This window comes from Cheilinus undulatus, linkage group 18 (genome assembly GCF_018320785.1).
Source record: "Cheilinus undulatus linkage group 18, ASM1832078v1, whole genome shotgun sequence".
Lineage (NCBI taxonomy): Eukaryota > Metazoa > Chordata > Actinopteri > Labriformes > Labridae > Cheilinus > Cheilinus undulatus.
The window spans coordinates 15032631-15176809 of record NC_054882.1 but is presented as its reverse complement, the minus strand read 5'-3'; the positions used below and the strand labels follow the sequence as shown (position 1 = coordinate 15176809).

The window sequence follows — 144179 nt, the reverse complement described above, 5'->3', positions numbered from 1 at the left end:
CGTGCGGGGAGGAGGTGTGTCTGTGGTGGAGCAAGCACACGCCTCTTATATAAAAAGTCAACTCAAGTGTAGTGCTGATCAGACGAACCGATTTTAAAAGCAGTGCTTTTGTGCTCGAGTTGTTGTCATAGAGTTTTGGCGGTGTTACTTTCTGTCTCAGCGCGAGAGACTTGTTCTTCCTTCGAGGGGGAAACAAAGAAGAGAGAAGCGCGAGGCTGTAATTAAGTTCTCTAATCAGCAGAATTAACAGCAGGTGTGAATTCATGTCTGTATTCTCCCCGCAGATTTACTGGTGAGTACGCGACTCTTTTTACCTGCTGCACCTTTCTTTGTCTGTGCTCCCTTCTATCGAACACTTTACTCGTTAACTTTACAGGTAGGATAAATGAGCTCGCCTATATATAGTTGAGGTTTCCTTTTCCTCGGTGATGCCCCCTTTGTTGCTACACCCACTCCTGTTTCCTTTGAGATTTTCTCCTGTGGGGTGTTGCCCCTGAAACTCGAAATGTCATATCACAAAGAGAGGGAGGAAAGCGACAGAAAATTGTAGTTCCAGGCAAAGTGGTTGTCAGCCCAACTTGCTGCATGTGCCAGTCCAGAAAGGTCATTGTGGTTCCACAGAGTGTGTTCTATTTAGGGATAAATGTACTATAATTCCTTTTTTTGTTGTTGTTGTTGTACCAGAGGGCACACAAGCTCACTTTCCTGTATCCTCAGGCATTTTGATGGAATACGACACTGCTCTCATCCTCCAGTGCTGCAGGTGCAGTGCAACTGGAGAAGGACAGATGCTCTCTGCTCCTATCTGTTACTAATATCTATTATCAGGTTGACTTTTTTCCACCAGTCAGCATCATAAATCCTTCATTTCTTCTTCTCGATGCACAACTCTGCATGCACCTTGTAGCAATTCTGTTTTATCTGCCTTTCCTGTCTGTAGAGAGGATATGTGACATTGTTTTGCGAGCTCAAACGAAGGGCTCCTGGCTGTCTCTACCAGGAAGTTTAGAATCGACTGCTTTACTGTAACCGCACAATGCTTTTTTTTCCCCCCTAATCTTCCCCAAACATTGCTGTTCATCACTTTATAACTCATTTCTATCCAGAGTTGGAAGACTCTAAAGTTACAGGATCCTTTTTTAAGATTTGCATGCTGCAGGATCCACGTAAGCCTTGTTATCGTCTGCACTCTGACTTACTTTTTGCACAACAGCACTTAAAGAAAACTTTACTCAAACTGAAATTGACTGGTTTCAGGATTCATGGTTGTCAGAATTTCCAGTACTTTGATGCACAGTAGATACCTCAAATTTGCCGTCTCCTTCTTTCTTCAGCAGTAGTACTGGGGGGAGACAAGCTTAACTAAATCTGTCATAGGAAACCCTGCCAACATTACTTTTAAAAAATTTTGTGAATGTTTTTGTGCAATGTGGACAGTGTGCTGGAGTTTGCATGCATTTTGTAATTACCAAAATCAAGAAACTATCTGATTTTGGATCTTATGCAGGAGCTAAAAGTCAATGTCCATGCTTTATTTTGTGTTTATTCAGCAAATTTTTCATACTAACAATTGGCATGCTCCTGACTAATGCTGTCCTGGTTAAAAACCATTCACCTTGCCTGTCCATCCTATCTTACCTGCCGATAGTCATTACCTGGTGCCAAAACTACAGAGTCCTTCAGAATAAAAGCATGAATCAATACTCAAACACTCTTATCAGATGTCTCATGCACAACTCATTCACTCCACTGGGCTGTTACTCATTCCTGCACCACCCACCTACACGCATACCTGCAGAGCTGTGTGGAAATCTTCGCCCTGTTGCCACATAGGCAGATATTTACGATGACAGTAGTAAGAACTGTGGGATGGCGAGCAGAAGGGGGGGGAAACAATGTTGACAATGCAGGATGCAAATACCCCTCTTGTGCAGTGAGATTGTTGCTGAGGCCACTTAAAGGCTACTTACAGTACAGACATGTATGAAGGTAGCACAGCCTTGCCCTCCTTTTTAAAACCTGTGACAGGTGGATGAACTGAGGGTCATACTTGGGTAATATCCTCAGGAAGTATGCTCACCTTTATAATCAGGTTAGGTAGATGTTTTACGTAAACAAAATTGAGAAGGGGGGCTTTTTAGACCCAGCATGGTTGGTCCTATTTGACCTCACATCCAGTGGTTGTAATCCAGAGTTAGAAATAAAAATCCAACATTGTGTTCATACTCATATATGGTAGTGGTGAGTGGTCCAGTAGTTTCAATCATGCACTGGAAAGGACTAGTGATTAACTCTTGGACATGTCTTATGCAATTTTAGCCCTTAAAATATTGCATAACCTTGCAGGACTGCAACAAGAGTGATTGTTTTTATTGTTGCATGTAGTGAAAATTACTCGTTTAAAGTCAGATATCATGCCTGCATCACTTAAAACATAAAAGTCAGCATAGTTTTTTAAGGAAGAGCAAAAATGACCAAATGTTCATATTTAAGGAGCTAGGACCTGTGACTTTTGGGTAATTTTTTCTCACTTTTAAAAGTTACTCATCAGCTAAAGCGTTAATCAACAATGAGTTAAATCCTTCTGACCTGCATGCTACAGGTCTGAGCAGCCTTTACCTGGCTGGACATGGCATTAGGAAGCTGGCAGGACCAGGTGCGTATTATCTGGACTGGGTCAGGAGGTAAACAGGTTAGCTGCCATCTGCCACTCCTGCATCTCACATTAACCTATGGTTATTGTTCATAGGCATCAATCATGGGCATAGACCCGAGTCAAAGAGCCGTGGTCCATTATGTAACACATGCACAGCACAGGTTTGTTACTTATAGAACACTTAACACCTCCCCCCTAATAAAGGACTATTCCCCTCTATGAGAGGGACACTCTGTCCTGCTGCCTGACACTTGGAGCTGTAATAGATGTAACTGTGGTCAGTTTGTGTTTGTTTCCTCCCAGGTCGACTTGTTTCTCCTGCACCCCCACTTCCTCCTCATTGTGCCCCTTTATGTTTTATTAGGCCGATGTTCTGTTATTCTTAGCCGAGCAGGATGTTTATACGATCCCCGAACAGAAATATGACTGGCAAGGCCTGAGTGTTTATCTTTCTTTCCCCTCCCTCTGTGCGCTCTTCTTCCTCCTCTGCTCAGGTCTTCACTGTCACCGTTCATCCTTTCTTCCCCTCCTCCTCCTCCTCCTCCTCCTCCTCCTTCTGCTGCTTTTTGCATACCGGCCTCGCCCTCTCTGTTCCCCCATGCTCAAGGATGGAATAAGTTCAAGAGCAGCCCCAGCTGACATTATTTTTTCCATGTCAGACCCTCATATCCTTCAAGGGTTTTATTTTTGGATATCCGGGTATTGTTTCGACCAAGTATGCTGTGTTGTCTGAATGGTTCGGTGTTGCTTTAACTAGAAACCTCAATATTCTCATCTTTGGTGCTGCTTTACTGAGATGTCACAGTTTTCATTAAAGAAGCAGCGAGTTTCTGTAAATTTAGGGATGGAAAAACTGATCCAGCTGGCAGGGTATTAATAATTCCTCTTCTCATAAATATCAAATGTTATTAGTATAATATTAGAATTTTAGAATTTAACCCTTAATATGCCAGCTTGAGTGCAGAACCCTGATATTTGTAAGGAAAAAAACCCCCACAAAAATATGAAATATTTTTTGTCACATGCAAATTGGATTTCCTTGAAGGGGATTTTTACAGCCTTGAATATGTAAAAAATGAGCAACATCTTTGATTTTCACATTTTTTTTATTTTAAGATTTTAATAAACTGTTCCACTCAGGGTATAGCTTAATGGCCATAATGGGAGCCATACATAAATGGCACTAAAAATGCATTAAATCTTTTCCCACTTTTTTCCACCAATTTGTTAATCAAGCCCAGACCTGATCATAAGTATCAAATATTTATTAATGTTTGGCAATTTAACCAATTAAAGGGCAATTTAAGTGAAAAACATCCCGATGTTTGGGGGGTAAAAACACAAAAACTGAAATAATGACCAAGATTTTTTCACGTTTATACTTTATTATTTTTGTAAACTTTAAGATTTTGATAAATTGCTACACTCATCTTGTAGGTGGCCAGAAATGGATGCCATACATGTATAACAATTAAGATACTACATGGTTTAAAAAAAAAAAATGAAATCCACCTTTTTTGTACATTAATTTTTAATCAAGATCAGACCTGATAATAAATATAAAATATTGATTAATATATAGAAATTCAACACTTGCAATGCCAGTATAAGTGCAATAAACCCATTGTTTGTGATGTAAATACAAAAAAAAGAATTGTTTTTTCATATGCTACATGCAAATTTGATTTCCTTGGAGGGGATTATCACAACTTTGAATATGTTAATAATGAGCTACAACTTTAAATTGTCTGCATTATCATTTTTGGAAATGAGGCAAAAAAGCATCCAACTTCACCTCATGTCAAATATGGAAAATGGCTTACACTTGCTGTTAAAACTTAAAAACTGCAGATTTGAAGCAATGATTGAAGGGCCTTATTTATTTATTTATTTATTTATTTTTAGCTGAAATTGCCTTGGAATCAAAAATTGTGGTTTTAATTATTTTCAATGCTAGTAGTGCAGCCATTGGAATCCTTCGCATGGCTGAACTAGTAGTCTGGAATAAAGGGCAATTTACTGCTGGGATGATGCACTTTAGGGCCTATATGATTTAATTTTTGTCATTAAATCATGTATTAATTATACGTCTATAGTGTTTATCCTCAGCTTTGTAATAGTTTGAGAGAATACTTTGGTTGAACTGTTAATGGGCCAAATCAGTGTTTTTATATATATATATATACATACACACACACACACACACCTATATTACTCAAAAAATGCCAGGGCTGAAATTTTCCTCCCAGTCCGTTTGTCCATAGCTTTGCATCATATCAACATTTCTTAAAGACTTTAGAGCGATTTTGAGTTAGCGCTAACTTTGGTAACATAACAACGGCATCATTAGAACCTGAACCATAAAGAGACAGATTTCTTCTTTAAAGCTTAGATAATTCAACCTTGTATAAACCCAGCCCTATTTTTTCCTGAATATTAAACCTAACATGCCGTGAGACTCTGTTAGAGACACCAACAGGCCTTTATTTTCTCAGTTTATGATAATGTGTCAGTAAACATGGAGATAGAGAACACTCCATGGAAGGTATTTTCAGTACGATGAGTTCTGAATGAGTCATAAAGTGAGACACAAATATTCAGCTGTGCTTTACTTAGAAATTCCAGCGGGCGTCATGTTGTAAATGCAGATGGAGTATTGTAGGTTTCGACACGCTTTAATGTCTGAAGGGACTTCTGCATCAAATGCTGAGATTCACTCTCCTGTTTATCTAATAGACTTTAAAGCCTGAGTGTTTTGATTGATGAATAAGACTGCTCTGGATGGTTGAATTAATTCTTTGGAATACGTTCACATAATCGCTGCTTATTTTAGGACCATATTTCAATCACTACCAGCATATAATTTTCCACAATTCTGCCGTATCCAAAAATAAACATTTTTATTTAAGATGCAAAGTAGGTCAAGTGAAGCCCACACATCTCCCTGAAAAAACCCATCCATGAATGGGATAATGTGAGGATATGAGCGAGTGTTTTCTTTGTTCCGTATAGCAGCGACCACACAGACCACAAGCCTGCGGCCACTGACCACAAGGCAGCTGGCTTTAAATAGAGAGCGTGAGAAGGCCTCTCAGCTTCTCATCTCAGGACTGGGTCTATGTAGGTCCTGGGACCTGCTTCAAGGGGTTTTTTAATCTTTACTACGACAATGCTGGACAGTGAGCACACAGATATGGATAAACAACCTCTTGTTACTTTCATCTAAAATGGAAAGTTTGGCCGAGCTTTGAAACTGAGAGCATCAAGTTCCACCAGAGTCAAATACCACAGCACGCCCCCAGTACACTCTCACAATGACTGTGTTCTCTGGTCTCTGCTGCAGGAGCACATCATCCTGTATTTAGACACGGCCACCTTATGCAAGCAGCAGCATGAGCTGTGCAGCTCTGCAGTGCAGAAGCACGGCAAAGCACAGATCTGATGGATGCTAGGGTTTTGCTGTGGTCAGGCTGTGCACACTTTAAACTTACCAGACATTTCATACAAATAAATGCCCTGATGGCTATGAAGTATGTTGAGTTTGTCATTATGTCATTACATAAAGGAGGTTTAATCGCAAATACTTTAGTATCAGTTGGCTGAAAATGTTCTAACTTGAAAGTTATTTATCTGTAAGCAGAGACCACAAAGTAAAAACATTTCCAGTCATCATGAGTCGGTGCTTATGAACCTTTTTGATGGTATAAAGGTCATGCGCAGTTGTTGAGATATTTACTTTAAACCAATGCACACAGAACTTCTTATTTAGGGGTTTCTTCCTCCTTTTATGGAACTCATTCAGTAGCTAATGAAGCATTTTTTTTCCCAATCCTGCAGCCCAGTGTTTGTGCCCGGCCGAGACATGACTGAGGTGATGATCAATAGCACCCCAATGGAGGACATGAGGCTGAGCCCCAGCAAGGATAGACTCTCCTTCCAGGTAGGACAGTCGTACATAAAACACCTACGCACACGGTGGTGTCTGCAGAAATGGGTATACCCTTAAAACCCATTATTTAGGCCCCAGTTTTTATAGTGACACATCCAGCAAATGGCCTGCTCCTTCATATTTAGTTCACCTTAAAATAAGCTTTATGTATTTGTTGGCCACCACCTTCTGCAGCTTGACTTTAGGTAGTAAGGAAGGGTCATTATGAAATTATGATGAGGTAGGGCTACCATATGTATTTGCATTGCTAGATGTCCCAGATAACCACAAAGTATGGCCATACTCTACATCTGATTGGCTTACCCCTCTAACTAATGAGGGTAACCGTTAAAGACAAAGAAAGGTGGGTCATGCCTTTGATATCCTGAGTTAAAAATGCCACATAGAACTGAATGATATGCATCAGAGGAGTGTAAACAGGGGGTTTACTCCAGATACCTGTGTATATACGCCACAATACACAACTACACATGTTCAGGTATTACAGTATAACACCACTTCTGTCCCATTTTCCTGCAAGTAAAGACAGAAGAGCTTCTGTATGAATTGATATACACTACAAGGAAAAAAGTATTCAGCTGCTTGACCATTACACCAACAGGGGTTGTATTTGCATGTACTTTAATATGGAGTTGCCCCCCCCCCCCCCTTGCAGCAGTAACAGCCCCCACTCTTCTTGGAAGGCTTTCCCCAAGATTTTGGAGTGTTTTATCTGGGAATTTGTGCCTATTCATTTTGTTCGTCCCAAAGGTGCTCATTGGGGTTGAGGTCAGGGCTCTGTGCAGGCCAGTCAAATCAAACCATGTCTTAGTACTTTTTGCTTTGTGCACTTGGGCACAGTCATGTTGGAATAGAAAAGAGCCTTCCCCAAACTGTTGCAACAAAGTTGGAAGCCTAAAATTGTCCAAAATGTCTTGGTATGCTAAAGCATTAAGATTGGCCTTCACTGGAGATGGGGGGGGGTTATTGCCCAAACCCTTAAAATCACCCCCATATCATTATCCCTTCTTCAGCAAACTTCACAGTTGGTACAGTGCAGCCAGGCATGCAAGTGGGGTTTCTACTGCTCCACAGTCCAGTATCGGTGTGCTTTACACCACTCCATGTGATGCTTGGTATTGGACTTGGTGATGTGAAGCTCTGGCTGCACAGTTTTTTGTGCTTACATTAATCCCAGTGAAAGTTCAAAACTTTCCAGCTCTAGAATCAGCGTTGGAGACTTTTACGCATAGCCTCTACAATTTCACATGCTCTTCCTCTTCATTGTTGCTTTTCTTAAATGCTTCCACTTTCTAGTAATATGGTAATAGAATTTACAGTTTTATGTGGTATATCCAGCAGGGGTGAAAATTCACAAACTGCAGAGGTGGCATCCATCACAGTTCCACGCTTGAAGTGACCGAGCTCTTCAGAACGACCCATTTAGGATCACTAATGTTTGCAGGTGGAGACTGCATGGCTAGGTGATGATTTTATACACCTGTGGAAACAGGTCTGATTGACACACCTGAATTCAGTAATTACCAGGTGTGGCTAAAATCTTACAAAAGCCTCCTACATTGATTATTTTACCCTTTGATGTCAGAAAGAGGGCATTTGAGGTAAAAGCTGGTCATTCTTTGAACTCCTAAAGAAAATGTAAATCAGGCCTGTAATCTTCTGCAGCCTGGTACACAAATAAACCTCCAAGATTCAGAGAGACGAGAGGAGCGGCCATCAGGTGTTTCTGACAGGGTGCAGCCAGCAGCATTGTCTCACTGTCGGCTAAACAAGACCTTCATGGAAGCGCATCTACTTAAACAGACAGCTGCTGCTTTTTGAATGTCAAATATGTAAGAAGTGTGGGCAAAAAGAACAAGGAGGCTATTTTAGTGATATCTATTTCAATGTCTTTTACGGTCAAGTGTTTGTCCATCCACTCAGACGAGGACAGGAAGTTGATGAGTCAAAGTGCAACTTAAGCAGTGGGCCAGAGTTTCACTTGGGTCATGGCTACTTAAATATTCTGGAGCAAGTTTCCTCCTCCTACATTTCACAGGTCTGCTTTCTTTTTAAAGATGTTCTTTAGAAAGTACAAATGTGATTTGTTTTCATGCTTTCCGACATATTACACAATAGTGTGTCAGTGCCATACAGTATGTAGACTGAGGATGTAGGCTGACCCAGGGGAAGAGGCCGGCTTCCTCCCCTCTCTGTTCGCACCCCAGCTGTGAGTCTGTCGGAGAGGATGAGAGGGGAGTGGAAGGAAAGGAGGGTGTTACTTCTCCACTATTCCTGTCCTGACTCTGCATTTCCTCATCCTCAAGGTCCCCAACAGCGTGATTCTTCCTCTGCTCACTTCCACTGTTATGCATGCTGGGAGCTTTGACACATATTGCGTGACTGTTTAATTCCAGCTGCACCTATAAAAGGTATTAGAGATGAATGTGTTCTAGGAGTGGAGATGGATGAGCAAATAGTTACTAATGTACTGATTTATCATCCTAGCGTCATGATTCAGGCGTATAGTATGCACCCTCCACAACCCCCAGAAGATCCCAAAATAGCCGCCATTGTGCCTGGCTGATGATGTGTCGTCGCTCTCTGCCCCTGGAGGTGAAACAAGTTATGACATGTGTTAGCGAGGGGTCCAAAGGCAAGGTCACTCCCTGCCTACCTCCCCTCGGTGCTGACGCACTGTGAGGATTGGCGATGCGTGCCCGGAAATGCAGATCCATGCAGGCTTTAGTCTTGTTCACAGACGAGCTCTCTCACAGTTACACACTTCTAATCACACCTCTTGGCGCGGCTCTATAAGCAGCTGTTTTCAGAGGATGTTAAAGCTGCTGATAGAAGCATACATGCTTTCATAACCTGACAGACTCTCAAATTCATAAGGCGTATTTATAGCTCTTTGTGTTTTTCCTCCTTTCTCATCCATCTCCTCTGGAATTCGGAGGCTCGGACACAGCTGGATCCCGTCTATCTCTCCTGCCTCATCTAATTCTTTCTTTCCACTCGGCTCTTTGCCCAGACAGCGACATCACCCCCCCCCCCCCCCTTCCAGTGTCTTGGAGTGAAATATGCAGGTCTAAAAATATTCATCCACTTTATCCAAACAACAGCAAAAAATGCTGTTCTTGGACCAGGAGTGGCAGCCTTTTTTTCCCCCATGGGCCGTCTCTCCGGTTCCTGAGAACAGAGAGAGTTTGAGGTTGTTGTCCAATCTTGCCGGGACAGGGAATGCTTGTAATCTCTCCTGTCAGAGCGTCTCTCATGCCCTTTACTTTAGATCCAAACTGTTGTGAGTGCTACATTGCGTTTATAAGGGAACATATCAGCCTGGATTTGTAGCTATCCGCTGATTTCATTATCTCTCCAAAACCCTTTTTTTCCATTTCTGAGGGAACAGAAAGTAGTCAGCTCTAAATGTTGACTTTTATAGGGTTGGAGGCTCTATTTGTACACAAATCATGTTCCGGTAAACCTTTCACCTTTTGTGTTTTAGCTTACTGTTGATTTGAAATGCCATGATTATGCTCTTGTATAATCTTCCGGGTATTGGGTGATGCGCTACTGGAATGAGTTAGTAAGCAGCTACTAGCTGCTTGGCACAATGCCTTCCAAAGCATTTAGATTAAACATGATGCAGCGTTTACCGTAAGTCTCAGTGGACATGCCTCATTTACCCAAACAGAGCCACTGATGTAACTCCTGCTTGTGCAACAGTTTTTGGGTGAGTCCAGTGTGGAAAGCTTGCACAGCTACAGGAAGAATGTGGACTAGGTCAGAACAGGTATGCCACCGGGATTTTGGCATTTCCATTCACAGATGTGTAGACCTCACATCACTTCCTTATCAGTGGTTAACCTTATAGTTGTTCCTGCAACACTTCAGAAATGCTCTAGAGCAACTCTGGTATCGCTTAGCCTGTCTAGCATTAAATATACCATATTATTGTTATGTGGCATAATACTGTGCAGCTCAAAGAATTAAATTGGTCTGCACTTGCAGGGTGATAGATTTATCTGGAAAAAAATGTCTTGGAAATTATTATAAACATTCCAGGAACAAGAACTATAAATGTCAAGAAATTTTTTTCAACAACTTGTTGACGTAAATGCATTTTACCAGAAATCAAAGAGGTAAATATTGTGTTAAAGTCTAATGGGTAAATAATGGGGATGTCAAGATGAATCACGATTAATCAAAGTCCACAAATGGTGCAATTTTTTTCTTTAATTGCAATTAATTTCAGGCGTATTAGGCCTTTTATTACACTCTTGGTTAAGCCATGTCCCCCTGCAGCCACAGTGATGTACTATAAGTCAGCCACTGCCCCATAATGTCTCATTTCACTTTTAAAACCTCCCAGAGAGCTCAGTGGACAAGTAAGAAGTCATCTTCACCTTGCATTTCCTTTGCAATCCATAATGAGTCCCTTTTTCTATGCTAAAGTTCATGTTAAAATCTTCAGTCTCTGTTTAAAAGGGAGTCTGTATGCAAACAGGAAGTCAGTTACCCTTTGGTAGAGACAGTAGAAAAATCCAAAATGAGAATAGAGCAGTTTCAGTTGCAAAAAGTGTAATTTTAAGATGGCATAAAGTGGATGTGATTAATCGCTATTAATAACAGAAACTGTGAGACTAATCGTGATTTAAAAATTGTAATCTTTTGAAAGCCCTAGTAAATATTTAATGAATTCAGATTTCAGACATCCATGTTAGTTTGTGACCACCCATGCTTAAATCGATCCAAAAAGTGATTTGTTCATCAACTATTGGGGCTTTTCCATTACTTTGAGCAGGTTGACTCTACTTGTTTTGACTCGGCACTGCGGCCCAGCATGGCAGGGGATTTGCTTTTCTACCACAGCAGAGTTGCTTGTTTGAGGTGCATTCAGAGCTGATGGCACAGCGTTTTGAGTCGATGATGTTAAATAGCTGTTGAAAAGTAAGCATTGTTTCTTCCACCAGCAGAATAAGAAGCACTGTTTGGTTTTGCTGTCCACTCTCATCATGCCTATCCATGCTGTTGTCCTAGGTATTTCAAAGTATCTTCTTCTTCTTTTATAATTTCTGGCAGTTTTAGACTCATCTTAGCATATTACTGCCCTCTATTTCAAAGTTTGGTGCAGCGGCCCAAACGATGATGAACCGTTGTGACGTCACAGCAGCATGCTTGGATAGGGGAAGGGTGTGCTTGCACCCACCTACAAGGCATTCAGTCAATTTCAAAATACAACATAATGCACAGACTCCAACGTGCATATCTCATCATTGTATCAAGATTACGTCTCATCCTGTGACTAAAAACCCAGGTTACCAGTCAGTGTCATAAGGGTAACAAGACATCATGGATGAAGAAAAGCTAACTTTACGGATGAAAACAAATTTGTATGAAATCGCACATCCTTTCTGGAAAACGTAAACTTTTTATGTTTCCAATGTACTGATTTGAGCGCGACACCAGTTGACACGTGTTGCTCAGCAGCCAAGGTCAAGCTTGCTGGCATCTCTTTTGTCTGAGTCTTTTCATCCCTGGTAAAACACCCTGAGACTGCTGGTGTTTTTCAGGTTCTTGTATCATCTACAGCACGATCTGGAGGTCGTTGCAATCCTACTAGTTGCCTAGATGTACCCGAGGCCGTGCTTGGTTTCCATGTCCACCACTCACTCCCCCCTAAAGATATGGGCTTCATTATTTTTTCAAAATGTTATTTTCCCATGCCCCTGGTAATAAACAAAGACATCCAGAGCATGACCAGGGTTGTCTTAATCCTCCTTTCTCCGACAGTGCCCTCAGCCAGATCACTCGCCACATCTACGCCTCACTGTGGCCTTAAGTTTTGGCCCAAACATGCCTGAAAGTTCTGCACAGTGCTGCAGTTGTCCTGGATCCACAAACACATCCAGTGGATGAGTTGCATACCATCAATCAGAGTAAACTGCTGCGCGCCAGGAACGTGGCACAGGCAGATTATGTGGAATTTGTGGGTTAGAATGTAGAAAACACTTTGTAGGGTTTATATGGTTCACGTTATGACTCAAATCTCATGAATCAGACTTCCATTGTCTGGGAATGGGGCTTCAGAGAATTGCAAAAAAAAATGCAGCATAACCGAGGTTAGCTCCAAATAAATAACCAGTTTTCTATCTTTGTCTTTTCTTTCAGATATTCCCTGACCCCTCAGACTTCGACCGCTGCTGTAAGCTCAAAGATCGCCTGCCGTCCATCGTGGTTGAGCCCACAGAGGGAGAGGTAGAGAGTGGGGAGCTTCGCTGGCCTCCAGAGGAATTTCTCGTCAGTGAAGAAGAGGAGGAGGAAGATGAGGAAGATGAGCAGCACAACGGCAGTATCCCAAACGGACAGCCGATACAGAATTCACAGCATTAAAGGCTGTGCTGTAGCATCCTTACTCCCCTCTCTCTCTCTCTCTCTCTCTCTCTCTCTCTCTCTCTCTCTCTCTCTCTCTCTCTCTCTCTCTCTCTCTCTCTCTCTCTCTCTCTCTCTCCACACTGGTTCCACCGCTCCTCCGACAGACTCAGACACGCTCAGTGTCTCATGATACCATCTCGCCCTCGACACCAAAGCATCACACCCACAAGAGAAGCAATACACACAAGAATCACACCGCCCTCACATGATGAATTATCCTCCCAATCTCCAAACTCACCTAATCAGACTTGGAAAGAACAGACACACACACTCATAACCGACACTTTCTTCTTACCATGCCTGTCACCGTGTGTGTCTCCGCCTGGAAGAGGTGTCCTATTGGACGCTGGCAGCTCTGAGCTCCATGGACAGCTCTCGCACTGCAGTGGGGCTGCAACTGCTCTGTGTTTATCTCCAAAATGGCTGGCGTCATGACCCCAGAGACTGGCATGCAGAACATCTGTGGCACCTGTGGGATTATCGTCTTCAAGTACACCGTCTGTACCTGTGTTCAATTTCTGGATTGATCTGTTGATTATCGTGATTGCCACTGCTGTCCGTGTATCTGTTTCTGAGACGTGAATGTTTTGTGATTTGAGAAGTGGGTGTTTGTGCAAAATAATCCTGGTGCCCCTGAACAAGATTCATCTAAACAGAAATCATTTTAGAGAGGTGAGAATGAAAACAAGAGAAAATTAACCAGCATGACCTACTTTTAATGTAATCAGTCATTGTACAAATACTTGTTTTGCTGTCAGGGCTCAGTCAACATTATTATCCTCTCATCGGGATGGCCTCCTTTAAGCCTTATGACAAAATGAACTTGGGTGACAGAGAAAAGAAAGCTGCATTGTTTAAAAAAGAGTTATTAATGACTGAAAGTGTAATATTTGATAAAGCGCTTTATAATAGATGTACAGACCCAATGAAGGATGTGTAAATACTTGTTCCCAGTGAGCCAAACTGTGAGGCCTTGCGTTGTGCTGCTCTTGTTTGTACCCGGGGATTGATTTCCATTTAAGACAGACTGAGACTGGCTCTGAGCTGTACACACCTGAACTTTAAAGTTGGCTGGCTGCATAAGGCCAGATCAGACTACACGAGTTAAGCCAGATTTGACCCGATTGCTTTACTGCAAAAAAAATAATAATAATTTCATTGCCCACTACAAGTCTTGAAATTAAAAGAAACCAAAGTCAATGTTTGGGTAACCCCAGTTAATAGAAATGTCTCCTCTTAATTCAGAGCTAAAATCACAAGTATTTTCTCACTGATTAGTCCCATAAGAAGTGCCACTTGAGCACACTGAAACTGGAGGACTTGTGCAAGAAAATTGGCTTTCTTTGGTCTGATTTTCACCCACATAATCAGCTAATTTTGATTTTACAATCTCCAAAATTTCAAGTTTTGTTTCAGATGCAACTTTTAAGAAATGAAAATCCCCCCCCTAAAATTTAACAGATCCTCCATCTTTTATTTTTTAAGTGCCCCCAATATGCCATCATAATGGACAGCTTATATGTAGATCTGGCTAGAACAAGCGTATTTAAGCTTATGTTGGGACTTGGTCAGTGAAAACTATTCAAATTGACACTTAATTTTTCAAAGTGGGTCCTGGGGGGTCTGAGCTTTTCTTGGATACCTGTAGGGGGGGTCTAAAGGAAAAAGGTTAGAAACTAATGACCTCACAGCAGAAGATGTGTAGTCTAACATGGTGCAATTGTAAAAGACTAAATAATTGTGTAGTCTGATCTGGCTGTAAGTCTTCCTGTCCTTTTATTTTGAAACAGCCATACTTTGTAAAGTTCAGGCCACAAAAAAAACATAGTAGGACAGAATTCACAGCTTCATAAGGCAATATATAAAAGTGTATTGAGCTCATTTTCACAACACTGATAGTCCTGTATTTGCCAAAAGTTGTTCTTGAGAAATCTTGGTAGTATTGTCTGTCATTTAATTGTATTGCAGTCTCAAAACTTGGTGTTCTTTTCTTCACTCTTTAAATATCAACACGTTTGTGGAACAATTCTTGTAAGTCAGTTGGTGGAAACGGCACAATATGAAATACTGTTGTAAAAGCATGACTGCGGTATGTCTATGTTTTTGTAGTTTCTCATTTGAGTGGCATTAGGGCTGTGTACAGAATATCTCTCTCTCTCTCGTTTCTCCTGTCAGTCACCTACAGGTCCCACGCTGTTTTTGTAAAGCTCAGGGAGATTAGCCACCATCTTTCTCTTGATTTTGTTTTCTTTTTTTTGTATTTAGACCACTTTTCTCTGTGACACACAGAGGCTGTAAATAAACATTTGAATTTGCTATCCAACTGCGTGACTCTTTTGTGAGAATTGTCTTTGTCGTGTTTACAGTACAGCTTTTACTGGGGCACTCCAAGTATGGTTACCAAGAGACTAAACTTCAGTGTTTACTTTTATTTTCCTTTATGTGAACCCCCCCCCCAACCACTTGCTTCACCTGCAGTGGTTAGAAAAAAAAAACTCAGTACTTCCTGCTCTGCATCTCTCACACAGAATCTCTTTGAATACAGATGCATGTATCAGAGACATGTAGAAGCGAGAAGAAGCCACATGCTACATCCTGTTGTCAACTTGCACACACTTCCATGCAGCAAAATCTGCAGCCTCAATTCCAGAAAAGTTGGAGGGGCACCGTACAAGTATTTGCAAATCTCAAAAACCCCTATCTTATCCACAATAGAACATAACACGTCAGAGGTTCGAACTGAAATATGTGACCAAAGCTGGTAAAAACCCCCTGCAAGTCGTCCGAGGTCATTTTTGAGTTTTTTACACATTATGAAAGCGTAGATTCCAATCTTTCTAATGGTGTATCATACACCTTAATCTGAGAATATTTTACAAAGATATGCTCATTTGAATGTTAACTTCTAGTTCCTGTTTGCTCTGAGAAAAACAGGCTCAAAGTTTCAGGACTTCTCCTACCTTCAGGCAGGCCAGGTGATGGCCGTGAACAATAGAGCCACATTTACATAAAGTGCACCCAAACCAAGCTTCTGAATCGGACTGGTGACGCTCATCAAGATATTCCCAAAGCAAATCCGCCATCATCAAACTTGCCCTTGAAGTAGTCCGAAGTCTGTTGATAACTCTTGCTGCTTCTTCATCATCTCTTCTACTTTTCTTTGTTGCAGGGTGCATCTTAAGGCTTGTTGTTAAAGGTGATAACTACAAACAGCTGTAGTTACGTGCTGAGGGGGGTGGCGTTTGAGCCATGCGGTGTTTGTTATTGTCCATCTCAATGGGCGAAACTGGGGACAATGGCAGACTGAGTGGCCAATTATCACCCCGCAGTTTCGCTTTCCCCTCCCCTCAATATCTTTGCAGCAACTGCGAGAATAGGGCATTTTTAAACACAAAATTAACGCTTTTAAATATCACATTTGTGTTACTTTTTTCATCAAATGAGTAGTTTAAATGTCAGACTTGCATAAAATGAGAAAAAATGGTAAATGATCATTTTGAAGAAAACGACTTTGTATCCATTTTCTCAACCACCAGAATGCCGACTTGCAGGAACTTCATCTGTCTTTGGTCACATATATAAGCATTTTATGTTTTTTTTTCATTTGATGGCTCTCAAAAATCTACAGATGGGGCAACAAAAGGCTGGAAAAGTAAGAGGTACTAATAGAAAACAGCTGGAGGAGCATTTTGCAGCTATAAAGGTAACATCAGTAACATGAATGGGTATGAAAGAAACATTTAAGAGAGGCAGAGTCTCTCAGTAGTATAGATGAGCAGAGGTTCAACACTGAAAATGACATCTTTGTGCCTTCAAGGGGTGCTGCATCAAAAAAAGGCATGATTCTGCACTGGAAATCACGGCATGGGTGCAGTAACACTTTCAAATGTGTCTGTCAACAGATGTCCACAAATGGCAGTTAAAGCTGGATCATGCAAAGAAGAAGCCATACAGAATCCAGAAGCACTGAGGAAAAATGGAAAACTGTTCTGTGGTCAGATGAATCAAAATTTTAAATTGGTGTGGGGTTGCATTAGTGCCTATGGCGAGGGCAGATAACACATCTGGAAAGGCACTATCAGTGCTGAAAAGTAGATTGAGATGTAACAATACTGTTGATACCATGGTGACAGAAGCATCTCGATGTTGTCGTTGACGTGATTGTTTCAAAAGGTAGGTCTTCAGGGCAAGAAGTGTAGTTTATATACTATGAGTGGCAAGGGAGAATCAGTCTGTGAGGAGACCTGAGCCACTGAAGTTCTTGAGATTATGGAGGCTTTTAAATATGAAGCATTTTGGTTTTCCAGCATCAAGAAATAAAGAGAAAAGATGATGGTCAAATAAAAACAATAAGCAGACATTGACAGACTGGTGACATTGAGATGGGGAATACGAGTAATGCAAAGGGCCACTTGGCAAATCATTACCTCAAAGATCTGCAAAGATGCAAGGAGCATAATCCAGCCAGACCAAAAGACTTATATATATATAGCAATATATAGAGCAATATATATATATATATATATATATATATATATATATATTGCCAAAAGACCTACAGCTGTTTTCAGTGGTGGACATTGAATGTTTTGAGGATTAGCAAACACTGCCAGGGGCAGATCCACCGGGGTGGATCTGGTGTTGCAATGGACAAGGGTTTTTGCCACCCCCGCTTGGCAGCCTTGAATGCAATGAAAAGTTATAGCCCATCAAACTTCACGATTTTAATGTCTGATTGTAAGTGAATGCAGCACCAGATGAGTTGACTCTTCCCCTCCCTCACTCTTCAGGCCTGGAGTTGCTTTCGGTTTCATTTTAATTGGCCTGAGAAATTGTGAACACTGAGGGGGGAGCTGGCACAACTGACCACAGGAAGTAAACAAGGTAAATGATTAACTATACATGAATAAATGTCAATAAGGTAAAAAAAAAAGTGCATGGCTAATGAAGTTTTGATGCAAAAACACAATCGACAACCCTTTCCTGAATTAGCATGTAACATTAGCTAGTTTTAGAGCAACATATGCTCCCATCCAGACAATGTCTCTTTCAGGGAATGGGACGACATTCCTCTCCCCAACAGAAAACATTGTGAGCACTTTAGAACAAAAACTATCCAGCGAAGAAGACCCAGGACAGTTGATCAGGTGGAATCTTACATCAGACAGTAATGGGACAACATTCCTCTCCAGCAACTGGTCTCCTAATTTCAGACGTTTACAGACTGTTGTTAAAATAAGACGGGATGCCACATGATGGTAAACACGGCCCTGTCCCTAATTTTCTATTGTGAATATAATATGGGTTTATCAGATTGACAATCAGTGCTTTCTGTTTTTATTTACATTCTACACAACGACCCAACTTTTTTGGATTTGGGTTTATAATTCCTTAGTGCTTAACAGCTTTAAATTCCTAATCTAGACGTGTTTTAATGATGCTTTCTGACTTTAAGAACATTGTTTTGACCTAAGAACCTTTTAACAGTCACCAAAATGAGGATAACACACGATATAAAAGCATGTGGAAGCAGCTCCTCACGCTCTGCCCATAAACACTCACCACAATGATACAGGACTAATAAAATGTGGTTGAGTGGAAAAGTTCTAATGGGGAACGAGGGGATTTACAGGAATAAACAGAAAGCTTTGTGATCACTGTTACAACGGAAACTTCTCAGGTGATTTGCTGCTGTATTAGTGACCCGCAGGGTCAGGTTTGATCGCTCAGTACTGGGAACGGTCCATCAGGGCTGCTGCTGTGGGTCCTTCAGGCCTGACAGATTTGCCAAGGTGGTACTTTCAGGGTCTTACGGTCACTTCCTGGAAGGGGAACAATAAGCTGACATTCTGTTCCACTTCCTTCTTCCTGGGAAAAAAAGAGTTATTAATAACCACTTTGTTGATAACGGTCAGCAGCAGAGTGTGTCTGGGGGCTACTTCAAGAAAAGAAATGTCCTTTATCTTTTTTTTTTTTTTAACGTCTGCTCCTTGATCTCAGTGGAAAATGTCATGAGATCACGGAAAGGAAAAAACACAAGTTAGAAGAGGACAGACGCAGTTCTCCTCAGAGACACTCGCTGAACTCGCATCCAGCTACGCAGTCTTGTGACGTCAGCTGGAGAACTCTGAACTCTGCGTTGACTTTCAAATATGTTTAAAGAAAGTAATAGTGAGAAAGCAATATGCTTCAGTTTTAATAAAAGCAGGTCCTGAAATTCAGTGGCTTTTAGAGATATGAAAGGAAGGCCCTGAAGCAACTTTTCATTGCATTCTGACATTTTAGCCGCTGTTATCTTTGACTCTTCTTAGGCCTATGACTCACAAAGAAATTTGTTAAACTGCAGTTAATAACTTGCAAAGCAGCTGCAATTAAATAGTGAGTCACCCTTGACACCCAAGCATCACTGCAACTCCAGACATCTTCAAAGAGCTCTGAGCCTTACAAGAAGTAGCCTTATTAATGCCTTAAGAGACAGAACTACTGTGTCCACACATATGTTAAGCTTCTGAAGTATTTATTTTCCAACTGTCCCTGGGACTGGAGATGTTAACAGATCTGTTTTTTATGCTAAATATTTCTGGGGTTTCTGACGTGCAGAAAAAGACATCCTGGAATCATTTTAGGGAAGTGGGTAGAAAGCGAAAGAAAAAAATTAACCTGCCTGCAGGGCTTTGCTGCTGTGATACATTTGCTGCAGAAATGCTTGTCATTCATTGAGGCCACAGTCATGCTACGATCCTCTCATCACTCTGACCTCATGTAAGCCTCGTTACGGTCAGGCTTACAGGAGCCAGTAATTGGATGACAAAGCAAAAGAGGACAACACAGAGTAAATGTCACAGAAACAGAGTGACAGGTTATTGTGCACAAGGGCACAGCTGAGTAAAGACTGAAAATGACACATAAAGCAAAGTAATAGGGTGTGTAATTACACGTTACAATGAGCCAACTGCGCAGGCATGAAGTGGCTTGCTCTGGGTTTGGTTTATATTTCAGTAAGACAAAGATTGAGCTGCGCACACCTGGACTAACAATAGTCTGTCTTCTCTGTAGTCTTCATCATCTATTTTTAAATCCTGACGGGGCCCTTTGACCTCACAAACATGAATGAAGACGTTAAATCTCAAACTGCGAGCTGAAAGAAGTGTGAACAGGAGTTCATGAAAACAATTTTTCCATAATCTGGACAGTTCAAAGTTTAACTGCAGGAATTTTCAGTTACATCACAGAATAATGGCTTCCTTAAAAGGCCTGGAAAACCTTTCCTCACCCAGATGGGGCCCGGCATGTGCACCTGTCCAAGTCAGAAAGATTTTTGTTAGTCCACTTTGAGATATCTGAATTTTTTAATCATTGCTTAAACACAGGTTAAAAAGGTCACAAACTCTCCTAGACCAAACAGGATCTACACACAATTTAGATGATATAGGCTTTTATGCTGCTAAAAGACGTACTCAGTATTAAACAGTATTTGATGATTCTGAAAAGATATATTATTCTACTCTTGTAAATGATGTGATTAAATCATATCTTTATGTCTCTTACGTAAAAACAAGGCCAGAGTGAGATTCATTTTCAGTCCTGAAGTTTCACCGCTCAGACCAGCCCACTTTAGTACACAAGCTTTTGATGGAGATGTATTAATGTAGATTAAGAATATTTATTGTAACACTATTGATAGAATAATAAATATTTATAAAAAAGTTTAAATATTCATGAACAAAGTTGATCATGTGCAATAGTTCACACACTAGGACAACAGCTCAACTGCACCTTGTATATTAAATGTTACAATGTTATAGTGTTACAATGTAAAGGTGTTATAATGCTACGGTCCTACAATGTTACTATGGGACAGTGTTAAATGTTAGAGTGTTAGAATGTTAGAGAGTTATATGTTACCATGTTACAGTGTGACAATGTTACAGTGTTATATATTACCATGTTAGTGTTACAGTGTTGCAATGTTACAGTTACAATGTAATACATTTTCAATGTCACATTGTTAGAATGTTACAATGTTACAATGTAAGGGTGGTAAATGTTACAACGTTAGTGTTACAGTGTTAGTGTTACCATGTTACAGTGTTACAGTGTTACAATATTACAATTTCACAGTCTTACAATGTAACAATGTTATGTAACAGTGTAATGATCTTACAGCATTACGACATTACAGTGTTACAATGTTACAATATTACGTTACAAAGTTACAGTGATACTATGTTCCTGTCACAGTGTTACAATGTTACAGTTGTACAGTGTCACAGTGTTACAATGTTACAGTGTTGCAATATTACAGAGTTACAATGTAATAACATTTCAATGTCACATAGTTACAATATTACAACGTAAGGAGTTAAATGTTGCAAAATGTTGCAAATGTTACAAACTTAGTGTTACAGTGTTCGTCTTATGTTAGTGTTACAATATTACAATGTCACAGTCTTATAATGTAACAATGTATGTGTAACAGTGTTAGTGATACAATCTTACAGTGTTATGACATTACAGGGTTATAATGTTATATTGTTACAGTGGTACAGTGTTACAATGTTATAATATTACAATGCTACAATTTTACAATGTTACATGATTACAGTGTTACAATGTTACGTCATATAGCAGACGCTTTTGTCCAAAGCGACGTACATCTGAGAGGAAGTTGTGCCTGACCTCATTATTGCTCTCCAAAATTTATGGGCAGTAATATCCACAGAAACACTCCAAAATCTTGTTAAAAGCTTCCAAGAAGAGAGGACGTTTGGTCTATGTCTTGTAGGTTGTCAGGCCTAAACCTTGAACTGAACTATGCCTAGCATTACCTTATTACATCTGCATCAAAGTTACTATTTAAATGCTGCTATTCCTACCTGACATCCACTGTGGCAAATGTCGAGGGTGTGTACTAGTTTGTTTACATTTTAACCCCTCTGTTACATGCAAAACAGAATTCCTCCACCTTGTTAATCAGTTTCTTTAACACTGCCACAGTTCAGAGGTGACAGCATTCATTTTCCAGTCAGTGAGATGACTTCTGATTGGCTCTCACTGAGAACATACTAAGGGGGTGTCTCAAACACCATTGTTGGCGTGAGACGCAGTATCTCTAAATGTGAGTGAGAGCGTGTGTGCCGGGCCGTGTATTAAAACTGTTGTCAGAGCCCTCGAAGTGAAGTCACTGATAGCTCTTCTAACTCATTCTTGGAATTCTTTCCAGTGGAAACAATCCCATCGCTGATCCCAGTGTGTCAGCAGAGTCTGACCTGCCAACCCCTGAATTCTCCCCGACTCCCAACTATAGTCCACATTAATGCTGTTTCACTGTCACTCCTGAACACATAAACTCACACCAACCCCTTCATGTACTCATAAACCTTCTCTCTTCAATAACCCTGTCAGGAGGAGAAAAATAAAGCCTCTGTGATGAACTCTTTTTCCACTCCCACTCTTTATTTTACAGCACTTATTTTCTTTTCTGTCTATTTTTTGCTCTCCCAGACTTTCATCCCGTTGTGTTGTTTCAGCAAGTTTCCCATACTTACATGACAGTAGAAATGTACTCTGCATTCCCACAGCTCTGGTTATGTAATGTAAGTTAACATTTCATTATAAACACTGGCCCATGTTCTTATAACCTTGCTATTTTAGTGCTGCACCCTTACTGTATAAGCCACCCAGGTTTATTCTGCGTGTGCATGTAGAACTGTGTTTGTGCAAAGTTTGCAGATGGCTGCATGTGCTCCGAGGTTTTATGTTTAACCGTGTCTTGTTATTACGAGTACCGTGTGCGTAAGGGAAAGATTCTTTTCCCATGGTTCCTCAAGTGTGAGAAGAAAGTAGAGCTCTCAGGACATGAGGCAAAAAAAACCCTCTTCTGGTTATTTATAACCTGTCTGGAGACGACCCACCAGGCGTAGACGCATATCTGGCTCTGTCAACAAGAGAGGAGCTGGAGGAAGATACATGGAGGCACACAACAAGGAGAGAGGATTAAAAGGTGAGGGGGGTCAGGTGAAGAAAAAGGAAGGATGCTGAGGAGGTAGAGTATTAAGAACACTTGCACTAGTCCGTGACACAGCTGAGACACATTTATGAGTGGAAAAATTAGAGACTTGATCAAATGAGACCATGAACAAAAATAATACAAGTAATTAAGAATAATATTAATCTTTTTTATTAATACAAAGACAGATAAGATGGCACACCCTGAATCAAACTATGAATAGCAATAATTTGGGATTTAAAAACATCCTAAAAAACACTATTAAAAACAGATTAATGATGCCACTAAGGAGCTGTCACGACAGAGGAAGTCATAACAGCCAGAGACTTCTCATTCCTCAGTATTACAGTTGAAAACAAGCAACAATTGCTGTGTCCATGCACTCCACCAAAATCTTCCTGACACTTGAAAGACATAAGTGTCAAAGAAAAATAAGACATAAAGGGCTACATCCAAAAATAGCTGTTTCAGTGTTTCCCTTAAAGGGGACATGTTTTACCCTTTTAAGACAAGTTTATATTGTTCTCAGAGGTCCCCGAAACATGACTATGAAGTTTTGTGCTGAAAAAACACTCCAGTATTGGATTTTTGCATGTAAAAAAAACCCTCTGTTTCAGCCCTGCTCAGACGTTTCTGTGTCTGTGGCTTTAAATGCTGAGCTGTCTAACTCCGTCCCTCTCAGGAAATGGATGTGGCTTAATAGATGTGGCTCTCCCAAGCGTCAACCTCTGGTCCTGAAACATGAAGCCAATGCGGAAGTGCAAAAAGTTGCAATACCCCCGAGTGTCCACTTGAGGCTGGCTGCAGGAACACCAGAAGTCCCGTCTGGACACCTGTTAAACAGCTGGTTTTTACACCAGAAATAAACTGGTTTACAGCCTGGTTCAAAAAAACCAAACGTGTCTCATTAGCCAGTGTCTTATTGTGCTCTCACTTTACAAGGGGTGAATATTTTTGTACCACGATGGTTTGGATTATATTTAGGATAAACCTCACTTTGCGCTGATTGGCGTGTCTCATTTGATTGACAGATAGCTCGGCAGGCAGAGGCTCTGTTTCTGTCAACCGGAATGCTAGCTAGCAGGCTGACAGGAAGTCGCGCTTGGTGGGCGGGCCATTAGGTTGATCCAAAGTTCGGTTGAGACCACAATTTCAACATGGAAGCCTCCGTGGACGAAAACAAGCAGCAGCAAGAGGCCGGTGCAATTATGAGGGAAGAACTTAGCGTGAATGCTGCAGCTCTTAGCTGGTTGTGTCACGAGACCCACCATCAATACCTCAAGGAGAATTGCGACCCAAATTATGGAGATTTTTTTGGTCAATTAAATATATTTAATAAAAAATAGTGGAGATTGGACTTAAGACAGTACAAAAGGTGTGACAAGGCAATAAAACAGGAAAAAACATGCATGTTTTATAGAGTCTAGAGATTCTGGAGTCTGGAGATTTTGTTGGGCTGAGAAAATATGATATGAGGCTGAGAAAGAGAGATGGGTAGGCAAACAAACACAGCGAGACAGGGAGACAAAGCCAGCAACAAATAAACAAAAATAATAGACTTAGATATGCCAACGATAACAGCAGAAATATGACTGCAGTAACAGCTACACTTTATGGACAAAAGTATTCAGCCGTCTGACCATTACACCAACTGGGGCTGTATGCCTGCAAGCTGCTTTAGCAGCTATAACAGCCTCCACTCTTCTTGGAAGGCTTTCCACAAGATTTTGGAGTGTTTCTGTGGGAATTTGTGCCCATTCATTCTGTGGAGCACTTATGAGGTCAGGCACTGATGATGATGAGTAGGCCTGGCTTGATCCAGTTCATCCCAAAGGTGCTGGATGGGGTTGAGGTCAGGGCTCAGTGTGGGCCAGTCGAGTTCTTCCATACTAAACTCATCAAACCATGTCTTTACAGTCCTTCTTTGTGCACTGGGGCACAGTCACGTTGGATTAGAAAAGGGCCTTCCTCAAACTGTTGCCACACAGTTGGAGGCATAGCATTATCCTAGATGTCTTGGTATGCGTATGAGTATTAAGATTGGCCTTCACTTGAGGTAAGACGCCTTACCATACCTTTATCCCCCCTCCAGTAAACTTCACAGCTGGCACAATGCAGTCCATCTTATTACAGACTTTTTGCAAGGGTGATATCTGTCATAGAACCATGCTTGAAGTCACTGAGCTCTTCAGAATGACCTGTTTAGGATCACATATGTGTGCAAATGGAGACTGCATGGCTAGGTGTAGATTTATTTACCTGTGGCAACAAATCTGATTGAAACACCTCAATGTAATGATTTACAGGTGCGGCCAAACACTTTTGTCCATATAGAGTCCCCTTAATATATCTGAAATTGAAATGGCCCGCATTCATTCAAAAACAATCCTCTGCAGCTTTGCTGTAAATCAAACAAGCTCAATACTGCCTAAGTGCTCTGTATCTGCACAGGAGCAGACCAGGTTAAAGACAAAAATGCATCTATCAGACATAACATGATCTTCATCCCCGTGGCACATATGCACCATGGGAACTTGCTGTTTATGTAACACGATGATGTTAGGCACATCTCCAGCTCAGCCTCAAGCTTTCCAAGCTTTGATCAATACAATCTCTAGTCTACAGTAAATCTGCATTACACTATATTTTTGTGTGTTAATGTGCTAAGCCACAGCGTATTGCTCTTTCAGAGGCTGTTGTTGATATAAATAGACTGCTGACAGCCCTGCCACTCTTAATCCTCATTGCCTGGAGACTAGGATGGAAAAAAGAGCAGAGACACAGGGATAGAAGCGGGACGTAAAAGGAGACAAAAACACAAAAATAATGATGCTAAACTTGTAATGTGCAAAGCGTTATAGGTATGCGGTTGAGACTCATCATCGATGTGAGAGAGAGGAAGGTAAAAGAAGGAACAGACAAGTTAAATCATCCATGATGTCCCCTCTTTGAACTGCTAAGAGAGCACAAGAGGTCTCTAAGAGGCAAGAATGTTTTAAAACCAACAAACTTGAGTTGCTTTTTCAATAAAGCCCTGCTAAAGTGCTGTCAATAAACCCCACTGAAAACAAATCGAAACAATCTGCAATGCCCAAAAAAGTCACTCCATCTCCCCAGCATCACGTTATGTAAGGGAAAAGGCATGTCCACATGAATTAAAGTTGTTATTCTTTACATTTATCTGTTAATTCGATCCTCTGCAAAGTTGCATATCTCTTGGCTTACCTCCCATGTGGATTTTAAAAGCAAACATAACCAGAGAGCACATGTTTTATGTTTTTCACGGATTAAAATGTCTGTGATTCTTACCAGAGGCCCTTTGAATTCTCAAAGGGGATATGATTAGGAGTACATGATCAGATTGCTTTTGCTAAACTGTCTCTGACAAGCAGCATTAATCATGTGGATGTGCGTCTCGTTTGAAGGTGAGCTGGCACTCAACTGAAAAAAAAGAGAGCTTGTTTCAAAGCAAAGATTTTCCGTTCCTCTCTGAAGTGATGCGCTGACCCTTGAGGAGTTTATACTGACAGAGCTATAGTGTTCACTCAGTCTCTCAGATAGAGTGCATGCCATAGGAAGCAGGTCATGGAAAAGTCTTGAGTTTGACTAAGTGCACTCTCTCTTTTACCCCGTCTGTCTGTCCGTCTCTACCTCGCTCACCAACACACACAGGAGAGAACATGTGCACGCTCCGATACACACTCAACAATCTCACACACATCACTGAATGCTGAGGTAATTCTGTAACAGTGGAACGGCTCATATCTGTGGGTAAAAGAAACAAATGACATGCTAGGATTTACTTTAAAAGGCCGTGTTGGGGGGGATTCAGTCAGGAACTATATCATAAGACCATGCAGGAGATTTGAATGGATTCTGATAGGGTACTTACGTGGGGGTCTGGAAGGCAGAGGAAGACTGCAACACGAGCAAAACCTCCAGAGCTTCTGAAAGTGGACCACTGAAATACAACCCTAAGTCCAATAAAGTTGGGGCACTGTGTGAAATCTAAATAAAAACAGAATGCAGCAACTGTCAAATCTCATAAACCCATATTTTATTCACAATAGAACATAAAAAGCATATCAGATGTTGAAACTGAGACATTAACCATTGCATGATAAATATTAGCTCATTTTGAATTTGATGGCTCTCAAAAAAGTCGGGACAGGGCAACAAAAGGCTGGAAAAGTAAGTGTTACTAATGAAAAAAGCATTTTGCAACTAATTAAGTAGACTAGCAACAGATCAGTGACATGACTGGGTTTAAAAGGAGCATTTTAGAGAGGCAGGTTTCTCAGATGTAAATATAGCCAGAGGTTCACTAGTCTGCCAAAACTGCATCAAAAACTTTTGGAAGAATTTCAGGAAAAATGATACTCCACATAAAATTGCAAAGACTTTGAATATCCCATCATCTACAGTCCATAATATCATCAAAAAATTCAGAGAATCTGGAGAAATCTGTGATCAACAAGGCCCCTGGATGCTCATGATCCTTGGGCAGGAACCATTCTGTACAGTAAATCACTGCATGGGCTCAGGAACACTTCCAGAAATCATTGTCTGTCAACACAGTTGGGGTGGCTGAATCATGCAAAGAAGAAGCTATATGTGAACAGGATCTAGAAATAACAAAGTCTTCTCTGGACCAAAGTTTATGTAAAATAGACTGAGGCTAAATGGAAAACTGTTCTGTGGTCAAAAAAAAAAATCTAAATTTGAAATTGCTTTTAGAACCCACAGATGCCATGTCCTGTGGACTAAAGAGGAGAGAGACCATCCAGCTTGTTATCCTGGCACAGTTCTAACAGTACAAGAGTGCAGTCCAGACCTTTCACCGACAGAAAACATTTGGAGCATCACAAACAAAAAATGCAGCAAGGAGGACCCAGGACTGTTGAGCAGCATCAGACCATAATGGGACAACATTCCTCTCCCATTCCTCTCCCAAAAATCCAGCAACTGGTCTCCTCAATACCCAGTTGTTGTTGAAAGTTGAATGGATGCTACACAATGCTAAGCATGGCCCTGTCCCTTTATTTTGAGACCATGGTTACCAAAAAGAAATTCATATTTTGATTCATCTGACCACAGAACAGTTTTCCATTTAGCCTTAGTCCATTTTAAATGAGCTCTGTCCCAGAGAGAATGGCTTTTCTGGATCATGTTCACATATGGCGTCTTCTTTCCATGATCCAGCTTTAACTGTCATTTGTGGATGGCACGGCCAACTGTGTTGACAGACAACGATCACTGGAAGTGTTCCTGAGCCCATGCAGGGATTTCCAGTATACAGAATGGTTCCTGCTTTTAATGCAGTGACCCCTGAGGGCCAAAAGATCCCGAGCATCATTGCATTCTGTTTTAATGTACATTTTACACAGCGCCCCACTTTTTTGAATTGGGGTTGTAAATAGAGTTAAAGAAATGAACCCTCACTGTCCACTAAAGGTAACATTATTTTTGGATATTCATATCATAGATTAGTAAGCTTTCTTTGTTAAATAAAGGTTAAAAATTATTAAGCAGTAAAGGTTAATGTTCCAGGAAGTAAGTAGGTCATTAGGTGGAGTCTCTTAAGAGGATTTGAAGCCTGACGGATATTTACTCTTTAAACACTTTAACCAAAGGTCAAAGATGATGAACTTCTCAATGTATACTGTAGACCAGAGCTGTTATTTTTTAACCTGTTCTAACTGATTCAAAGAAAGATGTTTAGTTATGTAACTGGACAGAAGACTTTAAAACAGGCACTTGGATGCTTACTGTCATTTGAGCAATATGGTATGTTCACTGGTGGAGGTCCATCAGTGAAGACCTAAGGTCATTGAAAGGTCATAGCATTTGCATCCGACTGGCTCACCAGCACCAGTCCAAGTATTTACATAAAAAGCCAAAATGCCCAACAAAGACCATAAAATCACATGAAATCTAATATCTATGGCAGGTGTAAGCTGACAAGGATTTAAGACAGATAGAACACTCAAATTAATGTGATGAAAAAAATTGCAGTATTGAGCAAAACATGACAGAACAAAGAGAAAGGATACAACACATGTCAGAAATGCACATCATTACAAAGGAATATGTATGCATACATTCTAATTACAATCTATTTTCCCATGATAGTATGGAAATTCGGTACTTTCTTGAGGAGGTTTTTCATTAGCTTAAGTAAAACAGATTTTTTCCAGGATATGAATAAGTTGAAACTCTAAGAAAAGGACCAAAATTTATTTGTCATCACAGGAAAACCTTAATAAATGTATGGATGTACTGCATATTCACTTAGGATTTATACAACATAGACTTTTGGCACATTATTTTTTCTGGCACACATTCATGACTATTTGGAAACAGTTTTGCGACCCACTTTTAGGTCCTGACCTTCCAGCTATGCTGTGAAGGCAAAATATATGTAGAAGCAAATTATTCTTAAAAAGTTGTATGAAATAATGTAGAACAATAATATATTATGATATGAAACATTGGATTTGATATTTAGAAATGTAAAAACAATTTTAGTCTATTTATATAGTATGATATCATCCAATCAAATCAAATAGTCAAATAAACTCATAGGATGTCTCTTTCAGTGAAGGCCTTGACTATTTCAGCAAGAAAATGCTAAACCACAAACCACATCCATCACAACAGCATGGCTTCACAGTACAAGAGTCCCGGAGATGAACCAACCTGCATGCAGTCCAGACATTTTACCAGTAGAAACATTTGGAGAATCATAAAACCAAATATCTGGCAAAAGACCAAGGACTGTTGAGCTGCAACAATCAATTAATCAATTAATCAAACTTTAATTATTTCAACTTTTCAAACAGAACTATGTAGCAGCAAGTACTTTACACATAAAAATATAAATAAAAGAAAAACATGACCTGAACATGCACGCAAACATGTTTGCATCATGAAGGCACATAAGGTAAAAGCAAGTGAGACTAATAAGATAGCAGACACCTCGAAACCAGTGATAAATGTGCTCACTTTCTGGTCTTAACAGTATTCATGTGGCTGAGTGTGAATCCAACATTAGACAAGAATGAGACAACACTCCTCTCCCAAACTCCAGCAACTGGTCTCCTCACTTCCCAGACTGTTGTTAAAAGAGGAGGGAGATGCTAAACAATGGTAAACATGGCCCTGTCTCTACTTTTTTGAGAAGTGTTGCTGCCATCAATGTCAAAGATAATATTTTTCATGAACTGGTAAAATATCTCAGTTTCAACATCTAATATGTTGTTTATGTCCTCTTTTGAATACAATCTGGATTTATGAGATTTAAAAATCATCTACTTCTGTTTTTATTGACATTTAACACCGTGACCCAACTTTTTGGGGATTGGGGGTGTATTTATTTCTAGATGAGCACCTCAGTAGCATTTTATTCCACTCTGTCAACGTACCTGGCACATGGATAATATTCAAAGGAGTGCTGCTAAGCTGAGGCTTAAAACGAAATACATTAACCCTAACCCTCAGCAGAGCATGCCCCACATGCTGTTTTTTTGGTTTGACGTCACCGGTTACATTGATGTAGTTTGCCTAAACAGCGCTCCCTGTTGACGTGAGGGTGCAATGACAGGTGAGAGGTGACAAGTTGAGAGGTTGTGTTAGCCAAACGGTGAGGCGGCGGCTAAACTAATGCTGCAGGTTTAGTAAGAAAAGAAAAAGCACTCGCCGAGAGCGGAGTTGCATGTGTCCGGAGGTCTGCTCGGTTAATATCAGGGGGGAAACGGTGAATTAGTTTCGGAACACTTTTAACCGGTATTATCTTGGAGGACTAGCGGTGCATCACCGGATAATCTTTGCCAGCTAGTTGGCTAACATTAGCAAACTGCTAGCTTCCTTGTGCAGTTGCTATGTCGCAACCAAGTGTTTGGACACATTGGAGCTAACGCAACTAGCTCTCCAAAGACAAACTTTTATTCTGGAGGAAAAACACCAAAGGTCGGTATATTTTAAAGTAAAAGTTTATTGAACCGATACAACAGTAGATATGCATTAGAATGGCTTGGTAACTGAGCAGGAGAACGTGTGCAGAGATGGTGTAATGTCAAGATTAGACATGCTAACGTCACCTTAGCATGCTTGTTGTTGTTGTCTATGATTGGCACATTCGCCTGAAAAATAACGTGTAGGGAGTTCTTCGTTTCGAGGGGATGTTATATCCTGAGTTGTATTGGCAACACGAAGTGAGATTTGGGGAATCATATTAAGTTATTTTAGTTTGAATAAATTAACTTGAAGAATAATTGCGGAGATTTTATCTGGTCATTTATTGCAAGACTACTAAAGTGCACAATCATTGCTATGAAGTCATCGCCTTTCCACTAGCTAAGCTAAGCTTCCCTATATCGTCGCACCATCATCTCACTTCAGTTAACTTTATCTGCAGGGTCACTGTTTATTTGCATGCAGGACGTAGAGTCCTTAATGAGACGTGGAAATAGTATACATTATTCACAGAGAGAGTTTAATTTAAAGCCTGTCTGTCTCTTAAACTTAAATGTTGCCTAACTAGTGTTTTCTTCGAGGTTAAAGCTCCTGCTATTTCTTTGCTCCACGCTGGGATGATGGAAAATATGCGCATGCTTGTCAGTGGAAAATCAGCTGATTACTGGCGTTGACTATATTGCTTGAACAAGGTGTGGTAGCTTTCATTATTTGAATAATTGACATTGTAGACAAAGGAGTGTCCTTGAAGCAGCCACAGACATGCATAATTCAAGTTATTACTCAAACATTGGTCAAATGAACGGCTGTGGTGCAATAAGACTGTCGAGTAATTGCAAAGTCTTCCTGATACAATGCAAAATAGGTTTCTGGTGGTTGAAACTACACTGCTGTTACGTGTTCACCTCTGTGTTGTTGATTTGCAGTGTTCCCCCTAGGTTTACAGCTTTGGGGGGGGATTCTCTCCTGCCACATCAGGAGTAACTTTAGGACTGTATTACACCAGTATTAAGTGTAAAGTTGACCTATGCTGTCAAAAAGGCCTCCCCGTATGCAAATGAGTCTGACATCTGAAAGATTTAGCAAATGAATAACCCAAAATAAAACTGTTTAGGAAACCATTTATTGTAACATATAATATATTTATACTAGGTAAGATTATGTATTTTGGTAAATGTTCTTTTTAATGATTGATTGTCCTCCACTGACCATATCTACTATTTCTCTCTCTCTTCACTATTGTTATCCACACACATTGCATGTCTCCATCTCCTCCTGTTGTCTCTATACCTGTGTGATCCTTGGTCAGCACTCCTACATTTATAAAGGTTGAAGAGGTTCTGTCCTTATCTGCATGTGGACGAGGTTTATTTAAGAGTGGAAATAACGATTATAAATCTAGCCAATAGTGTCAGGCGCTATGAGAAACATGCATGTGAGGAATAAAAAGACCAAAAGGATCGTCCATCAGTCTATTGATCCTGGATAAATGAATTTTAAAATGATAAAATGATCGTCAGGGGACCCACGGATGGGCCGCGCAGTCATAGTGTGTATAGGAACTGATCCTCTCCGATATTCACGGCTCACCTGCTCCCACACACCTGTGAGGGGCCGTGCATATTTCTGCCTGCTGTGGTGAGAAGACCAGAAGGGAGCTTGTGCAGACATGAGCCCAACAGTTGCTGATTTTAACCAACTTTCCCACCAGTCTGTCAGTTTGCAGCGTGATACACGGGAGATTGCAGGATTTTCCTGTATTACAAGTGTCAGACTTGTTGCGAGAATTTAATAAAGTTGCGCAATTGCTGCAAACTTGCACCAAAATCCAGCGCTCGTTTAACTTTCTCAGATGTAAAACAAGCAGAGCATCAGTTCATACACAACTTTAGAGGACAAGTCAGTTGCATTGGAGAACTCTCTCTCATGATACTGAGTCAAAGCATCCCAGCAAACATTAGACCCCAGCTCTGACACGGGGAGGAGGGGACGGGTCTCTCTGTGCATGTGGGTTTGCTCAGCTCTGGTCATAGAGTCAGAGGGAACGAGCAGAAAACCAGGACTCAGAAATTGAATACATTCATGTAAACTAGATAAGTAACATAAGGTTATTTAGTTTGTTTAATAAAGGGACCAGGTAGAGACCTGCTCTATAAGAAAGGTATCCTTAAATGACTTATGTTGTGATCTGGCGCTAAATAGAAAATATGATTGACTCGACGTTCAAGGGAGGCAGGGGGTAGCATTTGGCTCCCCTCTAATAGAATGGTACGGCAAACACTGATATGAATGCACAACACATATCACCACCATTACCTGCCTGATTGGCTAAAGTCTACGATAAATAGGAAAACCAGCACTTCTGATTTAAAATAAACTTCATTTTTTCAGTTTAAAAAGGCTGCAGTAAATGCCGTGTCACAAGCAGTACCGCAGCACTGGGCTAAAGTCAAACTGTCTTGAGCCTAGCTGTTAATTTTTGCTCTGTTGATCTGTTTATTTATTTTATTTGTTTGGGTGGTGCATGAGTGGCTAGCTCAGTTCAGCCACAAGTTCGTTGTGGCCTATGGTAAGCCTATGTGGATTTATTCCATCTGCAGATCCCATAAAATGGGATAACATATACCGAAATGTTTATAAAAATGTTTGATGCTTATAATTGTTTATGATGTTTCTGATGTGGACTAGTACATATGCTGAATTACCCTCAGGAAGAGGAATTAATGTGTTTTTAGATATATAATGCAGTGGATCACATTACAGCCAGTGGTGCATGTTTAACCGTTTGCCTTTAAAGAAGACCATAGTGGTGTGCCTTGCTGTGACGCACGAGTATATATGAGCGAGTCCTTTTCATTCCTTGCTCATTGTCTGACAAATTAGCCTGAATTTATTCACAGGATTTGTCATCTATTGTAACATCTTAACATACAGTGGTGCTGCTGCTGCTACAAACATTATTGAAATTCACGTCAATGAAATGTTAAAATTCAATGATTTAGTCACACAGTGTGAGCTGACGTTCATCCATGACTGGTATAGAGTTGAGATGGCAGAGTGTACGCCTGGCTAAAGTTCAGCAGGACTGGTGGTCCCAAGGTGGTCTTCAGGTTGTAGAGCAGTCCAGTGTTAAACGGTCTATTTACAGTTAATTTTGCAGAATTATCTATTTTCTCCTCCTTGTTTCCTCTCAGTCTGTCTCTTACACACAAACACACAGTCCACTGTAGCTCAGAGTTTAGCGTAGACATGCTTGACCTCTTAACTCTGCTTTGCTCTGTTGGGATGTCTGGTCTTAGCTTAAAGTAAGGAATGCAAGACGTCTGCCAGAGACTTTAGAAGTGGAAGAAGAGGAGTGTGAAGTGTAGTGCATGCTGAGTTGTGTTTGGGGAAGTGCTCTCAGGTTCATTTCTATGGTGAGTAAATAAATGTTCAATAAAACCAAATAGAAGGGACTATAACAAAGTTAGGAGGAGCTTACTTGGGAGAATGGAAACAAGTGTTTGACTGGAAGCTTCATATACAAAGTGTTGTATCCCAGGGGTCTGCCAAGCAGGAGAAAAACATGTTTATTTAACACTTTAATATTCATTGTTCCATTCCCTCCTCACATCTCTGCCTCCAGATGTGTCGTACCTTTCTGCTGTTTGTACAAGCAGACTCCTTGGATTGTTCCAGCAGCCACCCAAGGGTGTGTGTTTTGTGTTTGTGGGGACGCGGCATAATTGTGGCAGTTGTGCTGAGCAAGACTGTTGTCTCACCTCTCTCATGCCTCACATTTTCCGTTGTTAAAACCACCAACCCTTAAACTCGTATTGCCGGGATAATCATGCACGCAAACATGTTTGCATCTTTTAAATGCACCTTCAGCCTCTTTGGTGACTGCTGTGAGACTTGCTGCATCATGGTGGTGCAGTGGGTGTCGCTGAGGGAAAGATGATGGGAGTGTTGGGAGGGGGGGTGAAGTGAGGGCTCATGGAGTCATAACAGTAATTGAGGTGGAAAAGTGCAAACCGCAGTTCAAATAAGAGACGAAAAAACACCTGCTGGATAGGGAGGCTCCCTGTAGCACCAGCTCAGACTCCTTGCATCAGCAAGGCCAGGACCTCATTAAATTAAGACTCACTGTATTTCCCCTTCAACCTTTGTCACATGGGACCTGGTAGTAATTGACTTTCTGAAGTGCTAAGCCTAAGATTCTTGAGTTTAATAGTTTGTGTAGGATGTTTTGAAGACATTGCTTAATTTCTCTGAGCATGCCCAGTTCAAGGTAGACGATACAGCTTGCATAACTAAACACTTGTGATGTTCATAAGAGTGTCATCCATGTTTACATACATAGTTCTTTGTCACAAGTGTTTCAGCATGTACATATGCAGTATATCAGAATGTGTTGTTTTGAAGTGACTCACTGAAGGACAGTTTGACCTGGTTGGTGCAGAGAGAGGGTTGCATGGAAATTAAAACGTTGTGTTTGACATTAAAGATGAGTGTTACATTCTCAAAACAAAAGTACTAAAATGATGCAGTGACAACAAATAACAAAACAATTGCAACAAAACAGGCGGCGGGGGGGGGGTCAAACACAGTTACCCAGTTTCATAAGAGAGAATGAGTGAAGCACCTGGGAGGGTGTACCACATGTAGGGACATTCAAGTGGGACGTGTCCCACAAGTTTAACATTACCATTGGGAGCCAAAGTGGTCACTACTGATGTCACTAAATGACAAGGGATCCCCTTTGGCATCTCCAGATGAGCCCCTTTAAACTGTCAGATGTGTCATTGACAATTGAAGGTCCCGCTACTTGGTTTTGAGTTTCACAAGGATTACAGGCTCAGTTCACTTCCTGCGGGGATCTAATGAACATGTGGCATTTCTGCTATGTCTCAGCTACTGTAACAAATGTACCACATCAGTATCAGTCCACCTAAATGGTCTCCAGTTATATTCATCCACGGCATTGATGTCGGTCTGTGAACTTACTGTGTATGTATTCAATTTTAAATCTGGAGCTACTTCAGCTAGTTTAACAAAATTTAAAATTGTTGGACTACATACCAATTAACCATTCAAAGCTAATAGATGGGCCTGATTCCACATCTGTCATTAGGCAGATCTATCTTGCAGAGGTCCTATTTGAAATGATGGGGCTCAGTCTGAGAACAGGCCTGACCATTCAGCATCATTTCAGGAGAACAAGGTGATAGCTATGGGTGGGGTTTAATTTCACCGGAATTCGATGTAGCCATAGTGTAGCGTCAGTTTTATCAGAACTGGAACACATTTCTTTATCAAAGAGTAAAAAACTGCACTGGAAGATTTTATCCAACCTGCATTGGCATGAGTTTGGGATAGCAACGGGAAGGGTTTAGTTGTATTGTTTTTGTTGTCTTGATACATCAGTGCAAGTGGAAGTTCAGAACCCTTCACCTATGGAATCAGCAGGGGGTCTGCAACTTTAACGCACCCTACACCAGCCATAGCACATTGATTTTATGTGGTCTTCCACTTCTCAGCTGAGTTGCTGTTGTTCCTAAACGTTTCAACTCTCTAATAATATCACTTACAGTAGACTGTGGAATATTCAGCAGAGATGAAATTCCACAAACTCTCTCACTCCAAAGGTGGCATCCATCACAGTACCAAGCTCAAAGTCACTGAGCTCTTCAGATTGGCCCATTTTAGATCACTAATGTTTCCAAATGGAGACTGCATGGCAAGGTGCTTGATTTCATACACCTAAGTCTGATTGAAACACCTGATTTCAATAATTAACAGGTGTGGCCAACTAGATTTATCCATGTAGTGTATGTCCATCCAGGCCGTTCTTGTGAAGACATTATTTCAGAAATGCTTGGATGGATTTTCATCAAACTTAGTTTGCACAAATGTTCTCTATGACTCCAGATGAGTTGATTCGATTTTTTCCCACCCACCTATTCTTGTAATACAGTATCTTAAAATACTTTAAAGGATTTCAATCAAACCTTGCACAAATGTTCCTCCTGAATGAAGGATGAACATTTTGAGGTCGTATTTCAGGGTCGTGGGTTGGTGCTCATCTCTTGCTTGTGAACGTGAAATCTCTAGAAGGCTTTGGGAGATTTTCTTCAAACTTTGCACAAATGTCCACTAAGACTCAAGGATTAACTGATTGGATTTTGGAGCTAAAAGGTAAAGGTCAGATCTCATGGATAGCCCTTGCTTACAACATTTGTACCACAGAAAACAACCCAGACCTTCCTGACCCAGCGCTGCCATTTGGAAACTTAGCTGAGGCATCTTAACTGTGGTAGTTCTAGTTTTAACAGATGTTATAGTAACATAAAAGGTTGTGGTTGCATTATCAGTGCTGATTTAAATGTTAAAATTATAACTGTTTACAGCATTGTTGAAAATCCCTCTAAGGGCGAATTTGTGATATAGAGGAGAACTATATCCAGTATGGTGCTGCCTAAAGTCTGGAGTGCCTCTGATATTCTTTCACATGGTAAAGGTGAAGTTGTCTAAGGACAGGACAAACAGTACAGTATCAAAGTCTGAAAACGTTTCTGTTTGACATGAATATTGTCTGATGGTATCTTTGTAACACTGGCGACAGTGACCTGAAGTTGTTCACAAGAGTTCTGTTTTTTTGTGGTTATATCTGGGATTTATTTGGAATATTTCCTTCTTATTTAAAGAAGAGAATTTTTCTGTCACCACACAGACTTTGTGCAGTCAGTGAATAATTTTAAAGCCACAGCTACACTTGATTTAGAGACCACGCACCCACAATTTGTCACCCACAGTCTGAAAGGTTCCCCTATTTACATTCCACAGTAGGAATGTCTGCCCTGGATTTTCCACTGTTTGTGGGAAAATATGTCAAAGGAACAAGAGAACAGTGGTGTTTGCTATTGATGAGACTGCAGATAATCCCATTTGTTTTATATTACAGAGGTACTCCTCTAAAGCTCTTTTCCAGAGTGGAATTCCAAAACAGAAATAAATTCTAGGAACGTCATAATGTTTTATCCTCTTTCTTAATGCTTCAGCTCAACCCTTGGACTGCTCAATCCTATTTTATTAATGTAGCTTTAATCATCTGTCCACAGATGGCTGTGTCGGTGCGGGGCCTGTACTTTGTGGTGACCCTGTTCCTGGGCAGTTTCTTTGGAAGTATCTTCATGTTGGGTCCGGTTCTGCCCCTCATGCTGCTGTCTCCTGCCTGGTACCGCTGGATCACGGACCGCATCGTTGCTACCTGGCTCACCCTGCCTGTGGTGTGTACATCAGCTTAGCCTTTACTTAGCCTACTTGAGTGTAAGCCAGATGGTCTTAAGGTACCTGTGTTTGACACCGTCACAGCAACCTGCGTCATCTCGGCCTCATTTATGCCCTTCTGATTAATAAGATCTTATTTTTGTCAAGTATCATTTGAACACATTGCCCTTGAGAGCAATTATGCAAATCTTGTTTACAGTGACCAGCTGAACTGATGGCATTATTAATTTATTATCCTCTCACTCTTCTACATTTATTCTCCCACCTTTCCCCTTCCCAGTCCCTCCTCTCTCCTTCTAAATTCTTTATAAATGATCAATCTTTTCTCCACTTCTCATCATCCACCACACTCTCTCCTCCTCTTCCTCTTTCCTTCCTTTCCTTCCCCCTTACCTCCTTACTTCATACCTCTGCAGTCCTTGCTGGAGCTGGTGTTTGGGGTGAAGGTGGTGATAACGGGTGATGGCTTCATTCCCGGGGAGCGAAGCGTGATCATCATGAACCACCGCACGCGTCTGGACTGGATGTTCCTCTGGTGCTGTCTGCTCAGGTACAGCTACCTGCGCCTGGAGAAGATCTGCCTCAAGGCCGCGCTCAAGGCTGTGCCTGGCTTTGGTAGGTCCACAGTGGGTGCTATTACTTCAGCACAGGCATGCACCTTGCAAAATGTACTAAAATAGATGCATTGCAACAACCATGGCACATACAGTGATTTGAATCACCTTGCTTATGAATAAGTTAGTGGAGTTTTAGGCAGGAACAACTTACCTACATCAGCTGAAGTCTTTTTCCAAGTTCATCCTCATTACTTAAACTTTAAAGTTTGTTTTGAGGACTCAAGTTTGTTTCTTATGTTCAACTTCAAATGTGTTCTAAGGATGGAAGATTTAGGTTTGACCTACATTTATAGAATGGTATTGATATCTTTATCAGCTAAAATAGACATGTAAGTATGGCACATATAGATATGCCATCAGATATCAGCAAAAATCCAATATTGTGCAACACATCACTACTTTTCCACCCCAATCTGCAGCACAGTTTGAACTAGAGCTGTGCATCCTGACTGGTCTCATGATTTGATTCAGTTCTAATTATCAGGCCTGCAATTTGCTTTGATGTCATGATGCATCATGATTCATCCAATGTACCCACTTTCTTTATAAGTCTGATGAATACAAACTCCCTCTGACATTGTAAATTTCTATACAAAGTAAATCTAGTCTTTTTACTTGGACTGTCAAAGTTAACACGTTAATATCGCGTTAACTCAAATTACTTTTAACGCCACTATTTTTTTTGTCGCACGATTGACGCATGCGCGTTCTGTGTGACCCTCAACCCATCCCGTAGTTTGTGAGATCAGGAAGCTGCACCGTCATGATGCACTGCAAGCGAGCAGAAATTGATAAAGGACGGAGACCTTTGAATGGCAGGTTGAGCTTTGAGGTCACGCCAGATAAGACTGAAGTTCTTTGCTCCTACCATTACCTGAACAGAGTTACCAGGAGTTCGTAGAGTCTTAGATAGCCCGTACCACTCGCTGGCATTAGTGCACCGCTAATGCAGAGGACTGTTTTCAGTGGAGACGCTCAGACAACACTGCAAACAGGGATGGACTCGTTATCGGGCATACCGGGAATTTCCCGGTGGACCGACACACTTTTGGGCCAGCATAATTTATTCATTTATTTATTTCTGTTATGTACCGGCTCCACAGTGGCGCTGACCCTTTGTATTGACTGTTGACTGGTCTGATCACATTTCCTAAAGGTCCGTTTACCCCTCTCCCATCCCCACTCAGCTCCTGCTTGAAAGTGAAAGTATACGGAGAAAACTAAACTTACTAAAACAATTGACTGGGACTGTAAATAAACACCAAAAAAAAACAAAAACAGTCAGTCAAGATGCTGCAAAAGTGTCAAAGACTCTGCAGTCCCTATAGGAGACGGTCTGACGCTGGTGAATATGCAGCTACATCATGTGGGGGAGGAGGAGATAGAGCAGGGGAGCAGAGGTGTTACAGGTGAGCCTGAGAGTGAAGAAGCTCTGTAGAGTATCAGAATATAAGCTAAAAAGCATTATTAGACTGTGGGTCCCCTTTATTTATGAAGAAAAAAATGGTTTGAGATGTAATATGTAGCTCTTCTATGATCTGAAGAATGAAAAGATGGGTAAGTCCTCGTACTACACCTTAAAAGTTCTCCACTGAGACTTCTTTTACTTTGTGTTCATGAGTTTTGAAAAGCAGCTTCAAATGTGTTATTGACATTATTCCAGTAAATCTACTGGACTGATGACAATGTCTTACTGTCAGTGTCTATTTTACATTTGGCAGTTAGTAAATTTGAAAATAAAAAGATGATGAATAATAGCAGACATTTTTAAAGTAATTACTTGCTTTTTCTCTTGAGTAGGGCAGGTGTGTCCACCTTACTCACCTCTGACCACATCAGAACAGTAAAAACACCAGTAGATGTGTCTGTGCCTTACTGCTGAGCTTTCACTGGAGACTTGACTTCTCTCAGTAATCTGTAGTGTGATTCTCTAACTGTGTTTAGTCTCTTTTTTGTATTATCCTGTAGTAAGTCCTCTTGGTGTAAAGGGATAATTTAGAGCCTTTATTTCCCCCCTGTGAGGCTGAAATTCTCTGCTTTAAGTGTGAAGGATCTGGGATGATCTTTAAGTGATTTAAACTTCACTGGCCATGTTCTTTATGCCCATGTTTGATGATGAGATCTGTTGTTCTGTGTTAAGGTGCTGAGAACAATAGAGGAGTTAACTTCTAGAAGTCTGAAGTTAGACACTACATGGTGGTATCATTAAGTAATGTTATATTAAGGTCAGTTTCTCCATCTTTTGTGGCTTGTTGGTCTTGAGTTTACCATGTTATGCTCTCAGCAGATATTTGGAGCATTAAGTATCTTTGAGCTTAGTCTAGAGAATTTTCTGGACTTAATCTGTCATTGTTTTGGGTTGTTGACAAGAACAAACATTTGCATAAAGAAAGCATTTTTGTCCATTTGTGTTGATAAGGGTGTTTAAATCTTGAGAAATAGTCCTGTATGATACATGAAGAACAGAAAAAAGTGTGATTAATTTGCGATTAATCTCGAGTTAACTATGATATTGTGATTAATCGCGATTAGAAATTTTAATCTATTGACAGCCCTACTTTTTATACAATTTAACTTAATGATATTGAATAATATTAATGAAAAATATCAAAATAGTATATTTTATTTTAAGCAAAGGTTGGCAAAAAAAATGTTAACAGCTTTTGTAAAGAGCATATTGAAATAGGCCTTAAAGTATAAGGGTTTAGTTGTTTCCCCCCGTTTTCATTAATAGATAGGCGAATTTGTTTTCCGAAACATTTTTAAACGATGTTATTTATTAAAATTAAACCACTTCATTAGCTTCTTCTCTCTTTCCTTCTCTCACACTCACACATCCCTTATTTAGCAAAAGAAACTAACTTCTGATCACCCGTTTTGGATTTTAAATGTGAGCTGACATAAGACAGGTAGCCTGCTGTCACATGCTTTATTCACTCAGAAAGATTTTTATATAAAGTCATAGCTCTCGTAACTTAAGGGGAGCATTGTTGGCTCATTATTAGCTTGTGTTTAGATGTGTTGGAATACTGTTGAATTGGTCATACTAGGCTCGTTATTCGTTTATTTTTAGTGTCATCATATCGTATGTTCCCTCCACATGTGCGGGCTTTCTCTCGTATTTATGTTTGGCATTACTGCATTTAGGGATTGCAACTATACTGAAACATCTGACACACGCTGGTTTTAAACTGTTTGTGGGGACGACAAACAAAGTGCATCCTCCAAAAAAACAAACCTTTTGTTTTTTTGGTTTTTTTTTTTTTGTGTTTTTTGAATTCTCCTCCACTGACTCCATGTCTCTGTGTTTCTGTCAGAAGGGCTGCCCTGTGGAGTGCAGAGTATTTCCGGGTTGATGCGCCACCATAGACTGAACACAGGAGTTGATTGGTTGATTAGCAGCCTGTATGACTGGTGCTGCTAGAAAGACGGGAAAAGATGCACCAGACTACTGTTGAAATGCATTAAAAGCAGCCCTGTTTAGAAGAGAAACCAGTTATTATTTGAGTATTTACAGTATATACTTCTGCAGGGGGGGAACTACACAAGCAGCATCCATCTGCGTCATTAAAAAAAATTGTTTCAACTCCACCAGTTTTAACACCAGCCAATTGTCTTGATAATGTCTACATGTCTAACATCTTTGGTTGCTGCAATGTGATTGGCTGGTTGGATGTTTGAATAAATGAGCAGTTGAACAGGTATACCAAATAAAGTGATTAGTGTGTGTAAATGAGGAGGTCAAAATAAAAGAACCCGTTTTTATATGAAAGTTAAAAGTAAACAGATCCAAAAAGGACAGCCTCTGAGGCTGAGCAAATATCTGTACAGATAAATCATCATGAACTGACCCCTGTGACCTCTCTGACGTTCTGATTTATTACAGAACTGTTGTATAACTGTTCTTACGTGTTTTTCATGAATCAACAACTGAATGCAGTTTACATGAAAAAATTATAAACAGTTTTCCTACAAGGAGACACTGGTTTGAAGAGCCTGAGGCAGTGCATTCCAGAGCAGCGGTAAACACAAGGCCAAATGTCAGATGCTCCATCCAGAAAACAAAGACACTGCCTGCTTTGAAAAGTCGGAGAGAATCTTTTAAGGTAATGAATTTCATAAGGAAAACATTTTTTATTTTCCAGGCTGGGCGATGCAGGTGGCCTGCTTCGTCTTCATTCAGCGTCGCTGGGAGCAGGACAAGAAGCACATGGAGAACATGCTGGACTACTTCTGCAACATCAGAGAGCCCCTGCAGCTGCTCCTGTTCCCAGAGGGCACGGACCTCACAGGTGAGATGTAAACAGTGCAACAGTCAGCCCATCCACGAGACGGTTTGGCCACACTGCGATTGTTTTTCTCAGAGTATGCTACCCACCAGCTCAGAGCGGCCCTCCACCTGTCTTACACCTTTGCACTGAGGCTGTTATGTAAACACAATTTCCAAGTGATAAGACGTGGTCATATCCCCTGACGCACACCCCTCACAGTCATTTCTGCAGGAATGCTCTGATGTCCCAGTCAAAGCACCAGCGACACCAGTGTCTAAAGCCATTTCAGATCTCAAATAAGCCAATCAAAGTCCCGAGTAACTTTACAAGGGGAAGCTTAACTTCTCTATACAAACCATGATGTCAGGAGGGGGCTAGTTGAGTTACATCATAATTGGCCTGCAGATTTAGGGCTTTAAACATGGTTTCATCTTTGCTGTTTTATTTGTGCCAGTCTATGTGTGTCTGCATGTGCACACTCATCTGTGTCTAAGCCACTTAGACTTTAAGGATTAATTTGACGCAAGAAACCAGGAGAGTAAACAGTGTGTTCTGTCTTTACTCTCTTAATACTTAATCTAGAGACATGCATATGGTCCTCAATCTGCCGGATCAGGTCCAGGTTGCACCTTACTTCATCTGAGAGTTTCCATGACCCTGAATGGAACTTGTAAAGAGCTGAATGAAAAAACTGAAAGACACAGCTTTGTCACAGTGGAATAGCAGAGGCCTGATCGACACTGGTCTGCACATATTGTCCTTCCAGTGGGCCTCACAGAGCTTCTCATTACATAAATATGAGTCATGATATAGTTTACATGGTCCAGCACCAAGTTCCAGAGGAATGCTGGGTTCATAAACATCCATAAATTATGGGCTCACACAGAAACAAAAAAATGTTAACTTCTGTTTTCATATTTTAATTTTTTGTTATTTTATTCATAGGTTGTGTGCAAATGAGTTCATTTCACAGCAAAGAACTTCAGATCAGGAAAGGATTTCTGTATGGAAAAGCGCTATCAAATTGCCAAAGTTTTGTGCTGTTTATGTCTGTGCCATCCCTTTAAACTGGGGAAAAACAATTTGAGCTACTTTGGAGTCTCAACAGCGTTGGCACAATCAGGCAAAAAGTTTAAAAAGCCTATAGAGAAACGGCAGCAGACATGGGCTGAACACTCACATGTGGTTCATTTCCACAAACCAGTCCAGTCTGGTTCAGTACAGTTAGACATGGTCTGTCACAGTAAACCCTGATCTTATTTGTAGGGATGCAAGATATCAGTATGATATTGGTAACTTTTCTGTTGATATTTGCAACCACTATTTTGGCCTAAAAAATCTTCCTATATAAGCTGTAAATACTGGTAATACAAACAAATAAGTTAGTGGAGTTTAGCCTGGACCAACAGACCTACAATGAATCCTCATAATATTTAGACCCCCTTCACTTTTTAAAATTTTGTTGTGTTGCAGCCTGATGCTACAGTTGAGGGAAAAATTGTTTTTTCTCATCTATTCAAAGCCAGTGCCCCATCATGACAAAGTGGAAACAGAATTTTAGATTTTTTCAGTTGTATTAACGATTAAAAAACAGAAAATATCACATTGAAATAAGTATTAAGACCCTTCTCAAAAACACTAATGCTATAGCTCGGGTTCCTCACATTTTTCCAATCTTTGCTGAGAATTTTTTGCATCATTGAAGTCCACCTGTGCTAAATTAAACTGATTGGAACTGAAGGTTCCCAAGAGCACAGTGGCCTCCAGAATTCTCACATGAAAGAAGTTTGGTGCAAGATTTAAAATTCTGTTTATACTTTGTTGTTGTGGGGTAGTGGGTGTGGATTAATGTGGAATTTTTTTTTTCTACTGTAGCATCAGGCTGCAGCACAACAATATTGAAGAAAGTGAAGGGAGTCACTGTACATTAGCTGAAGTCTTTTCCTTTAATCATCATCATTCCTCCCATTTTAAAGTTTACTTTCAGGACTGAAATGTGTTAACTTTAAATTGTAGGGTTTAAGTTCTGAAGTTTTAGGTCTGACCTTCATTTCATCTGACCTTCAGATACGGGTGGAAATCCACTGTTGTGCATCTCTACTTATCTGTGTTTCCACAGCCAATTAACATCTTGCCTCACATGTTATGATGAGAAATCCATTACTTCTAGAGATCCAGATCATTTGGCTAAGCTTAGTAACATGACGTGGTCTTTTGACTCCCCAACAGCTCCTCATTCACCCATTTGGCTTTTTAAATGTGGATTAAATAAATACAGTAATGGAAGAAAAGAGACTGGCTCTCAAGCAGGCACCAGCTCCTGAGGGGAAAAATGAGGGGAGAAAAGCTGTTAAAGAGGCACGGCTAGTCTCTTAGCTTAGTACAAGACTCTTCAAGACACTTGTCTCCCTCCATCTGGCTAGACATGTAGGAGGAGGTTTAGGAGTAAGTGTGGGAGGAGAACACTTTTTAAGAGTCATGATCATACCAAATGTGTGCACTAATGTTTTAAATAACTGCAACATTTAGGTCTATTTAGAGCTGTAGTGCACTAACCTTCCCCCCAATATTTATTCCTAACTGGTGCTCTTTACATCCTGTCCCATATCTGACAATTGCATCGTTGGGATCACATGACTGCAAACAACTTGTAGTGATCAAGGTTCTGCTCTTCATTTTTTGAAAGAGGTGCCATATTTGCTGTATTTAGCATATCGCAGTTAAGAGGGGAATTTGATTTTGTGGTTTGCAGCTGTTAAAAACAAAGTCAGAAAAGCCTTTAAAATGTCCTTGAATCACACAGCAGTAGATTTATTAATATATATATATTATACTCTAATTTGAAAATTGAGAAACATTATCAGTTTATTTTTACCATTACAAGTCAGTTAAACATTTGTGACTCATGGCTTTTGTCTTATTTACACTCACTCATGCAAGTATTTTAATGAAACTGAATTTTCTCTTTCAGAAAACACAAGATCTAAGAGTGATGCGTTCGCAGTTCAGCACAACCTGCCAGTGTTTGAGTATGTACTGCATCCCCGAACCACTGGATTCACCTTCATCGTGGACAGACTACGAAAAGGTCAGCTGTGATCCTCATCAGCTGTTTTGAACATGACCATGAGCCCTGTGAAACAAAAAATGTTAACTTCACTGTGTAGTCTAACAGCTGACTGCTGAGAGAGACCACAGTGATGGAAATATTCTATCACCTAAACCAAAGGGAAAATAACACCCTGTTGTGATGATTGTACTTAATCCAGTGACGCTGTTTGTGGAACAGTGATCATACCTGTTGTTCTTCAAAGTGTTAGACCTTTGCCTCATCCCACCACCAGCCATGACAACACCTCTGAGACTCTCATGTTTCCCTATGAGCTAATTCTGGCAGTCCTCCAGAGTTCTTAAATACCACCTCTGGCCCTGCCGTCTCATCCCCCACCCGCCCTGGATGCTGAGCGTGGCACTAACTCTGCAAGCAGGTGTTGTGAATCAGTGTGATGTCATCACACTTGGCTAATTCTCCTCTCCCTCCCGCTGCACCGCTGACTGACATGCTGTGCATGTTGTTCTTTGTCCAAGTCCACCGTGCCCCTCTCAGCTCTATTTTTACCGTGGTGGAGCTGAGCCGTACAGAAGCAGGCGCTGGCAGGTGTCATCCTGTCCACTTGATATTTAATTCAGTGTTATCTACGTGTTATAAGGACACTGGAGATGGGTCATAATGGTATACAGCTATGGGTGGTTTTAAAGGTATAGAGAGGCTGAAGCTCTAAGCTCCTAGATAATTAGAGGGACGCACATGTCAGAGAAAGAGGGGGCAAGGCTCAAATGACATGTGGATGTTTAAGAGAGATAACATAAACCTTTGAAATACTTTGAAATTCAAATTTAAGCTCTGGAATATTATTGGTGGACATCTAATGACTTTTTAACTTTTGTCATTTTTATGTATTCTACATTATTATGGTGAAAATCAAGTTAATTGAAGTGGCCATTCATGGTTCCTTGCCCATTTATGGTAAAGAAAAAATCCATCTTATTATATCCAATATTATTTATGAATAAATAAACTTGTATAAAATCAAATTAGTTGATCCTTACACATGAAAATTTAATTGAAAAAAAAAAAAAAACAGAATTTTTGGGGGTGGGCGGTAAACTGGTATCAATACTGTCACCAGTAAAATTTCTGCCACAGGATGGATTTTTGCAACACCATCATCGCTGGTTTTAATGTGTGCTTTGTGTTGTACAGCACATGCAAGGCTTAACCGATGCCACAGTGAGTGTAGCAAAGTGATAAGTGCCAATCAACACTGAGTAACTAACCAAACGTCGCCCACTTGTGTTGTTGCACTTAATGTCAGGGATGGGAGTTGATGAGATTTTATTGATATGGATGTGGATGGATATGGATATTTATTGATATCGATTCAGTTCTTTATTGATTCCTCCTGTGAGTTTTCTTTTTGGAAAAAGTAGACTATAAAGGTTTTCTCTGTGAACAACTCAGATTTTATTGAGACTCTTCTTCTCTGAACACCGAACAAGATGTCTGCCACCCTCAGTAAAAGTCAATGTCAAGCACACTACAATTACTGTCTATAATAAAACAGTTTAGCTAACTAGAATGTTAAACATGAAGTGTTGGGAGAACAACATGCTGAAATATACAAAAAAAATTATTTTTGGAAATGTCTCCATTACAACAAACTGCTCTCTGGATCTTCCACCTCTGAACTTTAATTAGAAAACAATCCTACTCCTCAAAATTGAAATCTTGTACCAAATTAACAGTTTTTGTGCAAAAAGATGGATGCCTTGCATGAAATCACTGTTTGGCAGACATTGCACATCCCGCTGTTCCCATAATTTTTAAGAAATGAAGCCCCCCTTTAACCGCTTTAGCCTGTTTTTGTGACTGTCTGCCATGTTTGCTTCCTCAACTTCTCTGTTCTCGCTCACTTCGCTGCAAGTTCGTGTTTTTCAAGGCAAGCGTAAGGCACTGATAAGGGAATTGTTAAGATTAAATGCAAATGATGTCGATGGATTGAACCAATCTCGATTCCCATCCCCACTTAACGTGCAATTAAGCACAGGTTTCACAATAATAATAGCAATAATAATAAAGATTTCGTAATGCTGTTCAGAGTTCTGCCTTTCTGCACATGTGCAGAAACATCAGAGTAGCAGATTTCGGCAGGTAGCAGAAATCAATGAAACACCGCTACCGCTGTTGAAGCTAAGTTAACGAAGTGAACGTTACCAATAGGAAATATGGTATAGTGGATAGTAGAGCCCGAATGATACGGGATTTTTGGGGCCGATGTCAATACCGATATTGGGGGCTATAAAAAGCGGATATCTGATATATCGGCCGATATCCGATATATTGGCCGATAACCAATATGTTGGCTGATAAATGAAATTAGAACATTGGTATACACAGGATATATACTGTACATGTACACAAATTTATATTTTATCTTTTTTTATTTCGCAAAGATGCAATTTAGACAATTTAAAACGCTGTATAATAGTCTTTTATCAGATAATGGTGGACATGTGAATTAACAGTTTCATTTATCATTGTTTATTCTCTACTCCTGCGTCTCTACTCCTCTAAGCAGTTGAGACGCAACTGGTCGACTACAACTCCCACAATGCCTTGCATGTCCACAAATATGGCTTCCCACTGAAGAAAGTCAAAGTACATGATCGAAAATGGATAAAAAGACGCTTATTGTCGGATGTAATGCTGTGGATTTAATCTCCAAAGACCTCGAAAAGTCACCAAAGTTCTGGGCTCACTATAATGGCGTCCTTTAGAGCTACGGAGACATCAGTGGTAGCAAACGAACGGCAAAATGGTCAGCTTTCAGAGGAAAAAAAGAGTAAGTTTCTATGACTTACGGTACAAAAATTATCAATGTTTTTATAAACTGTGTCACGTACTGTTGTATGGGACACCACTGTCCTCAGAGACTCTGGAAAGTCAGCCAAGTTCCGGGCTCACTAGAAAATGTTCTGTCAGAGCTACGAATGCTTGGAAAAGATAATTAGAAAGGCACAATGTAGAGCTTTTACAGATCCGTGCAGCGTGAGCTCTAAGGGTTAATATATTGGCCGATGTTGATTAATCTGTGATACACCATAATCGGCCCGCCAATAAATCGGTCGGGCTCTAGTGGATAGCAGCTTGACACACCTCAGCAATACAGAAGAGAACCTTAAAACTACAGGAGCAGTTACAACGAAGTGAACACAGAGTCTTACTAGGTCATTATGCCATCACAGGTTTGTTTACGGGGTAGGAGGGGTTTTGTTGCACCTTAGTATGCATTTAAATGTGTCAGTCTTGTAATACCAGTATAAAATATTTTTACTGTGAAGGGCAGGAAAAATTCTGTGATGATATTTAGGTCATATTACCAAGGCCTGCCACCAGTTTTATCTTATAATTCCAACAGGAAACCTGTTATAATGACAAATACTGAATTACTATGTGGATTTTTAGCAGTGCTGAGACTCACAATAAAGATAAAAACTGGTTTATGCCATGTGAAGTTGTTTCTGTAATTATTATTCCAGCTTATCAATGAATTAAAATTGTCTCTCTTTTCTTAGGAGACAATCTGGATGCTGTCCATGATATCACAGTGGCATACCCCAAGAACATCCCTCAGACAGAACGCCACCTCATCCTGGGACTTTTCCCCCGTGAGATCCACTTCCACGTCCGCCGCTACCCCGTGGCCTCGCTGCCCGCTTCTTCATCCGACCTTGAGTCTTGGTGTCGGGAGCGCTGGTCCGAGAAGGAGAGCCGTCTCCGGGACTTCTACTCAGGCCATCCTCGGGGTTTTGACAGGGAGGGGGTCGCCCGTGTGCCACCTTGTAAGACAGAGCTTCGTGTGGCTCTGATCAAAACCGCCTCGCTGCTGTACTGGACCAGCTTCATCGCTTTCTGCTTCACTGGCCTGTGGCTGTGGGCTCCGTTCAGGCTCTACTTTCTGGTCATGGTGGGGGTGTACGTGGCCCAGCAGAAGCTTTTTGGGGGAATGGAGCTGCTTGAGCTGTCCTGCCATCGATACTGGAGCTCCATGGCTGCTGACGATGGTGAGAAGAGTAAGGTGCTGGATGGGAAGATGCAGTGATGGAGGACGGGGTGGACAGGACAGTGACATTATAAATCCAAGCAAAGACACTGGGGATCCAGTCATCTTGAGGGCTTGAGGATCCCTTAGAGGGACGCGATGCTCCACGCCTTAGAAAGGGAGTAATGAGTTTGCCTCCTGATGGTATGCATGGCTTCAGCAGAAAAGCTTACCTTTCAGTTAAAGAGGAAATAAGAGGAATGTTATTTACCTACAGCAGTGCTGGATTCAACAAATTCAAACCATAAGATGTGTCTCTTTCTGTGTTCGTCTCCCCCTGTGCATTGCTGTTATGAGCCAGCTGTTTTTGCATTTTATCAGTTTGTGTTGCCGTTTATCATGGTTGTTTAGAACCTCAGTGTCAGTGTGTTACGAAATGATGCTGTTAGTCTGTGTTCTACTGATGCCATGTCTTATAATTTGGTTTTGTAGTTAATGTTTTCCTTTGTTTTATATCAGTGTCATATGAAATGGAGCAGAGCCATAGTACAGAGCATCTGTACAGAGACGACTCTAAACAATATTCAAAGCAGCACTGTCGTTGGACTAGACTGATGAGACTGGTTATAAGAACTGGCCTCTAATCTAGCAAGGAAAGCAAAGGACTGATATAATTCCAAGAGAAGGAATATACAGGTATATACAGTGTGTATCATTGTTTACCTTTATGGGTATTTTTACCCTTTTATACCAGTTTGGGAATGGATGTTTCCCAGTCAGTCTGTCAGACATAACGTGTCATGTTTTATTGTTTTTTTTACTGTACAGGTCATAAAACATTGTTTTTGTTCTGATTTTTAAGTAGCTTTTGCACATAAAAGCCAAAGTTATAAGAGTAAAGAGTTTTACCAAACAGAATGTAGTTCAACCAGCAGGGACATCTGCAGAACACACTGGCATAACACTCAGAGTGGAGATGTTCCAATACCACTATAAAAGATTAATCCGATACTGATGAGAATGCAGGTGTTGGTATTGGCGAGTACACATGTTCATGCACCAATCCGACAATACAATTTTGTTAAGTTTGCTTCATTTAGCCATGCTATATATTAGCATTAGAAACTGGAAGTCAAGTCTTCTTTACTGTTCGAAAAATGCTGCCCACTCTGCCGTTTTTTAGAGCAGCAAAGGAGGCAGCATGACATTCATTATTCTTAGTATGTGTTTATTAACCCCCTGAGCCCTATGCTATTTTTTAAACCGTTGTGTCTCGCCTGGACTTTTTGTCTAAAAAACGCTAGTAAAACATCAACCCTGTGGTGCACAGTCAAGGTCTAAACATCCTTTTATCAGGACATTTAAAATCATTCTGTGACATAAAGTCTTCAAAAGATTTGCATTTTTACTAAGAAGTCCTTGCACTTTTAGGAATTTGAGTCATTGTTCACAGCAGTTCCTATCTGCAGTGACTGTGGTGACACATCACGGCCCCTCTCACCTTCAGTCTGTGCACACGTGCTGTTAGGCAAAGCATGACGTGGCAACAGAACCGCCTACCATTGGTTGTCACAGCCCAGTCACAGTGCATTCTGGGATACACACAGACAATATGGCAACTAGCTGGTAGCTGCAAACGGATTGTGAATGGATAAAAAGACTTTCAGTATCTGAGTTACTGGTGTGGATTTAATCTTTAAAGACCACAGAAAGTCACCAAGTTCCAGATTTACTAGAAAACATTCTGTAAGAGCTACAAAGGCATGGGTAGCATCATAAGAATAGCACAATAAAGGGCTTTCAGAGGAAAAAACAAGGAAGCGGCTACAATTTCTGTTTAAAAAGATATTTAACTTTGAATTACACGTATCTCTTTTTGTTCTATGCAACGTCAGTCTCAGAGGGTTCTCTACGAGCCGTTGCACCATTCCAGGGTCACTATCCATGTCTTCATAGACCTGACCCCACAACCTTACACTAAGCTTTTCTAGCGAGCTTGAACTTGGGTGACTTGTCAAGGACTTAAAAGGTTAAATGCAATCCGTGAATCCAATATTGAATGCCTTATATCCATTTTTAATCCATTATCAACTATTTTTTGCTGCAAGCTTGAATGCCAATGGCCATATTTTCTTTGTGAGCTGCTGTCAACCAATGGCAGGCTGTTCGTCATCACATCATGCTGTTTCAATGTGCATGCTTAAACACATTATTCATTATAGAGGCTGCCTGAATAGAGCATAATGAAGAGGAAGATGGATAGAGAGCCTGTGTCATTGTTATTCAGTTGATCACAATAATCAGCAGGAAAATAAGTTTAGGAGCCACAGAGAAGTTGTATATTACTATTCTGTTTATTCTAAGCTAACCGTAGGGTTAAAATAATGTGGGCAGCACAGTCCAGAAGCTTTACCGTTATCAGATTGGTCCTCGGTATCTGCCAAAACCCAACACTCTGGTACACTCTGGTATTGGAATATGGAAAGAGAAACTGGTATTGGAACATCTCTAACTCGTTGTCGTCATCTCATCAAGATCAAAGATGTGACTGAGGTGTTACATGTGGATAAGTGTAGAAGCAGATGAGCTTTGTGCCCTTTCAGGGAATGAAGGGATGCCGTGTAGAGGCAGGATATGGGTGGTGCTCGGGTGGAAGAATGTCCTGTTGGGACAACATTACCCCTCAATGTGCAGGGTGGCACAGAGGACCAGACTTGGAGTGGAAAACTGGCCCTGAACACAACCTAATCCGAAAAAGCCCTGTAATGCCCACCTCTGCTCGTGTCCCTCTCTAGAGGACTGGCATTGATGCGCCTGCTAAACTCAATTAGCAAATGACAGCTGAGAAAGCTGCTCCAATTGTGCCAAAAAAGGACAGAAATTGAAACAAGATTGGAGCGGCTCTTCAGCCACACTTTTAGCCACTGACTCTCCTTCCATCCAATGATGTTAATTAAGAGAGTTATGAAACATTTGTGTCTGGGACAGTCTGTAGCAGTTCCTGTATCACTGTGCAAATCGTATTCTAGCTGAACAGTTCAAACTTACTTAGTGAGACAAATGTCCTTCATGTTTGACCTCACAGAAGAAGCATCTCCTGTTTTTTCTGTATGAATCTGAAGCTCCTGTAGTGAAACAGGGCCAGTCACTGTGATTTAGCTGTTAATAAGTTCATCATCAGCATGTTGTAGTTTACCAAACATGGTACTAGAACTGTTTCCTTCAGCCTAAACCAGCTTAAATCTCCACGTTACTCTCACCTGTGCTATTTTCTTTTGCTCATTCTACAATCACTCTCTGATGCTGGACCTCTTTAAAGTTTCTGTCCTCAGGTAAATGCAGCGGACACTGTTAGGAGTCAGATTAAATATATAAATATATATATAAATAAATATGCTATATCAACTCATTCATGCCTCCAGACATTTTCCTTTTCAGCTCTCTGCTACCTTATAAAACTTTGACTAGTGACTCCTTGTAAACACACCTGATCTGTTGATGAATGATGTAGCAGCTCATGATTTAATTACGTAGGAATTCTTGACATCAGGATCTCTCTGGTTTATTAATGTCCAACACTTCCACAACTGTCATCACATTTTAACTCCAAACATCTGTGAGGTGTTTTCCTCCAGAATGAACTGAAATTCACTGCAGCGTCTGAGTCAACAAGACCTTGGATGCTCGTGTTACACAACACTAGAGCCCCGTTTGTCTACCGCACACATTCTCGTCTACTGAGCTCAACCAAAAAGGTCAGGAGCTTTGAAGGTGAAGTGCAGTCTCCATAGTAACCACTGTTGACTCCCCTGTCTCCTAGCAACGGGATGTAGAGTGATGTCAATGGAAAGCATGCTATTTTCTCCCGCTGACAGAATGATGTCACTCCTTTGTGAGTGTGTTGGAAAGACAGAGAGAGGAGTTTATTTCTATATTCTGTATCTCTGTTCTCCTCACAGAGACAGAGAGGTGGGCGTGATGTTGACATCCCATGGAATCAAAAAAGAGAGGATAAGCTAAAATAGCCGCCTGGGGACGATGAATCATGGGCCAATTAAGGGTGCAATTATGCTCCCGGTTCTTTTTATGGTCCCCTCCCTCCCATAGCTCACTTCCAAATCATCATCTGCATCTGAATATAACTCCAAATTTGCTTGGCAGTGGGTGGAAAGAAGATAGATGATGCACTGGAACACATGAGAGCATCACGTCACTACACCTTAGTTTTTTTCCTGTTAGATCTGCTCTAAAAGTTTCATCTCTTTAGGGAAAAATACTACAATAAAAGGCCTAAAACTCTAATGAGGTCTTGATTTAAAGTCTTAGATGAATCTGAATGCCCTGAACTTGCCTGAGAGCATTGTTTTTTTATATATATATACAGCTGAGGGCAAAATGATGAGCCCACCAATGAACATTTAATTATTAAAATATTTCCCAAGTGCTGTTATACAGAGCAAGGAATTTTTATTTTAGACAGCAACAAAATCATTTTACGAAAACTACCAGGGTCTAAATGGTGATCCCCTGGTGCTAATAGTCAGATGTGTCTCCCTTTTGCTGGACAACAGTCTGCAGTCGTTTGTTGTAGTTTTAGTCTCAGACTAATCTCCTAAGGTATCTCAGCCTATTCTTCTTTGGCTAGTCTCTCAAGCTCCTCCAGATCTGATGGTCTGCTGGCATGGACCTTGGTCTTCAGTTCACCCCACAGGACTTTGTGTAAGCCAGTCAGTAATGTTCATCTGGAGGAAGTTCTTCACCAGGGGCCACGGATGTGGTTTCTTTCTGAATCTCCACATATCCTTCTGTCTTCATGATTCCTTCCATCTTTACCAGATTCACAGTTTCAGACACACTGAAGCATAATCCTCCCAGCACCGTGTTTCACTGTGGGGACTGTGTTCTGCCTCCCTTCTTTCTCCAAACATCACCAGCGTCTCTGTGGCCAAAGAGCTTTAGTTTGCTCACATCTGACCAAAGGACACGCTTCTAGTATCAGAATCTTTCCCCAGGTTGTCTTTAGCAGACTTCAGTCTGGCTTGAAGGTGTCTCTTCTGCACTTTTTCCTGGTCCATTCCTGTGCAGGGTTCTAGCAATGGTCTTCTTTGAGACTACAATACCTGACTGTAGCAGAGAGACACATCTCTCACTAGTTTTCTTTCCAGAGTCTTTGAAATCTTTCTCTTGTTTCCTCTGCCAGGCTTGTTCTGAACTATGTGGCTCTCTCTGAAACTTTTGTCAGTGGGCTAATTATTTAGTCCTCATACAGTATTTTTATTGACAATTATGCCCCACATCTTAATCATACAGTCCACAAATTTTAAATTAACACACATTTTCCTCTAAACCACTGGTTCTCAGCTGATCCAGTGTCAGGACCCACTACTGTCTCCTTAAGGAAAAAACACGACACAAATTTCTTCAGTTTTTCAACCATAAGAAATTGTTTTAAATGAAAAATTGTACAGTTTGGACTTGAAATTGAAGAAAAGATATCATAGAACAAAGGGATGGAGACTTATCTTTCAAAAATAAAAGCACATCATAGACTTTTTTTGCCACCAGTCTTTTCCAAGCATACATCCGTGGCCCACTGAAAATGGCTTTGTGACCCATTTTTGGGTCCCAACCCACCAGTTGAGAACCAGCCATCCCCTAACACAATCTCTCAAATTTATACACAAAGCACTGGTTTCTTCTTATCTACTAGCCATTCTATCTTGTTCTAGGAAGATCCTCATTCTGAGTCCCATGCAATCAGGAAATTAGGTCCATATATGATCAAACAGTTTTATTTTTTCATCTGTTCCATTACATCAAATATTCCATAGGTAACAGATAGAAAATAAGCTTTTGAAAACCGTTTTTAAAATATACACACATGACCATGTAGTATGTAGAAAACTATCACACTCTGTACTACATTTGATGCATAATGCTGTCTTCTCAGGGTCCATCCTAATTCTAAGTGGAATGGCCTTTTTCTCTGTACATATTTTATTGGCATGCTCCCATGTACATGTCCCTGTAGTCTTATCTATATCAACCCTATGATCCTCGGCCCACCCCTGCAAGATTGCCTCATACTGGATTTCTATTCCCATTATGAGCCTTTTCTTCAATGGCAACATTTCTAAGCTATATTTACACTCACTAAGAGCATTGTTGAAGTGTCCAAAGAGCTGTGGAAAAACAGCTCTTTGTGAACACACACGTCAAGACTATGTCACATCTAGATTTGTGCCCCGTCTATCCAGTTGCATGTCGACTAATAGGATCAAGACGGCAGTGTAATTATCCTTATCTGGCCCATTGGCTTTTTCAATAAAGACAGCAGATAATCCTGAGGTTAAGCAGGGACAAAGTCAAAGAGTACAATGAATTATAAAGCAGGACAGTGATCTCTGGGGAGACAGAGCCTCCTTTTTTCCCCTCTAGTCATGTCCAGCACTCATATGGCTCTAGATTTGGTCTTAAAAACATCAATCTTCTTTATCCGTTTATGCTCCAAATCCTTCAAAACAGAAGTAAGTAACCACACTGGGGCACATAATAGCCATGAGCTGGCCTGAGTGTTCAACAGCATAATTAATATTTGTCTGCTCGGTGCAGGCTCAGTGTCTCCAGGAGAGACTGCAGAGGAGCAAACCTGTTGTTGATTCCACAGCTGTGACACAGACACGCTGAAAAAGAAGGCTTCCAACAGGATCAGGGCTATAAATAACTTTACGGCAGCACTGCAATATTAGTGGGAGGATTAGGAGAGTCGTCACTGCCTATTTATGAATGCATTGCAGTCAAACTGCAGTGGGTGTTGTGCAAACACATCCTATTCTTTAAGGGTTTTTGGTTTCATAAATCGTTTCTGCTTCTTAAACAATGACTCAGAATAAGCCTGCGTTGTGCACATATCCAGGTACACACATTGCAGTAGACTTCATTCATTTTCATGCTCCACAGAGTAAAATCACTGACATGTATTTGCAGACTGCAGTGAAGCTCTACAAAGCAGAGCCTGCCAGGCGGGCAGACGTCAGAGGAAGGCGAGGGACTCAGCATCATGCATCCAAGGAGAAACATCCACGGATATCAGCCATCCATCAGTGTCCTGCTGCCACCTAGAGGTCTGAGCTCTTGTGTCACACACATAAGTGGCCTCCAGGCACCTATTCCATAGATCTGTCTATAGAGATAGAACTGACGGTGCTTAACTTTAAAGTGAATCCATGTGACAGTTTTCCTACATTTGCAACATGCAGCTAATAATAAAAATTCCCCTAATTCTAATATGCCTGCTGACAGAAGACTTACAAAAGTTGTCATTTCTTGGTCTGCATCAGATATCAAAGAACAATTTTTGACCTTCTATTAACCAGCTTTAAACAGCCTTTCTTAAAATGTTATGCTTTGGTGTGTTATGTCTCATATGAAGGTCATTCAGAAAGTATGCACTCCTTCTTTAATGTTTTCTACTCTATAATGTTGCAGCCTGATGCTATAGTAAAAATATACATGTATAATATATGATAATATATATGATTGCACATGATTTGCATAATGCATATCAGAGCAAAAAACCAAGCCACGAAGTCAAAGGGACTGCCTGCAGAGCTCAGAGACCGGATTGTTGACAGGCACAGATCTGGGGAAGCCTGCAAAAACATTTCTGCTGCAAGAGCACAGTGGCCTCCAGAATTCTCACATGGAAGAAGTTTGGACCAACCAGGACTCTTCCAAGAGCTGGTCACCTGTCCAAACTTAGCAATTGGTGGGTCGTGAATGTGAGCCTGTAATAAAAGGGGGGGACAAAAGTCTATGCCACACGTGAAGATTGGTACTTTAATGACACCATCTTTAAAGGCAGATGATATAATGATCATGAAGCTGGGGCTTTTTCTTTTATTTTTGTCAAATAGTAGGCCATAGTTGGCATCTTTTGGAAAAGTGGGTGGAACAGGCAATTCAGTTTCAGTCATTCAGAAGATTTTATCTTATTTATCTTCTTTTCTTGGGGGGAAAGGAAGGAAATTAGGTAATTCTTCAAGAAATGTCCAAAGTTTCCATTCAATCTTGTGAAAATAAAGTAAAAACAAACTGTGTGCATGCTCTTCTAATTATGCCTTATAGAAATAAATGTTTTGTCCTGTTTCTTTATTCCGTTGTGTTTTGTTCCATCTAAGGTACAAACTGCAACATCCTCAATTGAAGACATTTGAGTGGTAATTTTATTTTTCTTTGAATTGGGTCACAGTTTCTCATGAGATGGTGATGAGTCCTGAAGCCCAACAGGCTGAGATCCGCTCTTTGAAATAAAGCTTTGTTCAATATCTAACCTCTCCATTTATCAAATCAAGATTGCAGTAAATAAAAAATAATGTAAATTCATCACTATCACATCTAGTGCCACAGATTTAACATCACTTAAATCTCATAATGTTCAAATAAACTACACATGAACATTCTGCCACATTAATAGGCCCCAATGTAAAGTAGGAAGGTCTGATATAGAGCAGAAATATCTGTTTGAGTCCACAAGTTCAAGAAAAAAAACACTATAATGGGGAAATGGGCAAGATAAAAAAATGGATCGTTATAAACTGGTGCAGAAAAAGTACATTTTGGTGCTTTAGAGTGGGAAATAAAAATGTTTGGTTGTAAAAGCAACATGTTTGAACACAAATGCCCTTATTATGTCCCTTATGTAAAGGTAATCATGGGTCCTCACTTTTAAGTAATTAAACAATGTTTTCAACATTAAAAAATCTTACTGTAGTGAAATGGAGGTCTTTGTTCTTTTTGTTAAAGATATATTTTTTTTATCAAATACAGTAATCAAATCACAGAAGCTGCTTTTTTCTGTAACTGTGTGAAATTCGTACATAACATCGTCTGATATCGATTGTGACTCCTATATGGAATCTTTTCATCATCAATGATTTTGTGATATTGTAAAAGGTATCATTCAAAATATCGTACCATGATGAAACAGCTGATATACACCCCTAGTGCTTCAGTTAACACATTCATATCACCAATCCTTAAAATTAAATGCACTGTGTGTTATTCTGAATATTTATTATGGATTGTCAGAATCCATGCTGGCAGGGTTGACACACTTGTTGTGAGAGCAGGTGGGAGCAGGATTAAATAAAGCGTCCCATGCAGGGCTCTAGTTTTAAGTAATGAAAAAACAAGAAATTACTGCAAATTTGCTTTTATGACTTCTGTTTTTGTGTTGTGGTAGTTTTGTTAAAAAGCCCCGAATAAGCAAAAGAAGACAAAGTTATTCAACTCGTCAATACTACATTTATTTAGAAATCACATCAAAGAAAATGTTGCTTTAGCCATACAAGAAGAAAAACTTTTTCAAATCTCTAATCAGAAAATATACAATAAGATAAATGTATCAATCAATCAAATAAGAATCACCAAAATAAAGCAAATAAAAACAATGGCCTGCCAATAAAATGACTGAAGAAATGGAAACAATGACAATATCCTGTCACTGACTGTACGCTCCACTCACTTGGGGATATGGATGGTGTCCTGTTAAAGCCATCAATAGTTAATGATGCGTTTTTTATAGAAATGACATCTTGTACTGTCTTGCATGACCTTGTAAAGGCGAGGCTTAAAACATGAACAGTGTCAGCAGTGGAGACCGGAGCGTTCTGGTTACGCCTGCAGGCATGCACAATCTGAAATGGCACAATGTCTCACCAGGGCACTGATGCTACAATCCGCTCCAAAAATAACCTCAAATGTCACACAGACTGAGGGCGCCTTTTCTTTTTTTTTTTTTTTTTGCACAATTTGACATTTTGATTTAAATCTTCACACGACACTGACTATGTAGGATGGAGGCTGGCATAGTCAGGGGGCGAAGAGTCCGTGAAAGCTTTTTTGCTTTGAGTAGAATGGGAAACGTTTTCTTATGGCTGAGTGTGACCTAAGCAAAGAGAAGACGGGTCACTTTACAGAATATAGTTCAACACATGGAGATGATTTTAAATGTTGGAATAGATAATTCAAGCGTGCTTTAAACATATTTGATGTCTTTATCACAAAAGAGAAACTGGTCTGTGAACGTCTGCTGTTGTCTTTCTGTGAGCTTGTCTCTCCTCGCTGCTGCTTTAAGATGCTTACAATTCTCATTGTGCCGTATTTATGCCAGCAGGCAGCAAGAAAGCATCTCCATCACACATTTTTTCTCCGTCTCACTAGAGACACATAGCTGGAAGGTAAAAGCTCCTCATCATACGTCACCGAAGTGACATGTTGCTATTCACACAGCACATCACACAGGCATGGAAACAATGATAAGAGAAAGAGAGCTGAATCACTGAATTAAAAACTACAGGAGCACTGGTATGATTGTCTACTGTACACATCACTTCCACACTAAATACTGCATAAATGTGACGCTTAAATCACTTTGGATTCACTCCAAGCAAATGATGTCAACATAAATGTGAGCAAAATCTTAATCAACCCCTTTTATCATCAAACACAACAATGAATACTTAAGAATGACATCAATCTGTGCAGTCCATATGGTTTCCTTTGAATGTGAACAAAGACCTTAAACACTATTACATTTACTACACTACTGCCAAGTAACAAGAAACTGATAAAGCAATAACTACTGTGGTCTTATTTGCATTCAGTGCTCACCAGTGACAAATACACTGACACAAAGATGACGACACAGAAGCACAAGCTCCATTAAAGCAATATAGAGAGTGACAGCTCAGCTCTACTAACTGTTATCTAAATAAACCAAACAACCAAGAGATGTCGGACCATGTCTAATATCATGCATGTGTTTTTGATACAAGTAAAAGTGTAGAGCATGCCTGGTGTAGAGCTTTAAATAACTTCTGTGTGACCGTGCACAAATAAGTGACGTTACAACCCACTGTCTGTGCTCCCAGCTGGTAAAGGGTGGTGTCCTGTGACATGTAAATCAAGGGTATCTGGGGGGAGCCAAATCAGCAAGAACAGAGCCAGCAAACCAATCTTCTAATCAGGGAGGGGTGTGACAGGTGAAGCTAACACTTCACTGAGCTCTAAGTCTGCAGGTGGAGGTGTGCAGCGCAGAGGTAAAGGGGGTAAAGGAGGAGGAGAGGAGGAGCAAACAATCCAAAGTGAAGATGTTCATGAGTTGTCTGACGGGACGTGCTCCTCAAAGCCCTCGCTCTCCCTCACTAGCGCCCTCTCCAAGATCACACGCCCCTCCTTGTACCGCTGACTGTCCTCAGTAGCAAACTCGTAAATCCAACCGAGCTTGCTGTTGCAGTTCTTGCAGCTGACGTCCCTCACCATGTGTCTCCCGGTCAGCATCACTCTGTCCTGAACTTCGCTGTACTGCAGGTTCACCACCTGTGGGGTTAAAACAGACATGCACTCATATTCTACAGCAGGGAATCACATACAGTACAGTGTCTATAAAAATTATTCATCCCCTTTTGATGTTTTACCCTAAATAAGTGACTGCATAAATATTCACCCCATTTGAAGTGACTAACCTCATTCAACAAAGGTGCTGCTGATCGGTGCTAGTAGTCTCACTATTAGTGAAACGGGGATCACCTGAGTGCAGTGACTGTGTCTCAAGTGATTGTAGTATAAAGACACCTGTGTCTGGAAGGTCCAGTCACTGGTTAATCAGTTAATTGGTTTTGTGTTGTTGTTTTTTTTCTTGTCAAGAAGTCAAATTATATTGACCATCCATGATTAATTTATAAAATCAATAAAATAGTAAAACATCCCAGAATGCATGAATACTTTTATAGGCACTGAACAGTTATAAATATATATATGACCTGAAATGTCAGCTCTTGCTATCATAAATCTCTGTACCTTGTTGAAGAGGAAAGCCCTCCCTGTGGCTCCTGTAAATCGTGTTGATATGAGCTCCGACCTGTTGGTCAGGATGGTGTCACAGTTGGCACAGGAGAAGAGGCGTGTTCCACCGATGTGGTCCAAGAAGATGCGTCCCATTGTTAAATCTCTGGGCGTGAATAAACTAAAGCTAAAATAAATGGGAAAAGAAGGTCAAAATACTATTATCAATATCTTCATCGTCTAAAAGAAGTTTGAAACATGGGCAGTATTTGTTTTATAAGTTCCTCTTAGCGTCTTAGAAGATCCTTTTCACACTATTTCAAGATACAACAGCAAATCAGGTTGATTTTACGAAGGCTGCAGTGTTTGCTGTTGATGTTAGCCAAGAAACAACCATAAGCAACAAGGGCTAGGTGATGGCCTTAAAATTAAAACTCAACAGTTTTAACTGATTTCCTTTACTGCTTATTAATGCAACATGTACATGAGGGGTAGAGAGAAAAACAGAACTTCAAACAGATTGTTTGTAGAAGGTGACCTTATGTGGAAGAGAATATGAATATGCTTAATTAGTTTGTTCATATACCAAGAGCCCAGGCCTTTACGCAACAATAAAATCTGAAATCCTTTTCAATGGAGGAAATCAAAACTTTAGAAGTCAAGCCATGGAGGCCTAACTGGATCCCTTACAGTTTGTTCACAGGAGCAAAACAGGGGTTAGTAACGCGGTCATGACTGCTCTTAACTTACTATCTACAAACTAAGCCAGAAACCCCATTAACATGGGTTGGATTTTAGACTTTTTTGTGAACAGGTTCTACTGTGTAAAGGTAAATGAGAGAAAAAATGAATTAAAACAGTTGCAGCATCAGGCTGGAACATAACAAAATTGAACGAAGTGACGGGGGGCTGGATACTCTCTGAATGCCTGTCACATTGGAGACAACTGATTGACAATTAGATTAACTTTAGCAATAAATGGTTTAAAAGCTGCTCTGATAGTCTTTAGTGGAGAAGAGATGTACTATGGAGAGCAACCAGGGGTTAAATACATTGATATAAATTGCCTTTATTGTCTTTAATAAATTAATATTCAAATTCAATATGGTTCCACTGCAAGACAGCAGATTAAACACAGGCCTAACATACATGTTATAACATTTGACATCTGATTGAGAATATACGGGGTAAAGGAAAAAGGATGGATGAATGAGTGAATAATGAAGCTGGTTCTTTACATCAGTGTTACTGAGCTATTTCTTAAACATCGTGTCTTCAGCCATGTCTCTTTTTTTATCAGTTATTATTCGTCCTTTCACTGTTTCGATATATTTTACCAGTGTGGAGTGTTTGGGTCAGAAACAGCAGCAAAAAGGCTCTAATAAGTATCTATAAACCTGATTTAGTTACCTTTTCTTGCTGTATTATTTCCCTGTGAAATGCTAATCTTATCGAGTACTTCTTGTTCCTCATTGACGTGTCATGAGCTGACTGTAGATGGCAGCTGAGCTTTCAACAGTCCTGAGGTAAAAAAGCCATTTTGTGAAACATAGATAACACCCCTCTTTAAAAGCTAACTTCTCTCTACATAACTGACAAATGTAAACATATCCGCTGTTCAATCCCACTGCGGTTTAGGACATGTTGTTCTTGTGGTCTGACACTGGTTAATCAAGTCAAAAGACGCTAATCTTACGTTAGCTTTCAGCTAACAGCTACAACAACCACAAATAACATATTCTAGCTAAACTTGTAATGACGCCGTCATACCTTTTCAAGTATGTTCCAGTGGTAAAGAATACCTCCACTAGCGATAATGTCACCGAAGTTTACAGTATATTTTTGACGCACATCTGTTGTTTACGCCGTCGTCGTCGTGGCTTTGTTGTTCTTTTTCAGCTGTTCCTGCCTGCACTGTGCTCGAGCTGGTGTCAACATCCGGTGATGACGTAGCGCCCCATGATGAAGCGGCTTGCGCACCACAAGATGTCAGCAGAGCTGGGAGAAACTGGAGTTAGCATAAACTTTACAATGAACAGTAAGTATGTTTGTCATCAATTTAAACAGCACTACCAATGTTTTACGCAGCTTTGGTGTTCCTACATACTTAATTCAACTGCGTTATTCGCAATCAACCGTCAAATTATACAGTTTTAATATTAAAAACCCAATTCCAAAAAAGTTGGAGCACAGTGTAATGTAAATAAAACACAACCAAACGATTGTCAAATCTCATAAACCCATATTTTATTCACAATAGAACATAAAAAACATATCAGATGTTGAAACAGAGATTATAGAAAATATAAGGTCATTTTGAATTTGATGGCAGCAATAGCCTACATCTAAAAAAGTAGGGACAGGGCCTTGTTTACCATTGTGTAGCATCCCCTTTTCTTTTAACAACAGTCTGTAAACATCTGGGAAGTGAGGAGACCAGTATCTGGAGTTTTGGGAGAGGAATGTTGTCCCATTCTGGTCTGATGTATGATTCTGGCTTTTCCACAGTCCTGGATCTTCTTTGCCGGGTTGGTCTTTTTCTGATGCTCCATATGTTTTCTGTTGGTGAAAGGTCTGGGCTACAGGCAGACCAGGTCAGGACCTGGACTCTTCTCCCGTGAAGCCATGCTGTTGTGATGGATGTGGTATGTGGTTTAGCATTGTCTTGATGAAATATTCCAGGCCTCCTAAGAGACATCTGGATGGGAACATATGTTACGCTAAAATCTCTATCTACTTTTCAGCATTGATAGTGCTTTTCCAGATGTGTAAGCTGCCCATGCCATCAGAGATGCAGGTTTTTGAACTGAGCCAGGATAACAAGCTGGATGGTACCCCTCCTCTTGAGTCCACAGGACATGGCATCTGTGGTTTCCAGAAATAATTTCAATTTTGATTCATCTGACCACAGAACAGTTTTCCATTTAGCCTCATTCCATTTTAAATGAGCTTTGGTGGTATCTGTGAATGGTAGTGTTACCGGGCCCATGCAAGGATTTCCAGTACAGAATCATGCCTGTTGTTAATGCAGGCCACTGAGGACCCTAAGCAGTTAATACTGACCTTCAGCCTTGTCCCTTGCTCACAGAGATTTCTCCAGATGCTATGGATCTGTTGATGATATTATGGACTATAAATGTGTGGGCGCCTTTTTCCACAGATTGGTGAACCTCTGCCCATCTTTACTTCTGAGAGACTCTGCCTCTCTAAAATGCATCTTTTATACCCAGTCATGATACTGACCCTTTGGCAGTTAACTACAGTAGTTGCAAAATGCTCCTGCAGCTGTTCATTTGTACCACTTACTTTTCATATGAGAAAACACAAATCATAACAACAAACACAGTACATGCAAGCATGTTAAATACCAATAAAGATATATAATGTTATCCAGTAACCACGGCATAACAGACTGTAAACATCTGCTGCTTGATGGCAATCTGAAAAATCATCAAGATAACCTGTTGTTTTACTATGTAGGGACCTCAAGGGTCAGACTATCTGCACAGCCAATCTCAGAACAAACTCATAAAGAATTTAGCAATCTAATCATATCTCACCACATCTCCAAAACTGAACCTGGCCAGTTTTACTAAACTGCTGCTTGTTATAGAGTGTTATGTAACAAGTAATTTATGAACACTGCTTTCAGTAAATCAGTGCCTTGACTCTCAGTTAAATGGCTACATATTAAAATGACATGAAATGAAATTGCACAGTGACAGTCTATCTGTAAGAGTTATCACATTATCAATGGTTAACCATTTCTGTAGGCTGCAAAACTCATACTTAAAATGCTTATGATGACAGAAAAGTGTTTGTTGTGCTTTTACAGTCAGCTGAGTTTTATTTAAGTCTGTGGTTACTATCACTGTGTCCACAATCTGGCTTAAATATTGGATGTGCTCAATTCTGCCTCCTTCATTTTACAATTGCACAAACTATTTGAATGTTTAGAGAATAATAACCTCTTAAATGTGTTTTTTAATAGTGTCTGATAATGCTGTTTTACCAATAAGCAAGGCTAAGTTTGTTTTTTTTAACCATTTTATTATTGGACAAAAAATCTAGCTTTCCAAACACAAAAATATATATTAAAAAAGTAAATTGTTATGACCTTGCCAATGCTCAGAATCATAAATGATGCTTTATTTAGTCCTTTTTAAACATCTAATTTATGATCAAACAACGGTAAATTTTTTACACCCCATTGATTCTTTAATGTGTCAGTTTGGTTTGTTACACAACACGTGGCTCTGCTTTACTGTAGCTTTACAGGAAGAATTGCTGCACACTGATACACAGAGATAAAACAGAGGCGGCGTGAGCGCAGTCAGGTCGATTGTTATCTAGATAAACTGATAAGTTTGAGATACGAGTGAGAATAAGAGAGTGAAGGGACAAAAGGTGCAGAATTGATGATTTTTCATCCCACATGAGCGGTGATTGTCCTCTTTATTTCCTCTCTTCTAAAACTTTGGCCTCTTCTCTCTTCACACCTTTCACAGGTGGAGCACAGTTCACTTTTTCACTCCCTGAGGGGAAAAAGAGGAGGGCATTACTCAAACTCCTCAGTGTGGTCGGCATTCAGTATCTCGACACATCATGAGCAGATCTGCACTCCTGATCCTGGCGGCCCTTGTTGGAGCGTGTGCACTGATTACAGGTAAATCCCTTGTCCTTGTGTCATCCATCATTGATGTATTTTGTTATTCATAGCAGCTACTGTAGCTGTAAGGGGCTAGATTTGTTTACTCACTATATAGCTCCTCTGGGTTTTGGAGGTTAGCTATAGTTGATGCATGAAGGAACTTTTAGCTCTCACACACCATTACCTTCAATATTTAATGAAAATACATCACAAACTTCTTATGTTACCTTTTCATCACAAAATGTAGATTTTCTGAATGAAACAATAGGGAGATAATTGTTCTTATATGAGTTATTTTAGCAGTAGATTGGGTTTTGGAGGCAAGCACAAAACCCTTAGTTTATTACTTTAAGTGTGTTGACACAAGCAGTAGTACATTGAAAATTAAAGCCCCTGTGATGGTTTTTAGCTGGTTATGCATCATAAAAAATGATTACTGATACCTTGCCATGTCCTACAAAGGCAAACAAGAACAAGTGCATACAGATCGTCTCTTTCAACAGTTATTTTAAGTGCCTGAAATAACTGCCACAGGCTCTTTAATGCACAAAAATAGAGCCATAGGCTCTCAATGATATGACAGTCCCAAGCCAAATACTCACATGAATCCACTGGAGGTCACGGTCTTACACCGACCTCCACATTGCCTTTGCTGCTGCTCTGTTCAGTCTCCATTCAGCAAGTCTTTTAGTGCTCTGTGCAGAGGCAATCTAACAGCATCTACTGTGTATGTGTAAAGTTTCTGACTAAATATTCATCCATATTTCATCAGAAAGTTCCAGCATTTTCCTAAATATTCATCCATATTTCATCAGAAAGTTCCAGCATTTTCCTAAATATTCTTCTTTGTTCTTCACTGCTCTGGCTTTAACTCTGGACTGTGCAACTCAGCATGCTTACCACAATTACCCATGTTATTGCAGCATTTAGTCCATATCTGTAAGCTTCAAGAGCACATGCACAAACATGGCTGAAATGTTTGCAGAAGGCTCCGTATGCATCCGTATGGATCATAAAGCATAAATAAGCCTTATACAGTATGAGCTCTTTTATAAGGACTTAAAAATGCACACAGTGAGTGTAATGTGGATGTGTTAAGAGAGCAAGACGGTTTTAAATCTCTATCCAATCTTGCACATGACTGTTGTAAGCGAAGAGCTAAGATATGATAATTTGTCCACAGTGGATGCCAAAATCAACGCTAACCAAAAGGTTCTTGTAGGAGCCTGAAATTAAAGTAAACCTATGAAAATGAGAAGCTAAACATAGTAAAAGCCCTGCAATGTTGTCATTTATGTACCTTTTTTATAAGCTGTTGTATTCCTTTGGAAATGCAAAACTCCAAAATGGATGAATAATTTTGCAGATGTTAACTTATTTACCTAAAAAAACAAAAAAAAAAATCATAACTGATAGATTTCCTCTTTGTGATCATTTCCAAGTTATATTTTTTTCTAACGTCACGTTTAGGTGCCGTCCACATACGAAAAAATGAGGCGTCACCAGAAGGATCAGAGGAGGTATGCATGTTCGTTGAAAATTATATCATAAGAATATACTTTGCATACTAGTATAGCGTTGAATCCATGTCTTAAGAAATGTTATGTCTTGCTACAGTCAGAAAGCTACATGCCGATACTCTGCTCACCTTTACCTGCCCCCTTAACCCCACCCTCCTCAGGTAATGCAGTCTGCAAGTTTCATCAGTGATACTGTAAATCTGTGCTACTTTGTTTATGCACAGTGGTATGTGTTTCCAATGTTCTGCCTTGATTGTTAGAAAATAAATGTGAATTTGTAGGTTAAATGTGTTTGTACCATTGTATGAAAACAAACATTCTCTATTTCTCTGTCTTTTCTACATCAGTTCACACTCTGAAACCTGCCGATATATCTGCTGTTTACGTCCTGGGAATGCCACTATCACAGAGGTGAAAAGACAGAAATAAAATGCACAAATATCCTACCTGCATACAGCACTGTGCACAACTTTTCGGCATGTTTGGACCAAAAATTGAGGCTGAAGTAAGGCAAATATGTGGCGAGTAAGCAAGGGGCATCATCAGGCAGGAAGGATTGACACAATCCTGGTAGTGCTCTGGATGTCCTTGCATTTCATTGGGGTCATGAGAAAATAATCTTTTGGAAAAATAAAGTCCACACCTTTAGGGTTGAGTAAGGGGTGGATGTGGTGTGTATGCATCGCCTAAGGTACGGTTCAGGCGGGTTGTAGGGTTGCCACGAGCCCCTGGTCATGCTGTGGGTGTCTGGGCATCTCACCAGGGGTGAAAGCGCCCAAACAAAAGAGATTCTGTTGAGCTTGACTCTGGCTGATTATAGTCCTGGGTTGTGGCACATTGGCCCTGTGATGAACCCTTGGCATCCTACATGCCTCAAACTTATGCACAGGAGTATAAATGTAATCATTAGAAGTGAGCAATCCTTTGCTGTAAAGCTTGTACCGTTTCCCAACCTCACTCACTCTGACATCCCGTCTTCTTTATCTATAGGGAGGAGGTCTCCAGGGTGGCCAGCAGAGTAGCCGGTGAGCCTATAAACCACCATAAACTGATTATATAATCATATAAAATACTCATGTTTGGTGTTGGTATCAGCTCTTTTACTATGCTGAGTTAGATTTTTTATTATAGTTTTATAATCACGTTTAAAGGCCTGGCCCTTGTCTTATTTTCTTGCTGCTATTATCTGCTTTTGTATCGGTCAACTCTTCCTGAGATGAAATCTAAAAACAGGCACTTTTTCACAGTACATAAGGATTATCCAACCATAAAACGTACCTACAATTACACAAAGTTCAGTTCAAGGTCTTTTTCAAGACCATGTCACTGGAAATGTTGCCACACTTTGGAGCAAATCTCTCAGAACAATAAGCTCACAGTTTAGTCAAGTTTATCTCAAAGGCAGGAGACAGAGGGCCATAAAATAGAGGCCATTGACCTTCATTTGACATGAAACTTAGCAAAACCAGCAAAATGAATGGAGCTTTCATCAGCATCAGCTTTCACAACTATAACCTCCATGCACTCTGTATTCTCTCTTGTCAGAAAGGATTCATTCTTTGTATAAAGCCTTTACATTTGTGTCTATGTGGGTTGAATAGAGCTGATGTCCATGTTTAATCCTGAAGGGATCCCTCAACATTTAGTTCAGAGCTCACTGCAGCCCAGGTAAACACACATCCACAGCACACACAGGTGTATTACTGCAGGTGTGTTTAATCTTTCCATTCATGTTGCAGAAGCTTGTTGGAGAAAGCTGAGGAGCTGTCACTCTCCATGTCACACCAGGTACACACGGACACACTACTGTTTTTCTGTATATTTATCCTTAATTAGACCCTAAAACCACCTTGCTGAAATAGTCAAGACTTACCCCTGAAAAAGACGTCTTGATGGGAGAATATGTTACTCCAAAATCCCTGTCTACTTTTCAGCATTGATGGTGCCTTTCCAGATGTGTAAGCTGCCCACACCATAGGCACTAATGCAACCCCATACAATCAGAGATGCAGGCTTTTGAACTGAGCCAGGATAACAAGTTGGATGGTCCCTCTCCTCTTTAGTCCACAGGACACGGCTTCCATAGTTTCAAAAAATAATTTTAAATTTGATTCATCTGACCACAGAACAGTTTTCCATTTAGCCTCAGTCCATTTTAAATGAGCTCTGGCTCAAAAGAGACGGTGACATTTCTGGATCCTGTTCACATAAGGCTTCTTCTTTCCATGATCCAGGTTTAACTGTCATTTTTGGATGGCAGGTGCAACTGTTTTGAATTCTGGAAGTGTTCCTGAGACCATGCAGTGATTTTCAGTACAGAATCATCCCTGTTTTTAAATGCAGTGGCTCCCCGAGGGCCTGAAGATCACAAGCATCCATTATTGGCCTTCAAACTTGTCCCTTGCTCACAGATTTCTCCTGATTATCTGAATCTTTTGGCTGTCTTTGACTCTTCTCTGAGTCCTCCAGCTGTTTTTCATTTGTACCACTTACTTTTCCAGCCTGTTGTTGTTGCATCCTTACTTTATTGAGATATGTTCCTCAAATCTAGTTTTACTTCTGAACTACATTTAAACATTGGTATTGATATTGTTATCAGCAAAACTGATTTAGTAAATATCAGCATATCTGATATACCCACTGGAGTGGAAGATATTTGCTCATGTTGCTGATTCTCATATCTGTGCAGGAGACAGGGTGGAAGTTGGTGCTGCTGTTTGTTCCAGCAGATTCTCTGTGTGCCTGTTCTCCACATGTAAGATACTTCATAACAAAGCATGTTTGATGTAGCACATCTCAGGTTCAATGAAGACTGTGAAGAGTGAAAAAATGTTCTTTTTGCTTCAGGTTGCAGGAGAAGTCACAGCTGCTGTGCAGGAAGTGGACGCAGCCCTGCAGCTGTTACAGCAAAGGGTATTGTGTTCTTTTATTTAATCCTCATGGTATACGTGGCAAAAACATAACTTAAATAACAATTAAAAAAAATACTATACGTTGATATTTTTTATCGATTTTTGCATTCATTTTTTAATCATGGTCAGACCTAATCATAAATATCAGATATTGGTTAATTTTCTAAAGTGAACCCTTTAAATGCCAGTTTGAGTTTTACAAAAAAGTGCTGTTTGTGATGTAAAAACACAAAAATTGAGTATTTTTTTATAAACTACATGCAAATTGGACTTCCTTGTAGGGCATTATGACAGCCTTGAATATGTTAATAATGAGCAACAACTTTGATTTTTATGCATTATACTTTAAAATTTTAATGCTTTAATAAATTGTTACACTCAGGATGTAAGCGGCCAAAAATCAATGCCATACATAATCACAATACAAAAGAAACTACACATTAAAAAAAAAAAAAAAACCTTTTTTTCATTAATTTATAATCTAGATCAGATATGATCATAAATGTCAAATATTGATTTCTTTTTTAGGAATTAAACCCTTTTGATGCCAGTTAAAGGGCAAAAAAAACAATGTTTGTTTAATGTAAAAACACATAAAATTAATATTTTTTGTATACCACATGGAAATTTGATGTCTTTAAATGGGTTTATTACAGCCTTTACTAAGTTGATAATGAGCTGATCCTTTTTTGATTTTAAGATTTTAATAACTTGTTTCACTCAGGGTGTAAGTGGCCACCATACATTAAAAGCAATAAAAACACTATACTTTTTAAAATAATCAAATCTACTTTTTTCCATTGATTTTCCAATAAAGATCAGATTTGATCATCAATATAAAATATTGTTTTTCTTTTGTTTAACCCTTTAAATGCATGTTTAAGTGCAAAATACCTTGATGTAAATGCACAATTTTTTTTTATACTACATGAAAATTTGATTCCCTTGAAGGTCATTATCACAAACTTGAATATGTAAATAATGAGCAATAACTTTGATTTTTATGCATTTTGATTCCATGCATTTTATGCAAGATTTTAATAAATAGTAACAATAGCGCCCCTATAGGAATACAGGAAAAAGCATGCAATTTCCCCTTGTGCCAAATATGGGGAAAAAAATGGCTGACATTTGTTGACAAACAGGAAAAACTGTAAATTTGAAGCAATGACTCCAGAATGAAAACCTGATATTACAAAGTGCATTTTTTGTGTTAACTGTTATGGCTGGAGGATCAAAAATTGTGGTTTCAACAGGGCATTTTTGGTCACTTACAGCCTGAGTGTGTTCAGAAAGTCTACAGAGCTTATTTTTGATCCATTACAGGTTCTGGTATTAAAGTTTCAAAATCTTATTAAAGAAAAATTCCAAAATTTATGTTTCGAACATACACAGTCAAAATAATAATAATAATAAAAAATAGACAAAAAGACCACAAAATTGGGTTAATACAAATGTAGAGTAAACGGATTGAATCTGAATAAAACAATGTGCTGGTTGTTTGTTTACAGTTGCATCACACTTTGGTCCATGTTGTTGTGTGGAGCACAAATCAGCCAGAGGAAGAGTAAGTGTGAGCCGAATATCTCTAATGTTTTTACTCATTATTTTGACAGCTTTTTACTCATGAATTCTAGAGTGTTATGTTCCTGTTTATTTTAAATGCATGTGGCAGTAATAGGCTGTTTGTTTTGCTTTTTTCTTTGCAGCTGTGAGTGTATGAGAAATGAGAACATAAACCAGAGACTACAGAAAGCAACTGTCCTGAAAACACTGCAGGTAAAATACATTGATATAAGTGGCATTTGTGCACTTGTCTGAATCAAATTTTTCTACTCACTTCATAAACATCTGTTTCTGTTGGTTCAGGACTCTCTAAGTGATGTGCTGGAAAATCAAAAGTGGCACAGCGACAAGTCAGACTTCACTGCTGTGCTGCAGTCTGCACCTGCCATCCTTGAATACATCTCCGACTTAGTAAGAAGAGAACAGCTGTTGATAGCATATGACCACTGAAATCAATAAGACCTTTCCAGGAACAATGTTTAAAAGGCACCTGATTCAGCTCATGTAAAACTAACCTATGCTGTGTTTTGTGTTTCTTTGCAGGATCTTAACCAATTAGCTGTTCAGCTGTGGGCAAACATGGTAAGTTCTTATTGATTGATTGCATGTGATTGTGTGTGTTTACACCAGGCTCTCTGACAAAGCTGAAAACCTCAAACACCCGTGCACATGTACTGACACTTAAACTGACCCTGCGTCTTAGTTGTAAAACAGTCAAGAGATAAGAGTCACCATGACTCCTCAAAGCAAAAGTAAGATGGAGCTGCTTGATTACAGTTTATTACTGACATGATTTCTGATAAGAGATGTAAAAATTAACTTTAGTATAACGTTCACTGGCCTTGTTCTCTTTGAATGTACATCTGTTGTGTAATCAAACGTGTTTGTCATTGGCTGTGCTGAATGGCCCCACTTAAACCTTAAAATCTTAATCCTGTCATGGCTTTTCCCTCCAGATTCAACCATGGAAGAGTCAGGCAGAGGTCATGGATAATGGTGTCATAAGTATTCCCTGCCCTACCCAGGTAAGGCCTGCCATCCCAGTGGTCAATTCTACGTCGTAGTCGTCTTATATTAGAAATGCAACAATTCAAAAGAAACTTAAAGTGTAAAACCATGCAGCATTCAGAATCAGTTACCAGACATGTTTGACAGATCTTTAGTATTTAGACACTGCTCTAGAAATTTCCTCTTACTTTTTCCCCACTCTCGCCCCAGGAGCAACCTTTCCTGCGGACACAGAAAAACTCCCCCTCTGACAGAAAACTGGATTCAGCTCCATTCTCAGAATTTGTATGTCTTTTGATTTAACAACTTCATTTTCAAATCAGCACACAATTTAAACACTTACAGGGATGCTGTCCTGTTTGTTTGCAGTCTATGGGCACTGAAGTCAACTGCACCGACCGCAGTCCATCTCCCACTGTACCAATGTCAGGTAAAGCTTGTTTTCCTCAGCTTTGCAAGGGATGCATGATATTATGGAGTGGAATCAGTATTGATAGATGACAGATCAAAAAGTGAATGATCTAATTGGCTGATATGAACATTTCTGAGCTCCCTGTCCACCACCAGGTTTTTACAGTGCTGTCAGTAGCTCTCAAAAAATGCTGGTTTGTTTTTACTGTAACTGATGAAAGACATTTTTAGATATCATGTATATTTATTTTTCATTTCTCAGAATCTATATTTCATAACAGATCAGATGTTGTTAGTCTTGTTTTATGTTTGACTCTAGGGCTAGGTATTGTTAAGAACCTCACGATTTGATTTCGATTCTTTAGATTGCGATTCAATCCAATATCGATTCCCTTCGATACTGATTTAAATGCTTTGATGTCGGTTGAGTAAGAAGTAGAAATACACAAATAACCTATCGACAATTTTCTAGTAATTATTTTCATGCCCATGTGAACATATGTGGTAAGTCACCTCACATTTTTGAGCAATAAAACATCTAAAAATCAATATTTGACCAAAAATAATAACCTAATTGTGCATATGGAGTAAAAAAGTAAAAAACATGACAGATCTGTGTAAACACTGAAAAAGTAAAGTGCTTGTAAACTTAAATAATACTTTTTTCATCTTGGAAATTGTGATAAACCTCACATAACATGGTAATGGTTGGTTGTTGTTTGGTTCGAGTGTGGCCTCCGTCCATACAACGCAAATCACACGCACACTGACCCCCACTGGCCAGGAGGTGAATCGATTCAGAGGACTTGCTGAATCGATATTGAATTGGGGCGGAATATTGCAATGCATTGATTAATCAATATTTTTACCCACCCCTATTTGACTCTAAATATAGACAGATAGACCATTACAATAGAACTAACTAGATAATTATAGAACAAGAGAAACTTGTCCTTCCCCCTCCTTTATGTTAGCACTAAGGCCCCGCCCACACAGAGACAAATTCAAGAGTATACACAAAAGTTTTTTGTCGTATCGGTGTTTCATCCACACGGAAACAGCGTTTTGGGAGGCCATAAACGCTACTTTTTGAAACCGGGTCCCGGAGTGAACGAATCTGTATACGCCTACCATTTTGTCACCATGTGGGCAGCCAACCACATCTTTCTTGAAACGATTACATCATACATAGCACGGCCCACTTAAGCCGCATGCATGGGTAAGTCCAAAAACAACAGTGGCGGATTACAGGGCGTGTTCATGCTTTATACGCATGCTCCGTAATCTTCTTCTCTCTTTTTGGTGCATTTCTGTGGCAGCGGAGGGCATATATACTACAGCGTTTTCAGTGGTTCTGTGCTTACGCGGAAACGATTCCATGTTTACAGAAAACGTTTTCAAAACAAAACGGAAGTATATCATTTTAGTGTCCATGTGGACAAAGCCTAAGAGCAAGGTCTCTTGTGAGGGTGCTGAAGAATATACTGTTGTATCATCTGCGTAAATATGAACTTACAGTTCTCTAATTTTCCTGCTATATTATAATATATAATCTAAATATAAGCAGACCCAAAATTGGCCCTAAGGTACTCCTTTGCTGATCACCTGGAAGGTATCCCTTCCACTGTCTGGAACGACTGCTTGAGTCCTATTTGTTAAATAATTGTGAACCAATTACATGCAATCTTATCAGCACCAATTGGTCAACTGCATGAAAATCCTTCAATAGATTAATAAAGAATGCAACACATTTCTGACCTTTATCAGCTGACTTTACTTCACTTAGCCCCCCACATAAACGTCCAGGGTTAAGATGTCCTGGTTCTTTTTGGAATGGAGGGGTAAGGTGTAGTGATAGAGTTTATATGCCCCTTCAAATTTTCCAGAGGCATGCTCCAAATAAATGTTTGTGATTTTTACAAAATCACAAACACTCTCCCAGAATACCATGCGATTAGAAAATTACTGCAACAATCTTATATCATAACTTAATGTTGTTTCAGTGAATTATGGCCATTTAGATGTCGAACAGCCATTTAAAAAATCACTTGTAGTATATCCATTATTGTTGTTTGCATCTGTTTATGTTAATGCAGCCCACAACTACTGATAATGTATCAGGTACTTAAAGTGTTGTTACATTTTGTAGGGTTTTTTTTCACCGCTACCCCTTGTAACTCTGTTTCAAATGAAAAGGGGGCAACCGAAAATGAGAGGTAGAGGTTAAAGCAGAATTGGGAATGGCCCTTTGCATTTTTACAGTAAAAAAAGTTTTTATGTATCGGTATTGACTAAGATGAGTGGAACTATTAGCTAACCAGCTAATCAGATATCAGCAAAAATCCAATATGGTGCATCCCTATTTTGGCTAAAATATTTTGGGTTATTGTTGTTTAATCTAACAAAATCTAAACACTTTATCCTTTTTGTAGTTCATGAACTTAGACCTGGAGATGTCAAGGTGGTGGCAGCTTTGGGGGACTCTTTGACAGTGAGTGTTTATGTCTTTTTATATCCATATTTACTCCTGCACATGTCCTAATAGGTAAATACACTATCTGGACAAAAGTATTCAGTCGCCTGACATTACACCAACAGGAACTATAATATTCAAATATATGTAATTTGATATGAAGTTGCCTCCCCTTTGGCAGCTATAACAGCCTCAACTCTTTTTGGAAGACTTACTGCAAGACTTTGGAGTGTTTCTGTGGGAATTTGTGCCCATTCATTCTGCAGAGCATTTATGAGTTTAGGCACTGGCTCACAATTTCTGTTCCAGTTCATCCCAAAGGTGCTGGATGGGGTTGAGGTCAGGGCTCTGAGTGGACCAGCCAACTTCTTTCATGTCGAACTCATTGAACCATGTCATTATAATCCTTCTTTGTGCTCTGGGGTACAGTCATAGAAAAGAGCCTTCCCCGAACTGTTGCCACACAGTTGGAAGCATAGCATTGTTCAAAATGTCTCGGTATGCTGAAGAGTAAGATTGGCCTTCACTGGAGATAAGGGGCCTAATGAATCAAATAATTAACAGGTGTGGCCTAATATATTTGTCCATATAGTGTATCTCCATTAATATGGCATTTGTACAGTTGTAGACGACCATTCAAAGAAATGTCTGACATACAAAAATGAAGTAACTACAACTTCATGCAGATGTGTTTGGACTACACTGGTAATGTGGGGGATACCCTAGAACAGTGTTTCCCAACCATTTTTCCTTGTAGCCCTCCCTACACACTCCTCAGAAAAGCAGAGCCCCCCTAGGACCCAGGAGACAAGAAAAAGTGACACATTGCTGCCAAAAGTCAACATAGATGTTAATTGTTCCACTGATAAAACCCTAAAAAAGGTCCATGCATACTTTTCTTAACAAAAGACCTTTGTATGAACTACTTTATAACTGCTTTATCATGGTTTTAGTCAATATTTGCAAACCTATTTTTGGCAGCCTCAGAGCAGACAAAGCCTCGCACCCCCCCTAAGATCTCTGGCGCCCCCCCCTGGGGGGTCCCGGACCCCAGGTTGGGAACCAAGGCCCTAGAACATGGTAATGGCTAAATTATACCTATGATAATGGGTGCTTTTGCAAAGTTCTAGGTGCAGGACCCCACCTAAACCACGCCTCATCCTGTGTTTCCATGCATTCTTACTTTACCATCCATTGGCCTTAAGGGGATTTTGTCATGTCCAGGAGCTATGGTGAATCAGAACAGTTATTTCAGTTATCCATAGTAGATTGCTTCCTGTTGATGGTGTGGTCCTTTCCAGAGAACAGACGTTTGAATATTTGCATAACAGCTCCCCCCCATTTAAAGATACTCTTTGCATGTGTTTCAATGTTTTTTCCACTGGTCCTACACGGTCTCACTCTCTAACATCTGATGTTTTGCCCTGTAGGCAGCCAATGGTGTTGGTGCAAAGGCAGATAACCTTCTGTTAGTGATTAATGAGTACAGAGGATTGTCATGGAGGTGAGATAAGCAACAAAAATGTGTGAAAATTGAAAAATAGCAATGGGGAAATGTTGTTTTGTCCACTAATGTGATGCACTAATGCAATTTCTCCACTTTTTCAGCATTGGTGGGGATGAAAACATCACAACTGTGACCACACTGCCAAGTAGGATTGTTTCTCATTTTAATGTGTTCATCAAACAACTACAAAGTCATTGTCATAATACAGTCAAGGTTAATTGTATCAAATGTAGGCTATCAATTAGAGGTCAACTGTCTGATAGTGTCTGATAACACAGGCTATGATGGAGTCTTATCTCTGTCATTAAAGGATATTATCCTTCTGGCTGGATGCCTTTGGTAGTCAATATTATAGTGCCACACATTCATTGTATGTTTAGACATCTAAATTAATTTCACAAATTTATCAACAGCAAACATTTTAAGGGAAAATCAAGGCTGCAGAGTTGAAGTGATGCTCCATCTTTGTGTAGTCACACAGATGCTCTTTAGTACTGTTGGGTTTGCTTTGCAGTGTTTGCGTTATAAATGGAAAGTTGCATGAGTAAAAGAGAGTTCAATAAGAAAGCAACCTGCAGCTCTTCTGCAAAAGGCACACTGATGGGTTTGTATCTCTGTAAACTCTACAGATTCTATAGATTTTTGAAGGAAAGCTGCAGTTTATTATTGGACTTTTTCACTCAACTCAACACAAGATATGATTCTCCTTGTTTGACAAAATGGCAACTAAAAAGCAGTATCCTCTGGTGCATTTCTAAACAGCAGTCTGGTTTGGTTTTAGTCCAGTTTGGCACAGTAAGCACTGTTTTGGCTCTTTAGCGATCTGCATCACTTGGCCCAGCCTTGGTCTTTCAGTAACCTTGCAGAACAGATGGATTGGCCAGACTCCTTGTGTGCCATCAGGCAAATCTATCTTGCAATGCTCCAGTCTGAAACCTTTTTTGCCAGGTCTGAGAATGGATCAGACCAATCAGCATTACAGGAGGAGAACATGGTGGGAGCTGTGGGTGAGGTTTAGTTGTACTGGGAGAAAGTAGGATTGGCTGATGCCAGTGTAGCATTTAGCTGTAGTATAGAGGCATGTTTATCAAAACTGGACCACATTTCTAAAAGGAAGAAAAGATTCTTACGGCCAGTTAATGGACTACTGTGACTCTAGCTTTACTCTTCTGGATTCGATGCATTCCAACAGAAGGGTACCAGAAAAATAAGGACAGCATAGATCAGTTAATTTGGTGCCTTTCTCACAACACTGAGCCAAACTGAAATAGACTTCTGGGTGTAAACGCAGCTTTAGTAAGGAGCCTATTCTTTGTCTTTCTGGAGGTTTTTAGAAGAACAATACAAACAAAGTTAATTTAGTAGTTTCATAATTCTGGGCTTTTGGTCAGAAATAAATGTATATGATTTAAAGGACTTTCTGACCCTCCCTGTATTTGTGCTCTGCAGACATCTTGAAGGAGTTCAGCCCAAACGTGACAGGCTTCTCTGAGGGAATAGGAAACCAGGACACCCCTACAGCTTTCCTCAATCAGGCTGTGGCAGGAGCCAAGGCCGGGTGAGCCTTTTTGACTTAAATCCAAGTTTTCAGAACTTATCCTGCGACAGAAAAAAGGATTTGCTTCTAAAGTTTTACCTTCAAACTTTTGTCTTTTCAGTGACATGGTACAGCAGGCACGCGTCCTGGTGAACAAAATGAAAACTGACTCGGTAAGGCAGCAGTGACCTACAGATATGCTGTGATGTAACCTTTGCGTCAGTTTTATGTGCACAATTACCAGATTAACACGGCACCAACTCTTTTCTCCTTCACAGCGCATTGATTTCCACAATGACTGGAAAGTCATCACAATGTTTGTCGGAGGCAACGACATATGTGACTTCTGCACAGACAGCGTGAGCGTTCTTATTTATACCTGCAAATTCTGATGCCATGCTTTTTATATTTTTTTTACATTGTCTCCCTTTGTCTCTGAGAGCAAACATGAAAACTTCAGATCTGTCTGTATTTTGAAAGTACAGTTTAAGATCTGATTTCTACCTCTATTTTGAGACCAAGATCATGCAAAACGTCTTATTCTGCATTTGCAACCAGCTAGATAATGCTTATCAATCCATCTGCACAAATATCTCGAATTTCCTTTTTCTGGTGACTGTGGATCACTGGTAGAGTCTCAGCTGATAGGTTCGGTAGGTTCAGCCGCAGTGATATGTCTTTAGGCAAGATACTGAACCCCAAATTGTTCCCACCAAAGAACAAAAGTGTGATTAAATTTATGTAGGTTCAAAAACAAGGTAAATATGTAGAAAAATGGACTTTTTATACACACTCAGGCTGTTGGTGCCCAAAAATGTCCCATTGAAACCCATTTAAACCAGAAATTATTGATCCCCAGCCACTGCAGTAGAAAAAAACATGCATTTTATGATATTAGGCTTTCATTCTGAAGTCATTGCTTCAAATTAACAGTTTTTCCTGTTTGTCACCAAATGTCAGCCATTTTACCATATTTGGCATGAGGAAAGATTGCATGTTAATTCCTGGTTTCCTTCAGGGGCACTATTGATTTATTAAAATCTTAAAATTAAAAACAAGTAATATTGCATAAAAGTCAAACTTTTTGCTCATTACTAACATATTCAAGGCTGTGATAATCCTTTTTATGGACATCCAATTTACATGAAGTATTTTAAAAAAATCTGTATTTTTTTTGTTTTGTTGTTTTTACAGTACAAAAATCACAGGGGTTTACACTTAAACTGGCTTTGAAAGGGTTAAATTCCTAAAAATGAATCAATATTTGATATTTATGTACAGGTCTGATCCTGGTTATAAAAGTTAGTGCAAAAAGGTTTTTGTTTTTTTTTTAACATAAATTATTTTTATTGCTTTTTTATATGGCGTCGAATTTTGGGGATATACTCCCTGAGTGAAAAAAAAAAATCAAAATCTTAAAAAAAATAAATGAATAAAAATTGCATGTAATTTAAAAAATATTGTGTTTTTTTGTTTGTTTTTCACATTACATTTTTAAGCAATATCATACCTGATTCCCAAAAATTATTAGTGTTATTTTTTGATATTCCTGATCAGGTCTTATTAAAATAAATAATGCAAGAACAGGAAAATATTTTCAATGCAAATTTTTTTTCATTGCTCTTTAAGTATGGTGTCCAATTTTGGTCACGAACACCCTGAGTGTATGAATTAATTAAAATCATTCAGTTTATAAAAATGATAATGCATAAAAATCAAAGTTGTTGCTCAATATTAACATTTTCAAGGCTGTGATACTCCCCTACAAGGAAATCCAATTTGCGTGTAGTAAATGAAAAAAAATTATTTTTGTGGTTTTTTTACATTACAACCCTGAAGGTTTCACACTTAAACTGGCATTTAAAAGGTTGAATACAAAAAAACAAATTAATATTTGATATTTATGATCAGGTCTGATCTTGATAGAAAAATTAATGCAAAAGATGTTGAAGAAGCCTACTAATGCGTATTATTTTTATTGTTTGTTTTCTGTCACTACCCCCCTGCAAGAATTTCTTTTACACCATCTGAGAGTTAAAATTCATTTTTGGCTCTTCCTGTTCTTTCTTTCAGATTTTCTTCTCACCCAGGAATGTGGTCGGTCGTATCCGCCAAGCTTTGGACATCCTTCACGCTGAAGTATGTTCTTCTGTTGTCACAGTTTGAATAATTCAAATGAACAGCAGTTTACGCTTATCTTTAATATTGTGTATAATCCAGGTTCCTCGTGCAATAGTCAACCTGGTCGAGTTGTTGGACATAGTTCCTCTACGTGAGCTGCACAAGGATAAAACTCTAGGCTGCCCGACCTGGTTTGTGAGGTCAGTGACTTTAAACTGTTTAAAGCAAACTGTTAAACTTAAGAGAACAAAGATCCAGACATTAACAGCTGAAAGGTTCATGTTTCAGTTTGGTTTGTCCATGTATACTGAAGCCTAAAGACGGATCATCAGAACTGCAGAAGGTCAGAGACTTTAACGCAGCCTATCAGGTATGTTAAAGGGTTAATTCTGTACTCTATTTTATCAGCCATCACATTTCAGTCATTGCATGTTCTTTAACTTTTGTCTTCTGTTCAGCTCAGTATGAGAGAGCTGATTGACTCTGGACGGTACGACACACACGACAACTTCACAGTGGTGCTGCAGCCATTCTTCAGGGAGGTTTTCCTTCCCTATTTAGAGGTAAGTGATCACTCATATATATGTATATCTTCGTAATCGCATTTAACCTTTCACTTTAGTGTTGAATTAATTCTCCATCATATCTTTTTTAAAGGACGGCCGGCCTGACCGCTCTTACTTTTCACCCGACTGTTTTCATCTGAGTCAGAAAGCTCACACCCTGATGGCTCAGGCTCTTTGGAACAACATGGTAGATTTTCTTTATCAGAAAACATTACTGATATTCTTTTTTATGTTTCAGAATAAATCACTGACTTTTGCTTTTTTTAGTTAGAGCCAGTGGGGAACAAAACCTCTACACAAGACTTTACAACTGGCATCGAGTTGAAGTGTCCTTCTGAGGTAACTTTACATCAAACATTCACTGGCTTCAGCATTTTATTATTAGATTATAAACAGGACTATCCAGAACTTTTAGGCATGTTTGGGCCAAAAACTGAGGCTGAAGTAAGGTGGAGATGTGGTGAGAAAGGGGATTGACACAACCCCGGTCATGCTCTGGATGTCCTTGCATATTACTAGGGGCATAGGAAAATAATCCTTTGAATTTTTAGTGAAGCATAGTTTCATTTAGTTTTAGTTAGCTAAAATGTTTTTTGAATTTGTGTTTTAGTTAATTCATTATTTTTAGTAAACTATGGTGCTGACATGTGTCCAGATTGGCTCTGCCTCCCTCCAGCCCTGGGTTGTGGCAAATCGGGTTCCTTAGCGTCCTGCATGTCTCAAACTTATGCACAGGACTGTAGGCTTTTCGTTGTACTAATTTTGCTTTAATATATCAGTTTTTTATTTTTGTCTTACCAGAGCAACCCATTTATTAGGACAGCTGTCAACAGCAACTACACCTTTCCAGGCCCTCCACCCACTCCTGCTCCTGTTACAGTATGTCACATTTTCTTCCTTTCTGCACCATTACTTTAGAATGTCATGTAACTATTTAGGCATAATACCTAGATATATAAAAGCCTTAAATATGTCTTTGCATGTTTTTTTAGAATTGGGGAAGTGACTTTTTCTGTTCCAACACAGCTCCTTCTAACACTGTACCCACATCAGGTAAGAATTCATCATGTTTCCCTAGTGTGACATAAAGAGAAATACTAAATGGTCAGATGTCAAATATGTGTGTGCCTTTCTTTAGCTCACAGGATACGGCCAGCTGATATCAAAGTGGTGGCTGCTCTGGGAGACTCCCTCACGGTAAATTTGTACATTATAATGTGTGCATTGTACTTTAAAAACGCACAAACAGCTCAGTGGACAATTCTAAGTCATTTGCACGTTGTGATATCAAAACTTTACTTTTTTCCCTTATTTCATTTTTAATCCATGACAAGTTCCAGACCATTTTCTTTCAAAATAAAAGCAGGCCTGTATCGAAAAAGCAAATCAGATACCTTCAGTTTAAGGTGATTATAAGGCCAAATATGACTCAAAAATAGTCATACATGCAAAATACTAGAATTTCAAAATGTGCCACAAAGGGTAGATAAATCAGAATTAACCTCAGATGTTCTGGGATAAATCATGATTAAAATTTAGAATTGTTTGACAGCCTCTTTTTCTGCATACAGGCCGGCTTTGGAGCAAAAGCTAAGAATCTTCTGCAGCTAAGGACAGAGTATAGAGGAGTGTCATGGAGGTAAGAGCCTGAGCACAAACTATACAGAGAACAAATTCATCACATTTTATTCATTCTTTTTTTTTTTTGTTATTTCTGTTTTAACTGATCAGCATTGGAGGAGATAAACATCTTGAAACCGTCACAACATTACCAAGTAAGCCCTAATTCTAGTCAGTGCTGTACTTTTTAAACATGTTATGCACATTAGTGCCACTAGATAGCAGAGTTAGACTATTAAACTCCTTAATTTTGTCTCCTCTGTGTTAACTCTCCAACTTGTTTGCATTTTTTCCTCTCAGATATTCTGAAGAAGTTCAATCCTGATATCAAAGGAGTGTCAAAGGGAACGGGGAATCGGCAGAGAGGCTTTAATGTGGCTGTATCTGGAGCTAAAATAGCGTGAGTTTCTTTGATCTGTTTGATTTTTTTATGGATCATATCAGTTTTATATTTTAACTCATTTTTCTCTAATACAGAGGAATCCCAGGACAAGTACGGGATCTGATTGATCTCATGAGAAATGACCCTGTAAGTTGGTTTTATTTTGCTAAATTGAAGTATGAGTGCAATAAAAAAATGTTGCTTTATTTCTGTGTCTTCGTCCTTGTTTTACATAAATAGAAGGTGGATTTTGAGAACGACTGGAAGCTGGTGACCCTCTTCATCGGAGGCAACGACCTGTGTCAGTACTGCAATGATCGGGTGAGTAACTTTAGGGGTTGTTACAGGAGATGAGGCACTTCCCTTCGCTAAAGTTGTCTCCTACTCCAGTCTAAACATCCTTCATAGTGTTGTGTGATGCTGAGCCATCTCATGATATCACTCGGCGCACTGGAGCAGAATAATCAGGCTTTGTGATCGGCCCTCCTCTAATTGTTTTATTGTGTCAGAGGAAGATGAGAGCAGACACGCTTTCTTTTCAACGGGCACATTCTGTCACTTCACCCCTCCAACGCAAACACCCCCAGCCCCCTCCTGTTTCAGCCTCTGTCTGCATTAAACAATCACATGGGGGCACAGTGACAAGCCTTGTTCTCTAAGAGGCATAAACAACACAGAGGTCAACCCAGACTCTCTTCATCCTGTCTCTCTCTTTCTCTTTCCCCTTCCTTCTCTTTCTCCATTACGCTCCACTGACAGAGCAGTCTCTCTCTTTTAATGTTTGTGCTTTGAAGCAGAATATCAAAGCGCAGCATCAATTTAAGATGAGCTCGGAGTCTGTAGTGACAGCTTAGGGTTAGCTGTTGCTCCTAAGGCTCATGCATGTTGCATGGCATTGACTCTTTTGGGTGATAACTCCTTTTTAGCCTCAAACTTGGACAGTTCCCTTAATTGGGCCTTAATTATGGCCTTTTCTTGCCACAGCAGAGCAAATCTGTTGGTTGAAAAAGGAATGAATGAACATGTGTTGACTATAAATTAATTAAAAGCCTTGTGCATAGAGTGTAATCTTATTTTTCCTTTTGTTTTTAAACTGCAGGCTTCACTGTCACCTCAGAACTACAGCTATCACATGATGACGAGCCTGGATATGCTTTATCAAGAGGTACAAAGATGTTTTCTGCTTTAGAATGACAGTTAATGATGCATGATACTGTAAAATATTGTTAGAGGGATATTTCTGTATTGTGAAAGTGGGTTGTATTAGGTACATAGCAATAGTAATTGCATGAATTGTACCCAGTAATAAAGCTCCACTTTCACATGAATATGACACACACTGTGTGTGCTTTTCTCCTTCTATATGCTAAGGTGTACATATGCTAGTATACAAATTAAGCCTGACTGATTATTTAGGCCGACATTTGGCATTTTGCAGATTATTTATTTCAGCACTTTATTTTGCAGATGATTGATAAAATTATTTAATCAACAAGTGGGCTACTTTGGTTCCTCTTCAAAGTGGCTTTATTTTCACTTTCCTCAGTCTTAAAAAATGTATTTTATAGGACACAGTCTGATTGGCTAGATGTTGCATGAGTTCTAGCCAACAGCTCTTACGCCTGGGTGTTACTGAATGGCATCACTTCCTGTTTTGATTCTCCACAGTCTTACAAGGAAAGCCTGAGGCAGGGAGACACGCAGCAAAAACCCAGAGCACAGCTGACATCAGTGATAACAGAATGGCATTGATTCAGTCAGAAGCAGAGTAAAGGAGGAGCTGGGTGGATTAAGGTTGCAAAAAAGCAGCTTGCAGATAGAGTAGCAAAGTGTAGAAAGGCTAAAGCAGTTTAAATATGGTAGCATGAGTGTGATTGGCCAATAGCGTGCTTAGAAGCAAATCAGCTGGCCGTCAGCTGATGAGGGCTTGAAAAAGATGAGCTGATCTCAATTATATGGCAGCACTTGACTTCCAGGCCTGCCTGAACTATCCCTAAACCTTGGATTTTTGTCTTCAAAGTTGCTTGAAAGTCATGCTTTTTTGCTCTCCAATTTCAGGTTCCCAGGGTGATTGTCAACATCTTGGAAATCCTTGAAATTGAAGGTCTTCGCAGAATCAAAAGGGACAGTCTTGGATGCAACGTGCTGCAACCGTACGCTCATCCATCTATCTCTACCTGAATCAAAACCACTAAGGCCATGAAAAATGCTGATCAAACACCTAATGAACATAATGAACAGTATCTGTAAGACAGTAACAATTTTAAGCATTTTATTTCACAAATCAGTTGTTTTTTTTCCTCTACTTTTGATCCTCAGGTTTGTCTGCCCGTGCTTCTTATTACCAGGAGAGGATTCCCCTGAGCTGGCGGAAGTGAAACGGATCAATCGGGAACTGCAGGTCAGCAGATGGGAACAGTGAGGCCAAATTGTGTGATCAAAATCTAATTTAGGTCCTCCTTAACTAAGACAGGAGGGCTGATTATTGCTTTTTCTTTCACTCAGGTGTTTGAGCTCCACTCTGCAGAGAGATAGATGAGCAGTTTGACTTTAGATGGCTGGTTTAAGTTCATTCTTCTTATGGGAAACAGTTTCTCTGTGCTTCCCTTTAATCTTTTGATCGTTTAAGACTCACACATCTATGTGATGTAACAACACGCTTAGAGCCAATTACTGTCCCTGATGAAAACTGTATCACTGGACACTTGAAACTTCCAGTGCACACTGATCATGAAAAAGGGCCTCAGTTTCAGAATAAAATGAAAGAAAATGTCAGAATGCAAAAACAATGTTGAGAACTTGTGAAAACAAATGAAAAGAACAGTCCAAACTGCACTGCTGAGGTATTAAACCCATGACTGACCCAGTCAGTGCACTTGATTTGGATTCAATTACTGGTCTGCAGTCAGATCAGATTACATTTTAAAAGAGTCTATTTATTATGCAACCATTTGTATTAAAGTGGGTTCACTGGGAAGGGGGCACAAGGCTAAATAAAAGCTGCAGGTAACATTTTACACTATTAATAAAGCATGGCTCATTTTGTAAGAGGACATCTAGGTAAATCTACTGTTACAAATAAATCTACACCACTACAACTACTAACACAAAGTCCCAAACATTGTAGATTGCCACTGATATCACGCCATTGTGCATCTCTATTAAAAATATTTTGTTTGCCAAAGAGAGCCCTGGAAAAAAAGTTTCTAAACTACAGTGGACAAGTCAATAGTCATCTGCACTTTGTGTTTTCAAACATTTACCGTTTATTGTTCCCTTGTTGGGCTGCACAGCAGCACAGGGGTTAGTGCTGTTGCCTGACAGTAAGTAGGTTCTCTTCTGGTTCCCCGGCTTCCTCCCATCACCAAAAACATGCCCCTTAGGTTCATTGGTGACTTTAAATTGCCCGTAGGTGTGAGTGTGGGCATGTCTGGTTGCCTGCCTCTTATGTCAGCCCTGCTATTGACTGGCGACCTGTCCAGGGTGTTCCCCGCCTCTCGCCCAATGACAGCTGGGATAGGCTGCAGCCCCCTGCAACCCTGATAAGCAGTGTAGAAAGTGGATGCATGTTCCTTTGTTCACTTTTAAATCCATAACTAGTCCCTTTTTCCATGGTTAAGCTTGCCATACCTTTCAATCCAATCTTAGTTCCTTTTTTTCTTTTGAAATAAAGGCAGGTCTGTATCCCCAAAAAAATAATCAACTACCTTTAGTTTTAAGACAAGAAAAATCCAAAATGAAACAAAAACAGTTTCAAATGCAAAATACTGGGATTTGAAAATGCTACAAATGGAGATGAAGCACCCTAATTTCCATATTTTTGTATTTAATAGATGTTGAATCATGTCAGGAAGGAACCAGGACAAAGTAAATAAACTCCTTCATTGAATAAGCTGTGATACCATGAGTATTTGTTGTCTACCTTCCAGGTGGAGACAGAAAAGCTGGTGTACGGAGGCCGCTATGATGGCAGGGAGGACTTTACTGTGGTGGTGCAGCCGTTCTTTCAGAACACCGTCGTTCCTTTAAATGCTGTAAGCTCACTTCGACACTCCAAACCCTCATACAAACATAACCTGAGATTCCAGAGAACATTATTTCTAAGGGCGCTCATGTGTCCTCTCCAGGACGCCAGACCTGACGACACGTACTTCTCTGAGGACTGTTTCCACTTCAGCGAACGGGGTCACGCTGACATGGCTACAGCTCTGTGGAATAACATGGTGAGCTATTTAAAGGCTGACTGTGTTTGACAGGGGAAAGGGTTTAGATAAGTCTTCCTAAGTGACCACATCTTACTGCTATTTAGTCATGAGCTGAGCAAATATGTGCTCTGGTTTATCTCTAGCTGGAGCCAGTGGGAAAAAAACAGACGTACAACAACTTCAGAAACAGCAGAGACAGCATCAAGTGCCCCACTGAGGTAAGAGATTTACACTGATTCCCATCTTAAATGGCCCAGTGTGATGGGATAAAAGCAAATGTATTTGCTGTTTCAGGAGCATCCTTACATCTTCACACGAGTAAACAGCTTCCCCAGCTCACCCACAACATCGGCACCCAAAACAGACAGCCCAGCTTTACCTCACACCACCATCACTTCAGAACCCACGATGCACAGCACAGCCCTGCCTCCCCCCCCTGACGACACAGTGCCTGTATGGCTTGCTGCTGTGCTGGCTGTAATGGGGCTTCTGATTGGCTGGGGAGTGACTTGGCTCTTCTTCTCCTGGAGAGCAAAGAAGAGCAAGAGGATGATGACGACTGCAGTGGAACTAAAGGGCACTGGGTTTTAAAGTGCTGTTTGTTGTAGCCTTGGACTACTCAAGGGGAAAACTGCAAAACAACAAATTTAAAGAAAGTGCAGATAAAGAAGGCTGTTATTTTTTATACTTAGATGTGATAAACCCAGCTTTGGACTTTGGACGGTTTACAGAATACAGAGTAGGAAAAGATGCACCTCTCTTAACTTAATAAAAGAGATAAACATGCTAAAATATCATGTTTTTGCAGGCTGTTATTGTTGGATTTATCCATATTTGTGCATATGTTGTAGCTGGCCTTACAACTCGCATAATTTAATGACTTAATATTAACAACTACAGTAAAAACACAGTATGCTGATGGGAAAAATAGTCTGAACTGACTCCCTTTAACTTATTATTTCTGCTGTATTTTGACTTAAATTAAAACATGCTTTGAAAGTCAGCACTGTGACACTTTAAAGCAGAATTTTCAGAAGTAAAATTCACAATATTCCTCAAACTTTTGCTCTCAGAACTTGAAGTAAATCTTGTATGTAAAAAACAATCACACTGATGGTTGATGTTTTACAAATGTAACATTTTGTGCAGGAACAATATATGGTAAAATTGCTTCAAAGTGCTTTCTGTTCTCTTTTTTTGTCTATTTTTACCTTAGTTTGATTGCATTTGATTGTAACATGTTTTTAATAAATAATTTGAAACTCTGGCCAGTCTCCCAGTCCCTGCTGCCAAAAACACACCCACAGCGTGATGCTGCCACCGCCATGCTTCACTGTTGGGATGCTATAGGGCAGGTGATGGGTGATGCCTGGTTTCCTCCAGATTGAGAATTGAGGCCAAACAGTTCAATCTTGGTTTCATCAGGACAGAGAAGCATGTTTCTTACAATATGAGTGTCCTTCAAATGTTTTTTTATAAACTAAAAGCAGGCTTTTTGTGTTTTGCACTGAGGAGAGGCTTCCCTCTAGCCACTCTGCCATAAAGTCCGGAGCAGTGGAGGGCTGCAGCGATGGTTGTCCTTCTGGAACTTTGTCCCATCTCCACACAGGATCTCTGGAGCTCAGTCAGTGACCATCAGGTTCTTGGTCACCTCTCTTTCTAAGGCCCTTCTCCCCCTGATTGCTCAGTTTGGCTGGGTGACCAGCTCTGTGAAGAGTCCTGGTTGTGCCAAATTTCTTCCACGTCAGAATTGTGGAGGCCACAGTGTTCTTGGGAACCTTCAGAGCAGCGGAGCTCTGCAGGCAGTTCATATGACCTCATGGCTTGGTTTTTGCTCTGATATCATTGTCAGCTGCTCTATAGAAAGTAAAATTAATTTTGCACAGGTGGACTCCAATCAAGGTGCAGAAACATCTCAGAGAAACGGAGGAACCAGAGCTACACTTAGTGTTGCTGGAAATGTGATATATCAGTTTCTTATTTTCTATAAATTAAAAAATAAATTCTAAATTCTGTCAATGAGAGAAAACATGACTATAAACAACTGAGGCATCAGGCTGCAACAGAACAAAACTGAAAAAGGTGAAGGGGGTCTGAATACTTTATGAATTAACCGTAAATTCTAGAAGAGAAACACTCATAGAAGTTAAAACAGATGCTCATGCATGAATGCTGTGCTTCCTACATGCCTTACTGTAACCTATATCACCAGTGATTATGGCTTGCTGATAAAACATAACACAGGTTGTTTTATGACCCCTTTACAGTGATGAAAGCCGGCGACTGCTTCTGTTAATAAAACCATTAGCCTGCTCTGCTGGAAAGTACATTATGCTTAAGTTCTGATGTGCTGTCTGGACTTTGAGTTTTTTCATTTTGATTTACTCCATTGAATCTAAGAGGTGAATGCTTATATGTTCTGGGTCAGTTGTTATAATCCAGTCATTTTCATGAATTTATTTGACAAATCTCTTAATTTATCAGAGCATAAGTTTACAAAGTATGTGAAAGACAGTTATGTTACAGTTTTTAAATGACTGAGGCAATTACAGGCTCCTAAACTCTCCTAGCACTGCAAACTAACTACACAGTGACTGAAAATGAATAGAATAGCTTTACTGTCATTGTAACTGTACAATTAAATTGGCTGTGCTCCTCTTGGAAAACATGGGAGAGCAAGAAAAAATATAGAGACAACTCAGCTGCAAATTTAAAATGTTAAAACTTAGATAAAACATTTGGGGTATTACAGGGAGCGCAGATGGTCGAGTGGTTTAAGGTGTTACCCATGTACGCAGGCTGCCCAGGCTCAAATCTGGCCTGTGGCCCTTGGCCCCATGTCTCTCCCCACTCTCTTCCCTGTTTCCAAGTCTATCCACTGTCCTTATTCTATCAAATAAAAGCATGAAAAGGCCCAAAAATAAATCTTAAAAACAAACAAACAAAAAAAAAAAACATTTGGGGTATTATAAAGTTTTAAAAAGTCTCCTGCAATCAGTGCAGTCTGCACTATTATGCATGTTAAAAGCAAGGATAAGGAAAAAGGTTTCCCAAAGTTGTCAAGGCAGATTGCACGTGAAATGTTGCAGCTGTTATTGCACAGGATTATCCAAGTATGAGTAACAGTATTGCACTTTTGAGCAAGATGACCTTTATTCATCAGGTTAACAAAATGCACCATAGGACGATTAGTTAATCATTAATAAAGTATTATCCAGTCATTTTCATGATTTTATTTAGCAAATCCTTTAAGTTAAAGACATTTTATGCCCCAAGTGGAAGTTATTATAGAATTTTAGTCTACCTACAGCTGATAAAAAAGATATTACTCAGTCATTTTCAGTATTTCATCTGACAAATATTCTTTAAATTTATCCAAGCCCAATTTTAAAAGTGTAGTTTTAATAAGAAAGACAGCTTTTTACATTTTTGAATGACTGAAGCCAATTACAACCTCCTGAACTTAAATTGGGTCTTTTTTAATTAGCCTTTAAGTTACAGCTATACAGTAGGTGTACAGTAAGTAATTATAGAATTTTAGCCCACCTAAACTGGATAATAAAATATTACCCATTCATTTTCATTATTTAATTGAACTTTAAATTTATCAGAGCAACATTATGAAAGTACAGCTTTAACGTGAAAGGCATTTATTTTACATTCTTAAATGACTGAGGAAAATTACAGGCTCCTAAATTCTCCTGGGACTGCAAACTAATTGAAATCCAGTCTTTTTATTGGTCATTGATTTATAGCCATAGGCTATTATGATGCAATTGAAAGTTATAAAATTTGATTCCACCTAAAGCCAACAACAAAATATAATCCAGTAATTTTCATCATTTTATTTGACAAATCTTCTCTAAATTTAACCCCATAATATTCCAAGGGTATACTGGCTGGCTGGCAGATTTTTCTGCAATGTTTCAGGTATAATGTAAATATAGGGTTATACACCAGAGAACGCTCAGATTCTCAGGATTCTGGCCATCATGTTAATCATTTCAGGATAAAACACCACACCAGCCAGAATTAATGCATTTTTCAGAAAACAAACAATAATAAAAGTGAAACAGCTCAGCATAAGAAGCTCTCCTGTACTCTCCTGATCATAATATACAACCATAAACAGTCCTGCTGCATCAGGAAGAGTCCAACCTAAAGACTGAAGCAAATTCCATGCTCATATAAACTCTCCTAGCACTGCAAACCAGCTGCAAATGAACTGAAGTTGAGTCTTTTAACTGACCTTTACGTTAAAGCCATGTTATACTCCAGGGGGAAGTAATCATATAATTTTAAACAGCCTAAAGCCAATAATAAAAATAATCCAGTCATTTTCATCATTTCAACTGACAGATCAAAAAAGTTATAGTCATATTTTGCCGCAGTTGGAAGTCATAATAGAATTTTAGTCCACCTAAAGCCAATTATGTAATATAATTTGGTCATTTTCATCATTTAAATGGGCACACCTTCTCTTGATTTGTCATAGCAACATTTTGAAAGTATAGCTTTAACGTGAAAGACAGTTACTTTACATTTTTAAATGACTGAAGCCAATTACAGGCTCTTTAAACTCTCCTAACGCTACAAACTAACTGAGATCCGGTCTTTATTGACCTTTAAGTCTTAGCCATAGGCTATTACTACTGCAGTCGGACGTTATATAATTTTGGCCCACCTAGAGCCAAAATAATAAAATCATATTAACAGGTGGTAAAATCCAATTGTTTCCTATTTCTGTAACTGTCTTCTCCACAACAGCGCCCCCTGGTGTCTGTAGGAGATATCAAACCGGCCAACATTGTACCACAGCAGTTTGAAGATGGCGGAGGGTGAATTGAACGTGGACAGCCTCATCTCTCGGCTTCTAGAAGGTGAAGTATTTTAAATCGACCTCTAATGATACACATGGTTGTCTTATTATGTTCTCGAAGCTTGGGCTAAGATTTTGTCTGTGAGTAGCTCGGTTTGCTCACTGAACGTAGCGGGAATTGCGTTAGCTTGTGGGGCTAACTGCAGCCAATAGTAACGATGCATTTTCCCGGCTAGCTCTGGCTAACGTTACCGTTAGCTGGCCGTGTTTATAAACAGTCAGCGGTGAACGCCTACATTTCTCTGCTTTTGGAGGGATACTTTAGCCGTGTTACTCCTCTTAAGTAATTTTAAGGGCGCTGTGGTTTTTGCTTGAGTGTTGGATTGAACTTCCTTCCTGGGGTTTTGTCGTATTCTGGCTCATTTATTTTTTACATTATGTACGGCGGGTACAGTGTGTATCGAGCAGGAGGGTTGGGACGTTTGTCCTGGGCTTTATGTGGCATGGCTGTAACGGTTCTAACTGATACATACGTAGAAACAATGACAGCTAAACAATGGTACAAATATGTATTTTAACTTCATTTATTAAAGTTTGTATTAATATATGTAAACGGTGGTATGAGTAGTAATTATAACGTTAACTATTGTCAAATCATTGTTGTTGACTGTGCCTAAATGGCAAAGGGGCTACCTGTACATGTTTAAGGATAACCTTTTAATCTTTCAGTACAGGTTCTTGGGTGATATAGCTCGATATTTGTGATGTATTGTGTATAATTGTTGACTCAGGTGTGTTCAGTTGATCATTTCAGGTTCTTTTGATCCTGTGTATTTACTCGAATCACACACATTTATTGATTCCTCAATATTAGGGGTCAACCGATGTTGGTTTTTAGGGCTGATACCAATTATTAGTAGTCCACAAGACTGATAACCAATATTTAATAGCGATATATATTTTTATTGTGGCATACAAAATGTACTTAATCGGGCAATGGTAAAAGTGCATGATCAAAAAATGATCAAGTTGAAATATTTCAGTCCTTAAAACAGACTTTAAAGTGTAAGGAATAATGATGAATGGAGAAAAGACTTCAGCTGATGTGGATCTGTTGGTCCAGCCTCAAACTCCGCAAACTTATTTGTTTGTATGGTCAATAGATAAGCTGGTTTAGGCAGATATTTATATCCAAAATATAAGTTGAAGATATCAGCAGGAATTTTTCATTTCTGTCAGATAATTCACTTAGGACTTCTCACAAGATTCATGGAAGGTGATTGGAGGAATGTTCGCTCAATAGACAGGCGCTGGTGTAATTAATGAACAGTGGAGCTTGTTGGTGGATAAATCTCATGCCGAGGGCGGTCAGAAGAAGTGCAAAAACATCTTCTCAGTCAAGAGCAGCTTTCAGTGTGGCTCTTTGCGCTTGTTTTATTATTAAGAAATGTGGCCCAGTTCTGATAAAACTGCCACTATATTACAGCTACACCTGAGCTAATCGCTACACCACCCGTAACTATTGCAAACTCATGCCGAAGCATGCCAGAAGAAGAGCAAAAACATCCTTTCAAGCAGAAAAAAAACTTCCAGTGTGGCTCTTTGCTTTCATTTAATAAAGAAATTTGGTCCAGCTCTGATAAACAGACACTGTATTATAGCTACACCCAGTCATAAATTTGTTGTCATGCACTTAAAACATTTTGAAAATAAAAAAGACACCCAAAAGTTCCTGTCAGAGGCTTTAAATGCTTATCTATTACTATTGGTACAAGTAAATGATGAAACCATTTAGAAAGGCATTCAGAATGACAATATTTGAGAAGTTAGTTTGTTGTTGTGTACTGTCTACAAAATTTTTCATACCTCTAGTTTGAAGTATGAATTCATGTGTCACTTGATTCACATTTTTGCCTCCATACTTAGTAAATAAAAGTGTTATGGTGTGTGAGGAACAGACTCTGTGCTGGCAGGAAAAGAGATGTGAAAGAGTCGTGTTATGTTGGTGATCCACCTGAACAAGAGACGGCAAGGACTTCTCTGTTCCCTTGTGAGATATCATTTGAGTCAGAGCAGACCACAAAGGCAGAATCAGCTGTCCTTGGCACACTTTCCACTAGTATCTGTGAAGGGATGATGCACTATGCCTATACAGAAATATGAAGATTCCTCCTCTTTATTTTCATTTCACTGCTAAGTGGTGAAACACATTGGAAACTAATAGGTTTGAATGTGACTCTGATTTCTCTTAGGTAGAAAGTGCATTAATCCTTCACACTTTTTGTTATTAATCTTAAACTGCAGTGACTAGTTGATTGTGTTGATAAACACAAGTACTTCCATTAGTGGTCAGCTGTGTTGTTATCTTCCCGGTGCCAGATGGCGATTATGTCATTTTTTGTTCTCGCAACTCAAGTCATAATACATGACTAATTGATTTGAATGTTTTTGTTCCATTACAACTTTAACACTTAGTTGCTCAGCTCTTTTGTTGTGTGAAGTTACTCAACAGCCTGAGGCTAGAATCAAAAATGTGAAATAATTTAGGAAAGTCGTAAATGGCCATTTAAATGTTTCCATCTTTTGAAGGCAAGATTTCTGCAGTACTGCTATGAAAATGCAACCTGAAACCAACGTCAGGCTTTCAGAGCTGTTTTTAAATTTCAATAATCAGGGTGTTCGTCTCCTTGCATAGATCTTGGGTCTGATTGTTTGGATGAAAGTAGAATTTGACTGCCTCCAAAATTCAGTCGGTTGCACTGATTGTGAAAATTGTGTCTGTAATATAGCTGACCATGGAAACTGATTTTTTTCTTGTAACTTTTTTTTTTCGTGTAATCTCACACTGCAAGCATTTTCTCTCAATCTTGGCCATGAAAACAAATCAGAGTTTGTCCAACAGGTCTCTTTTTCCCCACAGTAAGAAAACCTGTTCTCTGAATCAGCAGCAGGGCCAACTGGGGAGTGGCTGACATGAGCCCTGAACATTTCAAAATAAGCCTTCAAACACAAACCAACCAGCAGATTGTCAACTTGATCGCTTCTCTCCCTCTGCTCTTCTCTGTTCAGCCTCTCCCTCTGTCTTTCCCTCGCTCTCTCTCTTTTCAACACATGTTGCACTCACAGCACACACCACCACAGCAGAAGGGGAGAGGAGATGTCAAAATATTCAGATCCTGGCTTGAAAACACCAACTCAGTGTCCTGTAGGGGTGACACCCTCCAAGTCAAGTACAGCGAGTGAGTGCTGGGAGTTACAAACAAAGCTGTGATGCAGAGAAATAAGATGTTTTCCAGTTGAGAAACATGTGGACACAAATGCACTGAGAGGTGCAGGATTTTTGGTGCTTCTAGTATCTCTGCTCCACCTTCTGTCACAGCCTATACCCCACTAACTGTTGATTCACTGATACGTTTCAATAAACCCTTTAGCATAACATTAAAATACCTATGTTAACATTAGTGTCTGATGCAGACAGATAGAGAGCAGAGGAAGGAAAAAATGAAGTTTCCCAATCCCTAAAAGTTGTTGTTTATTTTCATATCGCTTCGGTAATCATATATTTCACAGTGAGGACAGTATTTATGATCGGAAATTATACAGTGCAGACTGGAACAAGAAAGTCCTGGTAATTATTACTGTTCTAAAATAAGTCTAGGTCAGTGGTTCTCAAACTGTGTGGCCAGGCACACTGATGCACCTTGATGCGAGACTAGGTGTGCTGGGGGAATTTCTACAACCATGTGATGTTAGTGCAACTATACAACAACATTACCTACTTTTTTCTGTTTTCTTATTGACAGACAAATATATTTTTGTGTTACCTTGACATGTTTCAACTGCTAAGTTCCTACAGTCTTCCTCAGAAGAGTTTTGCAGGTTTGTGAAGACGCTATGAACTTACTTGGATTATAACTTTACTTACTGTAACATGGTTTAAAGAGGCTGTTTTGTAATGATATGAATATGGTGTGCCTTGAGATTTTGGCTTGATCTTAGGTGTGCCTTGGGCAAAAAAAAAAAAAAAAAAGAATGATAGCCACTAGTCAAGATAATTACAGTTTTGTGATCATGGAAATCATTTGAAAGTTGCCACTGGTTAGCTCTGACTCAGTTGTTATTTCAGTTTAACACAATGAGGTAAAAAAAAAAAAAAAAAAAAAAAAAAACATTATCATGCTGCAAATGTCTTATTTTCAAGTTTGTTTACACTACCAGCCAGGGTGCACTGACTCCACCGTCACTTTTTGGATTAATCCAGAGAAGTTTTTCTTGACCACAGCAGTACTGTCTTCTAAATGATAAGAAAAATGAACTGTAAATCAATAATGCATTGCAGCATTGATGTTTAGACCCACTTTTAAAGTATATAATGATGTTTTAGATCGGACAAAACCTGTTTTAAACACATGCATTAAAACTCTGGTGCTGATTTTCTAAAACCAGTTAATTGGAAAGGCCTTGGGCCTTCATTTTACATCCTAACACCATGTTATAGCTGACTGTAAATTCTGCTGAATGAGAACATTCTTGAGCAAAATCCAAGAGTCAATGATTTTGCTTACTCATTGGAATTAAAACCTGACGGGACACTTTGTGAGTTTCTTTACACTCATGTACAGTCACAAAATCCCACTCAAAAATGACTTTATGGTCTCTGGTTGCAAATCCTTGTCATTGCTTCATCTTAGCCTTTGCCCCTCAATGTTCTTAAGTATATAATCTCTTTCAAAAAAAGTGCAAGCCTATAGAAAGTGCAAACAGTGAAAGGTTCAGTGCTAAAGCCTAGCGGCTAAGCATCCGAGCTTAACTCTCTCAGCGCTGATGAGGCTTGGCCTTTGAGTGAAGAGCCTGCTTCTGCAATTTCATGCTTCACACCAGATGAAGCAGTGCACACACACAGTAGATGGATGATAAGGGAAACTGATGGTGTAAAGCAGCTCTTCATTAAGGTTGGTGCAGCCTTAGAATAGTTTCTGGCACTCAGAATCCCCATCTGTGAGGATCCATATTCATCCGGTTCATGCAGTTCTCCGAGGTTTGGTTGGATTACATGGCTGATGACACTGGCAGTGAGGGAGTGCAGAGAGTGAGAAGCATGCATGCCATCACAAATGTATGTATTAAGTTTCAGGAGTTTCTCATCAACACCTCTTTCAATCCATTTTGGTAATCTCCTTGTTCAGTCATTCTCTGATTTGCAATAAGAACATGAAGGCCAAAAAGAAAACTGTTTAAAACATTTGCTTCCAGACAAAAATGCATTCGTTTCACTCGGCTCAGCTGTTTTTTTATTGGGATCTTATGTGGGCGTCTAGCTTAAAGGCAATACCAAAATGGTTAGTTATTACATAATGCCGCAGTCATGGATGTGTTCATCTCTTTTGTCTCCATCAGCAAAGCTTCATCTCCACACAGGGCTTTATCTCCTTTTTGTTATGCCAAACTTAAACCTAAATAAAAGTCACTTTACAGTGGAAGTGTGGGCCAATACCATTACTACACGTATTTATATATCATGAATCAAAAAATTGACGCTGTTACATAAATACTAAGAGTCCTTGAGATGTTTCAGTACTTCCCCGTTATACTGAGCCTGACACCTGAACTTGCATTTGAGATAATACTGGATATAAATCTGATATGCAAAGAGCAACAGTGTACTCTTTTTAACACCTTTATCCTGCATAGATGAAATGCTTTTTTGTCATGGTTTCTTGGAGGTTCATTTTGTCAGAATGCACAATATTGGACTTTTGATGATGTTGATACTGATGTATAATAGAGCTGAAAGATTTGGGAAACTAATCTAATTGCCATTTTTTTTACCCAATATTGCAATTACAATTTAATATGTGATTATTTCTTGAGTTCATCATCTCATGTATTTTCTACAAAGACTAGCTATAATTCATTTTATACTGTAACCAACACATTAGATTAAACTAGGGCTTAACAATTTTGAGAAAATATCTAATTGTGATGATTTCAACTCATTTTGCAAATTGGATATGAACTGTTGTATTAAACAGAATCATCATTTTTATGCAATTCTCATATTTAACAAAAAAAAAACATACAAAAAGGAAGAAAATAGAATTTTTTTTTTGCCTATTCTGAAAATATGCCACTAGAATGATTGCATGAGAAGTAATGCCTAACGTGTCCGCTGCAAAAAAAAAAAGAAAGGCTTAAAATGGTGTTTTGACACAGATTTCAGGTTAAAGAAATCTTGCACCTTCTGTGATTTGAAAATTACAGCAGGCCATATTGCAATTAAATCTAATTTGCGATGAATTGCCCAGCCCTTTCTGTCTAAAGCTCCACAGACTTAATGCAAGGTGAAGCATGGGGTGGGCAATGTGTTTTGAATATTTAATCATTATTTCTGTTTTTAAATCAAATATTTAATTCATCTGTTATCTTATTTTGATGCTGTGTTTTTTCCATTATTATTATTAGCAGTACCTGGTTTAAATGCAGCATTACTCCCAGACGATGACTGTTGGCGACTGAAAGCTGTCTGCTATCAACTAATTAATAACAAAAGAAGAAGCAAACTTCCTTTTTTCTATTAGTTAGAAAATTACATTATTGTTAAGTAAAATAGATTGTTTCTTAATTTAAAATTTGCATGAAGAAATGCTGAATCTGTTAGCCTGTTAAAGAGAACTTCCCATTTGTGTAAGCATCAAGCTAACAAACTCAGATGGACATTGTGAAGAACCTTTAGGCATGTTTGTGTCAAAAATTGAGGCTGCATTAAGGTGTAGATGTGACAAGTAAGCTGCCTGGGGGCATCATTGGGTGTGAAGGCGGATTGACATAACCCAGGTTGTGCTCTGGATGTCCTTGCATATTACCAGGGACATGGGAAAATAATCTGTTGAAAAAATAACAAAGTCACCACCTTTAGTGTGGCATACAGGATGGATATGGCAAGTAAGCATGGCCAAGGGTACCGTCCAGGTGGGTAGTAGGGTTACCATGAGCCCCCCAGAAATGCTGTAGATGTTCCAGGGGCCCAAAATATGCCAGTGGTATGCAGGCATAACACCAGGGGTGAAAAAGCCTGGACAACAGAAATGCTGTTGAACTTGACCTTTGATGCTGAGCGACAGACACGTGTGTTGACATATGTCAAGCATGACTCAGGCCGCTCTACCCCCTCGCTCCAGCCAGATGTTGGAACATAAGGTCCAGTGGTGAATCCATAGCTCCCTACATGCCTAAAACGTATGCACATGACTGTGTATCCTTATCCATCTCTTAGAATCCGAATTTTCTTGTAAGTGGCTTTCTCCGAAACGCACACCCCACTGCTGATACGTACAGCCAGTATATGGGCTTTAGATATCAGCAGAATTTTCATATCTACTGACACCTCTCTAAGCTCTTATCTGCCAACAATACAAATTGAGCTGATATAATTGTGCATCCCAAGTCACAATAAATGTTTGACCTTTTTATTATCAACTTTGACAATCAACTAATTGGAAATAGCATCACTGAATAAATCTAGGAGTATGAAATGGGAGAGACTGGGAGGAACAAGCCCACAGGCTTGGATGGTTTTTGATCACAGCAAAACAAAACAGTACTTTAACTCAGTCTTTGCAACCCAGCAACATTATGTATGTATGAGGCAAGATATTGGATGAACAAGAAAATATTTTTTTATTGTGTATTCACTTAACGGACTAAATAAGAACCAACAGGGAGAAGCAGGTTCCTGTTAGTTTATAACGCCATCCAAACTTGCACAAAAATCCACTAGCATGCAAACTGCAGGAAAACTTCCTGCAATGAGGGACAGTATGATAGAGCAAGTCAGGACATTTTAGGAGTAGATAGTATACCTTAAAATGAAAATTTTAGGGTTGTGTGAAAGAGCTTTTAAGTATGTCTGCTACATGTGCTTAAGGTGTTTAGTACTGAAGCAGGTCATTAGCCAGCTTTGCTTACCCTAGTGTGAAGGAATTGAGCTGTTTGTGGAGCCTTAGTAGTTTTAGCTACTGCTGAAGGGCTTCTCTCCACCTCATGTGTACTAATCTGGCTAATACATGCTGTCTTGGAAGTATTTACTCTGATGTCAAAGTGCAGTAATAAAAGATGGATTTAATGACCACTGAATATAACTGATATTACTGTCTATGGGGGGAGTTTTACAGTGGTTATTATTAAAGCGCAAAATCATTTTATTCCTAGTTAGAGTTATGATAATATCAGAAATGTAAGCTTTAATACTATACTTATAAAAATGAAATGATCTGGCTTGTGATATTGTCTAAATTATGACTGAAGATGGGAGTTTTTTTTAAAGTTTCTTTTCTTTTTGATACAACAGATCATTTAAAAATGGAGATTGTATTGTTTTCAAACCTGCCAAAAAGTATGAAAGATATAGTTCTTTCTTTTAAACCAGGCCCTTTTATTTTGTAAATCATTTCTCTCTCCAGGCAGTTCAGAGCTTAAACCAGCCTCAGATATCAGATATACAAAACACAGACTTCAAAAACTAGACGGAACTTAGAACTTCCCCGAAGAAGCCACAGAGTAGTATCATAGCAAAGAAGCATTTTTACGTATAATCCCACTTTTCATTCATCTAACTCTTCTTAACCGCTGACTGTTTGCACCAAATGCAATTCAAACTCATCTTTTCAACGTTTAAGAAAAAATAAATCTGTACCAAGAGCTGTGGCAAAATGTCATAAAGTAGGCTTAAGCCAACAGTGCAACCACACAGCCAGTAGACCGGCACTGCTGCTGAAGATGCAAACGTCTCACAGCCTAAGCAGTGGGCTTCTTAAGCACGGCTGATAGCAAGCAGCTATAAGCTACAAAATCATTACACCCACACTTCATCAGTTTTGTGATTGCTTTGTAAATCTGCTCTAAGTGTTTACTTTGTCCCTAAGGTAAAAAGCAATTGTATCATGACCTCATTCGGATGAAGTTGACAGTCTTGGGGAGGGTTTGTTGGTGCTGCTGTGTTAGGGTTGACAGTGATGATGATAGCTGGTGATAGTGCTGACGGTGTCCTTTCTCTCCTCTCTAGTGCGGGGATGTCGCCCAGGGAAGATCGTCCAGATGACAGAGGCAGAGGTGCGGGGCCTCTGCATCAAATCCAGGGAGATCTTCCTCAGCCAGCCCATCTTATTGGAGCTTGAGGCCCCTCTGAAGATCTGTGGTCAGTGTTGCACATTACTGCTTCTACTTTAGGCCTTCCTGCTTTGTCTTTAATTTGACATTTCCTCTAAAGTATGTTTGAACTGCATCAGAATGGGTGAGCCTCATCATTAAGTCAGTGTTGCTCTCTCAAATATGTTTGTATTAAAGTAAAAATCATATAGGGTACAGCACAAATATACACAGTGTATGAGTAGTTTACACAGAGCAAGAACAGTCAACAGTGGAGCAAAGCAGTGCAAACTCCACAGCATTTGAAATGCTAACCACTATCACTATCTCTAGCTGGGTGCTGCACATCTCTGCACACTCCCACGTGCTTTATCTCGTCCCTGCAGTGTAGCGCTGAAACTGCAAACAGCTCTGAGCTGTCTATTATATGTGCCAGTCCTTGAAAACAGAGTAAACAAGCTCCTATATACACTCAGTCCGACACATAATCATTTGTTACTGTCCCCATTCCACTTTCCTCCCACACAAGCTTACTTTGAGATCGTTATATAGCAGGTCTATTGCTGTATCAACATCAGATGACACAATTTGTACATTAATTTGCATGAGCTGATATTTGATAAAGGCTAATTGATACTGTTTTGTCATGCTGCATGTTATCAAATGGTTTTATCCATATACCTGACATGACATTGATCCGGATAACGCGCTTTTAAAAGCCTCAAATGCCCCTTGACCCTATAGACCTTAGCCTTACCCCAGCACATGACTGAAATATGCATGAGTTAGAGGTGGTGGTATCCATCACCATGTAAGGTTTCTTTGTCTCAGTGTCTTTGTTTTGTTGCTCAACATATAACCCCAGACTGATTAGCTGTCTTTAACCCCACAGCTGTGACGGCAGCTCTCAAAGCACCAGGATCGACTATAAAGACCAAACAGTGGATGCCTTTCATTATTTACAAAGGCAACATGGATCAGGTTCTTACTCTCTCTCTCTCACATGTTAACCTTAATGCCGCCTACATCACTTCGCCTGAACTGGCAGCTTTGACGCCGTTTGGCTTCAACATTGATTCAAACAGGATACTTTAAAATTGGATTTTCAGACTCGTCGTCGTTTGCGGTAATGGTAATCAAATCCTCATTGTGCAAATGTGTTAGAGAGTCATTTTGTTACTAAAATAACAGCAGCACCCTGCAATCACAATCCTCTGCAAAATTACCAGGCGGCTGTGCTTCATCCATAATAGGAGCTTACTAATTTAAAACAAAATGTGATTGATTTGTTAGCCTGGAGGATTAGCTGAAAACAGACCACAAACATGCACGCTTGTTTACTTTTGTATGTCTGAGTCTAAACAGAACGCCTAAAATTACTCTCTAAGTGCACAGAATGGAGAGGATAAAAACAAAGTGATAAAACTGCATTGCATAGAAGAAAATCCAAAACCTTTTGTTTACATTTTGCAGTGATGTTATATTTGGTTTCTGAGTCATTGCACAGTATCTATTTCTTCTTCTGTTTGACGTCTGATGATTAGGTGTTATTTGGGCCCATAAGGTGATATTCTCACATTTTGCTATTAATCATACAGTTTTTGTGTCTATAAAAGCAGTTAAACTTCTTTTTTTTTCCCTTTTAGCATTTTTGCACAGTTCTTGAGCCCATCTGTCTGCCCCAGCTGTTCAGTGTGTTAAGTTTATTTTGAACAACAAACTTAAATGCATGTAGAAGACCCTATACAACTGTGTTTGTCTTCATACCAAAATATGCTCAGAGCTGCTTTTTACACACACTCACACAGCTGTTAAGTTTTTATGTGTACTTTGAACCAGCTGATTATTTCGATAAGGCATGAGCTTAGCTTTATTCTAACTTTATTACTCAGATAATTGACCAATAATGAGATTACCATCAAGGCTGGGCAGTACTGTCATATCCTGGGGTATTTAAAAATAGCAGTGGAATCCCTTTAATTACGTCATGAAAAAATCTGTTATATAATGTGCTCATGTTTATAATAAATGCTGTTAAATGCTGTCTGTCAACAGCAGCATCACTCTGTTTGAAGATGCCATAAAAATGATGACAGAACTCCTGTAAATTATGCCGGCCTAAAGGTCTCTCTGAATCCGTTATTGTTGAATCTCAAAAAAAACATCACAAGCTAAAACCTTGCACACCCAGTCCAATGCATTTTATTTGTATTCACTGCAAAGATTCATAGAATGAAAAATGGTTTCATACTGCCAAGAGAAAAAAAGAGTAAGGATGATTCTGTGGCTCTTTCACTCCTTTAAAAGCAGACAGGGTCCATCCATCCTGTCTGAGATGTTCATATGGCACGAACTTGCGCGTCATAGTGCCGTGTCAAGTTGAAGGGATGGAGAGTGACTTTTTAATTCAGTGTCTGTTATATGGCTGTGAATACAAATCTTGGCCTTTCGCTGTTACTCTATTTTCCTTGGTTGATATCCATATAGTACATGGGCGAATCACGGTGTTAAAAGTGAGGTTTCAGTGCAAGGGCGATAAAGAGAGAGCAGGTGTTGGCAAGCAAGCGAGTGAGAAGGGGGCTACAGCCAGTGTTCTGATAAATCAATCACCCAATGTGTACTGCATGTTTAAGTATCACATTAGATACTGTAGGGAAGAATTTCTGAGAACTCAATTGATGACCCCCCAAAAAATCTCAAGAAACCCAACCATGGGTCCTAGTATTGTAAAGGACTGATTGAAACACATGCTCTCTGGGGTTGTGGGCTCTTTGGTCCAACCTGTTTCCTGTATGATGTAGTCTGTAATCATGTGAGAGTAATACTTTATATGGTGGGAACATTTTAAGGTTGAACAGTATTAAAACTGGATACCATCCAATCCCTAACCAGCAGTTTTATGTGGTTACTAATCAGGTGTCACATACTTTTACAGCCCATTCACTTAAGCATACCTAAACCATCACCCCAGCCAGGACCTTACCTTTATTCTTTTCCTCCTCAGTTTTCATTGCCAAACAATGCACACCAAGGCAGTCAGCTGAGGACGCCACTCGTCCTCCAGATTTATTTTTCCTCTGAAGTCACGTTTGATCACACAAGCTTCTGTGAGATTTCGTGTCTGTGGACTCACCACTGTGAAGTCACTGGGGTCTCATGGTTTGGCTGAATCACCTAGTTTATGTATTTAGAGAATTAGAATGTTAACAATTGGCTGAAACTGTCCTTCTCTCTGTAGTCCACCATCTTTTGAGAACTGTTTAACCGTAGTCTTCTGTTGGCCTTTGCTTTCAGTGCACTGAGTAATGACAGCTTGGTAAATAGAGATCCATAAGATGCACTGCTTTGTCTTTTAATTGGAGAGTTTTGTTGGAGATCAGTCCTTTTTGTATGGTTGTGTTAGAAAAATACTCAGCTCAGGTAGACTGCTTTTTTCCCCAGTTCTCTTTGTTTTTTCTCTCTTTTTTGAATCCTTAAATCTCTTTACTGCTATTGTCAGACTGTTTTGACATTGCAGAAGAAATGCTGAGTAAATAATTCACCATCATCCTAAAAATTCTTTGTGGTAAAGCAGGCAGGTGGGCTACCCTGTAGAGAGCCAGTCTTGGTAAAGCTCACAAAAGCATTCAGTCATGCAGCAACTCTCAGTCTGGAGTGCAGGGTCTTCATAGTAAAACTCACCAGGGGGAACCTTCTTGAAGTAGAAATTTTCACAACGACAACCAGTTAAAATGGAGCAGCTCTGGCATTTTAGTTCGAAAACTCAAGACGGTAGACATCTCAGGTATGGGAAAGAGAAATAATTATATAGAACAAACAGGGACAGTGGCAGAAAAGCTTAGCAAGAGATTCGTGACAGGGGATTATTTATGATTCATTTTATCCAGGTTTTATTACAGAGACATCTCAGCAAAGTTAGGCCTGCTGTTGCAAAGTTCACCTCCCTCCTACTGTCTCCACAGAGATTGCAGTTCATGTTGCCACGTCTGTGTGTCTACACTTTAATCCAAATGTGGTTTTATTCTTGTATTTCTTTTTTCTGACCACACTGACTCACAAATGAACACGGCTAATTTTCTACTGTATCTGGTCCAGCTGTTTTCTGGTAAAAGGTTTAAGCTATTGTGCGTACTTACTGTTTAGTAACTTGTTTTGGTTTCAGCCTGCCAAGATTTAAAAGAATCTTTGGCTCGCTGAAATGAGTAATTTGATGTTTCAGTCTGGTATTCATAGCTTTAAGACATCTTTAGGGCTGTATCTGGCAAAAGCATGATACAAGCGATGTAGACTTGCAGTGCTTTATTAGAGTCCAACCTGTTTATTGGTATACCAACTAGAGAAGATTCAAGTTTTATTGGCTGCTTCCTATTTCCAGTTTTATCCTCATCTGACCTTGTGAGACTGATTTTTTTTTCATTAAAAACAGCTATTGACAGCCAAATGATCTTCTGCACCTCATCTTTGTCAGATTTTCGATTCTTTGTTCATAATAAAAATTGGCTGTTAACTAGATTTTTACACAAAAAACTAAAGAAGTGCACCAGGTCACACGACTTTTTTTTGTAAATTCTAACTCAAACTAATCTCTGCCAGAATATCATGTGTCAGATACTTGCGGTTTATCTTTATTTTCTCTCATATTTTATTTCAAGAATATGAACTACTCCCTTCGGGTAGGCGCTATAGAGCCTGTAAATATAAAAGCAATCGTTTCAAACTTTCTTTCATTCCTATCTCAACCACACTGCTCAACAAAAACCAGCCTGCAGTCCTTAATGTTCCCTAGTTTTGTGTATCCATAAGTGCTATACCTTCCTGGCACCTGCTTGCATGAGAGCACTCTTTGTGGTAGGTTGTCTGCCTGGTAATGTGTAATATCCTTTTTTTGCATGTATATTCAGTGCTTTTCTTGCAGTGTGGAAGTTGGAATTGTCAGTATTTATTGTATGAACTCTTACGATGTTGGATGCTCTCAGGTACTTTATATAATATTACAGACTGTGTATTTTATTCTTAATCTTGATGTTTGCACATCAGTGTATGTTTTGAGCTGCGTACATTGCACTACTACCCAAGGCAAATTTCCCCTCTGGGACAATAAGCTATATCTTATCTTATCTTACCTTGGTAGAAGCTACGGCGTCACATGGTTTGTAGCTCTGATTGGCCGGTAAAGATGTGACAGACAGAATGTTCATCCAGTAACCCTCCAGGTTTTTTCAAATGCTCTGCACTTTTCCAAAACGTTGTCTATGAGAGGTTTACCAGTTGGATGTATGAAACAAATCCATCTGGTGTGTCAGGTTACGAGCTTGGGGCGTCAAAGGAAAATGCAGTTTTACTCACAGGCATACACTATAAGTGAAGAGGAAAAGGGAAACCTCAGATTTATCTTGAAATGTTTAAAGAATTTAATTCCCTGCTAAAGAGTACCTAGCTTGTGTATGCAGCTATCTGTACAGCTCTGTCTGCACTGCACACTCCGTGGCTGTTTTACCACTGTGTGCACGCCATGATATGGCATGAATTGGCTCGTGTGAATATGTCTGTTATCAGCAAAATAAATCAGGAATGTTGGAAAGGACTGGCCATTCACCTGCCATGACTGATAAGACCCACAGTGGGCCAATTTCAATCCTCAACTGGTCTATGGGCTCAACTTTTATGCCAGCTTTACTGTAAAATATTGATTTATAGTAAATGTGGGTATGATTGAATACATTAAATGCACTACTTTCAGCTCTGTCTGCAGGGAGAGATGAAAATGACTCAAAATCTGAGGACAGACTGCCGGTGTTACTGATTAGACAAGACCGAAAAGGAATGCTGTGGGGAAATTCAAGAAGGCAGTCAAAGTCAAAGAATCTCCTTCCATAACTGTAGTTTTTGCCTTGATAACAGCACACATATTGGACGCGTTACTGAGAGGGAACGACATATTTGAGTGAAGCGTATGAAGCAGCTTCTTTAAATGTGCAAAACTCACCCTGATTGTAACTAGTCACTTCATATAAACATGATCAGCCTCTTTGCTGCGATTTTCACTGAATATATCCTTTCCTTACATTAGCTCACCCTGACTACACAGAAACCTTACCAGAGAGTTTGTAGAAAAGGGTCCATATTTTGTGTGAATGTTCAGCCCCAGCTGAGTACTCAAATTGATTAATTACTCAAGAAATTTAAAGTTAGTGGCAGCCCTGGTGACCTGGTTGATACTTTGACTTCTGTCTAAACTCAGATGGCAAGCTGTGACTGCGTGTCAAGGGCAAAGAAAGGAATGCTGGTGAAGCCTAAGCCAAGTGGCATAGCACAACACGAACATCAGCTATAATACAGACATTCAGAGCTGTTTCCTTAGTCATTCATTTGCAAAGAAGTGGTGTATTTGCCTGCCATCCTGGGACTCAAAATAAGTACAAAACTTTAAAAAGATTTTAAGAAGGTTTGGTGTACATTTGCGGTCTGGGTTTTGGTGTCTGCAAATACTGTTGGGCACAACAAAATAGAATAAATCGTGCCAAATGTTCTCATGATACAAATCTTTAATTCTTGTTGGTCATGATAATGTATGGGCGGACAGCTGCACAGCGGAAAAGGCCTTTTATTTCCTTTTAATTGATGTTTGTTGCCAGTTTGTATTGGAGCATTTCCATAGAAAGTTTGAATTGGCCATCTGATTTGGTCACCAAAAAGCTTGCTGTTGTCTCCCTGGCCTCGCTGCCGTGGCTCTCTGCAGTCATGTGTGTCTGGAGCACTTAGCCCAAATTAGAGCAGCTCTTTAAGTTGGTGCAAGAGGATAAAAAAGGAAGCAGGTCTTGGCTAGGTGATGAAGTGAAGCTCCCCCTGCTGAGATCCTGTGCTTTGGTTAGAACAGCCACATGGCTGCTTGACTGATGTCAGAAAGAGACAAGTCTGACCCCAATCCTGTGAGAAATTAGAACTAAAGTTAGTTTGTGTGGATATGTGTATGTGCCTCCGTTTTTTTTCCATGATTAACCTGGATTGCCAGCATTCTCTCCCTTGGCAGCACGTCTCCCAGGGGCCCTGGCATTGATCCGTGGCAGTGATAATGGCATTTTGCATATATCCCTGGGCTCACTGCTGTCACAGTCATATAGCCACACCAACGTTCATGTCTGGCTGCATTCTGAAAATATAAAGGTTATTCAGAGAGACAGGAGGTAGTGTTTATGTGTTTATGTTAGTGTTTGGATAAAGAAAAAACAACAAATATTTTCTTTCAGATTAACTTCCTCTCTTGCCGTGATGGTGTTTTTAGCACCTTATTGGCAGGAATTATTCTCTCCCCTTTTGCTCCACTTACTTAAACTCTTATTTTCTGTATCTCACATTTTTTGTTGATGTTCAGGTTAATCTTGGGACTCAACTTAAGATAAAGAGTCAAATTAAGAACTTCTTCCTCTTTTTCAGGTGATATCCATGGCCAGTACACAGATCTGCTGAGGCTGTTTGAGTATGGAGGCTTCCCTCCTGAGGCAAACTATCTCTTTCTTGGTGACTACGTGGACAGAGGGAAACAGTCTCTGGAAACCATCTGCCTCCTGTTGGCCTACAAGATCAAATATCCAGAGAACTTCTTCCTGCTCAGGGGAAACCACGAGTGTGCTTCCATTAACCGTATCTACGGCTTCTACGATGAGTGTGAGTAGATATTACCTCACATCATCACACAAATACACACTAGTGCTTAGATCAGACCCAAAATTTGGCCCATCCTATTAACTGAGTATGCATGTACAATTAAAGTTTTGAACAAAAAGTCAGTTGCTTTAATGATAGAAATCTGTACAGATGAGATTGTAATTATAGAATGCAAACAGAAGCATTTATTACAGACATGGCTCAATATTGTTATGATAAAAAGAGCTGTGAGCAGACACTGAGCATGCAGTCAACAGATGACTTCACTGGTAAACCGAGTTGTCTTAGTTTAGTTAGAACAGATGATCAGTTAAAGTATTCGCTTCATTTTCACTACACCTGTGCTGCATTCTGTCTTCCTTGCTCATCCTCCACTGCGCTATTTCACAGCTTTTCTCCCAGATTATTTCCAAACAAGGGTCGACCGATATTGTTGTTTTTTTAAGGGCTAATATCCATACTGATTTTTAGTAATGCATCGCATGTCACCAATAACCGATATCAGAACAAGAATGCCCATACCAAATCTACTTAATGTGGGAAAAGTAAAACTGCATGTTAAAGAAAACTAAGGAAAATAAACAATGGCAGAGGACAACACTGCAGCAGCAGGAAACAGGAAGTGATGCCATACACTACTTGTGTCGATGTAGATTGGCTCATAGTTATGTATGGCATCAAGCCAGTCAGATGGTGTTGTCAGGACATTAGATAAAAAGAAAACCAGTGGGAAAGACATACCAAGCAGTGGAGCCAAAGGTGGCTAAATGCCAGATACTGGCATCAGCAATCGATCGACCCTTAGTCAAAAACATAGATTAAAAAAAACAGTGGTATAATGTTAAGTGAACAAACTACTCTCAGTGTAGTTTTTAAAGCCCTTCCTCATTCAAGAAAGATAACCAGCAGACCTGGGGCCTCATTTATGAAACATTGCGTAGGATCCATACTGAAAGTGTACGTGCACCCAAAAGCTGAAAATGGCATGCGCCCAAAAACCAATCTAGTTTATAAAACCGTGCGTGTGCACACTTCCAAGCACTTTTCCCTTTATAAATCACAGTCCACCTGGAGGATTGCGCAGGTGGATTCATCTCACTTTCCGCCCTCTACACACCCACATTTTACCATGAATGGTCAATGCAAAGTACCTCAGGAATGATTATGCATATAAATAAGCCTGCTGATTAATACGCATGGCAGAGACGACAAGGAAAAGGAATTTCACACAGACCAAAATAAAGATGCTTGTGGGTGAGGTGGAGGCCAGAAAAATTATTTTATTTGGTGGTCACAGTAGTGGCATCAGTAATAAAAGAAAAACAAGCGAGTGGCAGCACATCATCACCGCTGTAAATACTGTGAGTGCCACAGAGTGATCTGCAGTCTGTTCCCTACACTGCTGTGCGTCAGGATGAATGAGACATGTGTTGACCCAGGCCACCGTCCCACTAAATTTGTCAAAACCATGTTTGAGGTACAAATAATATGTACATTATTTGTATGCACATTTTTGTCGGTTCACGTAGGCAAATTCATTTTCACTCGGAGCCCTTATAGCAACGTGAGTGCAATCAATTGCGCTGATTACATTTGGGAAACCGGACATTGCTGCAAATTGCATTTTGTTGGCCTGTTCACCCACAGTATGAGGAACCCTGATATATCGACTGGTCATGTTTATAATGCCATCCAAAATGGCTGGCATTAGTGTGCTGAGGGATGGCTGCGATATCCCAGACCTAAGGACAGAATTTAATTGTATTATATCATACCCAAAAGGGGCTTTAGACAGAAAATGTGAAATTATATATTGTTCATCATATCAAACGCATACCTGTTGGCTAATTCCCGCTGGAAAGAGCCGGTTGCCAGAAACCCCAGAGTGGTCAGAGTGTATATGCACTGGGATGGCGCGGTTCCGGTGGGTAGTTCTGTCTAACACTGGGCCCAGTTCAGCACACAGATCCAAGAGCACTGCTCTAGGGAATCTTAATCAGTCATCATCATGGGCCAGGAAATCTTCACGGTCCCTAAAGTCTCTCTTCTTTCTGATCCTACCATTTGCATGATCTTCCAGCAGTGCCAGCGCATCCATTGTGCAGCATTACGCATGAGTGTCACCGCACTATTTAAATGCTTACTCAGCAATTAGACTGATTGTTGCACCTTGGCTGACAGTCAGTGGTCATAGAACTGTCTACCTTTAGAATGTTGAAGCACTGTCTTGTCTTAATTTTTTGTTCTTGTGGCAAACAGAAACTGAAATAGTTAGAGACCAGATTCTGGATGCGTAGCTGTTCTGTTGTGCTTCATGTAGAGAAGCTATAATCCTCTAATTAGGCTGCCTGGGTTTAACTCCCGTCTGTATCTTCTGTCCTGTATGTCATCCCCCTCTCTCTCTCCACTTTCATTCTCTAAACACTGCTGTATCAAATGAAAAAACTGAAAGAAAAAAAAACAAAAAAAAAACAAAAAGGAGAAAAGTTATCTACAGAAGAGTTCATCTACACATCCCTCACAGATGTTGGGTAATTCAAAGACAGCCGCAGTAAAAGAGAAATAAGTCTGCACAGTCACTCAATGCCTCAAAAAGTTTATTTCATTCAAATATAGCCAAAACAGACAAATATGAAGTAAAAGACCTAGCAAAGCTGGATACTGAGTATTTAAAAGACCTAGCAGAAATTGTGCTTACTGAAAATGATCTTCTTTATATTACTAGTGTAAAGCTGCTTGTGTCGACAGGTCTCTGAAGATCCTGTGGACTTTTTATCTCATTTCTTTTAATACTTCAATGGCTGCCATGAAACTGCAACGCTAACCATGAGGCATGGTGTGGACAAGAACAGCTTCCTGGACATTTTTGTAAAACACCAAGTCAAAGCTCTTCCACCACACTGACAGATGTTCTTTTCTACATGATCAATCTTTTTAAAGCCTTCCCATCATTCAGTTCAGCGGCATTAGAAGAATCTGCACAAAACAGATTATAACAAACAAGCAGATGAACTAGAGCTCAGATTCAAAGAAAGAGGCTTCAAGGAATGTTGGATTGAAGATTTAACAAAGTGACACATGACAAGTGTAATCAAACAAAAAAACCTCCTGAATAGGGTGGTCCTGATTGTTTTCTAAATATACCGCTCTGGGGAAGACTTTAAGACCCCACCAGGAAACATGAGTGTAGTTTAAGCTCTGATTCACTCCTAAAAAATTAGTTCAAGGGCTTAAGACAGAGGCTTGTGACATTATGATGTAGGTCTGGCAGTATAGCCTAAATATCCTATCAAAGTATTTTTCTTGCCATTTACCGTAGCTGTATTGTATCACAGTATTAGAAGCTGTGATGGTATTGACATGTCTGAGCATTAGATTAAAGAAAAAGGATTTTAAAAGTCTGTGTTTAATTTTTTTTTCACTGCACTAAAAATAACAACTACAGATTTTTATTGGGAAGAACTTGACAGAAGTAGCCAGTTTATCATTTATTAAGCTTAGCTTTGGCTGATGTACCAGCGAGTTTACGCAGCTAAGAGTTTTAAGCCGCTTTTCTGACCTGGTTTAACACCACACCACACAGCGTGGATCTTTTACTCATCATGGACTTAAAACAAGAGAGTCATGAGTTTAAACACACCTTTAAACAGTTGTTAAGATGCTAAAAGAGGAATTGCTGGTCTGAAAAGCAAACACACTCTATGTAACTTTTATACAGCCACCAAACAAGGAGAGCAAAGATCAGACTCTTCACCTGTTTATTTTGCTTAATTACAACAGCACCTGTGGGTGACGTCCGGTTAGTTAGCAAGCTGCTTGTAATGTTAGAGCAAAACCAACTGATGACTCAGACTGAACTTATGTCTGTCAATGCCATGATGCATTTAATCCAGTGATGGCAGTGTTGCAAAAATCCATTACATGGCAGAAATTTAAACCACGACAGTATTGATACCAGCTTACCACCAACCACTAGTTCAGTCTCAAACCAGTTAGGAAAACTTCCTTCCCAGATCTTCCACACGTGAACAAACAGCATGCAATTTCCCCTTGTGATGCACCACACACAGCCACCTATTAACCAGTACAACAATGGTAATCAGAGCATCATGTCTTTCTCTACCAAAATGTCTGATTAATTCCCATGTAGTGGAGCATATGTCGGAAAAGCCCAGAGCACTCAAAACCAGGATTGCAGGACACGAATGCTGCATTAGTTTGATGGAAGTGCAATTAAAGAAGTCTATCACCTAGATTTTTCCTTGGATCACGTCTGAAAACCTTTGAGAAGACGAGGAGGTTTAAACTCCCTCCTACTCCACAGAGAAAGTTTTTTTTATGTATTCACTCTCCAGACTGCCACACCTCAGGGCCTCAATCAGGACTATGATATTAAACATTTTTATAATCTTAAAATATTTATTTTCCAATGAAAGTGCGTTTTTATTAGATATTCTTGTTTAAAATCTGAGCACACATCCATATATAAATAATACAAAATAAATATAAAATCTGTAAGACATCTAAGTGCTCAAATTAACTGAAACATCAGACTTGATTTCTCATGTTTGCTTTTATCTTTGTTGTAATGCTCTACAGTTAAGACTGGTCTGTAATTAATGATAATTATGTTGTTGGTGTTTTTCCAAACATTTGTTTTACACTTTGAGGAGTTTGTGCATGCTTTACCATAATAGCAGTATGTTTCATTAGGGGTGTAGGGGTATTTGTATTTGTTGATGTACACATTCACCAAAACACAGAAACAAAGAGGAAAAGTTGCATACAGGAGCAGCTAGGAAGAAGACACAGCAGCCCTATGAGGCCCACTGACTTCTTATCTCTCTCCCCAACTTCTCAGTGCAGTTTTTCAGACTCCTCTGGGTGGGTAAACAGAGGGGGTCAAAGGTGTTACTTATGCTAATGTACTTTCAAGGCTACGTGTGGATAAACAATGGTGTAAGATCCTAGCTGCGGTTTTCTATTTCAAGCCTCATCACAGCATCTCTAAATCAGTCTGCGGTCTTTTACCGGCTCACACAATTGATGATTTCGCAATAATCCCTACACCCACTGTTCACTGTCAATGACGTGACCACACACGAAATAAACCAAAAATATGATACATTATTCCAGGATGCATGCATTTTATTTCGCCATGTTCTCATTTTAGAAATTCAAACCAGGAGATGTTATTTTTGAATGTGTAGTACACTGAAGAGTACCAACTATGACAGGAAGCTTCAAACAACAACATGGAACAAACTGGAACTGTCACTACCTCCAGGTCAATAAATGAGAGAAACATTTTTGAACTTTGACTTCTGTGACCTGTTATGCCCTTAAAATATTCTTACATCAACAAATCCGTTTCCAAAGAAGTTGGTTCGTTGTGTAAAATGTAAATACAAACAGAAGTCAATGATTGTCAAATCTCATGAACCCATATTTATTCACAATAAAACATAAACAACATATCAGATGTTGAAACTGAGACATTTTACCATTTCATCCAAAAATATGAGCTCATTCTGAATTTGATAGTAGCAACATCTCAAAAAAGTAGGGACAGGGCTTTACCACTGTGTAGCATCCCCTCTTCTTTTAACAACAGTCTGGGAAGTGAGGAGACCAGTTGCTTGAGTTTTGTGAGAGGAATGTGTCCCATTCTTGTCTGATGTAGGACTCTAGCTGTTCAACAGTCCTGGGTCAACAGCTGTCCACACCATAGGCACTAATACCACCCCATACATCAGAGATGCAGGCTTTAGAGCTGTATACTGAGTTGCAGTATGCAGTTTTTCACAGATTTGTGAACCCCTGCCAATCTTCACTTGTAAGACACTTTGCCTCTCTAAAATACTTCTTTTATACCCAGTCACAATACTAACCTGCTGCCAAATAATAACATATTAGTACCACTTACTTTTCCAGCCTTTTGTTGCCCCAGCGTGATTTAATAAACTTTTTTGTGGCATTGTGTAACTGTGTAGTCTCGTCTCTCTGTTTCTACCCCTCATACATCCTAGAACAGTCCAGAAGCTCTCATGTTGTTTGATTCTAATAATGTCTTTTTCTATTTTGAACCAGGCAAGCGAAGGTTCAACATAAAGTTGTGGAAGACCTTCACCGACTGCTTTAACTGCCTTCCCATCGCTGCTATCATTGATGAGAAGATCTTCTGCTGCCATGGAGGTGAGGCAACTGTAGCACATATTTTCTGACTTTGTTCCAAAAATAAACTTTTATTACTTTTGTAAATGTTTGAAAATATCTGTGGCAGCTACCAGAAAAGTAACTTGTTGGTTTTCTTTAGGGCTATCGCCTGATTTGCAGTCAATGGAGCAGATTCGCCGGATCATGAGGCCAACAGACGTGCCTGATACAGGTAGTGTGTGTAAAGTTAGCTCATACTTCACACAGAGCATGTTCCCCTCCGGAATCTTTGAATGACTTCACCTGTCACTGAGAGATCAACTATTACATCATTAACTCTTCTGTTACATCAGCAGACTCAGTCAGATTTATAGCTAATTCCTTTCCTTGTTTCCTTCTGTTCTTTATTCCTCTTTTCCCTCAGGTCTGCTCTGTGACCTCTTGTGGTCAGACCCAGATAAGGACGTTCAAGGTTGGGGGGAGAATGACCGTGGGGTCTCCTTCACCTTCGGGGCAGATGTGGTCAGCAAGTTCCTAAACCGCCACGACCTGGACCTCATCTGCCGAGCCCACCAGGTAATTATGAAGGTGGAGAGCCTGGATAGGAAGGTTGAACGGCAAGGTCATTGCAATCAGAAGGATCCTGTACCCGGTCTTTTTCTTTTAAATGCTTGACTGTGCAGTTTAAAAGCACTGACCTCCTTTAGTGAAGAGAAGAGACTGAATCCAGAATCAGAAAGTCTAACTTTTCTGATTTATTAAAATGTTTAATATCTAGGACAGGAGTTTTTTTGTCAAAGCTATTTCAGCTCTGCGTTGGACATTGTGTATTGATTCAGGTGTAGGTGGTTTTGTGCTCTCCACCACGATAGCAAAGGATTCTGAGACTAGCTGGAGAGGTTTCTTGGTTTTCGATTGCTGTAGGCGGAGGAATAATGTCATGTGTCTTCTCACAGGTTGTGGAGGATGGATACGAGTTCTTTGCCAAACGCCAACTGGTCACACTTTTCTCTGCTCCAAACTACTGCGGGGAGTTCGACAACGCAGGCGGCATGATGAGTGTCGATGAATCCCTCATGTGCTCCTTCCAGGTACTGAAAACAAAGGGAAAGAATTACACTGAATGCCTTTGGATCTGATGTCTTCATATATTAGAAAATGCTAAACTGTGTCTCTCCTCTTGCCTTCTGTTTCAAAGATCCTAAAGCCCTCAGAGAAGAAGGCAAAATACCAGTATGGTGGCGTAAATTCTGGCCGGCCCGTCACTCCACCCCGTACCACCCAGGCCCCAAAGAAGAGGTGAACGTGCAGCTTTCCCTCTCCTCCCTCCACTCCCCTTCTTACCCTGTCTGTCCCTGGTCGGCCATCATGGCGACCCCTGTAACTCCCCTGTAAAGCGAAGATACAGGGCCTATCTAACGCCCAAATCTTTCTCCCCTCTTTCACCCAGCCCTTCCCCAACTCCACTGACAGCTCTTTTCTTAATGTGTATGTGTACATAAATTTGCTGTGACCAATCTGTTTTATTTTTTTGCCTGTTTGTTGGAATTTTTGATATTATTAACTGATGATTTGTCGCTCTACTTCCAACGTCATTAGAGGTTTTTAAAGGTTCTGTGTCGTGTATGAAAAGACCTTCTCTGTTTGGAGGGAACAAGTAAGTGTGATTCTGTTCCAGTTGAAGAAAAACAGAGTGAAGATTGAACTTTTTTTGCCTTGACCTCTCAAAAAGTAGAGAGAATTTGTCCAATGTATTCTAATGAGACTGAGGTTTCCGTGCTGTGCTAAAAATCTGTAGATGCAAATAACTTTCCTCATATTCTGGTTCAACAGCTAAAATGCAGCATGTGCGGTGAACCTTTGGTTGTGAAGCACTTTTTCTCTATATTTAACCATTCAGAAAAGTGCACCTCTCCATGAGTAGCAAAGAATGTGAAGAGACCGGCGTGAATGAAGAGTAGAGGCTAAATCAGAAGCTGCTGGCAGTGAAACTAAATGCCCTCTGGGTATCAATCCCCTCCCCTCTGTTATTCCTCCCTGTGCCTCGACTCCACACCCACACAAACACACGCCGCTCCTCAAACAGGGCTGCTATTGACTTTTTTCCTGGGTCTATTTATTATTAGTTCTCATCAGGAGAATTTCAGGCATATAATCTCGATTTGTAGTGACGACTGCAGAGAGATTTCTTTCATTTGTGCCCATGGAGAGCTCTCTCTATGCATAGGCATCGAAAATGCAGATTTGCTGCATTCATGGTGTATTTAAAGTGCTTATAAATTAGCCATGTCGTAGTATTTGGGTGAGAAGAACAAAGAAAAGACCATATTTCTGTCTAATACTTTTAAAATAAACCCTAATAATCTAACTAAAACCAGAGGACTGGGTGGCAGGACGAGGCTGAGAAACTATGAGATAGTGACGCCACCTGGTGTATAACTGCAGCAAAGCAGAATTCAAAGCAGAGAGCTCGAGACAAGCCTACCCCGATCACTGACAGTACAAAATGTTCTGTCATCTACCACAAGGAGGAGCTTCAGTTTGACTGTTCGGCTCACCAGCGATTAGTCTGGTTGAAAATTTAAACAAGACGCAGTTGACCCTTTGTGGAAAACAGTTGCCTCTTTTCTTTATTCTTCTTTTCTGCTCTTTGTGGTATTATGTTTTCTGTTGTATTTCTTTGTTCTCTATTCACATTGTTTACTTTTTATTCACTTAATTTATTTCCTAATAACAATAAGATTAAGAAGAAGAAAACAATGAGGTGTTACCAAAAGCTGTTTTGCAATTTGTACAAGTTTGTTGGAAAGTCTATCAATTCAATAAAATGGATGGAAACCAAAGTTGTGCCTCCTTGTTTTTCTTGCATAAAATGCTGTTGAGTCAACAAAGTTGGAACACTGCAAAGTAACTGCTCCCTTTACACTCATCATGAATCCTATTATTCCTCGTCTGCAGGCCTGAAGGAGAAGAAATAAGTTGCACAGATGAGGGCGGAATTACTACCCCCCCATGAAAATGTGTTTTATTTAAAGTATTTTCTGTTAAACAGAGCAAGAAATTCTTAACACAGTGTTTCCAAAAATCCTGGTTTTATTTGGGATGCTAACATTATTTTACTTTGCATATTAAAAAAAAAATCAGATAAAAAATTACCATAGTCTAAGCTATCAGCCAGCCCTGATTCTAACCCCCAGTTTCCAACACGTACCTGAATGCCAATCTGCTCTGCTTTAATGGAAATACACAGCAGGTCTGTTTTTGGCGCTGGCTATTACCAATCCACGTCAATTTACATAGAGAAGATCAATCCAAACAGCTGGAAAGACATTCAACGTATCTTGCCACCATTGCCGAGGAAAAGTTCACTTTTGAGGTAAAAAGCCGCAGAATTTTACAGGAAACCACAGATTTCACAGAAATCATGGCGGAAGCAATAAAAACATAAATCATGTTGAAATTAATGGCAAATCAGTACCAAAAAGGCAAAACATGCCACTGACAAACTGTTCCTATGTGAACTCTCAGTTCTCTGTGATCTCTGCACTCTTGTCTCATGTTGATCAGGGCTTCGCTGAGCAGCACTCTAGACACGCTTTCAGTGTGCAAGGACGTCCGCCTTTAGTTGGTGCTAAACCGTGCTGCTGCGGAGTGTTACCCTGCCGCTGTTTGTGGAAACTATGGTAATAGTTGTGTCTCCTTTTTGCTGGATTACAGCCTGTGGTCGTTTGTTGTTGTTTTAGTTTCTGACTTGTCTCCTGAGGAAGCCCAAGCCCATTCTTCTTTAGCCAATCTGTCAAGCTTCTCCAGATTTAATGGTCTTCTGGCATGGACCTTGGTCTTCAGTTCAGCCAGCACATTTTCAAAGGGATTCAAGTCAGAACTTTGGTCAGGCCAGTCACTAAGGTTCACTTCAGTCTTCTGGAGCTAGATCTTCACCAGGACCCACAGATGTTTTGGGTTGTTGTTGGAAGCATCTGAAGCATCCCCACGGCATAATCCTCCCACCGCCTTGTTTCACTGTGGGGACGGTGTTCTTTGGGTTATACTCCTCTGCTTTCTCCGAACATCACCAATGTCTCTATGGCCAAAGAGCTCTAGTTTGGTCTTATCTGACCAAAGGATGCGCTTCCAGTATGCGTAATTGTTCTCCAGGTCGTCCCTAGCAGACTTCAGTCTGGCTTGAAGGTGTCTTTTCTGCAGAAGTGGACTTTTTATTGGTCCATTGCAGGGCTCTAGTAATGGTCTTCCTTGAGACTACAATTCCAGACGTAGCTAAGTCCTTCACTAGTGTCTTGGCAGTTGTTCTGGGGTCTTTAGACACATCTCTCACTAGTTTTCTTTCTACGGTCTTTGAAATCTTTCTCTCTAGGCTTGTTCTGGACTGTGTGGCTCCCTTTAAATTTCTTGATGATCGTTCTCACTCCAGTTTCTGACTCTTGGAAACACTGTGATAACTTTGTAGATCCTCCTCCTGCTTTGTGAGCATCAACAATGCTTTTTCTCCAATCTAAACTGATTTCTTTGGTTTCACCATGATGCTTTCTCCAGTGACAGCTCAAACCCTTACTTTTTTTTTTTTACACTGAAGATAGGCCTCAGTTATTTAATTTTGCAGCTTTGACCATTACAAACTTAAAGCACCTTATTGAGTAACAGTGGTTTCAGCTACAGCTCAACAAAAAACATCATTTCTAAATCATTTAGACTGTGATAGATTTTGTTTTTTTGTGAAATAATTGTGTTTCTGTGTGCAAAGTAAAATAATATTAGCATCCAAAATAAAACTAGGATGTTTGGATAAACTGTGTTAAACATTCCTTGCTCTGTTAAATTTTCATAGCTGGGCTTATATTTATGTCCTCATCTGAACAGTCAGGTGTAAAGTGTTTCTTGCACATTTAAGTACAATTAAAAGGCTTTACTCAAGTAATATGAAGTGCTTTAATTGTCATTTAATTATTTTATTTCCATCCCTCCAAACGTGACTTTTTTGGGTCCCAGCAGACGCCTCTTCGCCCACTTTGTTGCTTTGCTCATCGGCTCTGAATACAACCACAGAATCAAAGGCAGGAGGAAACATGGAGCACCCAGGTGGAGGTGACTCAAGATCCAAGCGAACATGAGCCACAGTCCCACCTTCAGACCCAGCAGTAAGTAGTAGACGATGGTGCTCTGTGGGCTGACTGCAGGGTTATTCTAAGGAAGGAATTAAAAACGGTTGATTCTGATCACTTCAGATGTATTTTACAAATGAAATAGCCTTTCTTCACAAACCTGCTCCTCCACTGTATCACACATCAACATGTCGGCCCACTCATCAGCAGTCATTAAGTAGTGCTTTAGGTAGACCGGAGTCTTTTTTTTCCTACTCTCTGTATTCTTGCGCTGGGCGGTGATTTCCATCATCAACACGGATCTGCTCGAATAAATCATAAGGAGATTATAACAAACTTATCGGACAGCTATATACAGCAATATTCATGTTTTTATTAAGCCTGAAAGTTGAATGAGTTGGTAAAAAATAACAAAACAAAAATATACAGTATATTTACATATAAAGTCATGCAGATGTTTAAGGCCTGTAGGGTGCTAAGGAATTATCACAGGGCCCGATGTGTCACTGCTGTTGTCGCCTCTTCTTGATTTTGAATGGCAGGTAAAGAAGATGTGACACTGACAAGTGCCACACTGTTCCAAAAAACTACTGGTTTTCAACTGAGAGGGCTTTGAGCGCGGTGACAAAAACAGCTGACACTGAGGGTGTTTTTTTCTGCACAGGGCGCTGAGCGCTCAAAATGCTGAACTACATTAGTTTAGAATTGAAAATAAACTCTGCCAGCTTAAAAAAAAGCCAGCTATGGACACAGGCTCTTACTCCACCCTCAAGGTGCTGACTTGGATATTTTTTTCAACAGATTATTTTCCCAATGCCGCTGGTAATACGCAAGGACATCCAGAGCATGACCGGTGTTGTGTAAGTCCTTCTTTCCACCCGATGATGCCCTCAGGCAGCATACTTGCCACATCTACACCTCACTTCAGCCTCAAGTTTGACCGAAACATGCCTAAAAGTTCTGCACAGTACAGCATATACATCACAGTCTTTTGTATATGTAAAATAACAGTATAGGAGGAGAAACTCATTCTTTCTTACAGTACGTATTTCAATGCTGATATACATATATATTTACCTGCAGAAAATTCATAAATAAATGGATAAATACATTTAACAGTGTGTTTTACTTACAGATAGTTCCTGTAGATTGGTATACGCTCCTGTTATGTTTCTTTTTGGTTGAAATTTGTTGTAAGCAATCAAAAATAAACAAGAAACCAGAGGGAATGTTTTTATTTGAAATTACGCAATATAATTAAAAACACGAGGCACAAACAGGCATAAGCATTTGCATGCTATATTGTATTTTATTTGTAGTTTTCATTTTTTTAGTTTAACATGGTTCCAAACGGGTACAGCCAAATACATCTCTCGCTCTTAGTTTGAACGATGGCAGGTGACACGTAGCGGGAAATATTAGATGAATATGTTGTATGGATGTGCTACGATTACCGCTGGGGGGGTTGTAGCGTCATTTACAAATCTGTGACGTGACTCGGGACGCCATCTTTATTCCCACTGTTTAGCAGCAGAGACGCCTCGCCTCACTCCTACACTGCATTTGATTGGATAACTGCTTTGTTCAACCCCAATCGCGACGATTCACGCATCTCCTACAGAAACGACAACGACGACAAACAGCCAATCAGAGACAGGGCTAGGCAGGTCAATTCTTCGCCATTGGTTAGTTTGGTATGTTAACTTCCGGGATAAGCAACTGAACCAGAAGTGCAGACTCCCGTCCTCTGCATCTCAAATAATGTAAATAATGTATGAAAAGCAGCATTAGCTGTCATGCTATTCCTTTTAGAAACAATACATTTAATTTCTACGGTCTCACTTTTGTTCTGGAGCGTGCAACGTATGATTGTTGAAGGATAAACAGCAGTTAAACCTCTGTTATCGATGACAGCTGCGGACAAGTCCAAAGTTCATCACTGCAGGTAGAGTAGTGGCTAACGCTGTTAGCTTGTTAAATGTCTTTGGGTATCTATAAACGGCAGTATTCTCTGTACTGCACCTTTAATGTAAGGTACAGTGAGCATGTTAGGACTACTTCTATATTACTGTGGCAGGACTTCCTGTTTTACAGTTTCACATAGCAGCTGCGTCCTTCGTATTTCACTAAGCTCTATTCTACTAATGTTTGTTTTAAATCAATTATCAAACCATGCTGTCAAAAAGGAACCGTTGACACCCATTAAACTTAATAACTGATCATTGTTTGCCTTACTTTCTACAACCCAAATTAAAAAAGGTGGGGTGCTGTGTGAAATGTAAACAAACTGGATGTCTTAACTGTCAAAACTCATAAACCCATTTTATTCACAATAAAACATAAAGAACAGATCAGATGTTGAGACTGAGATATTTCACTATTTCGTGAAAAATATTAGCTCACTTTGAATTTGATGGCAGCAACACATCTCATAAAAGTAGGGACAGGGTACAAAAACAGCTTTTGGCTGTGAATTGGCAACAGGTCAGTAAAATGACTGGGTATAAAAGGAGCATTTTAAAGAGGCAGAGTCTCTCAGAAGTAAAGATGGGCAGAGGTTCGCCAATCTGTGACTATTTTAGCAAGACAATGCTAAACCACATACCACATCCATCACAACAGCCTGGCTTCACATACCACTAATTCTACTTATTGTTCAGGTGCTGATCTGGTCTGCCTGCAGTCACCAATAGCAAACATTTGGAGCATCATACCCACATTATCCAGACATCACCCAATGTTATATTTAGCCGCTAAAATCATGCATAGGACAAGGATGGGACAACATTGCTCTCCTTAAACCCCAGCAACTGGTCTCCTTACTACCCAGATGTTTACAGACTGAGGGGATGCTATACAGTGGTAAAGCCCTGCCACTAATTTTTAGATGTGTTGCTGCCATTGAATTCAAAATCAGGTCATATTTTCATGAAATGGTAAAATGTCTCAACATTTGATATGTTGTTTGTTTTATTGTGAATAAAATCCTGTCCACACTAGACAGTAGTTTTGTCTCTTTAGTTTGAATAATCAGTTAATACAGGCTGGAAACCAGTGTTAGTTTGAGTCTTTGTGTTTTCATGAAAACACTTAGTCCTCTGTCTCCTTATACCTCTAGATTAAACCAAAAATGACTCAACCATCTTCAGTGGCATTCCATCCAACAATCATCCCTCACTGCAGGCTGGGAACTGAAACATGGACCACCTCCAGCACTGACTGAAGAATGGCCAGGTTCAGACGAAGGTTTTGCCTCACACTGATTGCTTTGGTGTTGCTTGTGCTCATTATAACAGTGGTCTTGAAGGCGCTCACACCAGAGGACCCTCCATTTGGTGGCCCGGATGGTGTTGAGCTGATTTTGGACAGAAGGAATGAGATCCAAAGCGTAAACAAAAAACCAGAGCAGACCAGAATGAACGACTCCCCTCAGCCAGACAAAGATGCACAGCTGGAGGCTGCACTGAGGAGGTTCCCTCCACCAAACTACTACCTCCATGCCTTCTACTACATCTGGTATGGAAACCCAAAATTTGATGGCAAGTACATCCACTGGGACCATCCACAGCTGCCCCACTGGGACTCTCAGGTGGCAAAGAGATATCCACAGGGAAGGCACAGCCCACCTGATGACATAGGAGCGAACTTCTACCCCTCTTTAGGGGCTTACAGCTCCAGAGACCCCTCTGTTATAGAGGCTCATATGCAGCAGCTGCGAACAGCAGCCATTGGTAAGAGAGATTAAGCTTAACCTGAATTAAAGGGTGGTTCTTTGTGTTGATTTCTTTGTATTGTAAAATTATGATAGGCCTATACATATTTGAATCTAAGGATTCTTATTGACCGATTGAAATGGCAACATAACAGCAGTTTTGAAAGTGTGAGGTGGGCCTCCCCTGGTGGGAGCCACAGGACTTCAGGGGAGACCCAGAACCATAAACCAGAAAAAGATGATTAGCTTTGCTAGCTTCTACTGTGCATGGGGCAAACTGAATAGATTTATAGTTCATGGAGACACTAAACCAGAGTCAACTATTAAAGTTAGGATTTTTTCTGCATTGGTCCTGATGATGCTCAACAGCCACAGCATTTAATTTTCAAAGATGTACAAGCTAATGACAACATAAAGTTGTAAACCCTGGGGTCATAGTGAGACAAAAGCACTAAGTCTAGTGTCCAAACCTGGGGAATTTTTGATAGGAAGTAAAAGTCACTGAAGTTATCTAAGACATTCAGGACTTTAAAATAAATTCAAACAAATAGACATTTTGATATAATTAACATAGTTAAAAAAAAATGTTAATCAAATGTATGCAATTTTAGCCCCTAAAAGTGAGATCAGTCCCTATACCTTAGCCAACCACAGGGGGGGCGATTGAGATATTCTAGCTGAATATTTCTGGGGCTGTTATGTTCTTCATCACTAAGTTTCACTCCAGACAATAAACACCTCAAAAAAAAAAAAAAAAAAAAAAAAAATCAGTTTTAATCAAGAATGAATTATTGTTTTGATTGAGAGCCCCCTGGTGGTGGAATCTACATGCATGCACATTTACACAAAATAGCTCTTTTCAATTTTATTTTTGAACATTTAAGTTTAGTGATTTTATTGTCTAAGGTCCTGGATTCATTGTTGCCCTTTCCTGTTATTCTCAGGTGTTGTTGCTGTTTCCTGGTATCCTCCTAACATGAGTGATGATAATGGTGAAGCAACAGATGACATAGTATCTTTGCTGATGGAAGTGGCACATAAATACCACATTAAGGTCTGTATCAGGGTATGAGTGAATTTAGTGACCCTCAAAGTAGTTTTAGTAGCAGACAAAACCTGTTTAGAAAGTGAATAGAGAAGTGACACTGAGTATTTAGAAGAATAATGTACTGTATAATAATGTGTTTGTGAATGCATGCTTTCATTTAATTGTGTTAACAGGTCCTTTTCCATATTGAACCATACAAAGGAAGAGATGAAGTCAACATGTTCACTAATGTCAAATACATCATAGAGAAGTGAGTGTTGCTGTTTATCCATCTGTAATTATCACATTTGAATTAGTCTGCTTCAGCGTCCTGTCCTTGTTGATATTCTTCTCCTCTCAGATACGGCGAGCACCCTGCTTTCTTCAAGTACCGGACCAACACTGGCAAGCTGCTCCCGCTCTTCTACGTTTACGACTCGTACCTAATGAACTCTGACCAGTGGGCCAAACTGCTTAAATACACAGAGAGCAGCAGCATCAGGGACACGCCGTATGATGCCATCTTCATTGCTCTGCTGGTTGAGGAGAAGCAAAAGAGGGACATCCTAACTGCTGGTTTTGATGGTTTATATACCTACTTTGCCACTAATGGGTTTTCCTACGGCTCCACTCAGAAGAACTGGGACTCTATTAAAGCGTTCTGCGAGGATAACAACCTGATATTCATACCGAGTGTCGGTCCAGGGTACATAGACACAGGCGTACGACCCTGGAACTTCCAAAACACCCGAAACCGCATCAATGGCAAATATTATGAAACTGCCCTTAGTGCAGCGTTACAAGCCCGGCCTGATTTTATCTCCATTACATCTTTTAACGAATGGCATGAGGGCACTCAGATTGAGATGGCGATTCCTAAAACAAGCCAGACTGCTTACCTGGACTACCTGCCCAATAAGCCTGCCATCTACCTGGAGATAACTCGCAAGTGGGCTTCCATATTTGGTGGTGAGAGACGAAAATGGCAGGAATAATCTTACTGAAAGCCATAGAAAATGTCAATTTATGCTGGTGGTAAATATGAAAAAAAAGTTCATTGCATTCAGGAAGTATTCAGACCCCCTTCACTTTTTTCAGTAAAAAAAAACAAAAAGCAAACATTTTTATCCTCATTAATCTACACGTTGTACCCCATCATGAAAAAGTGAAAACTGAATTTTAGACATTTTTGCAAATTTATTAAAAATAAAAAAAAATTAAATATCTCAGTGTAAAATTTCAGGTTTTCATTTTTTATTTTTCAGAGGTGGCATCAGGCTGCAAGCAAACAAGATTGTACAAAAATTAAGGGGGTCTGAATACTTCCTGAATGCACTGAATGTTGAGTTAAAAATGCACAAGAAAATGCAAATGATGAGCAGCCAAAGCTGCAGACCAATGGGCTGCATTATACTTGCTCTGGCTGAGTGATGTGTGTGATTTTTATCCCTCTAGATGACTCAATTAAACTCTTATTGTTGCCATTTACACAGCCCCTGACCTTGTTGTTTTTACAAAATCAGCATGTTTAATCACCAACTCCACTGTACCCGGCTGAAACTGGGAATAGGCATGTTCAGCTGTCCTGTAATCTGTGACTATAATAAACCTTAATAGAATGAATCACATTAAACCTGTGTAAAGGAGGGAGCAAAAGACAAAAATAAACAAAGAAGTCTGTTCATGAAAAGCTGTCGCCTCATTCTGCTTCCAACTCTGACTCAGTCCAAAAAAAAAAAAAAAAAAAAAACAGCTCGAGAAAACACAACAAAGATCTGATATTTTGAGGGCAAGTCGTCCTCAAGATGATTCTTACCGATGACAAAAGCAGTGCTGCGTGAAATCTCAGTCATACTGCCTGTAGAGCACTTTACTTGTTTATCAGTCCCTCCAGGATTCAGTAGACTTTTGATTTTTACAGCCTTGCCAAAGAAGGCTTTGTTAGGGCCTTTTTCAGCAACTTGCAGCCTGTGTCAGGGCCTTAACATGCCCCAAAACTCCCAAAACTTTCCCAAAACTGACTGGGTAAGACCTACTCTGCAGATCAAAACTAGAGAACAATTTAAGAACACTTATTCCAAAATAATGTAATCTTCATTGCTCAACATTTGAAGGATCTTTTGTTGTGGCAATGCCATGCTACTGGAACATTGTTTTAAATCAGATAAAGGAACTGCAACAAAAAAATATTTTGTGGAAAACACAGTGATTAAAATTAAAGAACAGCAATGCCTGTAGCACAAAGAAAGATTATAGCAAAATTTTCTGAAGGTTACAGCAGTCAAAATTTGTAGGGAGTGTACAGGCCTTTGCTTTGAAAGACTTGAGCACATCTACAGCCACAGGACGTCACCAGTCTTTCACACTGCTCTGTGAGCTGGGGCTTATATGAGTTTGTGACTTTCTAAAGTAATATTCTTGAAATCACAGGTTTAGAATGGCCAACTTCTCTTGCTATGGCTGACAGGGTCATCCCTTTGGCCTTCATCTGGACAACCTGCTGCCGGAGGGTTTCGATCACTTTAGAATGGCTTACTATCTTGTGAAGTCAGTGAAAACTGGAAGTTAGGCTGCAAGTTAAATAGGGTTTGTCAGATAAGTAAGGAAATTAGCACCAGGTGCCAGACTATCACCGATTACTGGGAGATATCTGAAAGTATTCTCTAATTTTGATCAGTGTTTTTTTTAAATATTTCATTTAAGTTTTTTATACTGTACTTCACAGTAAGTGTAACACATGCAATATGCTTAAAATTCTGCTCTTTTACTCGTGTCTGGATCTCTGAAAACAAGGCAATTCAGAGAACTTGAAACGTAGGAAATTGTGGATTATTCTCTAATTTTGATCTCCAGTGTATAGGCATGAAAATTGTTACACATACAGTGCTTAACAAATTTATTAGACCACCACCCAAAGTAAGGTTTATGCCACAGCTGCCCTAAATTAACAGCATTGGTCATTACTAAAATCATTTTTTATGTTTCTGCAATGGTTAATACACCAATATGTAGAAGCTCTTTAACCCAAATGATATATATATATATATATATATATTTTAAAGATTTATTTTTGGCCTTTTTGTCTTTATTTGATAGGACAGTGGATAGAGTCAGAAACAGGGGAGAGAGCGGGGAGAGACATGCAGGAAATAGTGCCACAGGCTGGATTTGAACCCGGGTCGCCTGCCATGAACCATGGCATGCGCCTTAACCACTCAACTACCAGCACGCCAACCCAAATGATATTTTTAATGCTAAAATATAATTATTATTGTTATCCATGAATTTTCATATTAACTGATTTACAAAAAAAAGAAAAGAAAAAATAGTAAAGCATATTATTATTTCTTGATTAATATGTCAAATTATAGTTATTCACTTGCATTCCTGAACAGAAAAATTAGTTTTAGTGGTTGAATGTTATGCTTGATTAATTTCTGACTTCTCAGAGAAGTACAGTGAGCCGGCTCAAATTTGGGAATAAAAAGGTGAATTCAGTTTGAAATTCCTCATTCCTGTTCAAAATGGTAAATTGTGAGAGCTCACTGAAAATGAAAGAGTCCGTATTACAGCACTTCATAATGCTGGATGGTCTCTGAGACAGGTGGTCTAATAAATTTGTTAAGCACTGTACTAGTATGTATCAGGTCTAGATGAAAAAAATATCTCCTGGGGCCATCCTTTAATATGTACAGGAACCATACAACTAACAGTTTATGGTCAAATTTGGGCATTTTTAGGCTATTCACAAGTTTCATATTTTAACAAACTATTCAGAGGGGATTTATCCAATTAGTTACCTCCTAGGTTATGTGATCGGCAGGGTTTGTTAGTTTTTCAGCAACATAACTCAAAAAGTTACAGACAAATTTTGATAAAATTTTCAGGAAAGGTCAGAAATGGCATAAGGAAGAACTGATTAGATTTTGGGAGTGATCTGGATCACCGTCTGGATCCAGGAATTTTTTAAAGGATTCTTCACTGTTGGGAGATAGGGCTAATGGCGGAGGTCTGCGCTCTCCGAGTGCTTTTCTAGTTCTACTGTTTTTTCCTCAAACTAGACAATCTGGAAATCTCAGCTTCTGTTATTTGTGAGTTTTTGCCATAGTTCAAGAGCCCGAACCAGGGGCTAAAGGTTACAAAAAAATTAAATTCATTTTTTCAGGTTTTTTGTTTTTTTTTGCTTTTCTTTTCCTTTTTTTCTTTTTTTTTTTTTTTTTTAGACGATGGACTTCATCTAACTTTTCCGTGCTTTAATCAATCAGCACCAAATTTCACAGGGATGATCACAAATTCATGCTGATTAAATCAATGTCTCTGATTACCTTCTTTTTCACAGCGCCCCCATGTGGCAGCAGGATATTTGTATATTTTTTACCTAGACAAAATATAAACGATCCATCCACGCTATGCATCCTCCTTGTGTGTCTTGTTTGGATCTGTAGGTTGTGGAATCTGATGGTCATGCATCTTTGCAAACATCATGAGACAGTATCACTTCCATCTTTTGTGCTATCTAACCAGCTATGAGATCTATAGTAATGTAACTTTACCAGAGCCTTTGATCCTTGATAAAGGATGTCTAAAATAAAGAATAAAATGCAGTAGTGTTAATAGTTTTATAAATGCTCTCTCTCATACACATACACACATTTCACCAGATTAAACCACTAGAGAAGCAGCAGAGTTGTTTAGCTGTCATGGTGTTTTTGGTGCAAAAACAATGAGCACAGAAGCAAAAGAAGTGAAAACAGCACTAATCAATTCTTAATTAACTTAAATAGGGTTAGGTAAAAGTGTAGAGATCTATATAAAAAAGTGTACTAAAGGAGCAATGGAGGGGCTGTGCAGGAATGTGTAAGACAGTGGCAAGTACAATATCAGCATAAAGTTAGAAACAGTGTAAAAAGGAGGGGGTCTGGCTGCAGACCGTACATCTTAGACAGCCACTTTCAAAGACCATTCATCCGTCAGAATGAAATACACACTAAAACTTTCAAAATAAAAGCAGACTAAACTTCAGTGTAGGGTTAGAATAAGGTAAGTCAATGGTTAGAATACCAAAAGTTCAAAACCTGACCTGCAAAACATTTAATGAAGCTGAGAAGCATTCTGCTGACAGGACAGAAAGTCATTGCAGTAAGCAGAGCTTACCTAGCTTACCTAGCTTTGTTATTTGCGTAAGCTACATAGATATTGTAGCCAACATAGCTACGTAAGCTACATAAATTTATGAGCTTTGGCTAGGTTTGCTAACTCATTTGTACCCTTTCACACCACTCCACATTTGTTGCTTCAAATGCATCCATACCCACTTAGTGAGAGCAAAGTGGGGTTAAGTGTCTTACCCAAGAACACACCAACATGTGACTGCAGGAACTGGGGACTCAAACCCTCGACCTGCTGATTGTAAGACAACTGACTCTACCAACCGAGCCAGTCACTCCTGCATCAGCATCAGCAATTGAAAGAATCAGCCCTTTGGAAATTTTCCCATGCTAGGTGCAGCAGCGATTTGCTCTTGTCAATTAACAAACAGTTTCAAAATCAAACCGACCACTGTGGCCCGGGGATAGTGGATTTAATGCAGGATAAAAAATTCAATGTTCATGCCAAAAAAAATAACGTCTTAGGTGTTTATTCACAAAGGTTTTGCACAAACAATTAGTGTTCTCAGGTGTGCTTCTTACTCATATCTTCCTGGTAAAAACCATTCACCTTCCCCGGTGCCCGCCCATCCTACCCTACCTGCCCATAATATAGATGTCACCTTGTTCCGATAACATTAGCGATATCAAAATGAATCCTTAAGTTCTCCCCAAACAAATAATAAATAAATGTAAAATTATCAAACAAACGAAATCCTGTGAATAGCTCTAATATTGCTCGGGATTCTTGTCTGAAGCATGTTTGTCATATCAAGAAAGATCAAAGTACTAAAACCGGCACAACCTGAAATTTCCTTGCTGGAGCTTTAATGTAACATAAATCTTCCTAGACGAATCCTGGGAATTACAGGTCACCTTTACTGAGTGGTATCGCCCTACATCTGTGGGTTTGACTGAAAGCCAATAAGAATTCAATAATTTTCCATTTTGAATATTAAATTCTGCAGGAGATGCATTGATTGTGAAAATTAGGTCTGATTCTGATATTTTAAATAATATTTCCCGGAGCACCAGTGTTTTTTCCCCATCACTTTGGAATAAAGACTCTCATGATGCCAACATTTTCTTGTGTTTGACCTTGAAAACAGATCAGTTTGTCCAGCAGGTCACTTCCTCTGCTTTGAAAAAAGAAAAACCTTCTAGGGTGTAGATGACCTTGCAGTTAGAGAGAGAATTTTCTCAAAGGTTCTGCCCTTTTCCAAACACAGACTAGCTGTAGTTGAAATATATCCCATGCAATGGATACATTGTCTATAAAAAGTATTCACCTCCTTTACCCTTTTAGTGATGTTATAAATCAATCATGGTCAGTATAATTAGGCTTTTATATTAAAACAAAAAACCTCTCTTGATTGAAATCATATCAAATACGGTTTAATGTGCAAAGTTTATTAAGATTTTGAACATATCGCTGCATTAATCGGCAACCACACGGAATACAACCCTTTGGACAACAAGTGATGTCGAAACAGACGAAAATTCAGCTGAAGAGACCAACACCCGCTACACCTGCTAGCCAAACAAGCCCCGTGCACAACCGTGACAAAATTCTACCAACAATAGATGCCAAGGCTTTAATCTGCGAGGTCACTCAGAACGTTTGCGACGGTCTCTCTAAGATCTCTGGGACTTAGACACAACAATTGAAAATCAATCCAAATGCATAACCATGGCTGAACAGAGAGTATCGGATGTGGAAGACATAGTAAATGGCCTAGAGGCTAGCCCTGGCACCAAAAGCTGCATTAAAATTGACCGGGCTCAATGGAGCTTGGGGCCCCGGGGGCTTGTGCCCTTGTCCAGTGATCATCCGTCTACACAACTCCAGAGACAAAGTTAGGATAAGGGCTGCAGTGACAGCAACACCTAACCTGGAATACGAAGGTCAGTGTATCTTCATACAGCAAGACCTGTCCACCAAAGTTTGAGAGAGCTGACGTGTATTCAACCAAGTATGTCAAGCTCTAATCCACAAAGGTATACGGTTCAACATGCACTATCCAGCTACACTGGTAATGAACCAAAATGACATGGAGTACAAGATTGAAGCGCGGAGTGATGCAGAGAACTTTGTCAACACACTGGAGTGAACCCAGTCAGTAAACACCTATTAGCTTGCCTTTCATCAGACTTGAGCTGGGGAACTATAAGTACACAACATATGTATGAAAGATCCAACAGGTCCATCAGAACACAAAGTACATTTTGGTGATGATGTAAGTTTCACTAAATACCTTTTCCTGGGGGTGAGATAGGTTCTGTGTAAAAAAATTAAGATGAATTTGTTGATGATTTGGGTTTTTAGAGGTTTCCCCAATACATTTTCATACATTATCCCAGTCAAGTGGGTGCAGCTCTAACAGGTGTTCAAGATAACTGGTAATGAACCAAAATGACACGGAGTACAAGATTGAAGCGCGGAGTGATGCAGAGAACTTTGTCAACACACTGGAGTAACCCAGTCGGTAAACACTTGCTAGCTTGCCTTTCATCAGACTTGAGCTGGGGAACTATAAGGGCACAACACGTTAAATGTACTCTGATACGGCAGTTTTTCCTTTTTCTTTTTAAGAGCTTGTGAGCATATAACAATGTTCCAGTTCCGATACTGACAGCTCTGCTAAAGTTCCCCGGCACAAGTGTCTCAACTTCTATTAAGCAATGTGACATTAAATACCCTCCTTTTCTTTAAGCCAAACAACATTGTGTTAATAGGTGTTATGATTAAGAGGGTCGGAATAATGATAAACAGTATAACTTTATGTTGTGGGGGCAGGAGTGGGTTATGGAGAATGGATTTTGTTTTACTTTTTCTTTCTCCAGAAGTGATGCCTCCTTCTAGTAGCACATGGTCCTATAATACTACCTATTTGGTAGCTTTTGGTCTATGTTTTATTTTATCTTCCTTTAGTCTCCTTGTATTTACACAACATTTTGAATGAGGAGAAGGTTCTTGTTCTTCCATCTGTTAGAGATGGGTTTGTTTATGTCAGCACATTTTCTCTATTTTATATGCCAAGCAATGTTAACTTTTTTCTTCATACAGTGGTCTACACCTCTGGTTAACTGGCTCCCTCACTATCTGAAAGTTAAAGTATACAATGAGTAACACAAAAATTTTCACATTAAATGCCAGGAGGATCAATCATGTTGTAAAACAATGGAAAATACTCTCTTGATAAAAAAAAAGGTGCAAGTGGCACTACTACAAGAGACCCATCTGACAGACCTCGAATACGCAAAATTAAACGTGATTGGGTTGGTCAAGTTTATTTTTCCTCGTTCAATTCTAAAAGCAGAGGAGTAGCAATTCTCACCCACAAACATATGAGATTTACACTTGAGAAAGCCATTCGGGATACAGAAGGAAGGTACATATTAACCACAGGATTTTTGTATGGAGAACATTTCCTGATAGGGAGTGCCGCTGATAGCTCATTTTATTCAAGATTACTGGCTGATATATCTCCAGTTATTACATCTCATGTAATATCAGGTGGAGATTTTAATTGCGGTTTGGTCCCAGATGTGGATCATAGCCCCCCAAAAATGTACCTCTATCCAAGATGACAAGAGCCACAAAGGAGCTTTGATCAGATTTAGGTCTGTTTGATGCATTGAGAATCATTAATCCACAAGGAAAAGATTTTACATTTTTCTCCTGCCCCCATGGCTCCTTCTCAATTGATTACATCTTTGTCTAAAGATTAACTCTTGACAGGACCCAATCAAGCTCTATTGAGGCACGGACCATTAATCCGTTGCTATTGAACTCCTACCACTTTACTATGACCTTCAATCAAGACACTGGCGCCTTAACCCAATTCTTCTTAGTAGTCCTGATTTTATAACATACCTAGAAAAACAACGGGATCTTTTTATTTCCACTAATAATTTGTCTGGTGTATCTGCATCTATGTTATGGGAAACGGGTAAGGCTTTCCTAAGGGGGAGTATAATTTCATATACAGCCATATACAGCTACAGAGACGAAAAATGCATTGGCAAACAACTAGAACTCAAGCAGCAAATTACAACCTTGGATAGATAATTTAAAACCTTCTCTTCCATATCTATTTTAAAGAAGCTAGAAGCTGTCTGTTCTGCTATAGACCAACTCTTGACCCAAAAAGCTGAATAAGCATTTTTTTTTTAAGCTGGAAATAAACCTGAAAGGCTTCTTGCCCATCTTGCTAAAGGTCGGACAGGGTTTTGCACAATTCCCTCAATGATATCACAGGCAAGTAATGTTTTGAAACCAAAATATTAAGCAAACTAATGAAGGATTTTTACCAAAAATTGTATTCCTCTGAGTGTCATAACACTCTGTCAATGAGAAATGATTTTTTTGGGATGGACCTAAACTTCACACTCTAACTGAAAAAAGTCAAACTGATCTTTGCAGACTAATAACAGTGCAGGAAGCCTTAGACACCATCAAATCAATACAGAGTGGAAAAGCTCCTGGCCCCGATGGGTTTGGACCTGAATTTTATAAAAAGATGGCTAGAATGGTTTCTTTGATACTAAAAAAAGGTAAGCCCCCTGATAATTGTGCATCTTATAGACCAATAAGTTTGCTTGGTGTTGATAATAAAATATTATCTAAGCTTTTGGATCGCAGACTGGAGGAGGTTTTACCCGCTTTGGTTAGACTGGACCAGACGGGGTTCATAAAAGGTAGATACATCCACTCCAATGTCCATCAGCTTCTGAATGCAATACAATTTTCACAAAACTCTAAAACAAGGGTCCTTGATAGGCCTTTGATAGGGTGGAGTGGGAGTATCTATTGGATGCTCTTAGCAGGTTCGGTTTAGGTTTTATTTCATGGGTTAAGCTCCTTTATGGATCTCCATCTGCAAGAGTCCTGGTAAATGGGTCGGCGTCTGATATCTTCCCTCTGAATAGAGGCACACACCAGGGATGTCCCCTGTCACCTTTATTATTTGCACTTGCGCTTGAGCCACTTGCAGAGGTCATTTGGAATCACCGTGCCCTATCTGGTGTCACACTGGGAAAAACTGAATATAGAATCTCGCTCTACGCTGATGATATTTTGATGTTTATTACTAATCCAGAGAGCTCAACACCTGTATTGATATTAATTATAAGTCAGTTCGGACAGATTTCAGGGTACAAAATTAATTATGACAAGTCAGAGGCTCTGCCTCTAGGTGACTTTGGGGACAGAGAAGCCCTTGTAAATTTTCCATTCAGGTGTTCAGTTTCAAGCTTTACTTTTCTGGGAATAAGAGTATCTGCTATCATAAAAGAATTGTATAAATTAAATTTCATACCAATTTTGACATCAGTTAAAAATGATCTTAACAGAAGGTTTGATCTTCCTCTGTTGTGGATGGGTAGAATTAATTTGATTAAGATGAACGTTCTTCCCAGGATATTATACCCAATGCAAATGCTGCCACTAAAGATCAGTAGAAGAGCCATTGTGGACTTGGAAAGATCTCTCTCTAAATTTATATGGCACGGCAAGAAACCTAGAATAAAGATGAAGACCTTACAGCAGCCGATGGACAAGGGGGGCCAAGCCCTTCACAATTTTCTATATTATAATTGGGCTTGCCATGGCAGGATCATATCTAGTTGGCTAAACCAGTTTTTACACCAAGTAGAGCCCCTATGGATGCATTGTGCTGTAGCCCCCTCTCCTTGTTTAGTCTTCTTTTAACTGATTGGGTGAACTTCCAGCAGAGATTAAAAACAACTCTGTTATTCTTAACACTCTCAGAGTTTGGAGAGATATCACAAAACATACAGGCCAAAGAGGTTTCTCATCAGCATTACAACCTCTTACTCAAAATAAAGCCTTTCCCCCAGCATAGGTAGAAGAATTTTCAATGTATGGTATACAAAGGATTTAAGATTTGTCACAGCTTTATTTCAAAATGGAAATCTAATATCTTTCTGTCAACTTCAGACTAAATACAGAAACCCAAATCGCCACTTCTTTGGTTTTCTTCAAGTTTGACATTTTGCAAATTCAGATCTTAATTTCCCAACTGACCAATCATTGCTAAGCTCAACTGAAAACTTTCTACTTAAATTTAACTTGAATGCTTTTAGTAACAGGAAAATCATCTCCCTGTTTTACAATAGATTACATCCTGTTAAAGATGTTAATGTTGAGACAACTAGGGAATTATGGGAGAGGGATTTAAAGGTTGAAATTAATGATGAGGCATGGTTAAATACTTTTGTGTCAGCTAAGAAATCATTTACCTGTAATCAACTCAGAGAGCCAGTATAGAATATTATACAGAGTACAACGGACACCACAATTTCTCCCCTTTGTCTAAAATGTAAAAAAGTAGCAGGGACCAACTTTCACTTTATTTGGCAATGTCCTTTTATATTTAAGTATTGGAAAAATGTTGCTAAAGAACTTAGCACATTTTTTAATAAAACAGTAAAGCTGGAGCCGAAGTTGTTTCTCCTGAACAGAGCAGTTTTCATTATCCATGACATAGTTTATGTTAATGAATAACTTCTGCTTTTAGTAAGGCATTGCGTTCTGTTCCAGTGGATTCAGAGGAACTTCTGTCAGTTATACAACGGTACAGAGAAACACTTAAAGTTTCCCTTTTGAACACAACAATGCTAAACTAAAGGGTAATGACAGCCTTTTTTTGGGATATTTGGCAACCCTTTTTGGATTATCTTCCCAGTGATCTGGTTAGCATATTGCAAAAAGGACACCCACATTTTGTCTTCACAAGTAAGCCATAGCCATATTCTCCCCCCTTGATATGTAATCAATGTAAATGAGACTGTATCTAATGTGATCCTTTCCTAAATATTTGTGTATGCGTGTATATATTTGAAAATTATTGTGGCCCTTGTATGTATGCTTTTTTTAATCCTTTTTAAAATATAATAAAACATATGTTAAAAAATAAAAAACCCTCTTTAATGTCAAACTGAAAACAGATCTGTACAAAGTAATGTCAATTAAAGAAAAATAATAATGTAAAATAAGTGACTGCATAGATATTCACCCCCTTTAAAGTGACTGACCTAATTCAATAAAGATCCAACCAACTGGTGCTAGAAGTCTCACTTTTAGTGAAGTGGGGATTACCTGAGTGCAGTTAATATGTCATACCTGTGTCTGGAACTTCCAGTCACTGGTTAATCAGTATTCCTTGCTACCATTACACCATGGAGACAAAAGAACACCCCAAGCAACTCAGAAAAAAAGTTAATTGAAAAGTAAAAAACATCAAAGGCACTGAACATCTGATATTAAATCCATCATCAAGAAATGGAAAGAATATGGCACATGGGTAAATCTGCCTAGATCCTCACAAATTCAGTGAGCGTACAAGAAGGAAACGAGTGAGAGAGACCACCAAGACACCTATGACTACTCTGAAGGAGTTACAAGCTTCAGCAGCTGAGGTGAGAGAGACTCTGCATACGACAACTGCTGGCCGGGTTCTTCACCAGTCAAAGCTTCATGGGAGACTGGCAAAGAGAAAGCCTCTGCTGAAGAAAACTCAGATTAAATCTGGACTAAAATTCACCCAAAGGCATGTAGGAGACTCCATGGTTAAGTGGAAGAAAGTTCTTTGGTCTGTTGAGAACAAGATGGAGCTTTATGGCCATCAGACAAGACACTGCACATTACTGCAAACACACCATCCACTTTGAAGCATGGTGGCAGCATTATGCAGTGGGGATGAGTCTTGGCAGCTGGCCCCAGAAGGCTTGTAGAGGGTAAAATGAATGCAGCAACATACAGAAGAATCTTATTCAGTCTTGCCACATGTCAGAAAAGGATGTCCCACCTTCAAATCAAGCTTGATAGTGACTCCCACATCTTATTAGACTGAAATTAGATACTCATTAAAAACTCTGATTGGTTGGCATCATTTAAATTCACGTCATGGGCATGAGGCTTAAAAAACTATCTGTTGACCTGGATAAACATGCTGGAGAGGAATAAAATCCCTGCGTATTAATGAAGTTGTGGTTGTTTTAAGAGAGAGGAGTGCTGTTGAATTTCCCTTTTCAAAGTGCCTGCAAAAAGGTGCACACCTTGTCAAAACAGTAGCCACAAGTCATGCCTGGGAATGTGATGAGGAGGCTAAGATGTGAAACATGGTAAATAGGGTCAGTTAGTGCAACAGTGACCTGAGTAATGACAAGACTCCTGGAGAAGGTTTCACTGTAACAAGCTCAGCTGCATTACACTGAGATGAAAAGTCAACAAATTGCATGCCAACACATTTTCAAATCAACCATTGTTGAAGTTAGGGCTTCAAAACCGTAGACTTTATACAAACATGGCTTCACTGTAATGGGATGCCAGGCAAGGAAATGCTGGCAGAAAGTGCAGTCTGACTGGATTGTTCACTCTCTGTCAGACGATAGAGATCAGGTCAGGTGTCACTCCAAATCCAAACCTAGATACACAGTCAAACATTTGCATTAAGATAAATAGCTTAGATCTTTGTACTGACATGAAAAGTATATCTTTAGTAATCACACAATCTCTGCTTCAGCATTATTATCACACACACAAGTGCGATCTTCAAGATTTATTTTGGGCTTATTGTGCCTTTATTTGATAGAGGAGGACAGTGGATAGAGAGTGGGGAGAGACATGCAGGAAAGAGCCACAGGATTCGAAACCAGGCTGCCCGCATACATGGGGCACGCCTTAAACCACAAGACCATCTGCGCCCTGTTGCTTGGGATCATTTTTAAAATTTGTGTTTTTACTTTCTAAATAATGTTTTCCTGTTTTTTTTTCCTTAGAAAAATTCAAACATAAAGTCAGCAAATTTTCAGTTTGACTAATATGGAATTTTATGACAGCAATCACCTTACACATCAGATATACTTTGTGTTTTTTAGAGATTAGCCAATGTTAGCAGGCTGCAAAACCCCTGAACTTCAGCATGTAAGCATCATTTGAGTAAGAATGTGAACATGCTACTTTAAGCATTTAGCACTGAGTATTTGAGTACTCATACTGACAATAGCTCACAAGCAAACACCACACCATCAGCAGGATGCAACTTTCATCCATCCATCCATCTTCTTCCACTTATCCGGGGACGGGTCACAGAGGTAGCAGGCTAAGCAAGTCAACCCAGACATCCCTTTCCCCCAACGACACTTTCCGACTCCTTCTGGGGGATCCCGAGGCATTCCCAAACCAGACAGGGTATGTAATCCCTCCAGTGCATTCTGGGTCTTGCCTCCACAAGGAGCCATCCTGGAGGCATGCTCATGATCCCCTTTACCCTCACTCATGAACAAGACCCCAAGATACTTGAACTCCTTCACTTGGGGCAGAGACTCACCCCTCACCTGGAGAGAGCAAGCCACCGTTTTGGATGCGATTGTACAATTATCTACCCATGAAAAATATTGGAATGATTCTTTTGAGTCAGGTTTGGTTAAACTAAAGGGGTCTGCTGTGGCTCCTTGATATGCTGAACCTCCGTTTGGGCCCCACAGAACTCATGTAACTTCAGTTCCACTTAGAGGTGGTGAAGCAGAGTCAATAGTCACAATAAAAAATTATTTTAAAAAAAGGAATTTGAAATAAAATAATAATATTATTCCACTTAGAACTTGACTATATTAGTCACAACAAAAACTGAACTAAAACAATTGATTAAAAACATCCCAACTCCACATTAAAGTGTTGTTAACAGTTTGACTTGAATGGGATAAAAACATATACAGATACAGATTCAAAACAACAATACCTATTAAAATGTAGCAGCTTTATCTGAGACATGAACCAAAACATTAACACTGCAATAAAACTCAAATATCAAATACAAGGCACTCTTGTTATTACAGTGAAATTTCTAAAGCGCAACTAGAGCTGCTACAACACTTTTTCCTCCTCACTTTTATCTCTTTACCCACTGTAACTTTAAAATGAAGTGAAGGCCATCCACACTGACATCTTACCATTATAATTAGCAGCATGTCCGTCTGTCTGTGTTGATTTGCACACTACACCGTTAATCTAATTGTCCTTGACACATCTTTGAAAACTTCTTGGGTGTACTGGTTCAAAACAGGTGCAATTAAAAAATCATAAATATGTACAGATTTTATGTAAAATCCCAAGCTCATAAGACTAAATGACAGAGCTGGTAAACAACTGGACTTTGTTGAGAGACAACCACACAGAAACTAGGAGTGTAAAGGTACTTGTATTCGTACCTTTATGATTCAGTGCGGGCCTCTCGGTACGATGCAGATGTGTACCGAACGAATACATGTGAAACGAAGCTCACATACAGACAGAAAACCAGAGCGCAACTCACTGTACCACTGTCCTGGCAACCACATAACCACAGCAAAAGACAGCAATAGCCTGAATATTCCCAGATTAAAGTGTCCTGTTTAGCAACACTTTGTTTCCCAGTAAAATACAACAATGGACAAAGACAACAACAGTAGCACTGACATTATTCAGCAGCTGTGTCGCTGACAGCACGTCCTCCTGCGGATCAATCAAAGCATTTTAAAAGGCACCACTCAACAAGAATGTCACTGTAACATGGAGGAACAACAAAGTCTCACCAGCCGGTCATGAATTTTCTATTCTCTAAGATAGTTTTTATTATAACAATGATGCTCTGGCTCTGTGAATCAAATTAATTTTACCTTCAACCGTCAGCCTCGGAGGAGGGGGGAGGAGACTCCTTCATGTCTGCAGCTGCGTCATAGGTTAAGTTAACTTCAGATTTCACATGGCTCTAACCTCTTTATCCGCCAAGATGGTCTGTGAAAAGTTCTTCCAAACTTTGCAGTAGGTCCCATTGGTTAAAAAAGTAATCCAGTGCTGAAGTCCGTGTTGAAATCAGCAGGAAAGACACTAATTTGCATACTTAACAAGCTAGCGCACAGTTGTTTGATGATACGTTCAAGTTGGCTGGGAAAGTTTAGTGTTTAAAGCATGGGTATAAATACGTCAATATATCAATTTAAAAAAGTAGTGATTCAAAAATATATTTATTTATTAAAATTTGTAATCATTGAAGAACTTTTGTAAGGAGGTTGCAGTATTATTAATAATTTAAATGTAATTTATTCAGCCTATTAATTTTAATACAATTGAATATATATATATACATATATATATCGCTTCAATTACCATACCAAAAACATAACAAACCGTGACTTTAAAACTGTGGTACATACCAAACCGAAATTTTTCGTACCATTACACCCCTAAAAGGAACATATTTAGATGAGATGATACAAGCTCCAATATCCCCGATCAGTGTAAGCTCGTCTCTTCTCTGTGTTCATATCAAACAAGATAATACAGGAGATGTGTGTAATTGATATGTTGTCTGTTGTAGTCGCCGCTGCTGGGTAAACATGTTTGAATATGGGTCTGTCTCTGTGAAGCCAGCCTAGCATGGCAAGTAGACCATGTGATTCTTTGTCAAAATTGCATGCACTACAACTTTTTAAATAAGTCAAAAGACACAGCTTTATGCTCCTCTTACTGTGTTGTTGGCCTATCACTGCACTTATGCTCTTGTGCATGAAGACACTGAGCCATTATGCAGTTATTTGGGTTTTGAGTGAGAGAAAGGAGGCAGAGAGAGAGAGAAAGAGCTTCTCTCAAAGCCATTGGTATGGAGGCCATAGAAGTGTCCAAAAGAGGAGGAGATAAACTGAAGAAACTATTACAAAAATGATATAAATAAATAAATCTCTGCAGGATCTTCGTCCATCTCTCTCTCTCTTGCTCTTTCTCTCTCTCTCTCTCTTTGCCTCCTTTCTTTCACTCATCCCCTTTCTGAAATCTGACACAGGCCAGGTGAAATAAGGGTCAGATCAGATTTTGTGAACAGATTGTCGTTTTACAGCCATAAACATTCATGCTGAATGTACATTTATAATGAATCCTCCAGTCTTGTAAATTTGGCATCAGTAGGTCTTAAAAACGTTAAAAATTGGAAAAAAAAAATTGTTGTATGATTGTGTCTCCTTCAAGCTCAGGTCCTCTACCCAGAGCCGGCCGAGGCATAAGCGACATAAGCGGCTGCTTAGGGCCCCGTCGCAACCAGGGGGCCCCCAAAAGCGAGGAAGTGAATGTTCACAAGCAGTTCCGACGCAAACTATAGTGAGATCAGCTGGCTGTGAAGGGGAATGAGGTGCTGGGAGTAAAAGTCATGAAAAAACAGAGCCCCACCTAGGGGTGTGCGGTATATGCGGTAGACGGTATAAATGATACAAATTTGGCCTACGGTAGGGATTTAGACTCTACCGACCAATCGCGATAACACTTGTTAATGACATCATCGTATCTGCCTCAGTGTGAGTTTGCAGGCAAAAACACGTGTTTTTTCCTCTCAAAGTCTAACGGCTGTACTGCAACTAAGTCAGTATGCTGTCTCTGTCAGCCTGCCTGGGGCTGTAACACAAGCTAAGTGCTGCTTTGGCTAGTCTCAGAGCCCAGCGCTGCAGCTCTTCCTCTTACAATGGCATAAACAACCGTTGAAAAGTCTATTTTAACTTATGACTTTCTTTTCTGAGTCCACAGTGAGTCAAAGATCCAGGCTGTGATGTTAAATGAGGTCAGAAAAGCTGCTGTATACTAGCTGTATTTTCTGGTACGGAGTAAAGCCAAAGCTAAGCTAACTCAATGCTAAACACAACACTTCCGTCAAGCTCTTCAAAATAAAAGTCCGCGGCTGTTATTTTTCTGAAACGCTTTTATTGTGACATCTTTACTGGGAAACGTATTCAAGTCATTAGTAGCTTAAT

At 39.7% G+C, this 144179-nt stretch overlaps 6 protein-coding genes across 8 annotated transcripts; 5 read left to right on the top strand and 1 right to left on the bottom strand.

Moving 5' to 3' along the window:
• Positions 1-9: 9 nt before the first annotated feature.
• Positions 10-15338, top strand: lbh (LBH regulator of WNT signaling pathway). The gene is made up of 3 exons (XM_041812253.1): positions 10-292; positions 6494-6596; positions 12759-15338. The coding sequence occupies exons 1-3, from the start codon at positions 264-266 to the stop codon at positions 12978-12980; spliced, it is 354 nt and encodes a 117-aa protein (XP_041668187.1). The 5' UTR covers positions 10-263; the 3' UTR covers positions 12981-15338.
• Positions 15339-30647: 15309 nt separating this feature from the next.
• Positions 30648-53674, top strand: lclat1 (lysocardiolipin acyltransferase 1). 2 transcript variants are annotated; one of them, XM_041812747.1, is made up of 6 exons: positions 30648-30999; positions 38106-38273; positions 38691-38889; positions 43037-43183; positions 46134-46250; positions 49799-53674. In XM_041812747.1, the coding sequence occupies exons 2-6, from the start codon at positions 38106-38108 to the stop codon at positions 50323-50325; spliced, it is 1158 nt and encodes a 385-aa protein (XP_041668681.1). In that variant the 5' UTR covers positions 30648-30999; the 3' UTR covers positions 50326-53674. The 2 variants fall into 2 exon arrangements, with proteins under 2 accessions (XP_041668681.1, XP_041668682.1); XM_041812748.1 differs by lacking the exon at positions 30648-30999 and adding an exon at positions 31107-31697.
• Positions 53675-59551: 5877 nt separating this feature from the next.
• On the bottom strand, positions 59552-64043 carry ypel5 (yippee-like 5). The gene is made up of 3 exons (XM_041813290.1): positions 63883-64043; positions 62128-62299; positions 59552-61647 (listed from the first exon to the last, which is right to left on the bottom strand). The coding sequence occupies exons 2-3, from the start codon at positions 62266-62268 to the stop codon at positions 61423-61425; spliced, it is 366 nt and encodes a 121-aa protein (XP_041669224.1). The 5' UTR covers positions 62269-62299; positions 63883-64043; the 3' UTR covers positions 59552-61422.
• A 684-nt stretch (positions 64044-64727) lies between these two features.
• Positions 64728-89747, top strand: plb1 (phospholipase B1). Of its 2 annotated transcripts, XM_041812900.1 has the most exons (44): positions 64728-64757; positions 66621-66778; positions 68234-68283; positions 68381-68444; positions 68631-68694; positions 69274-69308; positions 69885-69951; positions 70023-70071; positions 70973-71038; positions 71131-71196; positions 72707-72762; positions 72905-72974; positions 73065-73172; positions 73305-73343; positions 73718-73786; positions 73980-74054; positions 74139-74199; positions 76613-76671; positions 78084-78157; positions 78262-78305; positions 79610-79718; positions 79819-79870; positions 79976-80056; positions 81771-81836; positions 81918-82018; positions 82107-82188; positions 82277-82381; positions 82476-82571; positions 82652-82723; positions 83186-83263; positions 83377-83437; positions 83523-83581; positions 83956-84023; positions 84116-84159; positions 84305-84404; positions 84482-84533; positions 84627-84707; positions 85486-85551; positions 86445-86539; positions 86706-86787; positions 88316-88420; positions 88514-88609; positions 88735-88809; positions 88886-89747. In XM_041812900.1, the coding sequence occupies exons 2-44, from the start codon at positions 66718-66720 to the stop codon at positions 89180-89182; spliced, it is 3300 nt and encodes a 1099-aa protein (XP_041668834.1). In that variant the 5' UTR covers positions 64728-64757; positions 66621-66717; the 3' UTR covers positions 89183-89747. The 2 variants fall into 2 exon arrangements, with proteins under 2 accessions (XP_041668834.1, XP_041668835.1); XM_041812901.1 differs by lacking the exon at positions 64728-64757 and having other exon boundaries at positions 66596-66778; positions 70026-70071.
• A 3643-nt stretch (positions 89748-93390) lies between these two features.
• LOC121526213 (serine/threonine-protein phosphatase PP1-beta catalytic subunit-like) lies at positions 93391-119218 on the top strand. Its single transcript, XM_041812668.1, has 8 exons — positions 93391-93471; positions 102472-102603; positions 109989-110219; positions 116310-116414; positions 116536-116607; positions 116800-116951; positions 117332-117466; positions 117574-119218. The coding sequence occupies exons 1-8, from the start codon at positions 93420-93422 to the stop codon at positions 117676-117678; spliced, it is 984 nt and encodes a 327-aa protein (XP_041668602.1). The 5' UTR covers positions 93391-93419; the 3' UTR covers positions 117679-119218.
• Positions 119219-123211: 3993 nt separating this feature from the next.
• manea (mannosidase, endo-alpha) lies at positions 123212-127393 on the top strand. The gene is made up of 5 exons (XM_041812286.1): positions 123212-123437; positions 124611-125223; positions 126149-126258; positions 126426-126502; positions 126593-127393. The coding sequence occupies exons 2-5, from the start codon at positions 124719-124721 to the stop codon at positions 127224-127226; spliced, it is 1326 nt and encodes a 441-aa protein (XP_041668220.1). The 5' UTR covers positions 123212-123437; positions 124611-124718; the 3' UTR covers positions 127227-127393.
• Positions 127394-144179: the final 16786 nt, after the last annotated feature.

Coding starts and splice junctions, on each gene's coding strand:
- plb1 (XM_041812900.1), top strand. CDS start 66,718: ATGAGCAGATCTGCACTCCTGATCCTGGCGGCCCTTGTTGGAGCGTGT. Junction 79,871..79,975: donor ACAAAATGAAAACTGACTCG/GTAAGGCAGCAG, acceptor TCTCCTTCACAG/CGCATTGATTTCCACAATGA. Junction 82,724..83,185: donor AGTTGAAGTGTCCTTCTGAG/GTAACTTTACAT, acceptor TTGTCTTACCAG/AGCAACCCATTTATTAGGAC.
- lbh (XM_041812253.1), top strand. CDS start 264: ATGTCTGTATTCTCCCCGCAGATTTACTG. Junction 293..6,493: donor TTCTCCCCGCAGATTTACTG/GTGAGTACGCGA, acceptor CCAATCCTGCAG/CCCAGTGTTTGTGCCCGGCC. Junction 6,597..12,758: donor AGGATAGACTCTCCTTCCAG/GTAGGACAGTCG, acceptor CTTTTCTTTCAG/ATATTCCCTGACCCCTCAGA.
- ypel5 (XM_041813290.1), bottom strand. CDS start 62,268: ATGGGACGCATCTTCTTGGACCACATCGGTGGAACACGCCTCTTCTCC. Junction 61,648..62,127: donor GGGCTTTCCTCTTCAACAAG/GTACAGAGATTT, acceptor TTAACCCCACAG/GTGGTGAACCTGCAGTACAG.
- manea (XM_041812286.1), top strand. CDS start 124,719: ATGGCCAGGTTCAGACGAAGGTTTTGCCTCACACTGATTGCTTTGGTG. Junction 125,224..126,148: donor GCTGCGAACAGCAGCCATTG/GTAAGAGAGATT, acceptor TGTTATTCTCAG/GTGTTGTTGCTGTTTCCTGG. Junction 126,503..126,592: donor GTCAAATACATCATAGAGAA/GTGAGTGTTGCT, acceptor TTCTCCTCTCAG/ATACGGCGAGCACCCTGCTT.
- lclat1 (XM_041812747.1), top strand. CDS start 38,106: ATGGCTGTGTCGGTGCGGGGCCTGTACTTTGTGGTGACCCTGTTCCTG. Junction 38,274..38,690: donor CCTGGCTCACCCTGCCTGTG/GTGTGTACATCA, acceptor ATACCTCTGCAG/TCCTTGCTGGAGCTGGTGTT. Junction 46,251..49,798: donor CGTGGACAGACTACGAAAAG/GTCAGCTGTGAT, acceptor CTCTTTTCTTAG/GAGACAATCTGGATGCTGTC.
- LOC121526213 (XM_041812668.1), top strand. CDS start 93,420: ATGGCGGAGGGTGAATTGAACGTGGACAGCCTCATCTCTCGGCTTCTA. Junction 110,220..116,309: donor CTACGGCTTCTACGATGAGT/GTGAGTAGATAT, acceptor ATTTTGAACCAG/GCAAGCGAAGGTTCAACATA. Junction 117,467..117,573: donor CCCTCATGTGCTCCTTCCAG/GTACTGAAAACA, acceptor TCTGTTTCAAAG/ATCCTAAAGCCCTCAGAGAA.